The following is a 138,654-nucleotide window of genomic DNA, read 5'->3' on the forward strand; positions in this document are numbered from 1 at the left end:
ATAACCTAGGGTGACCATATGAAAAGGAGGACAGGGCTCCTGTATCTTTAACAGTTGCATAGAAAAGGGAATTTCAGCAGGTGTCATTTGCATGCATGCAGCACCTGGTGAAATTCCCTCTTCATCACAGCAGTGAAAGCTGCAGGAGCTATACTTGAGTGACCAGATTTAAAAGAGGGCAGGGCACCTGCAGCTTTAACTGTTGTGATGAAGAGGAAATTTCCCCAGGTTCCCCATATATACAAATGACACCTGCTGAAATTCCCTTTTCAATACAACTGTTAAAGATACAGGAGCCCTGTCCTCCCTTTCATATGGTCACCCTACATAACCACAGTTTAAACACCCTCACTAACCATTTGCTGCAAAGGGGTTAGAAGCCTAACCATGGCTTAGCGTGTCGTCTGAAGAGGCCCAATGTTAGGAATCAATAGCAAACCACCATTTGCGCCCCATCTGGACCTGCCAGACCAGAATTTCAACCTGTTCTTTAAGCCTAATTGCGCTAACAAAATTGCATTAAGTCGGCAGTATAGATGAAAGTCTTGCTGCCTTCGTTGTTTCGAACCTGGCCCTTGAACAAGTTACTATAGATTCGAGGCGGCTGCAGGCTATCAGGTTAGCTAAAATCTATCAACAAACACAAGCTCACTGGAGTTTGGTTTCCATCGATTGCAACACAGGCACCAAAGCCAAAGAATCCTGTTCCACCCCCCTGCCCCCTTTCCCTGCAGGCTGCCAATATGAACCCTCCACAGGCAAAGCGAGCCAAAATCCTTTTTTCTTGTCCCGCCAGAGAAAAAGGAAATCAATACAACTCAAGCTAATAAGGCTGAGCACAGGACATGTATTTTTTTGTAATGAGCTCACACACACTCGCGCAAAATCATCTTTCGAGACACAATATTACCTCCCCAGGTGCCGCTTTTAGTAGCATCCCACATCCCATCTACAGCCACTAGTTCTGACTTAAGCACTTTCCAACTTTTGATAAGGCGGCCCTTGGGAGTGCAAATATTCATTCTTTGGCATTAAACCAGCCCCTGAAGCTCTCTAATAGGTATATTCTCTCTCACAGAGAGGGAGGGGACCAAGAGGAAGAGAAAGAGAGTGTTCCTGTGTATACAAGGGGAACTGGCAGGGAAACATTACTGCGTATCCTTGATCATACCTGCCTGCAAACTCACCTGTGGAAATGTGTACGAAACTGAGATGGAAATACCAGGGCAGAGGCGTGGCAAGCACCCAGCAAATTATGCAGCATGCTAGGAAATTAGCACAATAACATCGACAAGATTTTAGTTTGTTTATTTTACAACAAATATTTACAGTAAGGAAGAAATGATTAGTGCAACACACACACACCCAAGCATTGGGATGGCCTAGTATTCTTAATAAGACTAATAAAGCAAGAGAAGTCAGAGGGGGAACCTGTGAGTTACGAACACAGACTGGGGAGGGTGCTAGGACAATGAGGCAGTGGTCTTTCATTGGTACAGGGTTGGCCATACAGGGGACAGAATGGATTGATTTTGAGAGAGATCAGGAGAAATTAAGTCAGAGCAGGCATATTTACTAGGGATGTGCTCCGCTTCTAATCGGACCAGCGAATTAGAAGCGGAGCGGGGTGCTTCGCCTCCCCTTAAGGCGGAGGCGAAGAGGATGGGGGGGCCGGCGGACCGTGGCGAAGAGGATTGAGGTGAAGGTGGATCCTTCGCCTCAATCCGGAGCTCCGCCGGAAAGGTAAGTGGGGTTTACCGGGCCCTCCTGGTAAACCACCCCCTCCTCTCCCTTACCTGCCTCCGTCCGCAGTCCGTCGGCTTCTTCAATTGAGCCCGCGGTTCAACCAGGAAGTCTGGGCCCCCCTCCCCCTTGGTCCCTTACCGGGCTCTGCCGCCATTGCCGCGGCGACGGCGGCAGGGCCCGGTAAACCCCCCCGCCCTCCTCTCCCAGCCTTACCTGGCACCACTCCCCTCCACTGCGGAGCTCCAATTCGGAGCCAGAGCTCCGCGGCGAAGAGGAGAGAAGTATGGGCGGAGCGGCGCAGAGCAGGCCGATCCGAAATTTTCGGATCGGCCCACGGGGCGGAGCGGGGGGTCCGTGTACACCCCTAATATTTACCTGTTTCAAAGGAAGGGGGACAAAGACAGCTCTATGTCTCTGTTGTTCACAATCACTTGAAAACTTATGGAGGGCAATGGCTTCTCCAGGTTTGACAGCAGCGTTCTGAAATCCAGGCCGGGAACTAAATCCAGCCCACCTGGGCTCCTACAAATGACCACATCCCCTTTTCTACAACCACCGATGGTGGTTTTCCAGCTTTTGGGCAGTAGTTCCCCTGCCTCCAATTCTAAAAGGTTGAAATGCCTGTCCTAAAGCTTATTTACCAGCAGTAAATGCTCTGAGCTAAAATATGCTGGTATTTTTGCCCCTGCTAGAGAAAGTGCTAGGAGCAGATCACAAGAAACAGGCAGCATGACAAAATGGCCCCAGGAGGTCTCAGGTCAGCACAGCTTGTGTATCTATGTACTCAAGGAATGATCAACGTGCATGGGTCAGGTGATAGGGCCAATGGGTGTAATCCTGACACTTGATGTGTTGATTGTGCCTGGTTTTATAACAGCTGTACAGGGCTTAAGACAGCAAGATATTCACAGTTCAAAGCTGTACAGTCGATATAACACCAAGGTGTCACCAAAACATCTCTATACATCTGCATTCAATTTCTGGCTTCCCTCTCCTTATTTGCTCTCTTAAGGAGACCCCTGAGGAGGGATGTTTGGATTTTGTAAAACCTTCTAACCTCTGCATTCACAGATTTTGGGAATGCAAAAATTTTCAACATCCATTTGGCTCCAAACTATTTGCACAGCTTAGAAAGAAGATACGGCGGCCTGATGAACTTGGAGCACTAATGGTTTGTCATTAGCCTAGCCAGTATTGATGTCAACACAACTTTCTTTACCCAGCTAAAATGGAATTTGCCTTACAGATATACACGTTGAACATTAACTAGCCCTTGTTCCATGGAGTCAAAACTAAAAGGTACATGTACAGCAGCGAGAAAAGCTGTGAACCCTTTAAGTGAACCTCACCTGACTGTAACCAGGTATGTTGTCTTAAGTATGTGCTAATTAAGGACATGCAAACTCCACCATTTTATTATCGATTTGAGTTCTGATTGATCAAGAAGCAAAAAAGACAGAAGCAACAGCCTGTGTGGTTTGAGGACCCTACCCAGCAATGAGTTAGTTCCCTCTCCTTACAGGTTAAGAGGACCAGAAGTGGGTGCATAACTGCTTTGCTGAGGTCCTCAAAGATGTAGCGCCTCCCAAACTCACCTCTGAAAATCTACCTAATTAGTTCAACACCTGATTCTATTTATTCCCTTTAATTGAGCAAATGCAACCAGGGGTTCACTTATTTTTGCACACACCCTGACTCTAAAAAGACTCATTGGCAGGATCTAGACTGCTGGTTTATAATGGTTTATAATGGTATTGACAACTGTTGGGGCCCAGGACACATTCCATATACCATTTTCAAACCACTTTCAAAGTGTTATATCCTGCTTAGAGTAGATCTGGTCATTGTTTGCCTAACATCCTTTGATTTCACGAGACCTGTAATTGGTTAATATAAACTCTGTTGGATATTTAGAAAAGGGCTAGTTCTGATTCATGAAGGCTATTGTGGTAAAACTATGGAATTTCCTTAATTATCGTTACGTTTCACAAACTTTTTCTCACCACTGTATAGTAAAGACAAAGGATGATGGATTTGCGACTGATTTGTGCTAGGCATACTGCTGGAAAAGATGGGAAACATAGTTCTGAACAGCTCTGTTCCATTCTGTTCATCGCCTATAGCAGAGATGGTCAAAATGAGGCCCCCTTCCCAAATTTGCTGTGACCCCCCTCCCCCCAAAAGTGATGATTTTGGAAGGAAATAAGTTTGCAGAATTCCCCCTCCTGGAAGCCTCCCGATGGGATGAATGATGGGAATTGAAGTCCAGCACATCTGTAGGGCACCACATTGGGGCATTACCTGAATGTACAAGACACACAGGTGTGTCCTCCTCCTTCATGAGAGGGTAAGTGGCTCAGCACACAAAAGCAAAGATGTTGTGTATGCAAAGGATGTTGCTTTTTCTCTTCAGCAACCTTGCTGACTTGCAGCTTGGCTCCATTGTTAAGGGAGGCGTTGGTGATACCCTCCAAGATGTTGAACCAGGTTTCTGTGAATGCTCTCCAGCTTCTTAGGAAAGACATCAGCCATGGTAACAACTGGAGTGGTGTGTGTGTGGATTTGGGGCTGGACAAAAGATACCTCCATGCCTAGAAAGTTCTGATTATTCAAAGGATGTACAAGAATTCCATTTGGGAGTTGAAAACTCAATGCATTTTTCCAGTTCGGATTTCATTCAGTTTCCCCCAATGTCCTTGACTCAGTCTGTAATTAGCCAAGCCAATATATCGATTATGGCTTTTTAAAAAAATGGCAGCAATTTGCACATTTAAGGGGTGCAAATTTTAAAATGTTTGCAAATAGTGTCACAATTTATTTATTTATTTTTAAAAACAACCATTGGCGATCTTGCGCAAGTGCACACGGCTGCAAGTCCACCTGTTCTCGACGTGGCCGCCAGAGGAATACTCCCTCTTGTCAATATGATCAGTTTCATTCTCTCCATACCCTACTTTATTTAACCTAGCAGAGCCATATTCTGTACTTGTCAAAGAACTTGTCAGTTCCTCCCTGCTCACCCCCATTTCACTCGCCAGGGTAGAGGATAAAATTATATTTAAGGCCAGTGGTTGTTGACACATTACTATGAGGGACTTTCTTCAAGGGCTTGTCCCTTTGGTCTTCTCCGCTCCACAGCTCCAGCGCATTTTTGAGCCTCATTTGTTGGCGAATATGAGCAAAAGGGTGCTATTTACACTCGCTTCCTGTTCACAGGCTTCCCAAAGGCACCTAATTGGCTACTTTGCAAACCAAAAGCTGATGCAACACTGCTCTTCCTATGCTAATGCGCTCTCTCGCTCTCCAACCAATGTCCCACACCCCACTCCCTTTGCTTGGAAGACCACATGAAAAACCATTCCAAAATGCCTAAGCGGGACCCATTTTCTAAACCTCTGAGTCACCAATGTTTTCCACGCTCTGGTTTGGATTATTACAAGCGCCAAAACGATTGGTACCACAGAGGCTGAAAAAGTGGGTTCTGCTTATATTACTTTTAAAATTATTTCCAAGTTAGCACTGGGTTTGTTAGATATCGCATGGGGTTTCTCTGTTGCTGGATTATTAGTTTGCAGCTCCCGAAAAAGGCATTCATGATAAAAGCAATATGATCATCAAATAAAGATGACACATATGAACAGAACACGAAGGGGACTGAGCTTTGGAGTTCCGTTCTAGCATTGCTGAGTTGCCAAAGGAATTAATAGCCATTAAAAATACTCCTGATAACACTGGCAGCGTTTGGAAGGCTGCATGTCCATTGTGCATAAGTTTACAAGAGGTTAATTAGCTCATCTGTTTAAAACGGAAGGGGGACCTGTAACATATGACATCTTCACATGTAGCGGAGTGTTCCTGATCAGAGTTCCAGCCAGCCATGCCCACTTCCAAGATATTCCATTTTATCCCCCACCCCCTTAGCAACTTGGCGTCTCATGACAACTGAGCATGCTTAATCTCTGGGAAGGGTGGCGGTGGTCCCATATTAGGTTCTCCCATGAAAACATTTCTAGTTCAGCGGACCTTTTGCATCCCTCTGCACCTGATATATCACTCTTGTGAGTGGCTGGTGCTGTTTTTGCCACATAAGGATCCACACTGAAAGAATGAGTTCGCTCCAAGTATAAAATTAAGGCAAACAGCATATTTTCTACTGCAGGCCCTGTGACCATCTGCAAGCCTTTTCCATTAGGTACCTTTCCAGTATCAGAAAGAGCAACAGCCCACAGATGATGTTAATGAAGGCTTTAGCACCCTCTAGTGGTTCCCTAAAGTGATGGATAAGGTGCCATAACAGGTTACCTGACAGATCATCTTCCCCTATACAGGCCCATTAGAGAACTACTATCTTCAGGGGAGGCCTCCTTGTCCATGCCACATCCTGCAGAATCCCATCTGGCAGCAAACGGCAATGATTTTTTTCTTCAATGATTCCTTCTCTGCAATGATGTTCAAATGGTGGTCCAGAGAATCTCTCAGACTTTCCTCAAGAGATTATCAGTAATTTGGGGTGGGGGGGTAGATTCTATGATTCTATGATTCTCTCTCTTATATTTTGCCATTTTTCCTCCAAGGAACTCAAAGGAGCATACATAATCATCATCCCCTCCATTTCTATCTTCATAACAACAACCCTGTGAGGTAGGTTGGACTGAGAGTCTGACTGGCCCAAAGGCACCCAAGTGAGCTTCCCCATCCAAGTGGGGACTAGAACCCAGATCTCACAACTCCCAGTCCAACACCCTAGCCACTACACCACACTAGCTCTCATAATCAGATCATCTGTTTATATACGCATTGTTTCAGCCTACATACAAAGTAATTCCATACAAAAAAGTACTTCCATGAAAACAGCTTGCTATCTTTTACTGATCTCCTGCAATTTGTAGCCATGGGAGTGTCAGGTGTATCCCGGGCCAATGAACTGCATGGACTGAGTGTGCACCCTGGAGTAGGTCCTCAAATTTTCGAAAATGTGCTGGAGCTTCACGGCAGACATGTAGAACACCCCTAGCAAATGAGCTAACATGGAAAGGATGCCTAGATACTCAACATATAGAACCAGTCGCATACCAAGCCATGGCATGCATCCGTCTAGCCCAGCACTCTCTTAAAATAACCACCTCCCCCTTTACCTCACTTCAAGTTTGCAGATCCTGGTCAATTCTATCTTTTGCTACCCACGATCCTCTCAATTGAAATTGCTAGGAATAGGGATTGAACATGCAAAGGTAGAAAGGTTGGAGAACACTGCATTATTACCAAAGGAAAGGGTTCATCTTGCTTTCTGTAAAAGAAGAGATTGAAAACTATGCAGAAGCTAAGATCCCAAGGAGTTGAGCGAATAGTGAAAATCTGGACTAGCTGGACACAGGTTCAAATCCTAGCTCAGTGCAGGTAGGATTTGGCCAGTTCAGCATCTAGCCATCAAACTCAGAACGCAGAGGAAGACTGATTGACCAATGGCCTAACCCCACACAAGAGATCTTATTTTCATGACATGAACGGCAGTTCATGTCCCGCTGTGAAGCAGAATAGTGCCGTATGTACCTGCTCAGACCCTTAAGTCATCTTCAAAGACCCTCCTCTGGTTGCCCCCACCAAAGGAAGTACAGCAGCTAGCTACAAGAGAGGGCCTACTCAGCTGAGATGTCCCATTAACAGAACATCCTCCTGTGTCCTGCTTTATTACAATTCAGAGCCAAGCTGAGGCTTCCTTTTCTTTGCCTCTTTAAGTTTTATTTATTTAACTTAGCCAATGCACAAAAGGTTTCCCAAGTGATCTCCCATCCAAGTATTTAGCGGAGCCAGACCAGCTCAGCTTTAGCAAGATTGCTGCATCATATGCCTTCAGACCATGCCTTGCGATCAATAATAGCTATTGTGCCCCCCAAAGAAGAGAAGCCTGTCATAGCCATCTGTCAATAGATTTATTAAGAACTAGCCAAAAAAAGGGGGAGATTTTTGAGTGGAAGGATGCTACATTAATTTAAGTTTAAAATCCATTATAACTTCGCCAGTCTTTGGGTTAAAGCTTACAGCATATGCAACTGCAGAGGGGTTATTGATTAGAGATTCGGGCTCAGTAACTGTATTGAAGAAGTAGACGGCCTGTTTGCAGTGAGGAGTCCATTGACAAAAGCCCTGCAGAAAAGAACCAGAAAGTTATCAGCTCAGAGTGGAAATATCTGAATTTTTAGATATTTCTAAAAATTGATGGTCTGGATAATTGATGGTCTAGATAAGACCATCAACAATGGTGTTCTTCATTCCCTGTGTGGAAGAAGATGCGAGGGAGACTGGAGCAGGCAGGGACCATCAGAGCCTGCTTCAGTTGGAAACCCCCACCCCCCAGGGCTAACATCTTCACCTTGTGGGGAAGAAGAAGGAGCTGTTGGTTTGCCCCTCCAGTGGGAGATGAGAGGACGGAGCAGGGCCTTCCCACCAGCCTAAACAGTCTCCTTAATTTCTTTTTATTTTCTCCCTCTTCCCTCCCCATCCACTTTTCCTTGTGTGTCATGTCTTTTTTTTTAGAATGTAAGCCTGAGGGTAGGGACTGTCTTCTTTATTGATACACTGTAAGCCGCTCCGAGAGCCTTTTGGCTGAGGTGCAGGATAAAAATACTCTAAATAAATAAATAAATAAACAATCATTTTTCTACAAAAAAACAAAGGTAACTGTGTTGGCATCTTTACTAGGCCAAGTCAAAGATCACAAAATTGTGCAAGCTTTTGAAATCTCCAGATCTCTTCATCAGGTAAGATGTTACAAAGAAAGGAGGTGGGGGAAGGCTGACTAGATTTTATAATCAGGATGTCTGCATGGTCAGAGCCTTAGGGCACAATCCTATCCATGAAAAGTCCTACAACTCCCAGCATCCCCAGCCAGCATACATAGATCTTTCCTTACTTCAGTTTAACATTCTTTCCCTCCCTCCCTCCCTCCCACCGACCCCTGTGGACCACGGATGAAAGAGAATTAAGCAAATACCTTTTCACCTGAAACCTGCACAAGCCCTGTGCTAACAGAAAGGCCAGGTGCAAGATGATATTCCATCCACAGAACCACTCCGTGGCTCTTCCCAGTCCTGGAAAGAAAGAAAAAGCTTCAAGTATTGATTTCCAGCAAACTTTGAAGAGCACCGGTAGACCAACATGCACATTAAGCAGTGTGCAAATTCCTTTTGAAATATGAATAGCATCTTCCCTCATCGACAGCCTGAACTAGACAGATGAAAAGGCAAGAATGCTCTGTTACAGCAGCCTGAAACCTTGGAAGCAAATTTCTAGCATGAAGTAAAGTGATGCCTATAGGACAGTATCTGAAGTCACACATTAAAGATCAGAACCAGGAGACAGACGCAACTATACTGTATGTTACATAAAGTGGAACTAGCAAAGTAAGGGTGAACTAACATCTTGCGCATTCTATCTTTCATTAAAAAGACACATACTCTAGACTTCAGAGTTGTAGAGATGTGCTTCAAAAGTTTTCTATCAAAGTTTTCTACACCAAAGGCTTTGAGATTAAAGAGGTCCTTGAAAAGCCTTCCAAGTGGCCAGGAAAGAGAGACCTCATTATTTATAGGACCTTATTCCCATGATCCCAGTTTGAAGCAGAGTAAAGGGGGGACGGGCGACACCCCACTAATTCTGCAAGCACAAAACTTTGTTATACAACAGAGCAAATAATGCACGTTGGCCAGTGCATCTAATTTTCAGGAAGGCAACTAAGGAAGGAAAAAAATGGATTGTAAAAGAATGAGGTGAGAGAGGGGGTGGGAAATGGAATAAATGTACAAGGCAGAGAGATACTAACAAAAAGCTACGGGGATGCTTAATAAGGTATTAGTGATTTATCCTCCCCTAATCACTGAAATCACATTCTCTATCTTGATCGGAGGTAAACTGTCTTGCCATTGGTAACATGATAAAGAAACACCCACCCCTGCTTATTCTGGCTGGAACTTCAGGGATTAGCTATTAGAGGCCAAGAGCTGGTAGTGGTTAGTTGGCTATTTGAAACTGGACGCAGCCTCAGATGGAGAGAATTCAAAGCAGAAGAAGGGAGAGTGAGCACAATGTTTTCCCCGGGGGACAGGAGGGCAAATTCCCCTCCTCAAATGGCACTTTGGAGCCCACTGTGGGATGGCATTAATGCGAGAGGAGACATTTGGAATGGCAAAGAGGCAGACAGGAAAAGACTTCAGTCTTCTCTCCTTCTACTTTTCTTACGGAAGAAACAAAGAAGCACTGGTGGGTTTTGTTTTTTAACGCATGCCTTTAATATTTACACCCGAGATGTTTAAGCTGGAAGCAAAATAACAGATGTTTTGCAACAACGGTTGCTTCAAGGCTTGCATATGGAATGCTTCGCACCATGAATCTGACTGCAAATCCAACCCAACCCCCAATTTCTCAAAAGCTCTGTTTTTGTTCATTCTCTGCATGCAAAATTAATATGAAAATTGCCCATTCTCCAAATGTACGTTTGAATGTATACTTTAACCCACAAACGCTTCATGATTAGCAACAGTCTTTACAGATTATTCAAAGCAGTGGTCTGCATGGCATTTTAAAGGCAGGCAAGAAGGCTCAGGGGAAGCGAAGACGTGAGCCAGGACAAAAGGGTCAAGATGCCTGCGCGGCAGTTCTCAAATCATCCTTTCATTGAGCGTTATTATTCCATCTAAATGGCTAACACCACACATTGTACACACGCGTTCTTGCTTTCCAGGAATCTGGGCTTTGGATGCATATAGAAATTCTTGGTTGTTTCCCGTAAAAACATTGAAAACCTTGAAGCAAATGTCTATTATTTGGATTATGGCTTTAAAAACATCTGATGCGTAACTGATCTAACTTGTTTGCTAGGGCAAGTTACACGATACTGTCTCAAAATAAAATCTACATTTGATGTTTAACTAAGGATCATTCTACAGACAAATATTGATCTTTACTGCACAGGATGTTCCAATATTTTACAACTGGTACAGCAATAACACCATAATTTGGTAGGAATCATAACATCATACACTGTGTGCAGGTTCAGAAAGAAATGATCAGCTAGAGGACAGATGGTTATATTTGGAAAGGAGAAACAAACGTCATTACAAATCGATTCAATCATATGTCACAATGGAAATAATACATTACTCATTAGGATCAGCATGTTATTTTATACGAGACATTCTTTGAAATTATTATAAATATGCCAAATTACAGAACTGCAAAAGCTTTTTTTTTTATGAAAGACTTTTTTTAAAAGTAAAAGTGCTGCCCATTCTCCACACACGGCATAGTTAAACTATGGAATTTGCTACCGAAAGATGTAGTGATGGCCAGCAATTTAGTTGGATTTAAAATAGGGTTAGATAAAATACTGGAAGAGAAGGCTTCTAGTCCTGATAGCTATGTGCTATAGCAGAGGCATTATTATTATTATTATTATTATTATTATTATTATTATTATTATTATTATTATTATTAGAGCCTCGTGTGGTGCAGAGTGGTAAGCAGCAGTTACTGCAGCCGAAACTCTCCCCACGGCCTGAGTTCGATCCCAGCGGAAGCTGGTTCTCAGGCAGCCGGCTCAGGTCCACTCAGCCTTTCAGCCTTCCATCCTTCCGAGGTCGGTAAAATAAGGACCCAGCTAGCTGGGGAAAAGGTAACTGCGACTGGGGAAGGCAACAGCAAACCACCCCACTACAAAGTCTGCCAAGAAAACATCAGCGAAAGCAGGTGTCCCTCTAGGAGTCAGCAATGACTCAAGTGCTTGCACGAGAGGTTCCTTTCCTTTTCCTTTATTATTATTATTATTAACATTTGTATACTGCCCCATAGCCAAGGCTCTCTGGGAGGTTTACGTAGTATGCCTATGTACACCAGTTGCTGGGGAATATGGGAGGGAGGGTGCTATTGCACTCAAGTCCTGCTTGGAGTTTCCTGGACAAAAACTAGTAGGCCACTGTGGCTAGATGGACCCCTGGTCTGATCCAGCAGGGCTCCTCTTATGTTTTTATATCCATCTAAACACTTTCCAACACTGAAATTGAGCCAATTTTATTAACTATTTATACAATGCCATCAATGCACATGGCACTTGACAGAGTAACGGAAGTAACAAAAAGTACTAAAAGTACTAAAGTACAAAAAGTACAAAAAGGAAGTAACAAAACAAAAAAAAACCTGTAATGAGGAGCTTGCCATCTAAAATGTTGACAGTGAAAGAGGGAACAGAAAGGAAGAGAGAGGCTAACATTGGGTGAATTTTCACCAAGACTCCATGGGAAAGGTGGATTTGGAGGACAGATTTGAACAGGGCCAACATTAACACCTTGAGCCACTGCTAGGATTCAAGTGTCCTGCCAGAGGCCACCAGTGTGTTCAGCAAAGCCTGATCCGCAGTTTTGAACTGATCTGGTGGCAGCGGCTAGGCCTAAGACCCCCACCTGCCACGTTACATTTCCCATAGTGCCCCGGAGTTCCCTGCATTAGGAATCTGTAGTTCATAAAAACCAGGGCCAGCTCCTAAATGCTATTTTGGATTATAAGGCTGTTAACAACCTTACACGTAGATTCATTTATTTATTATTCAGTGCTATCACCACCATCCTCACCCCAGCTTTCTGGATAACTCCTTCCAAGGCAGCTTACAAAATTCAAACACAGTAAGAACATCATATGATCAATGGGGAGAAAAAAAGAATACAGTCACAACATCACAAAACAACATAAAACAGCACTGCTAAAAAGCATTCTTAAAAATTATGCCAGCGCATCCTAACTGGAACTAATCATACAAGGCCCTCCTAAATGAGTGTGTTTTCAAAGCACGTTTAAAGATGTCGAGGGGGTTGGTAGGCTTGCAGATTTCTCCAGGGAGAGAGTTCCATAATCTTCCTTTCCACTGAAGAAAAAGTCCTGTCTCTGATAATCACCAAATTTATTTATTTATTGCATTTTTATACCGCCCAATAGCCGAAGGATTCAACAGAATACCAGAGATCAGGGCCAGAGATGAAGATCTTAAAACCTGGGTAAGTTAATAAGGGCAGACACAGTCATTTATATGACTGGCTCCCAGATCACGCAGGGCTTTAAAATTCAATACAAGCACCTTAAATTGAGATTGGGAACAAACTGGGAACCAGTGTAAATCATGTAGGATAGGCATGATATGATCCAACCTCCTTGCTCCTGGCCTACCAGCATCTTGGTGGCCACATTTTGAACCAACTGAACCTTCCAAGTTGATTTTGTCAGTGCCATGTAAAAAGCATTACAATAATCCAGCAGGGTTGTCACCAGTGCCTGTGTTAACTGATTGGAGAGGGGGGTTTTCCAAACAGGTATTTGCAACCGAACTAATAGAAGGGGCTCCTGGCCACTGACGCCAGCCATGCGTCTAAGGTTTAGTGCTGGGTCCAGGAGAACCTCCAAGCCATGTACCTGATTCCTTTAGCAGGAGTGTAACCCCATCCAGAACAGATTGTGTATTCCCCCATCTACATCAGCAGAATTCCCCTCGAAAAAGCACTTCTGTCTTATCTGGATTCAACTTGTTTTTCCTAATCCCAGTACTGACTCCAGAAACTGGCTCAGGATGTCCACTGCCTTCCTGGAAGTATTTGGTAGAAATGTTACATAGAGTCGAGCATTACTGGCACATTGCTAAAGCTTCAAACCAAACCTCAGATGGCCTCACAGAGGTTTCATGCAGATGTTAAAAAACATAGGGGACAACATAGGGGACAGTGTCCTCCCATGTCCCAATTTGGTGAGCAAGCCCAGGAGGATATCGTGGTTGGTGGTTATCAAACTCCGCGGGGAGGTCCAACATGGATGCACTCCCCTGTCTATCCCCGGTGAAGGCCGTCAATGTAGCTTCCAAACCAGTCCAAAATCAGACTAGAATAGATGTTAATTCTACTGGCATTAAATGATTCCGTAATGAGAGTTATTAGGTGCATAGCATTTTTAGGGCGTTCAAAGTACTTCAGACATCACCTTACTGCAATCTTTATAACTGCACGAAGTTGGTCAGTATCATTACCCTCAAACTGTAGATATGGGGGCTAAAGGACAGGACATGATTATTAGCACAGTCTGTTCACCAACCTGCTACAGTTTTCATTCCACAATGGCCAATACTCCTGTAAACATTTCACAAAAGCCATTTTGCACATTTCCTCTTGACAATACTCACCTTGACAGGTTCAGGCTGCCTTCTTTCCTGAGCGTGTGTTCCGGCACAGCTTGTTGAAAGTCAAACAGCAAGACTTCCAATGGGTCAGATATTGATTTGCAAGGGTATTCCCACAGCGGATGAGGCTCGGCTTCTCTTGACTCCCTGAAGTCTAAGGAATTCTGTGGAAGACAACAAAAGGAAGCCCTGGAAGAGCGTTCATGGCGGGGTTCTTCATTTCAATACCCAGGAAGTGAAGTGCCACTAGGCTTTAACCAAGATTAACCTTGAGTGAGTCAGAACTGTAACATTTATTTTACTAAAAAGGTAAGAAGGGAGATATTTTTAGTGTAGGAAATAGTTTTCAGGAATCAAGACCTAATCAATTTGATCTGAATGTTCTCTACACCTTGGCATTGTCTAGTAATCTATTAGCCCAGTTAAGAACCTACAGAGCCCTACTTGATCAGCCCAAAGTTCCATCTAGATCAGCATCCTGTTTTGTACAGTGGACATCTGAGGCCTCCGGAAAGCTGACTAGCAGGACATGGAGGCAAGAGCCTTCCCTTAATGCTGCTCCACAACAATACTGAGAGGCCTACTGCGTCGGAAACATGAAGAATGCATGTAGTTTTTTCTATTACAACTCGTAAATTTGGATAAGATTTTTTTTTCTTTATTAAATTTGTCTAATTTCTTTCTGAAGTTGGTGGCCATCACCACATCTTGTGGCAGCAAATTTCCTAAATTAACTATGTTATTATTATTATTATTATTTATTTATATAGCACCATCAATGTACATGGTGCTGTACAGAGTAAAACAGTAAATAGTAAACTGCCCAGAGAGCTTCGGCTATTAAGCGGCGATGTAATAAATATAAAATAAATACACAAATAAATAAAATAAAAAATGTGCAAAGAAGTTCTTTTGTCTACCCTGAATCACCTGACAATGTTTAATTTGGCAACCCAAAGTTCTAACACCTTATGAGAAAGAAAGAGAGAGAGAGAGAGAGAGAGAGAGAGAGAGAGAGAGAGAGACCTTCCATTTCCCATTTTCCTTTTTGTTAATATATAAAGCATTATGAAGACCCTGAATCTTCCCTCACCCTCTGTGCTTAACATGGCTATTCAAGACATAGCTGTGAAGCTTCTGTGCTAAAAGCAGCCACCTTACACAGCTTGGGACCGCAATACCTGATGGAACGCCTCTCCCGACATGAACCGACCCGTACTCTACGCTCAACATCTAAGGCCCTCCTCTGGGTACCTACTTCGAGGGAAGCTCAGAGGATGGCAACAAGGGAGAGGGCCTTTTCTGTGGTGGCCCCCCTTTAACTGACTCCAATAGCCTTGGCATGGCTGAGTGCTTAAAATTTGTTTTAAATGTTAACTATTTTTTATGTTTTAAAATTTTATATTGATTTTTTAATGTTCAGTCTTTTTAATCTTTGTAATCCGCTCAGAGAGCTTCAGCTATGGGGCAGTATATAAATGTAATAAATAAATAAAAATAATTTTTGCAGATGCATTCAAATTCTATGCCCTACTCCCTCCCCATATGATAATGGCAACAACCCATCTTACAGGGAACAAGAATGCATGAGAAGTGATTGCCGTACATTCAAAAAGCACCATGTAGATCAGAGGAGCACCACCTCTGGCCCATAGGCCTCATCTGGCTTGCAGGGAATCCCAATACATCCCTTACCAACTCTTGGTGCTGGTCTTAACCTATAAAGCCCTACATGGCTTGGGACCACAATACCTGACGGAACGCCTCTTCCGACATGAACCTACCCGTACACTGTGCTCAACATCTAAGGCCCTCCTCCGGGTGCCTACTCCGAGGGAAGCTCGGAGGATGGCAACAAGGGAGAGGGCCTTTTCAGTGGTGCCCCCCCTCCCCAATTATCGAAGAATCTCCCCGATGAGGCTCGCCTGGCGCCAACGTTATTGTTTCGGCACCAGGTCAAGACTTTTCTCTTCTCCCAGGCATTTAACAGCATATGTTGAGTTTTTAACTGACCCAGAATAGTTGTTTAAAATGGATGTTATCTAAACTGTTTCATGCTTTTCATGGTTTTAAATTTTGTATATCGGTTCAATGTTTTGATCTTTGTAACCGCCAGAGCTCTTCAGCTATGGGGTGGTACATAAATGTAATAAATAAATAGAGGTTCCTCAAGAGTGGGGCTCAGGCTCCAAACCCTGCCCCCTGGAGGAAACCCCTGGGAGGGCAACCCCACTGCTATCTCTGATCTGATCCCATCTGTTATCTCGGATGGGAGATAGCAGTGGGGACAGGGGGTGGGGGTGGGCTGGGCGTTGGGACTTGCCCATGCAAGGGAGAATTTATTTATTTATTTATTTATTTATTTATTTATTACATTTTTATACCGCCCAATAGCCGAAGCTCTCTGGGCGGTTCACAAAAATTAAAACCACAATAAAACAACCAACAGGTTAAAAGCACAATTACAAAATACAGTATAAAAAGCACAACCAGGATAAAACCACGCAGCAAAATTGATATAAGATTAAAATACAGAGTTAAAACAGTAAGATTTAAATTTAAGTTAAAATTAAGTGTTAAAATACTGAGAGAATAAAAAGGTCTTCAGCTGGCGACGAAAGCAGTACAGTGTAGGCGCCAGGCGGACTTCTCTGGGGAGCTCATTCCACAGCCGGGGTGCCACAGCGGAGAAATGAACACTTTACCCCCTGCATGGGCAAATCTCGGCACTGAGCACAGAGACAGGAACGGAGATGAGAAACGGCCGCTCTTCCTCATGTGGGCGAGTCCCGACGGCCAGGCTGCCCCATGTCAACTCTGCTCTTTTCAAACTCAGATTGGAGAAAGCATGGGCGTTCCCCATGCTGGGACGAGGCACCATTCCGTGCCTCCTTCCAGTATGAAGAAAAGAGAAAAGGGGGGGGGAAGGGGGTAGGTGGCAGGCAGGGGGCAGGGCTGTGCCCCTGAGATCATCTGGCCTGCAAGGTGCAGGGTGGGAAGCCATCTGCCCACGCCAACCCCAAAACAGTTCTGCACCCTTGATTAGTATTCGGGGCCCAGTAAGATGATGTGGGCAGAAAGTAGTAGCTGTAGGAAAGGAATAAGAAGCAGGCCAAAACACAAAACCTCAAGCACTAGAAGTCAGACCGATTCCTCTTCTCCTGAGCATCTGCCTTGCACAGGCCACTGAAGCCCCAACCCCAGACATCCAGAAGCCAGGCTGAAGCGCCACACACCCTGGCATTTGTTCCATGTGTGCATGCTTTGCTATTGATAGTTCCTCTTTAAGTCTCCATTCTGATTTGGCCGCATACTTTGCAGTCTTTGTGTTTGTCCTCCACGATAGCCTCTGAGCCAGGTAACTATTATTCATCTTTCAGAAAGATATTCTGCAAGGCCCTGAACGAGTCAACGAGATAGCAGCCCAGCTCTTTCCAGGTTGGGAAAGGGCTAGAGCATGTCCGAGATTCTCGGAATGTGTGTTTGCACGACACACCCACAAATCCTGAAGCCCAGCTTCCTATGCAAGCCAGAAAAGGATTTGTTCTTAATTAAATGGATACATCCAACTATGTGCCCTTTTTACAACAATCTTCGCTACAGCTTCACAGCTGCTAACGTGACTCATTAAACTTGTCATCCCAGACATTTCTAAGTAGTACTTTCAAATAACTACACATTTTTGCAATTAAGTTAATTGGCCCTGCGCTCTCAAACAATGAAGGCTGAGGACTTGCAAAATCTCCTTATTACTATGAAAAGGATGTGGTACAAAAGCCCCTGTGGGAGTATTCCTTATTTTAAGTAACATCAATGGCCCTGGGGGCGTGTGTGTTTTTCTGCTCATTTTTGCCTATTGTGAGTTTTTTTTTAATTGCAGCTGCATTTTAATTGTTTGCTGGTTATTTTATTTAACTGGTCCACTGTCTATTTTATTGAAGTGTTTTACAAAATTAGGTCTAGAGGGGGTTTTAAACTATTTTTGTGTGCCATTACTGTTTTTGATTACATTAGTCAAGTTGTATACGGATTTCGATATTTTAAAGAATTGTAGTCCACTGCCAGGTCTGACTCCTTGCCCACATTTTTCAGCCTCTCTCTCTCTCTCTCTCTCTCTCTCTCTCTCTCACCCCACCTCCTCTAGATGAGTGTCATTGGCCAAGCCAAGCCGGGGCCCTCCCAGCAAGAAATGAGAGGCCATCCAAACGTCTCTGGGTTATTACATGCGAGTTAACACTCTGGGGTGTCTTGTCATTCCATGTGTGATGACTTGTGCAGTGCTTAGCAGCATCCTCTCCCTTAAGTGCTGGGAGGAGCCCTGCCCAGCTGAAAGGGACCCCGCTTTATATGCTTCACGGAAACCGTATGTTGGCTAGAACCACCAAATGACCAATTCCCCCACAGGCATTTCACAGACACATAGGCAGGCCAACCTAACCTTTATCATTTCATCCATAATGTGCACATCGAACCCTTCACAGGTACCACATGGACTCCGGATTCGCCACAAGTCCTGGGGGAACAGAAACATCATAGTTCTCAGAATTTTTAAATTAAAACATGAGCAGTTGGGTTTTTAATATCACCTCAAATGTGAGAAGCTTGGTTCAAGCTATTAGAAGCATGTCATGATTGTAATTTCATCCATAAAGAAAATATTAGAGGGTCATTTTCAAATATTTTCACAAAACCAGTATAGCAAAAACACTTGGCTTTTAAAATAAATCTGGGGGAACAAAACTTCAAAAGGCTAACTTGGCACGGGTTTTTTCCTGCGACACCAACCGTAATAGCAGACTTCTTAGCAGTGCCAAGGCATGTAATAGGGACTGACATCTGGCAGGATGTCTTTGGCCATGGAGTGGCTCATTACAGAAGCAATTGCGAAGAAGCATATGCAAATGATATTCATTGGAAGGTGTATATAATGGCATCCAAACACTACATGAGAATGAAGAGAAAACGACTTTTTAGGAGATGCTCTATAACGGTCAGCTACTTTAACTCTGAAAGTGGTACACAGATCTCAGCTAGGAGCAGGAAACTTGTTCAGTGCAGAGGATGTTCTGGAAGCCTGTGATAACCTAGAGGGCTGGAGCTGTCTAAAGATAATCAAACACAATTTCCATGAAATGCAGTGGCCAAATTCCATCTCGACAGCTGAGCTTACCGGCCAGCTGAAGCAACTACGACAGAGTCAGTGCTGATAGACCCAAAAAGATTCAAGCAGCTTGATTCAGCCCCTTAAAATGATTAGAAGATGTTAGGGAGTCATCATGGGTCATCTTACCTTCCCACCGTGAAGTCAAGAGACATTTTCATAACTGCTAAAATGACCAAGAACTTATCAAGTTAGTGAAGTAGGAAAAATTCTGCCAGCTATTTCTTAAGTTACACATGATAGTAAAATCTCTGAATGGCCAATTACATTGTCCACTAATTATTTAAACTTCTACATTATCCTATCCTGAAATTAAACACATTCCAAACTAAATTTTAATATATAAATCCCAGTAAGCGATAAAGAAAATCCAAATAACAAAAATGTTGAACTACTTAAAATAATGAACAGCAGAATCCTATACATGTTTACTCAGAAGTAAGTACCACTGAACTCAATAGAGCTTACTCCCAAGTTACGAACTGTCATTTTAGTTAATGCATACTCTTACATTGATAGCCAAGTTAGATATCTCAGATGTTTACCTCCACTGTACACTGTATTTACAAAACATTATACATGCTTTTTTATCGTCTTCAAATTTCTCTCAAAACAATGATAGGGTTCTTGTTTTCATTGTGCCGAGTAAATTTTAAAAACAGAAGATTCAACATGTTTTTAAAAGGCTTTTATAGCAAGAATAAAGGTTGCTGGTAGCCATATTGGCCTATCAGAAATAAACCAAATGGAAAAATAGCAGAATACCTTTGCTTAGGCTCAATTAAGAAGTCACAATGGTGTGAGCAGGTTTTCACGTTCATCAAAACTCTCCTGGTTGTTTAAGCAACCCCCCAACATATTGGGGGTGTGGGGGGAACAAAATTATGTTGTTGAGCATGATGGGGGGGAACCACCTATCATTTGTAGTAGTCCATAAAGTATTACACAGACTTTAATAAGATTAAGGGGTTTTTGTACAAAATAAAAGTCTGGTTGTGCTGAATTCTGTACAGGCAGGGACAGAGAGTTATTCTGCTCTGCCTCTACCATAAATCAGAACACACAAGTCCCTTCTAAGGCCGACAGCAAAAGGAAAGGAATGCTTATTTTACAAAAGCTGGAGAATATCACTGTAATAATCTAAAGAGTTTTTATCTGAAGGGTTTCTTGTCTCCTGGGAACACCTCGTGCATGCAACATAAGTTGTGGTAAAAACACTCAGAAACTATTGTAAAAAATACTGTGTTGAAACTGTATGATATATTCAGACACAATAAGCTTGAAGCTAAAAAACAAATAAAAACAAAGCATGTTTACCTTGAACTCCACAACCATCATGTGAAGGGAAGCAGACCGGGGCAAGATGGTCACATCGCTTGTGAGGTGGCTTGACACTGCTGTCCGGGCATACCAGAAATATAAATTGTGCCAGGGCAGTAAGCTCGTGGAGAAAAAGGGTTCGCCAATTAAAAGGGACACCTTAGGGAAATGAAATGAAAAAGGAAATGAACACTTGAAGACAGGGCGATATTCACGTGGGTAAGAGGGTCACAGAACACTTTGGGTCTCACGCCTGAGTGCTTTCTTAAGACATAATTTATCTAAGCTAGGCAAGTTTTAGCTGGTGATCAATGACCACTTACTTGATACATCCACCCCTTTCTTTTTACATCAAGTCAAATCACAGTATTTTTCAATTAATGTGGTTCATACATTCAACACCACGAGGTAGCATCCAACGTCAGCCCTACTTGACCTTCCGGCAGGCCTATCCAGTCAAATTTTAAGAAGTCTGGCTGTAATTTTAATAATGTATTACTTTCATATCTTTTAATCAGTTTTATGTATTTTATAATATTTTTATATCCTCTGCTGTTCCCCGCCTCGATCCAGAGGGAGAGGCAGGTAAGAAAGAAATATATGAGCCAACAGTGCGATATGGCTACAAGAAAGACAAATGCTATTTTGGGCTGCATTAATAGAAGTATAGCTTCCAAATCACGGGAGGTACTGGTTCCTCTCTATTCGGCCCTGGTTAGGCCTCATCTAGAGAATTGCGTCCAGTTCCGGCCTCCACAATTCAAGAAGGATGCAGACAAGCTGGAGCGTGTTCAGAGGAGGGCAACCAGGATGATCAGGGGTCTGGAAACAAAGCCCTATGAAGAGAGACTGAAAGAACTGGGCATGTTTAGCCTGGAGAAGAGAAGATTGAGGGGAGACATGATAGCACTCTTCAAATACTTCAAAGGTTGTCACACAGAGGAGGGCCAGGTTCTCTTCTCGATCCTCCCAGAGTGCAGGACACGGAATAACGGGGTCAAGTTAAAGGAAGCCAGATTCCAGCTGGACATCAGGTAAAACTTCCTGACTGTTAGAGCAGTATGACAATGGAATCAGTTACATAGGGAGGTTGTGGGCTCTCCCACACTAGAGGCCTTCAAGAGGCAGCTGGACAACCATCTGTCAGGGATGCTTTAGGGTGGATTCCTGCATTGAGCAGGGGGTTGGACTCGATGGCCTTGTAGGCCCCTTCCAACTCTGCTATTCTATGATTCTATGATATTATTATTAGACTAATCAAAATGAATGGGACCTACATTAGTCATGATTAACTTAACTCTCATTCATGCCAATGGGTATACTCTAACACTGGATACAATCCAGGCTGTTTAGTGCTTAGTGATCCGTCAAGTGATGGACATATATCTGTGAACCACCCCATTTAGAGTATGGCCTACATTTGGTAACTGTCAAAAAGAGCTGCATATCAGCTGGGAAGAAACAGCTGTACCCCCTTGGTCTAGGATAGCATATTGCGGCAGTTCAGGAGTAACACCAAATCATGGGTGGGCAAACCCAAGGTACCTTACTGGTTGTTCATGGACCACCAAAATGTGTTTGGGCATTATGTCTGAACCGCCTCACCTACTTCACTTCACTTTTTAATCTTAGAAGCAACAATATCAGCTAAATTGATGGGGGAAAGAACTCCTGGTTGACATACTCCATTCTTTGAAAAAGGCTACCATCCTGTTATACGTGGATTATTTGAGGGTGCAATCTTCTACCCACATGCCTGGGACTTCTAAGTAGAAATGTATAGGACTGTGCTGTTAGTCACACAGAAGATATAGCCATCTTACCTTTCTGTCCTCAAGATCAGAAGAGATCAACAATTCAGGATGTTTCTCGATGATTTTAATTTTATCTTCTAAATGGTTGGCCTTAAAAATCTTTGGGAAGGAAAAAAAAAACCTCTTAGTGCGGTTTTGTTTGGCTTAATATTGCTCTAAGAATGACAACTATAAATTATGAATTAAAAACATCATGCAGGGAAAGATATTCATACCTTGAAAAAGGGAAATGAAAATGTTCAGGAATAGAAAAGTATTTATTTTGAATAATTAAAATGCTCAACTTTCATTGAGGACAAACATCTTTTGCTCTTGCCATTACGAAGAAAAAGAAATAATCAGGAGCAGTAATAGTCACTGTCGGATAGTAAACAATGGCTGCATTCAGACATAACTCCAAAGTATCATACTGCATTATGAGAGTGGGACTTGGACTCACATGCCCCTTCTCTTCCCCCGCCTTCTATTCAAGAAGGGAAATTAGAGCTCCTGGTTTGTAGCAAATCAGTTTGCTGTTTTGCCCAAACCCATTTTTAGTTTTACAATCTGTCAAATTGACTAAGGGCACAATCCTATGCATGTTAAAACAGAAAACAAAATGCTAAATTCCCAGCATGCCCCAGCCAGCACAGCTGGGTACAGGGAGGCTGGGAGTTGTAGGACTTTTTTCCTGCCTCAACATGCGCAGGATTGCACCTTAAATCACCTAAATGTTTGTAGGAGATGTAAAAAAAAAAAAAAAATGCCCCAATGGGGTTCTTAAAGTCCAAGCCGCTAAGACAACTTCTAAATCGTCAAATGACAGCACAACGGCACTTCCCTTAGGCCAATATCTATCTGGTGGGATGTAACATTCTAGATTAAAATCTCACCTCTTCTGTGACCAAATCAAAACAAAAACCGAATTTGCATAATTTATTACCATTGTAGGGGTCTCTTTCTTACAGCACAGGTTATACATTTTTCACCACGGAAAAAATGTAAGAAATGATAGGAAAGGAAAGGAACCTCTCATGCAAGCACTTGCGTCATTGCTGACTCCTAGAGGGACACCTGCTTTCGTTGACATTTTCTTGGCAGACTTTGCAGCGGGGTGGTTTGCCATTGCCTTCCCCAGTCGTGGCTACCTTTCCCCCAGCTAGCTGGGTACACATTTTACTGACCTGGGAAGAACGGAAGGCTGAGTCGACCTGAGCCGGCTGCCTGAGAACCAGCTTCCGCTGGGATCGAACTCAGGCCGTGGGGAGGGTTTCGGCTGCAGTAACTGCCGCTTACCACTCTGCGCCACATGGGCTCATTAAGAAATGATAGACCAGTAGCATAATAACATGGTCGAGAGTAGCGGGGAATTGGATCCCAGGGAAAGACTGCATGAAGAATCAAAGTTCTGCCCCTTGGCCACTGGACGCAGCTTCTTGGGGAAGGATCTCATGGTGTGCTATTGCCAGCACCACTGACGTTGCACTAGTGGAAACCATTGATTGCACAACATCAATAGCGCTTGCTAGCAGTAGCGCACCGCTGAATCCTCCCACTGATCTTCCTTGCAGTCTGAAATCCATGGCATGGACTCAAGGTTTGCTGCTGACACATTTCCTTCATTTGGGATGTAAAAAAACCCTCACATTCAGTCCAGCCTATGAATCTTTAATACCTCAACTAAGACAAGCAATGTATGTTTTCACACCCTACTGTCATCTTCTTTTCCTCAGAGCAGAGGTGTGCAACACACAGCCCCCGCCATCCCTATTGCATTTTGGCAGCAAATCACCACCTTTTTTTTTTTTTTTTTTGCCTCTGCCAACATGCGTGGGAGCAATTCTGCTGGACACCAACACGAGTTCAGCAGCGGGGGGCATAAAATTGCCCTCTGACCCCTGCTACAGTTGCCCACCTCTGCCTTGGGGTTTACCTTTGCTTCCTTCATACCATAAACTGGAAGGTGGCTGAAACATCAGTTTCTCATTTGGCTCTTCAGGCCTTACCTTTAAAAAGATGCTGAAGACGTTATTTTTAAGATAATTTTAGACAAGAACCACCGACGAACTGTTTCATCCATTTTTAATGTGAATTTGTCATTCTTATGTAAAACACCAGAAGCACTAATTGGCCAAAAATTACACTGCTACTATTTTTTGGGAGAAACAGTTTCTTCAGAAGTCTTTTAATCAACACTCGAGATTCAATCTCATTTACTTTCCCTACTTAGCTCCAGTAGGGCAATTTACATATTATTCCATTAATTTCCTGTCAAAAGCTCAATCCCTGTATTTAAGTTTTTTACAGATAGCAGCTTGTTCACAGATATAGGATGTAGGACTGCTGTTGTTCTTTAAGATAAAGAAAGGAAAACTCCATAGAATAAAGCCAAATGTTAAACACAAGAGGCAAAAGTAGGAGTGAAAACTACAACAATCAACATAACCTCTATCAGGTTTTATTTTACTTTACTCTTTTAAGTTATGTATCATCTCCACAATTTTCCAACCCGGTCCTTAAAATATCTGTGCAGTATTAGAACATTTGCTACTCTCATCTTAACATAGGATTATTCCCAGTGCAGACTATTTTCAGCCCTGACTAGCAAGAATGTCAAGCAAGCAAGTCCAACATGGTGTTGCAACACAAGTAAAAGCTACTCATGTTTTACACACGACCCATTTTCCACTGTGTGACTCAGCCATGGAATGAAAGTGGCAGAGATTCAACTGGAGCTCACCCGGGCGAAATATTATGTTGAGGGCACAGTGACCATAAGATGAAATTGCACGTACACACACACACACACACACACACACACACACAGTTATACTTACTTTCTGCATGAGTGAATGAGAAATGGCAGAGCTCTCCAAGGTAAACACCTAGAAGAAAACGTATCACATTTTAGACCATTTGAAGCTTTGTAAAAATTTGGGAGAGGGAACCTGTTCTCCTGAGTAATAGAGGGCCAACACTGGGGGTTCACTGGGGAGCTTGACTGTTCCTACACTCCTCCGTTATGTGTGGCCTGTGGCCCTGCTCCACTCTGCAACAAGCCACTAAAAGCTCAAAAGCAGGGCTGTTCTGGAAGTATTTTCCTGCACATTGCCCACCTTGTCTATGGCAGGGGTGGGCAGAAGACAGGTCTGGATCTCTGGGTGATCAGTAAGGATTTCTGACTCCGTCATTTAACAACAGCATCAACAAAAATGAGCTACCCATATAATATGATCATCATCATCATCTGAAATCCTCCTCCAAGGGAGGCTCAGACAATGGCAACAAGGGAGAGGGCCTTCTTGGTGATGGTCCCCCCAATATGGAACATTCTACACTGAAGCCCGTCTAGCCCCAACACTGCTACTTTTTCAGGGTCAGGTTAAGACTTTCCTCTGCTCCCAGGGATTTGACACTATATGATAAGGTTTTAACAGGTCCCGGGAGTTATTGTTGTTTAAAACTGTTGCATTTTTGTATATAACTGGTTTAATATTATGCTGTTGTCTTGTATTTGTGGTTTTTTATTCTTTGTACACCTCCCACTGAGCTTTGGTTATTGGGCGGTATAGAACTGTAATAAATGAATGAATGGACTCCCCACCTGCCTTTAATTACACTGCTGAAATGAATGTGTGGCTTAATCAGGAGTGGATTTTTGTGTGGAAGGACTATAAGCTTCATTCAGTTCTGATACTCGTATCAGATACAGTTCTGATACATTCAGTTCTGATACTTCGGCTATGGAGCGGTATATAAATTTAATAGATAAATAAAATAAATAAACCAATGCCTAGTTCTGCAATTCTTTAATTCTAAGTGTATGTCTTTTGCACTACTTAGTGGAACTCCTGACTTCTGGGAAAAAGCAAAGTAGGCCCCACAAGCCTGAAGTCTGCCCATGTTTGGTATACAGCAGTTCGCCAAGATTACCAAGCCTTTCCCGCCTCTGTGTGAGTTTCTGAAAAGGACGGTTGTTGTTTTTAAAGATGGATTTTGTGTGGGACTATTGGGAGATCAAAATGAGAAGTAGGTGGGTGGAGGAAGACGCTAATTGTGCATAAGCTTCCATTTAACAAGAGCTAATGAATTAAATCACTAAGATTTGTGTGTGCACATCTTCCAAATATAAATGGCAATGTCTGCCCAACACAATTCATCCCATTATATAATTTGGCAGGAACTAACAGATTAATTAATTCTTCTCCAGTCAGTCAAGATTACAGACAGTTATCATGATTTATACAGGCCAATGCAGCTACAGATACCTGCTTTATTTCAGTTGGGCACCAGGATTTAAGGTGGGTGTTTTGAACAAGGATCTGAAGGAAAGAAATTAGTTCTGGGGAAGAGCTCTATGGGTAAGGGACAGCAAGGAAGAATGGGTCAAGGCGTTTCAGAGAGCAAGAGAATTGTGGAAGGTGTAGGATGCTAGCCTAAGTGTCATACAGCATCAATTACTCTGAAAAGGAAAGCACTGAAAAGCGACAGATATAAATCAAAACTTTAAAAATCTAAGCAGAGGGATGGAAGGGTCAGAACATGTTAAAAACAGCAAACTTTGCAAGCACGGGGGGGGGGGGCAGGGGGGAGAACCAGGAAGTCGTCTTGCACCTCTTCTGCGCCAAGATGATGAGCTAACACAGGAAGGAGGCTGCCGTCACTGATGCTCAGGCAAACACTGTTCGGCTTCAGAACCTTCAGAGGGAAGAGAAAACCTGTCAGCAGTTTCATTCTTCCCAGATACAAAAGTTCACCAGTGAAAGACAGCAGCGTTTGCTTGTTTAAAATGACAGAACATTGCCGCTGCCTGACGGCTGTCTAAAATTCCCATGTTTCGAGCGGAATTCATGACGTTAAGGACAAAGGATGCATGTTTTACATTCGATAAGTAAATGTTCTCAAGAGGAATGCACAAAACATTTGTCATTCTAAGTATCTACAGGGCCAATTTAAGAAATCACTCTTTTTTTCTTTTCTTTTTTTGCACCAGGACTAGTTCTGTTAGGGCTCATCTACACCAAGCAGGATATTCCACTATGAAAGTGGTATATAAAAGGCAGGAGACACACAACTGCTTTATAGCAGTATTGAAGTGCACTGACAACTCTTGGGGCCCATTGACACAGACCATATCCCTCTTTCATACCACTTACACAGTGTTATATCCTGCTTGATATAGTTGTGTAAGTCCTGCAGTGCACTTCAATACTGCTATAAAGCAGTAGTGTGGCTCCTGCCTTTTATTTACCACTTTCATACCACTTTCATAGTGGAATATCCTGTTTGGTGTAGATGAGCCCCAAGCCAAGTCTGGACATACAGGAAAAGTGAAAACAAATGAGTTTTTGAAAGAGCAAAAGCAGCTGATAAAACAACCACCACCAGTTCATTCAATGTGCTTGTCCTCCAACAGAAACTAAGAAGACTTCCTGGAACTCTGGTCAGACAGCCCTTCTCTATGCTATTTGTGGATCCCACCGTGATAATACTGTAAGAACTGGGCTCTGACCCAGCACTGACAATATGCTGGTTAATGGTTGGCATACTAGGATCCATCTTCATAGCTGCACAGCCCTTCCTTCCTGCCTCCCACCCCCCATTTTAGTCTGTTGCGCAGAGGCAGGAAGAAAGCCTTTTAAGTTGTCACAGGGCAACAGATTTATTACAGCATTTGCTTGCATGAACTAGAGCCCGTTTCACTGAGAGATGATATATAAGATTGCTATAATTAAGACCGCGCAGAGAGGCCGTGGAATTTTATTAACGTGTCACCATATTTCAGTCATCAGGAGCTGAGGATAGTAGAGAACAAAAGACTTTCGAAGGCGATTTAACGGAAGTCCTGAAGACAGGGAAAACAGATGGAGGGACAACTCTGTTTATAGAAAGTGCTTTACAGCACTACACTTACCCTATCCGCAGAATTTAACCTCCAGCTTGTCAAAACGTAAGACCACAACAGGCTAAGTTTGCATTGTTAAATAAACAACGGTATTCCAAAATGTAACAAAAATTATATATTTTTATAAATCTGTTCCTTGTAACAAGTACAAGTTCCTATCATGCAGTTCCATGTAGATTTTAAATTTTCCTTTGTGTTGCTTAGAGTTTTTAGCATCCTCTGTAAAGCCGAATTGCACGACACAACAGCCTCTTGGCTAAACATGATGTGGGAGAGAGCAGGTGTGCTGCCTCCCACATGCCTGCCAATTCTGCTTTTAATCAACGCAGGAGTTGCTCCTTTATAGGTTGCCATGAGCATCATCTGAACCCAGATTGCTGGGCTATTTAGGGGCTAAACAACCCAGTAGTTAATCATGCTCTCTCTCCCATTTGTCCCTTGACAATCCAATTCTGCAAACTGGTTCACAGACCCTTTTGACTTAGGGTGCTATCTTATGCATGTTTAGACAGAAACGAGGCCCACAAGTCCCTGCTGTCTGGAGTATGCTGGGAGTTGTGGGGCTCTTTTTCTGTCTCAACAGGCCTAGGATGGCACCTTTAGGTAAACAAACCACTGCTGGCTTTGTGAGCCAACAACTCTTCTAGTATGCTCAAGACCAGCAGGAGCATGTACACGTCTATCTTGCTGCCCTGCCCCAGGAAGACACCATCTTGAGATTTAGGAAATCTTACTCACTTTCTCCAGAGCGTGCACATACTGGGTTGTTCGGCTCCGATCATTTAATTCCCCAAACCGTGGCCGGTTCCACAGCAGGTGGGCCTGACACAAACACACAGGAGTCTCTTCGTGGATAGCAGTCGTGGCTTCTTCATTTCTAAATATGTCGGGATGAATAGAACCAACTCAGTTCTGCGTTTGCCCCCAAATCATCTCTGATATGATATACTAGGGGACATTTATGCCTGCTGTGTATTGTCCGGGTCAATGAGTTAATCAAGTATTTACATCAGTACTCTGCCTAAGTTGTCTATGTTCAAAGCTGCAAGTTGGATGAAGGAGGTCAGCCAGGGGCTTTGAAAGCCAGGCCTTGCTGCTCTTTACACACAGGGGAACAGCAAGGCGAGACCAGCAGCTCTAAAAGTCAGGAAAGCTATCTTGATACATTCCCTAAGAGAACAGTGAGAGGCTACCAGCTGCTGGGGAACATGGGTGGGAGGGTGCTGTTAAACCATGTCCTGCCTTGTTGGTCCCTGGCTAATGGCCGTTTGGCCACTGTGAGAACAGAGTGCTGGACTAGATGGACCCTTGGTCTGATCCAGCATGGCACTTATGTTCTTATCCAGGTGTCTCTGAATCTCCCACCTATAAAGGGCTGCTAGTTTAGAAGAGTTCAAGGGTGACTTGTTACTTGTTAGCAGCAATATCCTTTCTAGAGGCCCTGCCTTAATAAAGCAGACACTCCGCTTTTATGGAAGTAAGGTTACTTGTACCCCTTAAAAAAATGGCCAGGTAGGCTTTTGGCACAATGGGTAGAATCCAATGGTGCCCTTAGGTAGGCAATTAGGTCCGCTGGCCCTGGTGCATGCGTGGCCCCATTGCAGCGCTCATTTCTGGAAGACACAGGTCACATCCCTTCCAGAAATGAGCGTCTTTGCCCCCAGAAGTGCTACACTGCATCCACCAGCAGTAGGGGCCACATGAACACCAGGTCCAGTAAGGCCAACCGTGTGCACACTGGGACCACCGGACCTGGCTGCCCACATAAGGGCATCATTGGATCCTATCTCTTGTTTGATAGATTCCTCTCGTAACTCCTGTCTTGCTTCACATCCACAGTAAGACAATCTTTAGAAGTCATTTTTCTGCAGGTCGATCTCACTGGCTGCTGCAGCTTAAAGTCCTTCCAACTGGTGCCTTGCCAGGGTTAGTGACAATGATTTGGTGGGTGGCAGAACTGGCACAACTGACCTTGCCCCACATAGCAGCAGGTCTTTCAATATTACAGCAGCACTGTGGGATGAATCCACAGAAAAACAGCTCCCACATGGCTCCTGTTGTAACATTTACAGTTCTTCCATTCGGTCTTAGAATTTGCTTTAGAATACTAAGGAGAACTGCCGAACCCATGGTTAGCCAAGCAAGAGACAGGCTTTCCTGAAAAGCAAGAGCTAATCACCAACAGGGGCTTGATTGCCAGCACTGTTATATCCACTCAACTCTGTGGCAAATCTTCAATGAGCCAATAGGAAGGAGGCTGTGCAGTGTTCCACTTCCTACGGGGTCTGCTGTTCCCATTTTAGCTTTCTTTTCAAATATATATATATATATATATATATATATATATATATATATATATAGGCATCTCTCTACCCAGCCTTTCCCAACCTGGTGCCCTCCACATGCATTGGACTACAACTGTCACAATCCTCAGCCAATGTCCATGTTGGCAGAGGATTCTGGGAGTTGTAGTCAAACACATCTGGAAGACACCAGGTTGGGAAAAACTGTTCTAACTTCATGTATCCCTGGTTCTCTTCCTGGAAAAGCACGGAACAGACATTCAAGTACTTGTTGCTCTGCCTTTATTAACGCTGGTGAAATGTGAAGAATTCTCTCTTTTGTTTTTTACATGCGAAGAATGAGTGTGAAAGAGCACCAGTTACAAAGCAATAGTTCTGCAGACCATGTTCTGTTTAGGCCACAGAGCTACTTTCCACTTTACCATCCTCACAGGTTTCTCGTATCACTCTGAAGTCCAGTTGCTCTAAAAATATAACATTCATTCATTCATAGTAGAGTACTTAAAAATTCCAGATAATTGTCTTAGATTTAGTTACAATCCACTAGAACAATGACCTTCCGCAGCTTACGTTAACTGGGAAAGCAAACCTTTCCATCCAATACTCTTGGTTCCATCATCAGTTTCTAGTTTTACTTCACATTTGTAGTTACCTGCCTTTTTGAAGCTTATACCACACAGAGTAATCATCACGAAAGGCAGTCAGGACCACACTCTGGCCCTGGGAAACAGGCTCTTCATTTGGAAGGAAATACACACACTGCATCCAATGATCTCTCCACTGGAAAAGTTTAAACAAAGAGGGGGTGTTAAGTAATTCAAAAAGGGCAGACAAAAGGGAAGTGAGCAAACACACAGATTATTTCAGAGATGTGACAGGAGGACAATTTGACAATATATTTGCAAGACCTACATTCACCTTTCACTAGTAAAATTGTGTGTGTGCGTGAGAGCGAGAGAACAAGAACTTCTCCACAGAATCACTGTCAGTGAGGACCAAACCACATATAGCACCAGGGATGTGGTACAAAGGCACGAAAGGCACCCATTCAATGAAATGGGAGAAAATACAGGAGTGCAATCAGGGACACAATTTCAGGAAGGACTAAAGATCCTCTCTGCTCCTGTTGAGTCCAGCAATCCTGGCCCAGTAACCATAGAGGGCCTTTTCTGCTGTGGCACCCCGGCTGTGGAATGAGCTCCTTAGAGAGGTTCGCCTGGCACCTAGGTTGTACTCCTTTCAGCACTAAGTGAAGACCTTTTTATTTTCCCAGCATTTTAACATTTTAGCATCCTAGTCTTTTAGCTCTGCTGCTTTAAATCTGTATTCTAAATCTCTGCATTGCTGCTCAGTTTTATTCTGGTTGTACTTTTATACTGTAGTTTAAGCTTCTATATTTTATATTTTATGCTGTACCTTATACTTTTATTTTTTGTGAACTGCCCAGACAGCTTATTGTGTGGAATAGAAATGAAATAAACAAACAAACAAATAAAGAAATAGCAAATGAAAATCAAGCCTGTTCCATTCTAGATTACCCTTGATTGGGATATAATGTTGGGAACCGGCTGGCTTACTTATGGGGAAATATTCACCTTAACATAAAATCTCTGTTACCTTAAGCAGCGTTCCCCAACCCAGTACTCTCCAGATGTGTTGGACTAATGGGAGTTCTAATCCAACACATCTGGAGGGTGCAGAGCTGGGAAAGGCTGGTCTAATGGATCCATGGAGACTGAACACCATTCTTTTGCCTAAATAGTCAAAAGTCTCTCTTTTAAAAACCAAACACAAGGAACTACAGCCCAATTCAACGGTGACACTGGACATGAAACAAAACTTTCCCAAAATATATTCATGCAGACCGCTGAGAAGCTGGTGTCTTGTTTAAAGTGGGATACTGGCCCCGATGCATGCAGCATTACGAGCATAAGTGAAACTTCCACCTTCGCCTAGTGTACTAACAAGGCATATTTAGAGGCTTGTGACCCAATTCAAATGAGATGGCTGCATGCGGTGTGTTCCTGCCCCCTGGCCGGTTATGTCCAGAGTCACATTTAAATCAGGCCCAACAACAAAAGTGACAGATTTTACAGAGAGCTAGACAAATTAAGAGCTATCTACGTACACATTTTTAGTTTATCCATTAGCATTAAAATGTTAGCAGGGCAAAGAATTTTTTTAAAAGGCTCAGTACATTACCGGGATATCTTCAAAGGCAGCTTGCACCCAGTATGGAGCCATTGTACATTTTATTGACCCAGCAGGGTCCATGTCTATATCCCACCAGGAGAGGACCACTTGGGCTGTGCCAGTCTTTATGGGCTTCAGCTGCACTGCGTAGTGGGCAGAGGCTCTGTTTACTGGCTTACTGAAATCTACACTGTGGGAAATAATAAATTGCAATCAGCTCATTTTAAATAGGGTATTTTCAATGGGCTTGTTCGGCAGCAGTTAAGAAACCAATAACCACAGGCATATACAAAGCAGAACTGATACATGTCATTGGGACTAACAAAGCTTCTTTAAATTTGTAAAAAAAATGAAGCGACACCAAGAGCAACAACAGCCATCATCAAACATCACAGTGCACCAAAGTGACTTCTCACCAACAACTTTATACATCTTGAACCATGTGGTTCTAGGAGCTTAATGCCTTGCTTCCAAATATATTTGTTATATCTACTGATGTGTGTGCATAATATTAAAAGCCACACATACACTTACAAACTTTATAACTAGCTACCAGTTTGTTTCCATCAAACAAGGAATTGGTTTTATCTTTTAAACCCTAAACAGTCTGTAATCAGAGTGTCTGAAGGATCACCTTCCCCTTTATGAACATGAACTCAGAGAGAGAATAGTCTCAGGATACAGCATGCGGAATAATGAAATTGTTCTGTACTTGTATATTGTTTAAATTGATGCACAGGCCTTGCTCACAAAGTGCTTTTCAAATGGTTAAAAATATTTTGTTCATGTGTTGTTCGATTCATGTATATATATACTGTTATAACCCTTTGAAGGACACCTAACAATAAAGAAAGAGGCCGAAATGCATTGGGATTTTCATCAATAAAATTGTTTTCTGCATTATGAGACTACTCTCCTTCTGTGTTCATCTTGGATGCTCCCCCGCCTTGCACCCTTATGGATATGGCCAGTTGTTAAAAACTTCCATGAAGAAGGCCTGGTTCTGGGTGAGGAAGACAATTTGTCACCAGTAGATTAATACAGGAGACAATCTTTTTGCTGGGAGAAACTTTGCAGACACACTTCTCTACCCTCTGAAGTAGGCCTCAAAATAAGGGACAGACCAAAACATGGCTAGTTTCTTGTCAATAAACCTATTTTGCATCCTGAGGACGTGTTTCTCTCATTTGTGACCTACTTTGGATGTTCACCTCTTTCTGCTTTTAAGTGCCAAATAAATGCATTGCTGCTTTTCTGAATTTTTAACAGTCACCAATGTGGTTTTGATTTATTGCTGCTTTTAACCTTCTGTTGAATAGGCTTTATTGTATTTGTGATTATTTTATGATCCATTGCTTTTAAATGATGTTGCAAGCCACCTTGAGAATCGAAGATGGAAAAATAGGGTATAAATGCTTTAAATACATGCATACGTATCAAGTAGCACCACTACAGCTGAGCACTCACCTGAACATTGTAACAACTTCACTGAGAGCTGCAAAGTCATGCAAGGGCACCTGATTCAGTTGAATATCATAGACTGAAGGCGCACCAGGGCAGTTCTCCATTTCTGGTGGGGAGACAATAATTTTCTCACCATCTTCTGCTCGGACGTGAATGGGTAATAGCTTGTTCCAGGACCACATTCTTTTGGACTCCACTAGCTGGGCATACACGGTTGCCCTGTGAGGCACTGCCTCGCATCCCTCCTGGTCATTCAGAACAAAGAGTAAAGAAATTGAGTAAGGCTTATTTAATGCATGCTGTGAAATATAACCCTATCAAAAAAAGAAAAAAGATACGGATTACACATAAGACAGGGATTCAGGGCCAAAAGATAAAGCCCACTGTTGTATGATTTGTCTTGACAGATCTAGTTTGCCACCTCACAGCCAGGTTCCATGATGTTTACTTGGCAGTAATTCCTGCTGAATCCAATGAGGCTTCCTTCAGTGAGTGTACACAGGATCATATCCTTTTAATCAATTTTTTTATGATCACCCCATTGTTGAGTAAACTGTCCAGAAGTTCAGACAAATTTTATGTTAAGCTTCTGTTGGAAGATAAGTCCTCAAAAGTAACTTTGGCTGTTGCTAAATTTCTTACAGTGGTGGCCAGGATTAGCACGCTCTGTGTATTAGACGAAAGTTGACAATAGCTCTAACTGTCTGATGTTTCATGTTTGATTCTTGTTTTTTCATGGATCTATGGATCGCAATAAAGATGTAGGGTATGGTATTTTTTCAATTGTGAAGTTTAACAAAATAAAAAACATAAAATATGAAAAATGGACATTGCAACTACATACTTTAAAAGCCTCAGTTTCAAATATCACAACGTTCTGAATGAAAAAAAGAAAAAAAGGGGTGGGTGGGAGAGGAAAGTAGCATAAATTACACATAAACGTCCATGAAGGCAGACCAAATGTCTGAGTGTGAGTCCATTCGTAAATGGCGCCTGTATACCACTCTTTCAAATGTTGCTAATGTTGTTAAGTCTTCAATCCATTGCAAACCGCAGGCAGTGTGGTTTTATCTTTCCAATGTTGTAGAAACAGTCTTTTGGCCGTCAAAAGGGCGCAAAAGATCCATTTGCGTTGACTGTGTTACTTTCCAAAAAAGCAGGTACACAATTTAAGATGACATGTACATCCGAAAATATTAAAGAGCTTTCTGATAGAAATTTTATGCATATGGTAATTTCTTCCCAAAAGGAGGTAACTATTGGACATTTCCAGAACATATGACCAAAAGAAGCAGGACCATATCCTTAATATTTGTTTGTGCCGCCATGCTGTTCTCAAAAACTATGACAACTTTCTCAAAACTGATTGTTTTTAAGCCACACACAAGCAAAATCAACAAATGCTATGACAGGTCCACTATATATCCTGAAGACACTTTTCATTATTGCCTATAGAAGTCAACGGTAACAAAAATGCTCAAAATTAGGAGAAATGATTATCTATAATAAATGTGAGACCCGCTTGAACAGAATTTCTGTTGCAGGACACCAGCACAGAAAAAAGGTACAAGCTCATTCCTTACCTGTACAAGGCACCTGTGGGCATGTTCATAAGAGGGTAAAGCCCCTTCTCCAATCAATTCGGTATCAAAGAGCTCCGTTATCAGGATGTTTGCGCGTGACTGCATGTCTCCATCTAGAAAGTAGAATGCAACACAAATGGGAGCAATTGATCTTGTCATTTTTTAAATAAATAAATAAATTAGAAGCCTGTGGTGAGCAGTTCAAACTGGTGGATTATTAGAAGAGATATACAGTCCATCTGGATCCTTGCTTGGAACTTTCAAGCAAATTTTCAGTTTGACTTGCAAGCACATTGTCAGCATATGATGTCTAAGAAATACAACAATTAGTTTCTTGTCCTCAAACACCAGCAAGTTAGGGCCTGAGCACTGTTTTCCTTCTGTTACCTGCTGTTCTTCCTGTTCAGTCCCTGCCTCCTCTCCCAAATAACGCAAAACCAAAAGTGGAGGGAGCCAACCTCTACTGAACCCAGTGTCCAAGAAATTTAAAAGTTAGACCAAGTCTGCATGTCCCAATGGCAATTCACTGAACTGAACACAGAAACAGCCCTTACCAAGATCACCAATGATCTTCTTACTGCCAAGTCTAAAGGCCATTATTCCGTCCTTATTCTCCTTGATCTAACTGCAGCCTTTGACATGGTTGATCACGATCTTCTCTTAGATTCCCTCCATGACCTTGGACTCTGTGGCTCTGTCTATAACTAGTTCGCCTCCTATCTAGAGGGTCGCTCTTTCAGCGTGTCGGCTAACGGCAGCTCGTCCTCCTCCTTTCCCCTTTCAGTAGGGGTTCCGCAAGGCTCGGTGCTTGGCCCGTTGCTGTTTTCTCTATACATGCTGCCCTTGGGTAAACTTATTCAATCTCATGGCCTCCAATATCACCTGTATGCCGATGATACACAACTATATCTCTCATCTCCGGAACTTTCTCCTGATGTTCACGATCGTATCTCGGCATGTCTTACAGATACCTCAGCCTGGCTGCTTCATTGCCGTTTGAAACTCAATATGGCAAAAACTGAACTGCTTGTTTTTCCTCCTAAACCTTCTCCTCACCTCTCATTCTCTCTTACTGTCAACGATGTCACGCTTACTCCGGTCAAGGAAGCTCGTAGTCTTGGCTTTATATTTGATTCCTCGCTCTCCTTTATTCCTCATATCGAGGCAGTAGCTAAATCTTGTCGTTTCTTCCTGTATAATATTGCCAGGATTCGACCATTTTTGTCTGTCTCTTCTATTAAGACTCTCGTTCATGCACTGGTTATCTCTCGGTTGGACTACTGCAACCTCCTTCTCTCTGGCCTCCACTCATCTCACATCAGTCCGCTGGTCTCTGTCCACCACTCTGCCGCTAAGATCATCTTCCTGGCCCGCCGCTCTGACCATGTCACTCCACTTCTGAAATCTCTTCATTGGCTTCCAATTCACTCCAGAATCCAATATAAACTTCTCCTGTTGACCTTCAAAGCTTTTCACGGTCTAGCTCCTGCCTATCTCTCCTCTCTCATCTCACACTATTGCCCCGCTCGTGCTCTTCGCTCCTCTGATGCCATGCTTCTCGCCTGCCCAAGGACCTCCACTTCCCTTACTCGGCTTCGTCCTTTTTCTTCTGCTGCCCCTCATGCCTGGAACGCTCTTCCAGAACACTTGAGAACTACCAACTCAATCACAGCTTTTAAAACTCAGCTAAAAACTTTTCTTTTCCCTATAGCTTTTAAACATTGAGTTTGTTCTGACTCTATACTGTTAGCTTCACCCTACCCGGTGCCTGTTTGCATTCTCTTTCCCTCCTTATTGTTTACTACAACTTTATTAGATTGTAAGCCTATGCGGCAGGGTCTTGCTATTTACTGTGTGGTCTGTGCAGCACCATGTACATCGATTGTGCTATATAAATAAATAATAATAATAATAATAATAATAATAATAATAATAATAATAATAATAATAATTCCTGGGTTCTTTAAACCAGGTATTGCTGGGGACAAGTGAAGCGATGAGCATGCTGCCTTCCCCACACGTAATGTTTCTGCTTTCAATTAACCACCCACGAATGCCCCATTCCTGGATCGTTTCATGACATGCGAACCAAGAACTATGAGTTGTTTAGGGGTTAAACAACCCAGAATTGACGCAACAACTGCTCATGGCTTGTTGTTGGGTTAACTCCAGGTTGTTTAACCCATGTTTCTCATGCCATTCATACTCCTAATACAATGCTCTGTGGAGGCTGAAAAGTGGGGTTTGGATATGGGAAACCCAAGTTCAAATCTTTGCACAGCTGGGAAGTGCACTGGGTGGCTTTGGGCAAGCCAATCTCTCTCAGGGCTAGACTAAATGTTGCACTGCAGCCACAACCAATGTTACCACAGCCACTGTTTCTGCCATGCAGAGTTGCCTAACACTTTCCCTGCAAGCCTGTTTCCCCCTCTCCCCACTTGGTCGTGGTAGGAAGATTCATGGGGAAACAGGATGGCAGGAAAAGGATCAGAGGAGGCTAGTGGCTCCGCTCCGGTTTCCAGTCAGAACCAGTCAGCATTCTAAAGGGCGCCTTCTCTGCACCTTGGATAGCTCCTTTAAAGTTCTGACTGAAACCCGGAGCGGATTCACAACCCCACTGACATCAGAGCCACCAGCCTCCACTGGAAAGACTTAAATAACCTCTTCCTTCTTCTGCTGCTAATCACCCCCTCAAGAGGGAGCTTTTCAAGGGGGAAGCTGCCATCAGTCTAACACGACATGCTAACTTTCAGCCCACCTTGCTTCAGAAAGTTGGTGTGAGGCTAAAAAATTACTTGAGCTCCTCAGAGAATGAGCAAGATTGTTACAAATCACCTTCAAATTCTGCTTTTTGGGAAATACAAGGCCTGTATCTGGAAAAGGACTGGGGGGGGGGGTTGGTCTTTGAAAAGAGCAGAGAAGCAGGTTCCATAGGATACTGAGGCCTTACACATCCCAAGCAGAGCTGTGGACGTCATGCATGCAACTTTCTGGCCAGCCATTGTGCTCTGATTGCCTTAATTCGTCAGTTGTTAACACTTGTAAGTTTCAGACCTTGCCTCAGGAGGACAACCACAGAAGTCCACCATGAAAAAGGTTTTGCTCTGTACTGAGGACCTCTTAAGCTAGAACTTATTACAAAGGCTTGGATGGAGGATGTCAAGGAAGGAAGGGAGTGGACTAAAAGAAGGGTAATCAAGACTGGGTGCGCCGAGAGACCCTGGGGACCAGGAAATACCACCCATGGGAGAAAGGCTATAAGAGTTCTGCTAGAGCACTGAAATCCCGTAACTGCAGTCTTGAACCTCCTTCAAACAGATGTCCGAGCTTTTCTCCACAACCAAGAGATTGACAGGAAGCTAAACTCTAGATATAACACTAGCAGCATGGAAACAGAACGGATACAATCCTTTCAATAAGAAACAGTGCCAGCTAAGGCAGCCAATTGGAGAGATGGCCTGCTCGGAGGTGGCACCCCATCTGTGGAATTACTTCTCCAGGGAGGTTAACCTACTGCCAACACAGTTATTCTTTGGGCACCATGTTGAGATGTTTTTCTCTTCCCAGGCTTTTGATTTGTTCTTGTTTTCAGTTTTCAACTGCAACATTTTATTACACTGTGTTTTATGTATACATTGTGTTTTTATGTATTGGAAGCATGTCTGAAGGGCGGCAAACAACATTTTACTATAAATATAGATGAATTCTTTATACCAGGCCACACAAGATAGGCGTTCAGCTTAATCTTACCGGGGCCCACTGTAACTTCAGTAGAGTGTTTGTTGATTATCTTTATTTTGTCACTAAAGCCGTTTTTCTCCACTATCTTCACAGCTGTATCTGCCATAGGCTTGAAGACCTACAATATAATAATCCTAGACATTTCTACAGTGCATTTCAACAGTTCAAATCGTTTCACATATATTTTCTCATTAATCCTTGAAATAGCTCCATGAAGTAGGTTAGTCTTATTACCACCATAAGTTGGGGACCCATGGCAAATTTGCAGAGGGATCCCCTTCCATAGTAAAAAAAAAAAAAAAGCTACTGAGCTCTGAGACAGCAAGAGAAGCTCCTTGCTTACATAGCCTTAAATCTTACAAATCAAGCACTATCGTTATTATTTATTTATTATTTATTACATTTCTATACCACCCAATAGCCGGAGCAATTGCCTTATAGCACTGACTACTGAGTTTCAGGATAAGTGAATAGGAAGCTGTTCATCTAGCCCTGAACCAGTGTGGGGCCGGGGGGGGGGGGGAGGGGGGTTTGGAGAGGGAAATTTATGTATTATATTGTATTTAGTGTTGTCCCCCGCCTCGATCCAGAGGGAGAGGCGGGTAATAAATATATTTAGTAGTAGTAGTAGTATATTGGGGAAACTGCAGAGCCTGACTGGCGTAAGACCAGAAAGTTTGGTATAAAAAGAGATGACAATGACAACAACAACGACAATACTGCAGATGAGGAATTGACGTTGTGATCTTAAACACACTTTTAATGCAGGGGTGGACAACTTGTGGCTCATCAGATGTTGCTGGCTTGGAACTCCCCTCACCATTGGCTATGCTGGCTAGGGTTGATGGGAGTTGCAGTCCAATGCTATCTGGAAGGCCAGAAGTTGCCCACCCTACTTTACGTCCATGGGACTAAATTCTGTGTAAACGTGCACAGGACTGCACTGCAAGGCTGAGAAATGGTGACTTGCCTAAGGACAAGTTCAGCGTGTTCAGAGGAGGGCAACCAGGATGATCAGGGGTCTGGAAACAAAGCCCTGTGAGGAGAGACTGAAAGAACTGGGCATGTTTGGCCTGGAGAAGAGAAGATGGAGGGGAGACATGATAGCACTCTTCAAATACTTGAAAGGTTGTCACACAGGAGGGCCAGGATCTCTTCTCGATCCTCCCAGAGTGCAGGACACGGAATAACGGGCTCAAGTTACAGGAAGCCAGATTCCGGCTGGACATCAGGAAAAACTTCCTGACTGTTAGAGCAGTTCAGCAATGGAACCAGTTACCTAGGGAGGTTGTGGGCTTCCCACACTAGAGACATTCAAGAGGCAGCTGGACAACCACCTGTCAGGATGCTTTAAGGTGGATTACTGCACTGAGCATGGGGTTGGACTCATGGCCTTGTAGGCCGCTTCCAACTCGACTATTCTATGATTCTATGACAACTGGTGAGCTCATGGCTGAAGTTTCCACCAGGACTTCCTAGGGCACAGCTCACACACTTAGCCGTTACATTACACCAGCGCTCAGATAATGGCAGCCACCTGAACAGTGCAAAATACCCTCAGAAAATCACTACATCATGACATAGACAAGGTTTATTAGAGAGCGCACAGTTCAGCACAAAGTCTATACCCACTTAATTTTAGACACTACACCGCACTCAGGTCTGTGGGCAGATTTTTCAGAGATGATAAATTCCACATTTATATTAAACATCCCAACCTATTCTTATCTCTCTGCATGAAAGGTCTGATCACTTAGTGCCCTGCTTCAAATACAAATCTTGTAAAAGTTGAATGGAATTTTGCATTAGCCTGGATAGTTAAAATTAGTTAAGATTAATATCTTAGCCACGAGACTGCTCTCAGGAATATATTTTAAGAAATCGAACTTTGTACTTTTAAAGCCTCAGATAAGGACTCCAGTGATACACAAAGCTTCTGGCCGTATTAAAATGTGTACCTAATTAAAGCATGAAACCTGGCAAAACAAGACAGCCTTCCACTTCCAAAGCTGCCAGACACACATTGTTTCCTGCCAAAATGTAAATGTAAAACTAAAGGTGGGGGGAAAGCCCAGATGGCTACAGACCACTGGCAGCCAAGAAGTCTGCTTTCATTAGTCGATGGCTTAACACAAATTCCAAGCCAAAAAGACAAACAAACCTAAATTAAAAATAAAGTTATTAACCATATTATCCTATTACTCTGACCGAAATTTGAGTATTAATAGATATTCTTAAGGCATCCATACACAAACTTTCTGGCAGATCATACATACTGAAGTGAGGTCTATACATACAACAGAATTAGGTAATAGAAGCCTGAAGTGGTAGAATGGGTGATGCAATTTCAGGCTCTACTTTAGTACTCCACTTCATTTTGTTTTTAAAACTTACTGCAAAAAGCAGTATAGGTAAGGAGCTGGATTTCAACTTCTCCCTACAGCACCATGTACATTGATGTTGCTATATATATAAATAAATAAATAAATAAATAAATAATAATAATAATAATAATAATAATCTATTTATAGGGATTTTTCTATGCGGAGGAGCAAGCAAAACACTGAAAAGGAGGAACCTGGGAATTACAGACCAGTCAGTCTGACATCCATCCCTGGGAAAATTCTGGAGCAGATTATAAAGAAGTCAATCTGTAAACACCTTGAAATCAATGCAGTGATTACTAGAAGCCAACATGGATTTGTCAGGAACAAATCCTGTCAGACTAACTTGATCTCATTTTTTGATCGGGTAACCTCCCTTGTGGACTGTGGGAATGCTGTGGACGTGATATATCTTGACTTCAGCAAAGCTTTTGAGAAAGTGCCCCATGATATTCTGATTAACAAACTAGCTAAAAGTGGGCTAGATGGAGCAACTATTAGGTGGATTCACAGTTGGCTACAGAATCTGACTCAAAGAGTACTTATCAATGGAACCTTCTCAAACTGGGGAGAGGCAACGAGTGGGTACCGCAGGGCTCAGTCCTGGGCCCAGTGCTCTTCAACATTTTTATTAATGATTTGGACGAGGAGGTGCAGGGAACGTTTATCAAATTTACAGATGACACAAAATTGGTAGGATAGCTAATACCGTGGAAGACAGAAACAAACTTCAAAGTGATCTTGATAGGCTGGAGTGCTGGGCTGAAAACAACAGAATGAAATTAAATAGGGATAAATGCCAAGTTCTACATTTAGGAAATAGAAACCAAAGGCACAGTTACAAGATGGGGGATAATTGGCTCAGCAATACTACAAACGAGAAGGATCTTGGAATTGTTGTAGGTCACAAGCTGAATATGAGCCAACAGTGCGATATGGCTACAAGAAAGGCAAATGCTATTTTGGGCTGCATTAACAGAAGTATAGCTTCCAAATCATCTGAGGTACTGGCTCCTCTCTATTCGGCCCTGGTTAAGCCTCATCTAGAGCATTGCGTCCAGTTCTGGGCTCCACAATTCAAGAAGGATGCAGACAAGCTGGAGCGTGTTCAGAGGGCAACCAGGATGATCAGGGGTCTGGAAACAAAGCCCTATGAAGAGAGACTGAAAGAACTGGGCACGTTTAGCCTGGAGAAGAGAAGATTGAGGGGAGACATGATAGCACGCTTCAAATACTTAAAACGTTGTCACAGAGGAGGGCCAGGATCTCTTCTCAATCCTCCCAGAGTGAAGGACACGGAATAATGTGCTCAAGTTAAAGGAAGCCAGATTCCAGCTGGACATCAGGAAAAACTTCCTGACTGTTAGAGCAGGACGACAATGGAACCAGTTACCTAGGGAGGTTGTGGGCTCTCCCACACTAGAGGCCTTCAAGAGGCAGCTGGACAACCATCTGTCAGGGATGCTTTAGGGTGGATTCCTGCATTGAGCAGGGGGTTGGACTCGATGGCCTTGTAGGCCCCTTCCAACTCTGCGATTCTATGATTCTATTTCTGTGAAAGGAAGCACTACAATCCATTCTACCAGATGCTCAAACAGATATCCCGCAAGGGCAGTTCTGCACAGGAAATTAAACTGAACACACACTGATGCCCCCTTGGCTGCAGTGAGTATAGAGATGTTTGCTGAACCTCTATTATACACTGAAGCTCATACACACATACAAGAAGCCTTGGATGGGCCTTCCCTGAACCGCTACTACACAAACTCTTGAGAGTTCAAACCGATACCACTGATTTTGGAGAGAGAAGCTGTTTGTCACTGGCTCAGAGCCATGTTAAAGCAAGAAGCTCCCATTTTTAACTGAGCATGTGTGGAGGGATGCATGTGTGTTGGGGGTGGGTATGTGTGTGCGCGCTTAAGCCTTTCCGCCTTCCCATTTTCTCATTCTAAATTCCCTCTGGCTAAAGCTGCTAACTCTGCAGCAAAAAATAATAATGATGGATCCCTCCAGGATGCCTGTTCTGCACCCACCCGCCAAATAGGGTAACAGCAGTTTGACTGGGTGTGTGGGGGATTTAGATTGATGATAGGGCCTCACACCATTTATCCGCTCTCCCAATCAAAACACAGCCAGGAAGATCAGATCCAGGGTCTTTTGGATGCCACCTTTTCCAGTCCTCAGGATGCAACCCTAAACGTATTTACGAACAACTCCTCAAAACTTGGTTGGGCTTCCTTCTGGAATAGACGTGTTTAGGATTGCACTGACGGAGCCTTTTGAGGGCACCATTCCCGGCAGAGGGCCATTTGTCAGGCATGCATGAAAGGGTTTTCTCCTGCATTGCCTCCAATCTATGGCATGCGCTCTCTGAAGAACAATGATCAACCCCCATTCTCTAGAAAGGCTGGGAAGAAGCATCTTTTCAATTTAGCCTTTTAACACATATAGTTTTAACGTTTGTACAGCTTTAAGTGTTCTTGGTTTTAGGTTTCATTATTTCAGATTATTACTGCCTTAGTGGCCTTTTAGCGGATAAGGCAGTAGACGAATGCTAATAAAATAAATAAATAAAATAAGAGAACACCAACAAAATGTCCAGGTGGAGGCTGTCTAGCTCTGGTAGCTGCCATCCTCCTACACTTTTCATTTACGCACTGGTAGATAAGAGGGTCCACAAATGTTGGGAGTTTAGATGCACACCATTGTTATTTACTAGGGACAGCTTTCCATCATGGTATCCTCCCTACCGCAGCAAGAGTAACAGATTTGGTGAAGCTGGAACACTGAACACAACGCAGTGTGCTGTCTCCCTTGAAGACCAAGACAATCAAAGTCAAAACTAGTATGCAGGACAAAGTTCTGCATTTGAAGTCTGGAGACCAGATTCATGTCTTCACGCATTTTCAAGGGGTAAGGCATACAAAGTAGATTGCAATGCGCCACCTGAAGAGAGCTGTCTCAAACACTGTGCTCTACTTGCAATAAGAAGGTAGTAAATGTAAACACTAAATATGAAAACCTCACTATACATTTCAGGAACAGGGGATAATCATAGGGAAGTATAACTGTTTGGACATTTGCACATTCTACAGACAGGTATGTAACAAGCATACAGTAGAGCCAATACGTTTTGCTGTCGTAATTTTGCTTACGAAGTTATTGCCAGGATGTATCTCCTGCACAACTGATTCATATATGTTATTTGGGGACATGGGAAGGGTGAAGCTCACCTCAACAGCATAGCAGAAATCTGCACCTGCCGTCACCGCCATCATGGACAGGAGTCCAGTGCCAGTCCCAATGTCCAGAACAACTGCTCTCTCCCCTCTTTCTTTCACTCTGCCCACTGCAGCACGTATACCCTGAAAATACTTTGCATTCTGTTAAGAGAGATAAACATCCGTTATTTCAACATGATCCTTGTTTGTTCAGCTGTGGGACAGATGCATTCTAGGCTGGTATTCTTCAATTTAGAGCCATTTACATGATAAACAGTGGATTACAAGGTATTGGCTGGGTTCACACAACATAACAGCCCACATTCAAAGTTGTATGTATGCTGTCATCGAACAGTGGGTGGTTGTTGCTGTTGCTGAAACATGGATTGTTCTTTTGTGAGAACCTACCTGTACTAATTTGTTCACTATGAACCCACAACTGACAGTTCAACAACAAACCACAGGTTCTCTATGTGGGTTGTTCATGGTTAACAAACCATGGTTTGTTGTGGCTGAGTTCACACAACACCCCCACAGTTGAACAACATCCAAAAGTTCAATGAAAACTCATACTCAACCTCGAGTGTGGATTCTCACGTTGTGTGAACCCAGTAATTGGGTGGTTCACATGCTCAAAATAAGACATGGTGACTTATTTAAATCGCAGCACATGCTGGCTGTGATTTCCAAATCACTGCCCAGCTACAGCTTTTTGTGTTGTCCAAACCTGGGCACCATAGCTTGTTGGAGGAGGGAACACTCCTCCAGTAACCCATGTTCCCTCCTTCAACAAGCCATGTCATCTGTGTTCAGATGATATGACAAGCCGTGTCCAGGCAGTGATGATGGAAACCATACTGCGGAAATGCTATGATACAGATAACTGTGGCTTATTTTGATCATGCAAACCATGTTTTCAAGCAATGATCAACATGTAGCTCTAGAGAAAGTTGTCTGCAGTAGCAAGCTCTTATTAAAAGGCTCAGAAATCCAACAACATTTTAAAAAATGAAAGAAATAATATCATGCTTGTACATAAACGTATGAAAATAAGAAATCAAAAAGCTAAAGCTAAATAACTTTTCACACAAACAGATTTAGCATCCAGAATTTTAAGACCAACTGATTATTCCCACTTCACCTTTTTCCTATCCTTGTAAAGTTATCTTTAAATCTTTCATTCTAAATGAAAGATTTAAACCCTCCAAATATTGGCAAATGTAGAAGCAGAGGCTTGAGATTCCTGGTCTTCGATGGAATGGTAAGCTATCTGGATGTATTTAACATAAATTTTTACCACTAAACCTACTGAGGACTTCTCTTCTTGTTCCTGACAACATTTACAGAGCTCTTTTCAAATGAAGAGACATTTGGGACTTTGCACATGTTTAAAGCTAGTTACAGATGGACATAATTCCCTGCACAAACTGGTGGTTGACAGGCCTTTTTGATCTTCCCTGTCGTTAATTCATTTTTAAGAAGGTAATCTTTTTAAAGCAAACAATTAGAAAAAGCGACGAGTGTCTCAAAATGAATGAGATGCTAAAAACAACTTTGGCAAGACTTAATTTTAAAACAGTTCATTTTTTAAAAAAACCTTTTGAATATCACCCAGGGCTATTTTGGAGAATATTTAATCATGCCATCTGAACAGGAATTTTATAGCAGCAGAAGAAAGCAAGCTATGTGAGTGTCACAGAAGCCCTTGACAAACAGATGGAATGCTGTTCACAGAGAGTTTATCATCAAAATGCACCACTACTAGATAGAATCCAAGGGGAAATTGAATCAATTAATTAAAGCATTTAAAACTCATCTATGCTTTGTTCTTTCAAATTCAGCAGCAAGGCTATATTTCTTTTTGCTAACAAGTTAAAATAAAAATGTTTATTAGTCATATCCCAGGACACAGACCTGAACTATATATGTGATGTTTCCTACCAGAGGCTGTTCTGTACGCAATGCAATGATGCTAATGCAGCAACATCCAAAATCTCAAAAAAAATATTAAAAAATTACTCACTCTGTCTTTGTCATTCAGCATATCTGCATAACATGACCTGTAAATAAAATTCAAGTTATAAATCAAAAACAGTTTAGACTAAAAAAGCTATCAAATATGACCAGTGTTCATATTAAAATATCCAACGAGAAAGGAACTATACGATAGACAGTATGTCACCTCTTACTGTGTTTTTGTCAGATGGAAGGTTATCCCTTAAAAACCCAGGCCAGTGACCTTGTTCAGACAACACGCTAAACCACAGTGGTTAAGCATTTTGAGCTAAACATTAAGGCTTAGTGTGTCATGTGAACCATTCCTAACTATGGTGGCTACATGACCAACGTTTAAACACACTCACTAACCATTTGCCGCAAAGGGGTTAGCAGACTAACCATGGCTTAGCGTGTTGTCTGAACAGGCCCTCTGTGTGCTTTCATCCTTCAAGTCCAACACAAGTTTGGCATGTCATAAAAAAATGCCAAATACCAACCAGGTGTCAAAACTTGAAAAGCTTTTTTTTGTACAAGTTCTTGCATACAAGATGACTCCTCCATACCATAAAATAGACAGACTTCTAAAGTTAAAAATGTCCAGTCACTAAGGGTAGGTTTATAGTTTGGTGTATCCATACTTGTCCTTCAGTGTTCTGGTATTACTCCTGGTTTCCTGGGGAAACATACTTCCTCCTTCCAGGATTGTAGGCTGCTCTTTGGGTGAGGTTAGCAACAGCGTAGTAAAAGCAAGAGAAAAAGACCACTTTGCAGCAGCTCATGCTGCTGGTGGACTATAACCTAGAAAGAAGGCAGAATACCAAAATCTGTTGGTGAACTAGGAAAACAGCTGGGATTATGCGAGATTAGAAATATAGCCCCCACTCCCCTAAAGGAAACAAGGTTTCATTCTAGGTTCTTCAATCCAAAACAGGTAAGTGAGCTTCAAACATTTCAATAGAGACCAGCACTTCAATTCCATTGCGTAATCAATGGATCCTCAGCACCCCACCTCCATTACCACACACACACCAAATAACGGTCTATTAAGATTTTTAGTAAATAATCTGAGTTTCTTGCTTTGAGCCTAGCTCCTCTATATAGACCAAGATGACAACTAAATGTTTTCGTGGAATTATAATACTCACTATTTCCGTTACTTGGCCTCATATATGGCCCTTTAAAAATACTATATAACTCAACATGTACAACATATATGTATTAGATCTGCCCTGATATGGTTATAACAGCCAGATGTCCTTGAACAGATTTGCTTTAGCTCCTTCTGAACGCACCATTATTTTGTAACAATTTTCAGTGAAACCACCAGTGAGATTTTCATTTCCTTTTCCCATATAAACAACCAGATTTTATCTTCTATATTTCTAGTGAGACCATCATACTTTTTTAGAACGAAGGTTATTACCATCTGATTCTAACCAAATTCTGGATAACATACCTTTATTCGGACTCATGGTTGCCTGTTCAAACCCTGTGTCTTTGTTCATATACACACCCTTTAGCTGATCCTGCACCCAGTGCCCTAACTGAAAATCAGGGAACCACTCATTAGTTCTGCCAGCTAGTTCAGTATATCTTTAACAAGGTAGTAGATTTCATGTGAAAAAACCCTCAAAAGTAATGTGGCAATAAAGAACACTGCTTAGAATGAAGTGTATTTCCATACCCTCAGGAAACTAGGTATTGTGTTCGGAGGCCAATTCACAAAGCTTTATTGCAAACAATTAACACTTCTGTAACACAAACAAGGCACCTTTATGGGAAAATCCCCTCTAGGCAACGCTATGCAAATGAAGCAAAACAATTGACAGTTCAAAGGAACGAAAAGGCTTTTCAAATGTCTCATGCTTCAAGGTGGAGGGTAAGCCGTGGACCCCTTCTCATGTAATCTCTCCAACTGTCTCTTTGCTGCTAATCTTGCTGAACATTTTAACTTCCCGAGATTCCTAGCATCTAGTAATGTTGTGGAATGTCCCGTCCCCCCTGGAAGTTGACTCCCTGTCTCCTGAGAGCATAGGATCTGGCCTTGAGGAGACAGACTCTGGGAGGGGCGCATTCACAGCTGGAGGCTCTCCCGTGTGAAATCCCCCACACACACTGACATCTTCTGAATCAGAATCTGTTTCTGATTGATTTCCTGGGTCACCTGCTCCCAACACCTGAGCAGTAGGGGAATACATGACACTAGGTAGGGACACAATCTTATGCACTTACTTTGGATAAATCCCATCATGCTCAATAGGACTTACTTTCAAGTAAACATGATTAGATCAAGCTGTACAATTTACACTATGTTTGAAATGGTTGCTATCTACAACTAGGATTTTGCCCAGATCCTTTCTACTTGAACTGCATATAGTTAAATTCCAGGGAGCTTCTGAATGTGATTCTGAAGGCAGCAACTGGGTATAGTGCAAGAGATCTTGCAACAAGCATAGATTTATTGCAGAACTTGGTCACTTGTTTTCTTGAGTTCAAGAATACCAATTCTTTTTAAAAAAGAATGGAGAAACAAAATCCTTATTATAGCCAATCACAAAACAGTGAGGTAGGTTTTGAGTTTCACAGAACTTCCTCTGCCCTCATGTTAAACAAAACAGGTGTGCACGTGTGCGCACACGCCCAAAAGTGCGGGGGAAGGGCAATGTTCCTGGTAGAGGGCATAGCATATGTCACCATCTTAAAAAAAGCAACTTAGGAAGCTTAAGAAACTTAATTAGATTAGCCTGCCACAAATGTAAAAGATCACAGCTTGCACTGTGGGATGCTGAGACAAAGAAGCAATCGTCATCTTCCTTTGAAAATATATGAAAACCAGTCATTATTTGAATCCATATTTAGCACTGCCTGGAACTTATAAGATCCTCACAAGCCAGAGAGTCTATCATGTTTGTAGTAGTCTTTTGAACTTGTCTCCACACTTCATTTTCACTGCATTACTCTCTATCAGATTCTTATTCCACCCTTCCTCAAAGAACTCAGGTTAGCATATATGGTGCCCCTCCCCACACACACATAGTTTAGTCTTGCAACAATTTTACGTGGTAGGTTAGGCTGAGAGATAATGACTGGCTCAAGGTCATGCAGTAAGCTTTGTGACTGCGCAGGAATTTGAACTCAGGTCCCAGTCTAAATCCAACACTCTAACCACTGCAACACACTGGCTTATCAAAATGGCACATGAAACAAAAGCCCCCTCATACTATACCTTGCAATTTCTTGGTGATAGTCATAGTTCTCATCTTCCTCCAACCACTCCACTGCTCCAGTGGTTGGATTGGCTCTTCCACAGAAAACTTTCATGATTGTCTTGCTTTGTTATTGTTAAGGAACGTTTTGATTCAGATGCTCTCCAACTTTTGACACATCATCAGAAACCTATTGCAAATGAGAAGCTGCCATTCAGAAAATTACGCGCACACTATAAATGTCATTATTAACAAAGCTATGACTGATGTCATCTCACAGGGTGCATTTAGCTTGCATGTAAACTGCATGACTGTGGCCCAGTTTGCAAGTCACATTATCTCAGAATATTTTTAACAGGAGTGGCTAAATTCTGTCTGTGTTTTGATTAGCATTGTGTGTGAACCAGTAACTCTAGCTTGTTTCTCCCCCAACAAGCCACATTAATAATTCTGAGTTATTTTCAGTCTTGTGAAATAACATGGTTCCAAGCCATTTAGGGCTTTAAAAACCAAAAACAGCACCTTGAACTAATAGGAGTAATATGATCCAAACACTTAGCTCACACAAGCATTCCAGATGCTGCATTCTGTACAAGTTGCAGTCTCTGAATCGCCTTCAAGGGCAACCCCAAGTAGAGCACATTACAGTAATCTAACCTGGATGTAAGCAACGCATATGCCACTACAGCTAGGTCAGCTTTAGCTGGGGGGGGGGGGGGGTGATGTAGTACAGTACCACTCTCCTATGAAGCTCACTGAGTGATCTTGGACCAGTTGCTCTCTCTCAACCTTATTTTATTCTGGTTGTGCTTTTTATGTTGTATTTTGTATTTGTGTTTTAAATTTGTTGGTTGTTTTTATGCTCTTCATGATTTTAATTTTTGTGAACCGCCCAGAGAGCTTTGGCTATTGGGCGGTATAAAAATGTAATAAATAAATAAATAAATTTATGCTGCCTCCGAACTTCTTGGAAGTAGGGTGGGATAAATATTGCAATTAAATCAATTTAGACAATGCGCACAATCATGGAGAATTGTCACCGAGATCTCCATGGGAAGCCAGTCAACTGTTTATTATCCAATAATACTACTACGTGTTTTTGAACCTGACAACTGCTGACCGATGTCGATAATCTTATGTATCATTATCAGCAGCTGTCTTTCATTCCACCTTCCCAACAACCAAGAGAAGACTAAATCCTTTTTGGACTTCTTTGCACAAGCGAATCAGCCACCTTTAGGTCCCACAGATCGCTATTTGTGAGCAAGGCAAGGAAATATTTGCCACTCAGAAACACTCTTCAAATGCTCAGAAACCCCTTGACTGTAGGTACTTTTCCTTGAAGGGAATTCTGTCACCAGAAAGCGGGGCGAAAAAGAAGGTAAAAAGGACTCCATATATGCTCATGAGCGTTTCAACGCCACCATGAATACCATTTTTCATGATACAAATCAAATAAATAAATAAATACAGAAATAGCTTTAGAATCCTCCCTCTTTCTTTTTTGGGATGACTTCCCCCCCCCTCTGTACGGAACTCTGCACATGCCCACGGGCCCTTTTTCTGAAAGGCAACTTTCCCTGAGGGGAGAAAAGGGGGAAATGAACTCTACACATGCTCAGAGGCACTCAGTGTCCGGCTCTCTATAAGGCGGTAAAAGCCTGTTGGCTCTCCTACACATCGCCTCAGGGACGCCGGCTGAGCAAAGAGCGCCGGCCGGCCGGCAGGCCGACCGGCCGACCCTCTCCAGATCCTCCACACAGAGACCAGCCAGGCCTCCCGGCCCGGCTCCGTACCTCAGCCAGCATCCCGCCTGTCAATCGGCGCTCGCCTCACGCGCTAGGAGCCGCCATCTTCCCAAGATGCAGCGCGCGACAAGAAGGGGGGGGGAGAATCCTTCTGAAACACGCACGTCACCAAAGAGATATAGGAAAACAATGTTGACACTTCCGGTTACGATTAGACTCCTCCACATCTGGGGCAAGCGTGGTGATTGTTCTGAGAAATCAATGTTAAAACTTAAATAAAACAGGGACACGTAAAATAGATTTAGGGAGCAATCCTAAGCATGTTTAGACAGAAAAAAAGCCCTACAACTCCCAGCATTCCCCAGCAAGCTGTGCTGGGAGTTGTAGGGATTTTTTTTCTGTCTAAACATGCATTGGATTGCACATTTAAGCTGCATATCTGGAAATAAGACCCATTAAACTTGGTGAGACTTACTTCGGAGTAGACATGTATTGGATTGCGCTTTAAGGTTGTCATCCTGTGCATGCTTACCAGGGAGAAAGTCTCACTTAATTCAATGAGAGAAATGCTGTTAAAATATGTGCTGTTAAAATATGTATATCTCGTTTTTCCTAAAAAGTCCAAGGCAGCAAAGAGGGAGAAACTATATAAATACTGAAAAAATGCAAAACAGAATTGCAAGTGCGTTAAAAATAGGTTTCTTCCCCGCAACCCCGATGTATGTTTTAAACTTTGTAAGGCCGCCTTGAGGCCCAGCTTTGGGCAAAAGGCGGGATAATAATAATAATAATAATAATAATAATAATAATAATAATAATAATAATAATAATATACCGCCCCATAGCGGAAGAGCGTCGGCTACGGGGCAGTATATAAATGCAATAAATAATGTAAAATGATGTTACATACCACTCTTAGCCCGCGAATGAAACCAGACGTCTCGCTAGAGACCCATTCAGACTGCAGCACCTCAAGGGACGCTGAAATTTGCGTCATCGGGAGAGGCGGAGCGACGAGCGTACGTCAGCAGGCCGCAGCGAATCCCACTCAATGGGCGGAGCTTAGCCGTGACAGAGGCGGGGTGGAGTGTGGATGTCCTGCTCTCCTTCCCATCGTGCCTTGCGCGCAGTGCGGCCCGGTCTGGTTGCCATGGAGCGTGCCGCGGTGCTTCGCGTGAAGAGGAAGCGCGGAGGGCCTGTACCGGCCGATGCCTTGGTCTTGGCCTGCAAGCGGTTCCGGACTGAGCAAGGCGCCGCCACCGCCTCCTCTTCCGGCCAGGATGAAGTGGAGAAGAATCTCTTCAAGCTGGTGGCCACCGTGGCCTCGGAGGTGAGGTCGAAAAGGCGGCCTGGCCGCGGGTGCAATAAGTGTGGGCCGCGTCTTCTCTTCCTCGCCTATTTCAGCCTGCCCCAACCTGTTGCCCTCCAAATGTTTTGCACTTCAATTTCCATGAGCCCCAGCCAGCGTGGCCATTGGTCAGGGTTGCTGGGAGTTGTAGTCCAAAACTTCTGGAGGGCCCCAGGTTGGAGAAGGTTATTTCTCCATATCCACAAATAAAATAAATGGGTCTGAGACGTCAAAAAGAGCCAGTATCGGAGAAATAAAAATAATTAAAGATGGGCCTAGGTTAACAACACAACCTATGCATGTCTACTCAGAAGTAAGCCCCACTGAGTTCAATAGGGTGTACTCCTAGGAGTAAGTAAACGCTGCACTCTTAATAAATAAGAATAATATATTTATTTCTTACCCGCCTCTCCCTTTGAATCGAGGTGGGGAACAACATTAGCATAACAATACAATATAAATTAAATACATACAATTACTTAAAAGGGCATATAAAATCAATACAATATCAAAATAACAAGGTTTTATTATAACAAGGCTTTTAGAGGACCTTTTCTTCTGTCGCCCCCAGATTGTGGAACGGCCTGCCGGAGGAGATTCGTAAAATTAACTCTCTGTGTGATTTTAAGGCAACTTTAAAGACTAGCCTTTTCCGGCAGGCCTATCCAGATCAATGTAAAATCAAGAATTTTTAAGATGTTTTGATTCCTGTTCTGATGTTGTTCCCTGCCTCGATCCAAAGGGAGAGGCAGGTAAGAAATAAATATATTATTATATTATTATTAAGAACACAGCTTAAAATTCTAAACCCATTGTTCTCAGTGGAACATACTTCTGAGTAGATACGTCTAGGATTGCGCTTGTAAGAGTTGTAGTAGACCTCAATGGGTTGTATCCAATGTTGGTCTGACTTAAGTGCCATTTGCACTTCAGTGGGCCTACTTGAAGTGAGACCTCCCACTATAACACCAATTTTTGTAATTTTAGAACCAGATGAGGAATAAGAGATAAATCTCTGTAATTGAACTTTGCTCCCTTTTCTTAAATTGATAGAATTGGGGGAGAGGGAATCGTTTTTTCTCATTCATTTTTCCCCGATATTGGAGATGGGGATGCTGATTCTGATAGAGTGCCTAAAGCCATATTGTCAGTTCATGACAGGCGAGATTCATGTTGCTGGCTGTATATTGTGCTCTCTCTCTTCTTCTTTTTTTTCTTTTTAAGAGAACAAGCTTCTAAGGAATGACTTGAACTTGCTGCTTTTTTGCTTCAGAATGAGCCTGTTCAGAAGTACATACAAGAAGCTCTTACCAAAGACAAAGCAACCCAGCTCCTGCGACCTTCACTAGGAAGTGCCCAGAGGGTAATTGAGGACCTTCGCTCTTCCAAGCAGGCCATAAGGCAGGAAAGCCGCTATCGCCTGATTGCCAGCCACCGTCCAAATCTCAGCGATGGCGAAAGTTCTATACTTGATGCAAATGGGGAGGAGTTGAGTGAAAGCAATCCGTTGGTCTCTGGAGCGAAGAAAGTCACTTCTCAGAAAGGAAGTGATGGTACCTCAGGTTGCTGTGGAGAATTTCAGTTGCTTGATATTGTACAAGAGGAAGATGTGGAAAAAGACACTTTGCAGGTTGGTATTGAGCCTGAGTGGTCAGATGTCTGAATTAAAATGTAGTGAGTCAAAAGCTTATACAAAGATACCAGCTCAGTCCAGCTACCACGCCAAACTATGTATTGGGCTACCCACACTTTAGAATCCAAACCAATTTTATCTTGCAAGTGTACAAGCAAAGAAGAGCAACCTTCCCCAACCTGGTGCCTTCCAGATGTTTTTGACTACAATTGACTACAGAATTCCTGATTATTGGCCATGCTGATTTTTGGCCATGGGGCTGCTGAGATTTATAGTCCAAAATACCTAGGCAGTACCAAATTGGGCTTCTTATCACAAGGGAAGCAACTGTCATAACTTATAGATTGTAAATTTTTATTCTCCCAACATTTTAACAATCTATAAATTTTAAATAACATTGTTTAAAATTTGTAATTTTGCATTGCTGCTGTTTTTATCTGGTTGAGCTTTTATATTGTATTTTATATTATGGTTTTATACTGTTTTATACTTTGAATGGTTTTAATTTTTGTGAACTGCCCAGAGAGCTCCGGCTATTGGGCGGTATAGAAATGTAATAAATAAATAAATAAATAAATAAAATTCAGAATTCATGCCAAACCATTCACAAACTGGTTTGCAACCCTACTTCTAAATTATGGTGTTTAATTCTAGTTTGTCTGAAAGTTTCAACATGAGATGAGAACTTTTTTCTTTGGCTATGGATTTGGCGACTTGAATGAATTTACTGTTTTTGTTTTGCATGTTGTCCTGAGTTGCTGGCAAAGCTAGCAGTTCAAAGAGTATATTTTATCTTCTTGATAGTTGGTTCCTACTGTGAAAAATTGTACTTGTAACCTTTGCTCACCACTAGATGCCAGCATTTGTATGTAGTGCGGAATAACCAAAAAATTCCTGTACCACCATAAAAACAGATTTAGCATATGTTTTCATGGATTAGAGATTACTACATCAGATGTATTAAGTGCTATTCTCAGTTTTGGCATGGAATGTAGGAGGTATATACATGGAATCAGAATAAGAGTGGGAATGAAAATAATGGGGTTGAAAGGATATGGAATGGAAGTGGTATAGTCTGTGATCACACCGTTCTTGCAGATCCTCTGATTACAAGTACTATGTATGCTGACATGAAGTCTGACTTAGAGCTAATAACCAAGCATCATGTTCTCTGGTGCTCTTTTACAAGGCAGCTCTAGCCCAAAACAGATTTTCATAAATGTAGTTCTTTTGTTACCAGATTTCTAAAGTTCACAAATGATTTAACTTTGTTGCTTTTCACTGAGGGGGATTCATATTTTAGCATGCAAGTATCCACTAGACAGTACTCTGTGTTACCCAGTCATGTCAACATAGTTTCTATTTCTTAATGTTTGTAAACAAATTAAAAAGAGGACTAGTGAGAGGCAGATACTGTTTAGTGTTTTTTTTAATGGCTCAATATCTTTTTTATGAAAATGTCACTTTTAATTTGAGTATAATCAGATATTTAAAATATATACAGTTGCCTTTTGCTTTTGCCGTTAAACTTTGGGAAGCTAACTTAGTAGAAAGGGTTAAAATGAGTCATTTGGAAGTCCCGTAACAGTTTCTTTCTTTCTAATGAGCTCTGTATTCAATGAAAAATGTTTGTAACTCTTCAATCTAACAGAAAGCAGGCGATCCAGATGTGATTCTCTGCAATGCTGTAGAGATGATTCGTCAGCGTTTAACAGTCTCTGACAGTAGTAAAGAAGCAGAGCACAGCTCGAAGGAAGTAGAGGAGTATGTTTATGATATCTACTGTATGGAAACAGCATCCTCAGGTTGGATTGAGAACATATTGTCTGTGCAGCCCTACACCCAGGATTGTGAACTGGTAAGCAAATGGAAAATAATAAGTGGCAAGAGACTTAAGATTGCAATCATATACACACTTCAGTTGCAGTCTTATGGGTTGCTCACTGGGTACCTATAAGACCTCAGCTCAGTGGCTTATGGGTATCCTTTGCAGAGACGGAGGTTCTTCACCCTCCCTCTCTGCATTTTACCTTGGCGGGATTTCACCTGTCTTCGGGAAGAGGGAGGGAAAGAGGCTAGCGTGGCAACAGGAAAAGGTATAAGGCAACTGTCCTGGCCTCACCCCCACCCCCACCCCAGGAACACCCCATGCTCAGTTTTGTGAGTCTGGAGAGGTAGCTGGGGCGGTTCTCTCTGCCAGCTTCGAGGGGGAGGGGGCAGGGAGCAGGGAGCATATTTTCCAGCTTACAAGGTCGTATCCCGCAAACTGAAGAAACCTATGTCCCCCAGATGCCAGGCAACACAGCATTGCTCCCTTACTTGGGAGTAATTTCCATTTGAGTGAATTCTATTTCTGAATAGATAAACATAAGATTGCATGGTAAACGAAGAATAAACTACTGTGTACTTCGATTCTAAATGTTGACATAGTTTTCTGTGCTCCCAAAACACAGGCTTTATTACTGAATACTGAAAGACACAAACATTTTTCCACGTACACACACAGTTTTAGTTGATACAAACAGTATAGGCTACATCACTCTTTCCCCTTTTGGTCTTTCATTTGTGATGTCTAATTTATATTTCGTTTCGTATTGGAGAAGTGGGCCACAGTGGTGGCTTTTTTCTCTGAAAATGCCTTTTGGTGTTGACATACAGGTGGACGAAGAGCAAATCTCTGAAGAAATATATGAGGATGAGGATGATGAGAACAATGAGAGTAACTGGCGCAATGACTACCCAGATGAAGATGAATTTCTTCCTGAGGAAGGTGAAGATGGTATTTGTTCTGATAGGCAAAGCCACTTGATTGGTAGCATTATCAAATCATATCACTTCCATTAGCCATAATGCCAGGTAAAACTGGTAACCCACCAATTTTACCAGGAGGATGAGCAGCCCATAGACCACGAAGAAAAAACTTGATGGGCCACATACGAGCTCTTAGTTCCCTGCTGGGAAAAGGACAGGCCCAGCTTGAACAAGAAGCAGTTTTTAGAAGGGTAGATGTATTAAGTCTTCTTTTGCAGACTATCCCCCACTTACATAAGAGTCCTGCTCGATCAGAGCAAGCGTCCGTCTAGTCCAGCACTCTGTTCCAACCAGTTGCCCACGGGGAACCCACAAGCAGGACGCAAGTGCAACAGCACCCTCCTGCCCATATTCCCCAGCATCTGGTGTACAAGGCATACTGTCTCTGATACTAGAGGTAGCACTTGGCCATCAGGACTAGTAGCCATTGATAGCCTTCTCCTCCAGGAATTTATCCAACCCCCCCTTTAAAGCCATCCAAATTGGTGTCCGTGGTCTTGTGGTAGTGAATTCCATAATTTAACTATCCTCTGTGTTTTTCCATGTGTGTGTGTTTGTGTATTATTATTATTATTTATGACATTTATATACCACCCCATAGCCGAAGCTCTCTGGGCGGTATTCCAAAAGTGTATTCCAGATGTCTATACGTCTTTAATATGCTGCAAGACCCTCTGTTGTTCTTGAGCAAATAGTGGAAAGGATGTGGAGTACAATGCTCCATGTGTCAATAAAGTTCTGGATGCAAGCGCCATCAGAATTTGTAAAAATAAATAAATTCCCACATGGTCCTAAACTAATTTTTCTTTTGCTCTAGGATCGGAGCATGGGAGCATCAGTGATGAAGATTGTGGGTATATCAGGAGAACATGGGAGAAATATCACGCTGATGTCCTACAGGAGTTTGAATATGATGGAATGCAGGAGCTGGATTCTGAATAGTTAACACTGTGAACCTTAGTACCTCGGAGGCTCACTTTCTATGTGGCCTTAGAAGACCATGGCATCACAACCTCACAGGTCATGCCACTTACATACAATAAATGTTGTGTCTCTTGCTTACAGAAGGCTTCATGACAATAGTCAACTTATATTCCTTAAGTGGAGTAATCTAATCGCTGTTCTCGCAACTGTTTTATTTTTGTATTTACCATGTTGAAATGGTTGAAGGCTACTTTGAAATTAAGCATGGGGATTTCAAGAAGAAATCCCTTCCTCAAAGAAAAGTTGTGAAAACTGGAAATGTGGACAAAACGAGAGAAAAGCATGTGTATGAATGGCTCTTGCCGTGTCTGTCTCTCCTGTTGTAAAAAAATCGGAAAGAAAACCATGACTTGTGTGTATTTTTGATCTTTGCACTTTAGTATTACTGGACTGCCAAGTAATATGCAATTTTTAAATATGTAAATAAAAGGCGTTTGTTTTTCTTGAATTGTTTTACTGAGTATTTGTATATGTGATGGGGGTAGGGGTTATACAGGGCTCTTATCTGTTGATATTTTGGCTTAGTTCACACAACACTTTTCTCTGCGCAGTGTGAAAACTCCACTCAACGGTGGAGTTTGTAGCAGGTAGTCACCACACAACATGTTCCAACTCCACCATTGTGTGAATGTTGAGCTCCTTTGGAATTGAGTAAAAGTCAATGTGACGTCTAATTGGCAGTTCCCCCACCCTCTCTCCTCCCCCAGTCCTCCCACTGGTATCCCATCAGCCATTGCTGCAAAAAAAAAATCTCTGCTGCTCTCCTAGAGCGGCACTTGCTCCCATGGCCACTCTTGCCAGGGAACTCTGTAGCCAGTGGGAAAATGCCACTCAATGCAGCAGGAACCTCCTCAGAGCCCTTCAGACAACACAGAACACAACAGTTGTAGAAGAACTCTCCTCTGCATAGCATGGATATTCAGGGTGGAGTGTTTTTCAAAACTACCATGGGGTTCTAAAACCACTTTTGAGAAATGCGTTGTCTAAACTGAGCCTTTAAGTAGTTGGATTGCTGTTATTCCCATGAGAATTTAAAAATACTTTATAAACTTCAGGCCAGCCTTCCCCATCCTGGTGCCCACCAGCTGTTTGGAAGTACAACTTCCATGAGACTCACCCAACATTCAAACTGGATCAACTGCCTGTCTTGTATTTCTAGCAATGTAATGAGTCAGACAGAAATAGCTGATGTTGTGTGGTTACTTAAAAACGTGACTTCCAGAATAACCCGGCCTTCCCCACTGTGGTGCCCTCAAGATAGTCTGTACTACAACTCTCATCACTCCTGACCATTGGCTATACAGCCTAGGGCCAATGGAGTTTGTAGTCTAAAACATCTGGTGGCTACCACATTCAGAAAGTCTGGCATAATCTTATACGCTTATTCAGATGTATGTCTCTCAGTGGAAGCTGGTGGCTCCAGTGTCAGTGGGGCAGTAAATCCACTCCAGGTTTCAGTCAAAACCAGTCAGAACTCTAAAGGAGCAAAACACCTTGGATAACTCCTTTAGAGTTCTGACTGAAATGGATTTACCACCCCACTGATATCAGAGCCACCAGCCTCCATTGGTCTCACTATTTTAACTGACCTTGAAGGATTAGTTGAATCCACAGAGCCACTTATAGATGGTTATTAGCGACAATCCCTGAAAGTGGAACTTCATGTTCAAAAGCAATATACCTGATTACCAAATCTCAGGATGTACGGAACAGGTGATACCTTCATCTTCCTTTGCTTCATGATTTCTTTATGCAGGTAGATGCAAATTCTAGACGGTGGCATCATGACATTTATATTTTGGAAGCCATCAACCATGATTCTGTAGACTTACTGACACCTTTCCTGTCAACCCCTGTAGGTAGACATAGCTGCACGAGGCTAGCAATACTCGATTTAAGTCCTAACTTGCTTCTCTTTTCATACATAAGGTAATAGCCCAGTATTGTCAAACACTGACTGGCAGCAGTAGCTCTCCAGGGTTTCAGGCAGGATTCTTTCCTAACCATACCTGGAGATGCTGGGCACTGAATCTGGGCACTTCTGCAAGCAAACCAGCTGCTCTACCCACTGAGCTACATTGCCTCTCCAACCCATATCTCTTTTCTAATTTGTTGTGCATGCATACAGAGTTGGTGTGATTAAGTAAAACAGTTTTATTTCACAAACACGAGTAGGAGCATCAGATTCTCATTGCTTTATTTCCACACAGTGGAAGTTTAATTCCTTCTCTCCTCTCCACCCCACCCCCAAGTTTTTGTACACACTAAAATTGTATAAAAGTAGCCACTGTTACAACCAAATGGTCAGATCAGGAGCCCTTCAAATGTGGTCCTTTTATAAAACAAAATGCATTTTAACCATAGATTGGAGTGTAGTAATAATCCAGATAAAAGTTCACAAACGAGTGCTACTGTATTACACTCTGGAGTTTAGGGGGTTGTTTATAAAGCCTCTCACAGATCAGTTTTTTTGTTCGGAGAACATAAACTGCTCGTGTATGTCAAAGTGAAACCTAATTAAAAAGCATTAAGATAAAGGGAAATTGTGGCAGAATTTAAAGGCTTTGTTTACTCTACTTTCGGGTTGGCAATAAATTATCCTGTTCATCTAAAGAAAAATAAGATATATCAGGGACGCAAAAGCTTCAAATAAGTCCAATTTTCCACAGCTAAACCCCCCACAAATTTCTAGACAAGCAGATCGACTTATAAATCCGCTATAATAAAGTACTAAAACTATACAGTAGGCGAACCCACTTTGTTTCCATAATCACAGCTTATTAATGCAAGTATAAGTCCTTTTAGTTGGGTAAAAATGGGGTATTTGAATTTATAGATTGGAGATTTTTCTCAAGCATCAGTGATATAGTTGTTCTTTTATGGGGCTGTGCACCATAGTATTTCAGCGAATATCTATACAATCATGTCATTTTCTGGGATAGTTGTGTATATACATATGCATGGGTGTATACACACACAGGCTTGGTTTAATGAGTCACACAAAAGTAACCACAATCTATCTACGGCAAGAACATTACTCTAAACTAAACCCTCTCGGCTTTGTTTCAGCAATCACATTTTTATTAGTTAACACTAGGAAATACTTGTCAGTTTGTTAGGCTGGCCCCAGGGAGGTGAGGGAGGAAGCGGCAGCAAGTGTGGAGGAGGAACAGAAAACTGCCAGACAGATATTGTCTCTCCCCCAGCATGGCCCAGATTGTCCCTTTGCAAGCTGCTTGCCAGCAGAAGGCAGACACAACTGGCTGTGCTGTTAAGAGACAGTGGCCTGGTTAAGACAACACGCTAAACCATGCTGCTTAACCACAAAATGGTTAATGGAACGCGTGTTGTCTGAACCAGGCCAGTGCCTGACTGTTCCTTTAAGGCTGGCTGCAAAGTGATAGGCAGGCTATGGGGGAAGAGGGGTGCCTCTCTACACTCTGGTTATAATATCTTCTCTGATGCAGAGTTAATTCCCTGGACTGGGTTGGTGACAGTGAAGCACCAGCTAGGATTCTGGCGTTACTGCTTCAGTGACAGTTGTGCTTCTCAGAAGGTAGAGTTGCCACCACTAAAAAACCGAGAGAGGTGATATGAAGCATGGCTCAGGTGGGAACAGAGTCCCATCAGGCTGGCTGTTTAACTGGTACTGCCACCAGCAAGGAGGCACAGAAATAGATTGCTTTAATACATAGTTGCTCTCAGTTTCTGGTTAAGTACACCCACTGCATGAGATAGGAGGAGGATAAACCACACTGGAAAACTTGTGGGACAAAGGGACAAACTGGTACTTCTAACAGTAAACAATTATGCACAGGATGAAAGTTTCTTTCCCTACAGTTTTTCACAGAGAAGTCAAAAAGTTAATTTTCTCCCCACTTGCACAGTGAACCATTTCTTACTTCCTTGCATCGACCAAGAGTTGTGCAAACTTTCTACATGAACTCAGCACATATAAGGGAAACAGCTATTTTAAATTATCTCTTGTCACCTTTTGCTTACATACCGAACTAGAAAATTCCACTCATGGTACTCCAAAACACTTCAGCTATGTAAAGTCTAAAATATACCAAAGGTGAAAAGGCATTAATTTGACTTTGCTCTGACATTCAAGTTTTAAAACATTTTGCGTCAAAGCTCTAATATTTGATTATCCTCCTGTATGGATTCCAATTTGAACTGTTCAATTTATTTTTAAAAGAACTGACCAGCTTTTTCTTCAGCATAAACATCTTCTTTGATTATGACTGTTTAGTTAAAAAGAAACTGTTTCAATTGAAGGATGTGACAACAATAACTCTCTCCAGTATGTTTTTCCTCTAGGTACAAGAAGCGAGTTACTAAAGGTGAAAAGGCAGCAGAGTTTTCTATTCAAACTCAACTCCCTTTGATGCAATTGTTTATCATGAGTATCAGTTGACATAGGTCTACCTTGTGCACAAATGACTGAATTGTTGATAGGTGGAAAGACTGTTGGTGTCTTTTAAACTCTAGTAGCTGGGGATTGAAATAAAAGTCTGTTTCCATGCTGCCTAGTTCTCGGATGTCAACTTAATTTGATATCTGACCTCAGTTTCATTGCTAAGAAATGTTTTTGGATGAGAATTCTGATTAGCTAAGCCTGAGAAGACTGGCCTTTGGAGAAGACGAACCCCCACAATCCATAGATCATGACACAGTATGATCTGGCAAGAATCCTGGTTTAGTAAGAATTTCAGTCTCCAGTGATGCTTTCTGTCCGACACCATCTCTTGACAGACAGTTTAGCTTTCTAGTCATTTTTGCATGTTTATTTAGACTTGATTTCCGGTTTTTCTTCAAAAGTATCCATTTCTGTCAGAACACAGTAACAAAGTAGTTGTGTGGCTCGAGTGACATCACCTACAGAAGAGATAAAGAACAGAATGAACATAAGAGCCATGCTGGATCAGACCATGGGTATATCTAACCCAGCATTCTGTTCACATAGTGGCCAACCAGCAGTCGACCGAGAACTCACAAGTAGGACACGAGTGCAACAGAACCCTCTCACCCATGTTCCCCAGCCACTGGTGTAGATAAACTTACTGCCTCTGCTACCAGAGGTATCACATAACCATCAGGACCGGTCACCATTGATAGCCTTCTCCAGTTATCTGTCTAATTCCCTTTTAAAACCATCCAAATTGGTGGCCATCACTACGTCTTGTGGTAGCAAATTCCATAGTTTAGAAATCCTCTTACCTAAAACTTTGCTGACAATGGATGGCCTTTTGGAAACAGGCAAGGAAACTCCCATGAAGTAGACTGGAATCCCAGAGAGCGCAATACCAATGCCAATCAGGGAATTAATGGTGTCGCTATAGAGTGGCACAACCACCAGAAAAATTGAGCATATACAGAAGACTATTGGGAAAAACAGGCTCAACTGTAAGAGAGGAAATGTGTACAATGAATAAGTAACTAGGATTAAGAATTGAAAGTCACACTTGAATTGGCTTTATTTATTTTTAGTAGCTATTAAGTTTTTGATTCCTCTCCAGAAACCACCATCTGCCAATCTAGAAAGTACACAGATGACAATAGACTACATCTACTGATTGTGTCATTCATTTTACAGAGAACTGGTGCGACATTACTAAGATGCATTGTGTCTACACATAAATGACCGGATGGGAGTCCTATGATTCTCACCTTAAGCGGCCTATGCCGATCTGGTTGCTTCCAACGGAGGTAGAGTTGCCCAGCAATTGATAGCCCCACAAAGAACCAATAGCTGAAGCTGAAGTAGTTAATAAGCTGGAAGACATCTTCTACGGTCAAGTATATGAGGGACATAGTACACTGTTAGAAAAGATAAGAATACTATGAAAATCTCCAAGGCAAGCATTTTCTCAACTTCTGTGTCACCAGCAGGACTTACTCTTTTCGGGGGTGGAGGAGAGGCAAAATATCACCTCTTTGGGGATAGGAGATAACTTGCTTTCCTAGACTATAACACGATCCACTACACTCTTGAAGAACACTGTCTTAGAAATGCTATTTATGCACAGTTCAAAAACAACAAGGGCATGGAGAAAGCCCTGTTCAGTAGCTACTCCAAAATTACAGAACCTCTATGACCAAGCAGCTCCAAACTTGAGCTCCTGGTAATATTCCCCAGTTGTTAAAGAAATGCTATTATTATTATTATTATTATTATTATTATTATTATTATTATTATTGATGTGTTGCTTCTGGAAAAGCAGGAAATATATAACAGTCTCATCTAATTTGAGCTGCAGGTTAAGGAGGCCAGAGGCTATATCCATATACAATTTCACGTTTAGGGAAAGGACAAGTTACTCATTTAAGAAATTGCATTAGCTCTGCCCATCAGCCACACTGAATGGCTGTGGAGAAAACAACCTTTCTACATTTCATCAGATACATAGAATATGCAACATTTTAACAAAAAGGTCTATCCACCTTCCCCATTAGATTCTGTGATATGAAACACACATAGGGATCTTTATACAATAGCCATAGTACTTAAGGGCACAATGCTATGCATATTTAGACAGAAAAATGTCCTACAACATGGATGGCTGGGGAATGCTAGGAGCTGTAGAACTTTTTTTGTGTCTAAACATGCATAGCATTGCACCTTGACTTACATTGAAGAGGAGTGCTGGAACTGGTGTAAATCTTCCTATATGGATCATTGACAAGAGGTCAGGCAGGTGACCCTCCCGGGATCCTACAAAGAACAGCCTGAAAAAAGGTAACAGGTTACACAGTTACATCACATCCAATCTGAACCCAAGAGCAGCACCCAACACATCATAAGAATATAAGAACATTAGAAGTGCCATGCTGGATCAGAGCAAGGGTCCATCTAGGCCAGCAGTGTTCACACAGTGTCCAAACAGCTGTTAGCCAGGGACCAACAAAGCAGGACATGGTGCAACAGCATCCTCCCACCCATGTTCCCCAGCAACTGGTGCACACAAGCTTCCTGCCTCGAATACTGGAGATAGCACACAACCATCAGGGCTAGTAGCCATTGATAGCCTTCACCTCCAGGAAATTATCCAACCCCCCTTTAAAGCCATCCAAATTGGTGGCCATCACTACATCCTGTGGTATAAGAACATCCCTCCATGATTTATTTTTATGCAAGGCAAGGATGAACTTGACAGATCTGAAGCAATAGCCAGGACAGTCCGGGAGAATTGAAGTCATTCTGCATACCTATGAAGGTTTCATGCATCACATAATCTAGCCATTGTTTGCCTTCCTTTTATACAAATGAGAAGCCAAATGATGGGATGCATTTGCTGCGTCGGATAAGCAGAAATGTTTACACAGGCAAGGCCTACTACGGCAAGTCAAAGGGGCCTTGGGTTTGGCCTTTGCAATTCTCTACTCTCCAACCTGAGCGATGGTTGAATGCACATAGTGTTGCGTTTTCAGTCCTCCCATCTCAAACCTACTCTTTCCTCCCTTGTCCTTCTGTAAAATTCCATGGAAAATAATTCAGACAAATCCAAAGGTTTTGTGCTTTTGAACATGCATTTATAATGGAATCTGTTCTAAGCCAATATAAGCATGCCTGTCTAGAAGGATGGGCATTAAAGGAACAAAATAATTGTCCAACATGTGAGAAAAGAGATTAATCTAATGTCAGCTCACGCTCTTCTCAAAATTCTGGAAGGGACATTTTGTAGCCAACATTTATTATAAAATGCTCTATATGGAATTAGTTGGGTTTTTTTAATAAATCTGTTGAGTTTACAAAAAAACAGAATCCAGACACTGAAACCAGAAATATATAGTTCAAGTGCAACTTCAATAAGCCTGTACATTTTTAACTCCCCCACTCCTTTTGGCAGAGATGGGGGAAATCAAATCCTTTAGTATGATAAACCAAAATGAGAAATGCTTTACCTAGATGATGCTAAAATAGAAGCATTGAGTCCTCCGAAACAAGACAAGGCAACTGCAATTGGAATTGTCCAGCTGAAAATGCCAAACACTTGATCAGCAAATGTCTAATAAATGGAAAAGGGGGAAAAATAAAAACATGTTGAACACTATTTAAACACAGAAAGACTGTTCTGCAAAATGTTACCCTTCAAGTAGTATCCAACTTGTGCTATTGAGTAAATACAGCACCAGTACCTATGAAAAGCATGCATGTCTGCCTTGGAAGTTCAACTCAGGCCAAATTGAATTTTAGAGATCAATTCAATTTGGATTTACTGTTTAGAAAGCCCAAGGCACAGAGAATTATGAGTAGATTGTACACTAACTAGATTGCTATGTGATTCAGCTTCTTTTCTCCGCCTTGGCAATATGCTGAATAATGGATTATAAAAAAATAATAATGGAGCAGACTGGGTCCAGAACAGCATTCAATTAATTGATCGAAGGAAAAATTGGCCTTTAGATATTCAGCATAAGGAGGCAGCTATATGTCTGTCTGAAAGCTTTTTTTATTTTTCTTAGGGCTGCCGCTTATTGTGGTCTATGCTTTCTTGAAGATATTCCTTATTTTTTTATTTCTTCTCTTATCTCTTCTGCACCCCTCCAGATATCCTTCCAAGATTAAATTATCACCAAGTGCTGAGGCCAAAAACCCAACAACAACAACAGCAATAAAATACAAGCAGATCTTTGCTGAATTGTCTGAATATTTTAATATCAACAAGGGTACTGCGGGTTCCTGTGCCACGGAATGAGAGGACAACAAAGCCTTTAATAGGGGCCGAAACATTGCCTATGCTGCACCTAAGAAAAAACTTAGAACAGTGCAGGAAAAGGAAAGGAACCTCTTGTGCAAGCACTTGAGTCATTGCTGACTCCTGGAGGGTCGCCTGCTTTCGCTGACGTTTTCTTGGCAAACTTTGTAGCGGGGTGGTTTGCCATTGCCTTCCCCAGTCGTGGTTACCTTTCCCCCAGCTAGCTGGGTACTCATTTTACCGACCTCGGAAGGATGAAAGGCTGAGTCAACCTGAGCCGGCTACCCGAGAACCAGCTTCCGCTGGGATCGAATTCAGGCCGTAGGGAGAGTTTCGGCTGCAGTAACTGCTGCTTACCACTCTGCGCCACATGAGGCTCTTAAGAACAGTGCAACAGATGCTTTTAAATAAGAAGCTGAAATCTTTAATAATCCATTTGCCAGTTCCCCATCAGCACCACTATATCAGAAGTTGCAAACAGTTAAATGCAAGCTAAACAATATTCTTTCTCAGCAGGTGGAAATTGCTTTAACTTGCTTGTGAAAGATATACTGGGAAAATGGGGAATGTCCCGGTAAAATTTTAGCACATTGTTTTAATCATCAAAAACACCAAAATGTTATTTCCTCCATTAAAGATGAGAATAACATGACACATACTTCTCCTACGGAGTTGTATAGTAAGGGTAGCGGGATATTGGAGCAGGATATGAATACTTTTTTGCTCAGATTAAGCTCCCTCACTTGCAAAGGCAACGTCTTATGGCTCCTATAAGACTTGAAGAGATTACAAAAGCAATTATGGATATGAACAACGGGAAATTCCCAGGTCCAGATGGGTTCCCAATTGAGTGTTATAAAACTTTTACTACTTTTCTAGCTCCAAAACTTTATCAACTTTACAAATATATATTTGAAGTGGGTCCGCTTTCTTCATCATTAAATGATGCTTATATTACAGTCATACCTAAACCTGGCTAATTGTGCTAATTACTGACCTATCTTGTTAATAAATGTTGATATTAAAATGGTAAAGGCAATTTTAGCCGATAGACTGCAACAAGTCATTACAACATTGGTCAGACGAGGTCAAGTGAGATTTATTAAAAACAGGTGGGGGGGGGGGATAACTTGGGATTTGTTGTGAATTTGATAGCTTTTAAATAGAGAAAGAACTGACCAGGCAGCCATTGCCTCTTTGGACCCTAGAAGGCCTTTGACAAAATTCATTGGAAGTTTATGTTTGCTACATTGAGTAATTTTGGTTAGGGTTAGGGTCTATGTTTGGCGCAGAGCGGTAAAGCAGCAGTTTCTGCAGCTGAAACTCTCCCCACGGCCTGAGTTCGATCCCAGCAGAAGCTGGTTCTCAGGCAGCTGGCTCAGGTCGACTCAGCCTTCCATCCTCCCGTGGTCGGTAAAATGAGTACCCAGTTAGCTGGGGGAAAGGTAATAATGGCCGGGGAAGGCAACGGCAAACCACCCCGCTATAAGGCCTGCCAAGAAAACATCAACGAAAGCTGGCGTCCCTCCAAGAGTCAGTAATGACTCAGTGCTTGCATGAGAGGTTCCTTTCCTTTCCTTTCCTTTCCTTGGAACCCCTGGCTTGCACAATTAGACAGAATAGTTGTATTCCCAGGTTTGTGCATACTGACTTAGAATTTAAAATTATTCATTACGTTGATTATCTTTTATTGTTTATTTCTAAACTCCAAGCATATATTCCTGCTTTGATGAAATTGATTAAAACTTTCAGTGATCTGTCCAGTTATTCAATTAATTGGTCAAAGTCTGAATTGATGCCAATTGGAGGCGGCATATCTCTGGTGTGTTGGCTAGTGGTCAATTTCGATGGTGCCCTGATTTTATTACCTATCTGGGAATACAGATTCCCAGAGATATTATCTCATTTGATTAAAATAAATTTGAATAAGCTGATTAGTGAGATTGCGCAAGATATTGAAACATATGGGAAGGACCTGGCAAAAACAAGGGTGGGGAGTGCATGTATTATGTCGTTCCTTAAACTCACGAAGACTGCAGAAATCAAAGCCCGGTTAAGCTACAGGATTTTTGCTAAATGTGGAGACACCCAAAAACAACATTCAAAGCCTGCTCTGCATTGCATTTTAAAAGTACTGTAAGCCATTTTGACGACTCTAGCGAAACAAGAGGATAATAGCCTACTAAAATAAACAGATACGCTTTGGGCTTCTCTAAATGATCAATTGATAGCAAGCTCGTGACTGGCCACTCACAGAAGTTTGCTGGTCTTTTAAACGTTGCCATGAATAACCAGGACATCTCCTGGGGTAACCATTGCAAATTCCACCATGAGAAGAACCACTTTTAAAGTGGTAACAACCTAAAAAAAGTGGGATCTTTCACCACTAGATGGAGCTGTCTCAATTGAAGTGAATGGAGGGGAAGTATTCAATTCAAACCACATGGTCACCCCTCTCCACCCATGTAATTAAGTCTATAAGATTCATTCCAAAAAACCAGGACGCTCAAATGCCCCAGGTAAGCAACGTGATTTCCCTTTAATCTAAAGATGCCCACTTTGCTTCTGAAAAGTTAAATTTAAAGCACTGTACATTATGGTTTTCTTGTTGGGAGAGAGTAGCTAGTAGTAGCAATTCTGAGGGACAAGGCAGGGTGCAAACATCTCTTGCACAAGACAAATTCTCCCCTCCTGAATTGAGTACTCACTGTCAACAACCGGTCTGGTTGCAGGCACAAATGAAATAATCTTGCAATGGATGATCTATGGCAATCAAATGTCTATCAGAGCCACACAAGAGTGACACATGGTTGAAAATTGGTTTACCCCACCCCTGGCCGAATGAGGACACGTTCATTATGTAAATAAACACACGGGCAAGTAGATTCTTGCTCCAAATGCAGTTCAGAGCCAAGCTGACTTGACTGTAAAAACATCCAGAGAGAGGAAAAAATATCACAATCTTCTGACTAGCACATCAGGCTTGTAAGCAGAACGAAGCTGATTTAACATAAAACAGAAGAGAGCCAGAAATTAAAATAAAAACAGGAAGAGGAAGAGGACATTTGGAATGAAAAGTTTATTCTATGGACAATGCTCTGTGGCCTGCCAAAGGAGGACAAAATGGCACATGGCTTCCTGTAAGCAGCCTAACTATTTCTTTATTCTCACAGACTTTTCCCTGTTTGTCCTCACCATCTTTGACTGTAAACCAGTGAACACGGAAAGGATCACTTCTACATCTTCTCCTGTAGCTGTTACTCTGTCGACGTTAAATAAATAACACTGAATAACTTATGAACAGACCAATTGTAGGTTGTGGATTAAAAGCAGAAGTAGCTGGCACGCTACAGGCACATGCCCACTCTGTGCTACTCATACCCGACAACCAATGGGTTGTTTAAACCATGGACTGTTGTTATGTTTGAACTGGCCCTCTGTCTACTGTTTAAAAACTAGTGCAGGGGATATGTACAACTTCACCACTTAGTCACCACATATATACAGCTCCAAATTACAGTTTCACTCTGCCAGTTTACTCAGGTTCAAATGATTATTCAGTATCCAGTGACTTCAAAGGGCAAGCAGTAGATCATACAGAAATTGAGCCATCGCAACCACAAAAAAGGCTGCATAGCTCAGGATAAGAATTCCTCAAAAAGAAGTGCAAACTCAAGACAAGAATCTTTTAAAAAAAATGCCAGTATCAGACTTACCACTGCCACCGCATCACTGGAGAGTACAGCATTAATATCCAGCACTGTATAGTAAGCTATATTAGTCAAGATGTAGATGACTGTCACAATTGGCATAGAAACAGCAATAGCCAGAGGAAGGTTCCTGGTTAAATGAAATAAAAACAATAACAACTTAGAAGTAGTTGATGGTCCCTTTTTAAAAAAATAATACCTGCTTGAAATCTGGGGTATCTGCTATTTACAATCACATTCATACTGCCTTGAGGCCCAGTATTGGGCAAAAGGTGGGATACAAATTATTATTATTATTATTATTATTATTATTATTATTATTATTATTATTATTATTTAGACAGATCTAAGTCTCATATGAAAACTAAGGGTCAAACTACATGCCAGATTAATTGTATACAGTGTATTTCTGAGCCCTCTTTTGGGTTTTATTTTAGAGTAAGTGCATGCAGCCTTGATTCAGATCAGGACCAGCACACAATGGAAGGAGAGGATTAAATCTCTCTCCCACCCATTTGCTTCCTGAAATTAATCCCTGCGTGTGGATTTTGGGAAGCAAACTGGTTGGGGAAGGTTTAAAATGTTTTTAGGATTTTTTTTGGATGTTTTTAACCATGTATATTATGTTTTAATTGAGTATTATGTGTTTTATCGTTTATTATTATTATTATTATTATTATTATTATTATTATTATTATTTATTTATATAGCACCATCAATGTACATGGTGCTGTACAGAGTAAAACAGTAAATAGCAAGGCCCTGCCGCATAGGCTTACAATCTAATAAAATCATAGTAAAACAATAAGGAGGGGAAGAGAATGCCAACAGGCACAGGGTAGGGTAAGCAGGCACAGGTTAGGGTAAAACTAGCAGTATAAAGTCCGCACAACATCAAGTTTTAAAAGCTTTAGGAAAAAGAAAAGTTTTTAGTTGAGCTTTAAAAGCTGCGATTGAACTTGTAGTTCTCAAATGTTCTGGAAGAGCGTTCCAGGCGTAAGGGGCAGCCGAAGAAAATGGACGAAGCCGAGCAAGGGAAGTAGAGGCCCTTGGGCAGGCGAGAAACATGGCATCAGAGGAGCGAAGAGCACGAGCGGGGCAATAGTGTGAGTTGTTGTTGTTCCCTGCCTCGATCGAAATGGAGAGGTGGGCAAGAAATTATTATTATTATTATTATTATTATTATTATTATTATTATTATTATTACCACCACCACCACCGTATTTCTTCACTTCTAAGATGCACTTTTTTCCCCATATAAACATCTCTAAAAATGAGGTGCATCTTAGAATCACGGGTGCGATTATTATTCTTAGAATCAAAGCTTTTTTTCTGTTGGTGGTACTGAAATTAGTGTGCATCTTTCAATCGATGGCGTCTTACAATCGAAGAAATATGGTATTATTATTATTATTATTCCTCCACTCCCAATCCAAAGTGGACCTGCACAGTTTTACTATAAAGTAAAAGAGAAAGAAAGAGAGAGAGAGGAATGCACACTAAACAACTCCTGTTACATGTAGTTTGACCTGAGATTTTAATCAAAACAAGCTAAACAAGAAAAATGCCTTGCTTTCGTTACTCTGTGGCCAACTTCTCACAAAGGTGGTAAACCTATGCATGGGTTGTACCCTATCAGATTGCAGGCAGAGGCTCACATAGCTACTTCTCTATTGCCAAAAAATCACTGCCCACAGAAAACTAGCATGCCTAGGAAAAGGGAAGGCTAGAAGCCTTCTCCCTCACATCATCTTTTCTATGAATTTTCTTTTTGCATGGAACAGCATTCAAGTATTACAACCCAGACATAGTTACCATCTCTATCAGAATTTGGCTTAACACACGGCAGAAAGGTTATATACTGTGCATTTGGGTATTCTACCAACCTCCTTGACAATTTTCACATTTTATTTATTTTTATTTATTACATTTATATCCCACCTTTTGTCCTCCAAGGAACCTAAGGAGGCATATATAATCCTCCTCCTCTCCATTTTATCCTTACAGCAACAACTCTGTGAGGTAGGTTAGGCTGAGAGTCGGTGATTGGCCCAAAGTCACCCAGTGATCTTTCATGGTCAAGTGAGAACCAGAACCCGGACCTCCCAACTCCCACTCCAATGCCCTGTTTTAAAAGCCAGTGTACTTTCATAAAATAGAACTGCACTTAACATTAAGGTACAAGTTTATAGTACTTTCTTACTTTACAGAGATCTAGTCATAAATGACCGCTATGTCCAGCTATGTTAGCTTTTGTTATGTTTACGTTTTTAAATCTTGTATATTGATTTTTAATGTTCAGTCTTTTAAATCTAATCTTTTTAATCTTTGTAAACCGCCCAGAGAGCTTTGGCTATGGGGTGGCATATAAATGAAAATAATAATATTAATAATAATAATAATAATGATGATGATGATGATGATGATGATGATGATGTCAATCCTCCAAATATGGGTTGGATCCAGATTTACACTGGATGAACTGCACTGATGGAAGTGGGATTTCCCCACTGCCTCCACATCCCATGGCAAGCCCTCTGGCTACCTGAAAATGCTACACAAAGAGTCAGGAGACTTTGTTGTGTGGGATGAGCTGTGGTACAGGGGAGGGGGATCCCCTAAAATTGGACAGAGGGACCTTCTGCAAGGTCTTCATCTTGCTGAAGGCAGGAACATAGGAAGCTGCCTTATACTGAATCAGACCAGTGGTCCATCTAGCCCAGTATTTTCGACACTGACTAGCAGCAATGGCTCTCCAGGATTTCAGAACAAAGAGGTGCTAACCAGCTAACAGCTGGTCAAGAACACACCGCTCTAGAGAATCTGCATGCTTTGGCCGAGAATCAAGGTTTGGGGAGTTTACTACTCCATTCATTTATGCTATCAGCAGTTCTAAGACTATCTTTAATAAATAAAATGTATTTTCTTAGAGTGAATACCTACTATGGATGACAACAAACTTTGTTCAATTTGAGGAAAGAATTAATTTTTTCCTCCCTTCTCCCAACACAACAAACACTCTGATGGTGGTGAGTTTCATTGTCTTTGCAATTGATATATGTTTATTTTAAATGTGTAACTTCTGCCTTGGTGGAGTTTCATAAGAGAATATATCATCTCTCATTATGTTTTTCAGTCTGAAGAAGCATTAAGCGAAACGGGTTGATATTAAGCCGGTAGCCTGTCAAATCAAACAAGCTTCTTATCAAGTATCTCGCAACCATAAACTTTACTTCTTTATTGCGATCCATAGATCCATGAAAAAAACAAAGAACAAGAATCAAACATGAAATCATACAGTTAGAGCTATTATCAACTTAAGTCTAATACATAGAGAGCTCTAATCCTGGCTGCCACTGTAAGAAATTTAGCAACAACCAAAGTTATTCTTGAGGACTTATCTTCCAACAGAAACTTAACATAAAACGACTTTTGTTTATTTAAGTTTCTTGTTAGGCATTTTCCAACTATAAATTACTTCTTTCTGTTCTGAGCACGAAATACTACGTCCCTGATACTGTAAACAAAACAACTGTCTTAAGTTAAGTGTTTCACAACTATAAACTACTTTTTTCTGGGCTGAGCACTAAATAGTATGTGCCAGATACTGTCAACTAAACAAGTGTCTTATCAAGTATTTCTCAACTCAAAACAACTTTTGTTTGTTTAAGTCTCTATTGTTAACTACCTGCTCTTACATTGTTAATAAATTATTTAATTACTGTTAATTAAAATGTTTCTTTGAATCCATTACCCCAATTTTTGTTCATATTTGGTATTGCAGTTTGTATGATGGTTAGCACCTCTTTGTTCTCTTTAATCCAACTGCTGCCTTCTATTTTGTATCTCCGGGATTTCTGGCAGGAGTTTTTCCAGTCCTATCCAGAAATGCCGGGGATCGAACTGGAGACCTTCTGCAAGCAATGCGGATGCTCTACCCCTGAGCTACAGCCCTTCCCGTAGATCTAGGATCAAAATTCTGGATCCAACTCTATATGCAATTTGCTATTGCCAGAAAAGCTTTGCTTAATGAATCTTTCTTAGGGCGGCTTCATAATCCTGTCAGGAATCAAGAGTTGTTAAGGTCAGTGAACAATATTTTTTTCAGCTATTGACACCAAGTTTTATTTTTCAGTGACAGACCCCTGTGAAGTACTTCAAACGTAATGAAACAGCTTCAGTAAACTTTTACCTCTCTGGGTTTTTTATTTCTTCAGTTACAAAATTGAGGGTATCCCAACCTGAGTATGAGAACAAGGCAGAGTAAAGTGCAAGAGAAATGCCCCCAAGGTTCCAAGATGATCCCTCGAAAGAGTCCTGGAAGTGTTCTGCGTGTCCTGTATGTAAAGGGAAAGCAGAAAAATAAATGCAGGGTTGGAACATGCAAGACATACCAGTTTATTTAATTGCACGCAATTGGGAAACATGCCAAGAAGAATAAAATGGAGTCTCACGTGCCTCGAAGGCAGCAAAGTGAGGTCTGCTCTGCATATACAGTGGAATGATAGCAGAATAGACTTCAGACTACCGGAGAGGAACACATATTTGAATATTGCCTCGCATTAAACAACAGCAGCAAAACAGGGCTTTCTCTGCTGTGGCACCCCGGCTGTGGAACGAGCTCCCCAGAGAGGTCCGCCTGGCGCCTATACTGTATTCTTTTCATCGCCAGCTGAAGACCTTTTTATTTTCTCAGTATTTTAACATCTAAATTTAAACTTTGCTGTTTTAATTCTGTATTTTAATCCTATATCAATTTCTGCTGTGTGGTTTTATCCTGGTTGTGCTTTTTATAATGTATTTTGTATTTGGGTTTTTAGCTTGTTGGATGTTTTATTATGTTCCTAATGGTTTTAATTTTTGTGAACCGCCCAGAGAGCTTCGGCTATTGGGCGGTATAAAAATGTAATAAATAAATAAATATGCAGAAATCAAGCAGACCAAGGTACAGGCTGGGTTCTGAGTCTGTTTACTGAAGCATTACGTCACTGGGACTGAGGGTGTGAGGGTGGGGGTATGTGCACAAACATAGGGTGACCATATGAAAAGGAGGACAGGGCTCCTGTATCTTTAACAGTTGCATAGAAAAGGGAATTTCAGCAGGTGTCATTGGTATATATGGAGAACCTGGTGAAATTCGTTCTTCATCACCACAGTTAAAGGTGCAGGAGCTATATTAGAGTGACCAGATTTAAAAGAGGGCAGGGCACCTGCAGCTTTAACTGTTGTGATGAAGAGGAAATTTCACCAGGTTCTCAATGTATACAAATAACACTTGCTGAAATTCCCTTTTCAATTCAACTGTTAAAGATGCAGGAGCGCTGTCCTCCTTTTCATATGGTCACCCTACACAAACATGCAACACCATACACATTTTACATGGAGAAGGGCTCATAAAATGACTTTCCCATTCTACCACCTCCTTCTGCATGAATGGCTCAGGCCCTTTTTCCTCTCCCTTCTGTCCACCTTTCAGAATGAAAAGCCATTTAAAATATTAGACACTCTTCTTGATTCCAGTTCAATACACATCCAACTCACATGCAGCTATCAGAGTGAGAGAGACACAGCTCACAGAAAATCAAATTGCAATTCATAGAACTGACTGGCGCCCTTGGCACTACAACTTCAGCACTTGTCAAAATATATAAATGAAAATGGAATAATCCTGAGAATCGTAACATTCCTACTTTTTAAACAGCATTTTTAAAGCTTGTCAGTTTATGTATATATTTGATTGCAATGTTGTTGCACTTCATTGGAAGACTCACTGGCCACAGCTAGACCTAAGGTTTATCCTGGGATCACCCAGGGTTCGCCCCTGTCTGAGCACTGGATCCCCTGTGTGTCACCTAGATGAACAGGTTTGACCCCTGGACGATCCAGGGATAAACCTTAGGTCTAGCTATGGCCACTGAAACCCATACTATCCTCTACTTTACAAGAGAAAGAGAGAGAGATTAAAAGGTGCATTGTAGTTATAACTAACATATTCACTACTACAGGAATATTGATAACACACTGTAAAAAGAATGCTGCTGGGACATTACCATAACAGTCAAGTTGACAAACAACATTCAGACCCAAAATTCTGAAGCAGAACCAGTGATACATATCATAATATTAGTCCTTATTCACTTGTTTTTCTAATATCATTTATGTGAACTGTGAGTATGACTAAATGTCTTTAAGATGCATGTAATCAGTAAGGACTTCCCTTCTGGTATTTTTAAACAACAACAATATTCATATATAAAACCAGATTATCATTTTATGAACATTTAGTCCTACTAGAAATATGAACAGCTTATTGTAGAAGCAAAAAAAAAGAAAAAAGGAACAACCCGGCAATCACAAAACCAACTTCACCACCAAACAAAAACCAGCCACAACCCTTTTCAACCTTCATTTAGAATTGTGATGGCATTAAGAGAGCTTCGGCTATTGGGCGGTATAGAAATGCAATAAAGAAAGTAAGAAAGAACCTGCTCAATTGAGGGGGCCTGAGCATTCCCTTAAAATGCCTCCTCTGGGATTGGAGGCTCACTAAAGAGGGCATAGTCTGGGCCATGGTGTACCACCCCCACACTCCACATATGTAGTATTTCCCAAGCTTCACAAAGCATCAACTTCTTCATACCAGATGTATGTCTGGAACACCTAGGCACAGAGGATTATGTTTCAGCTTGCAAAGATACATTTAGCCTATTTTACAATACACACAGCCTGCTGCAAAAAGTGAAAAAGGGCATCATAACAGAGAGAAAGAGAAAAGCATCAATGATCACAGGCAATTTAGGAAGGAAAACAAATTGAATTCTAACTTCTTCATTTCGGTTCTACACTGACAGTCATTTCCTGAACTGACCCTAAATATGTTAGAAAGTTACCAGGCTAAGAATCTGCTTTCAGATATTCCTGTGTTTCTATTAAAATTAGCCTTTCCCTAGATGGATAATATCTAGTTGCACTCAATCCCAATAGACCATCATGGGAAAACTCTGATTTACAAATAGTATACTATTGGAAGTGAATTTTCTTTTTCAGGCCACATGGCCAATGGTGCATGGAGAGCAAAGCTTAGCATCACTTGCTCATTTGGATCCAGCCAGTGGGGAAGCTAGCATTGAAGCCAGACCTGCAAAGGTGGTAATGACCTTTCCTGCTCTATCAGGAGGTGATTTTTCTTAACTATGACTGGGTAAAAATCCAAGATCCACAGTCAGGCAATACCTTTATTAAAAACAAACAAAATGTCACAAAATAGTGGAGGCCAGTGGAGCTAGCTCAATGCTGAAGCCGCAAAGTGAAGAGCAGGGCAGGATCTACACTATTCATTACACCGTTGTTTAAGTGCATTGTTGCGTCCTCCCTTGCTACGTTACAAAATGCAACTTGAGCCCAGTCAATCGAAATACCTTTTCTTCTATCGTTTTACCCCGGCACACTCTTCTTTAGAACGTTCTTCATTATGCTCATACCGGCTCTGAAGTAAACCTCCTTCTTCCGGTGACTCTGAGCTAGACCTGCCGGGATAAGCCGGCAGGGAGGCAGGGCGACACGTAGGGACGAGGGAAGCCCTGCAGCATCTTAAAAGGGCCACGTGCACCCCGAATGATAAGCGGGTTTTTTAAAAAATTAAGCCTCTGTCCCCTCTTTCACCGCCCTCCCTCCCCCTCCCCCTCGTGGCATTGTGCCAGCTCTCCTTCCCCTAGAAAAGCCCTCACGTCCTAATCAGGAAGCAAAGACCATGGTCACGAGACATGACTTTGAAAGACGGCATTGAATACAACAAAAGGTTGGGGCACATTGTTAGTTTTAAAACGATTTTAACAGAAAGTGGAATGGTTTTAAAAGTCAGAAGAAACGTAACAACAACAGCATCACGTGACTGCTGACGTCATCTCTGCCAACTTGTTACGTTTCATCTAGACAAGTGTAGACGGGCTCAAGGTAGCAGACATCATTGGATTAAACTCAGCTACGTGCTATGCATGTTTCCAGTTGCAGCTAAGCAGCTGAAACAAAGAAATAACCTGTGTCTTGGCTAAGACCAAGGGCCTTTCTCTACCAGCCATTCATTGTACACTCATGATTCCTCACTCATGGTAGTTTGTCGGTGTTTTACACAATGTTGTCATCTTCCAGGCCTCTTCTGTTCTTTGCAACCAGTATCGTGGCTTTTTTCCAACGAGGTAAATTCTGAATGGCGGCATGAGACTCCCATATATTTGCACAATTCTACTATACCACAATGCCATCTAGCGGTTGTGTAATGGAATAAAAAAGGCAGAGAAAGAACACACACACCCAGAAAAAGCACTTGTGAAGGAGACGATCTTAATCCCATAAAGAATACGGAAGCATTCTTGGTAAAGTGGTGGGTTAAAAGCCTCATGTAGCCCCCAGGAGACAGATTTGGGGCTTTTATAATTTCAGAAATGAGGAAAAAAACATAATGTTCCCTTGTTCCAGCAGCCTTAGGTGCAACTTTAAACCTGCATACCATCTTGTTGATTCTGATCATCTAATTAGTTCTTTTGTCTCCTAAAACTCTCCATTTTAAATGATGTTTAGATGCACTTTGTAGCCACATCGAGGGCAGTCCCCACCCTCTTCTTTACTTAACATCCAGCCTGATGCAAAGTTCTGGAGAACCTGAAAGCTTGCTCTCTATTTTGTAACAATTTGACTAGTCCTAATAAAGATATTGCCTGACTGTGGATTTTCCTTATGCATCAGCCCACCTTTGTTTGCTTTCTACTTAACTGGATAATTTGCCTAGAAGAAAGATTATTTCTAATTATGGTGCAAGACAACTTACTCAAACTGGATTCCTCAAATGAAGGATTAAGTCAGCATGCCCTCATGACAACCTGGGGCTAATTTTAATTTCTATGTCACTCATCTATAAAAACTGGTGGCCCCTAGGTCACTATACAACCATAGTTTGTTGGCTACATAATAAGTTTTGACTTTGACTTGTCACTTGAAAATCCTTAGTTCACATCACTGAATTATTCTAAGACTACCTGTATAATGAATTACACACAATGGATTAAACTTCAGATGTTGAAAGAAGAGACATAACTAGACTAGCACAGCTCTCTGTTTTCAAAAACTACCAGTACTCGGTTATTGTCTGATTTGGATTTTTTTCAAGTGTTTTTTCCATGATGGCTTGAAGTTAGTTTTATAAAAGCAGTTTTTTAACAAATTAATGGGCTTTATGTAGCATGAATTGCAGAAGCAATTTTAAAATGTATTGCAGCACCTCATCTAGAAATCTTGCTTATATTTAAGGTAATCATGGCATGTGTGTGTGTGTCTCTTTCCATCACTTTACTTTCTTACAAAACACTGGAATGGCAGCCAAGTTACAAGAGAGATAGTTACGCAGTTATAAGGATAGTAAAAGCAAAAATCATGTTGTTAGAAGACACACGTTGTGTTATATTAATGTATTATTTTGCCCAGGCCTAGTAGTCGAAGAAAGAACGCAGCATGTAGTCCTTTTCAAATGAACGAATGGTACAAAATGCATTTTCAGCATAGTGGAAATGCAGGCTTCCGATATTCTCAAGTCAGCATATTAAGAAAGCTTCCAAAACAGGAATAAAAGCTTTCAAAAAAAACATGCAGAAAAAAACCTGATAAACCTACAATAGCTGGGATACTCTAGCTCATAGGAAAAGCAAGTCAGCAAGACCAGCTGTTCAAAGCTGAACAATAGACAAAGAAACCATGACTGAAGGGGAAAGTAGGAAGTGATCTTGGCTTTCAGATGCAACCTTGTCAACTACCTGCTTATTCACATAGGCTGAATTTTGAATGCTTGTAACTTGGTTGGCTCCGAGGTTAAGCTGGTGTTTAAACTGTAATATACCGTACACAGCAGATCCCAGGGCCAAACTAAACGTGACCTTCATGGTATGAAAGCGATTTATGTGCAGTTCTTTCTTCTAATGTAAACAGCCACTGTGGGGAAGTTGGAGCAAGTCCGAGACCCAGGCCTTCTCCACATTCAGCAAAAATCCCACAGCCTTACCCGGGGGCAATTCAAGCAACCCCCTCCCCTTGTTTTTGCAAGTTTCTTACCATAGGTTTCAATTCCATCGCCAGCGAATGGTGCGGTTTTATAGCCTGACGACGTCATGAAAAGGGGCCGCAAACTTCCTTGAGTGACCAATCACGAGCATGCAATAAATTGCTCGTGTGGAGACGCTCCTAATCCCACTGCACAACGGCTGTTTACATTAGGGAAGACACCATTTTAGTTTGGTCCTAAAGCTTACTTTATTAAAGACAAGTGAGGACTACAAGACATTGGCCAGCATTTGAAAAGCAATCAACTTGTGTATAGGGTGACCATATGAAAAGGAGGACAGGGCTCCTGTATCTTTAACTTTTGCATAGAAAAGGAATTTCAGCAGGTATCATTTGTATATATGGAGAACCTGGTGAAATTCCCTCTTCATCAAAGCAGTTAAAGTTGCAGGAGCTATACTAGAGTGACCAGATTCAAAAGAGGGCAGGGCACCTGCAACTTTAACTGTTGTGACGAAGAGGAAATTTCACCAGGTTCCCCATATATACAAATGACACCTGTTGTAATTTCCTTTTCAATACAACCGTTAAAGATACAGGAGCCCTGTCCTCCTTTTCATATGGTCACTCTACTTGTGTAGCCAAGGCTCTCTCTGAAAATGTCCCCACAGTTAAAAGGGCTAAACTATTGTTCAGTGGGGTGCTTCTAGATGGAGAACTCCTAGCACTACCAACACAAAGCCATTGTTGCAGCTATTCTGTCTTTTCTTTCTTAATATTTTTTTTTCATGATAAGAAAAACAATGGAAGAAGCATGGGAGGATTGCAAGTTGGAGACAGCATCTGGACCCTGCATAACTTTCTGTGAATAATGCAGGGTGATGCTGCAATAAAAGTCTTCACACATAGACATACACATACATTATTTAGATTACACCAATTATTTTGGTGAGGGTAGAAGTGTAGACATGAGAGGGTGCAAGCCCATGCATACCACAGCTATGACGAACATCTGCATTGAGCATATCACTCATGCAAGTGTACACCTGTTGTACTCATTAATCCATATGAATTGTAGCGATTGTCCTCCGTGGACAATATTTTAGCTTTTCCACTGCAAGAAATCACCTGATGTACTTGCTATATTGTCCCATGTTTGAGATGAATGATAATTTCTGCTGACCAGAACCACATGCTACATTTTGGTGTGGCAGTAGCCATGGTGTATTAATTATAGTCCATCCAATCACTAAAGTCATGCCTCCAAGCTACTATGAGGGGGAAAGATCTGGATACCTCTGTAGCTGCATTTTGGGTTTGGAGGGGAGTTCCCTTGTAGAAATACATTGGTACCATTTCTACATTGCAAGATAAACAGCCACCACATAGGACCAGTCCTCTGAAGCCACCCTTTTGTAATGTAGAATGTGAAACGAAAGGCTCATTTCACACATAACTAACCCATAGCTAGTCAGAGCCATGCCGGAGTGAGAGACTGAGTGCACTGCCTCCTGCTTCTGCTTTGTATCAGCTTATATAAATGACTGAGGAGCCATTCCTGGTTTGGTTGATAGGACAATCTCAATCCAGAACTCTGGAGTGTTGCGGGACGAACAACCCAGAGTTTGAACCCATGTTTTGTTGTTGGGATAAAACTCTGGTTGGTTTGTCCCTCAACAACCCACAGTCCTGGATTCAGGTGTCGCATCATCAACAACCCACAAATGGTTCCTCAGTTGTCTTCCTGGGTTGTTTACAAAACCAGATGCAAAGCAGAAACGGCAAATAAGCGGCAAGCATGAATTGCTGTGTCTGTGTGAAACAACCCATAATTTCCCTTATGTGCAAACCAAGTCAAGATGTCCATTCTGTTATTATATTTTATCATTTTTACTGCAGTTTACTGCTAATTGGAAATATTTTCCTTATACATATATTTCAGGTGAAGTATAGGTATGGCTGATATCTGCATATTTTGATTGACAATAATCCTGTATCTTTAAACAGGATTTTTTTTTAAAAAAAAGAAAAACCCCACCGTAACTTAACATTCAAATAAAGCATATATAAGTTTTCTTTTCTTTATTTCATATCATTGTGTTTCCCTTATACTTGGATATCATTATCAATCCCAATCCCTCAGGATAGATTAGACTAAAACTCCAAAACAAATAAATGATTTGGCTACTCAAAAATGTGAGGAGTGTTAAGAAAGTCTTAGCAATAATGACACTATTGTTAGGCTTAGCAATAATGACACTATTGCTGCAATCCTAAAGCAGGTAACAAAGGAGAGAAACACGTTCTCAGGATGCAAAATAGATTTATTGAGAGGATGTCTGACGTGTTTCTGCCTGTCCTTTATTTTAAGGCCTTTTTCAGGGGGTAGAAGGGCGGTTATGCAGAATTTCTTCCAGCAAAAAGATTGTCTCCTGTATTAAAATATCAGTTGCAGGAGACAATCTTTTTGCTGGAAGAAATTCTGCAATCGCTTCCTTCTACCTCCTGAAGAAGGCCTTAAAACAAAGGACAGACCACAACACTTCGGGCTTCCTCTCAATGAATCTATTTTGCATCCTGAGAACGTGTTTCTGTTTTCTGCCGTGAATGTTCATCTCCTTCTAGTTCTTTGCAATCCTAAAGTGCAGACACTAAAGAAAGTAACTTGCAATTAACTCAGGATGTGTCAATCAGGGCATGATTCTGCATCAATGTATGCTTAAAACAAAGTTATTTTAAGATTTATACTGGAATTTTCAGTTTTCTCGGAAACTTGCAGACACTCAAAAAGTCTGCATGTAATGCACTTTCCATAGACCCTTACTAAATACTCTGGTTGCTTAACTGCATCACTGAACTAAAAATCTAGATTATTATTAGCAGTCCAAATATTTCAAATTAACTGCCTGAAGTGACGAAAAAATCCTCAGGGCTTAGTCTGAGAGCACATGATGCAGCCACCTGTTAAAGCCAAGCTGATTTTGTCTGGTCAGTGCCTGTAGTTTAGGAAAGATACTGGGGGGAAAGCACTGAACCTGGGCAAAATTAGAACAGAAGTGTCTGCAAGTGTTTTCCATTCAGAAATGACAGCTGATTAACATCCCCAAAATCTGCCAAAATCAAAGCAAGGAAATATCTTCAAATTTACATTTCAAAATGGTGGCTGCATGTTAATCTGTAGGTAAGTGTAATTTCCCCTTATACATTTATTTTCCAATGTTGTAATATCCCAGTGTCATTAATTGTCGTCAATGTCTAAGAAATATGCAGGCTCCGGAACATTTTTACTTTATTTTTTTATTATTGCATCTATATCCCGCCTTTTTTCCTCCAAGGAACCCAAGGTGGCATACATAATCCTCCTCCTCTCCATTTTATCCTCACAACAACCCTGTGAGGTAGGTTGGGCTGAGAGTCTGTAACTGGCCCAAGGTCACCCAGTGGTTTTCCATGGCCAAGTGGGGACTAGAACCCAGGATCTCCTGACTCCCAGTCCAACACTTTAGCCACTACACCACACTGGCTCTCGATATTACATGATATTACATTTATTATCTATGGTTATTATGTATCTGTCTGTCAGCATCATCGTATCAAGACCATGAAACCAGGTCACCTCAATATTGGTATGCAAAGTAAGGAAGCCCCAAGGTTGTGTACCTCAAGGTTATTTGGTTTTAAAATGCATTAATTTAATTTAAATAAGTCTCTGTGTTTGGAGCCTGCAGTTACCAGGTGGCAAATTTTCCTAACCAGGACATAGTTTTGCACTTGATACAGTTTGAAGCCAGGGAAGATTAGTAGGCTGAGAGAAAAAATTATTCCCTCCCTAATACTGTGGGGCAGACTTGCCTCACGGGAATGCTCTGGACAAATCCCTCCCTCATGACTGCACCAATGCAGGGCCCCAATGTTAGTGGTGCCTGTGGGCATGGTTTCACTCAGATGGGGCAGGCACAATGTGTTCCACTCTGACAGATGCGTAAGTTTGCTTAAGTTCTGTTCCAATGGCTATTCCAACCTGTGTGAAGCCAGCCCTGTTCACAAATTGTTGTTTTTCCAAATAGCCAAATGTATCCATGCCCAGTTTGCCTACTCCTGCTCTAGATGAAGCTATATACAACAATGGCCCCGTTCAGAAGACACCTTAAACCATGGCTTTAACCATGGTGGTTAAGCCAGAAAGCCGGGCTGTGTTTAGAAGACACCTTAAACCATGGCTTTAACCACAGTTAATAAAGCAAAAAAAAAAAAAAACCTTATTCACCATGGTTTAAGGTGTCTTCTGAACACAGCCTGGCTTTCTGGCTTAACCACCATGATTAAAGCCATGGTTTAAGGTGTCTTCTGAACAGGCCCATTGCGTCATGTACAGCTTTTCTTTAACAGTGCAAAGGTACCCAGAACTTTCCTTTCATTGGGGGGAGGAGGCTAGGAGGGTGCTAGTTTTTCAGAAAACAGAGGGGAAAGGTGTTAAGAAGACCCTTCTCCACTACAAGTCTTCCGCTGCAAATTGCCACTCCGTAGCTATATATATTTATATAACTTCAGGGTAAAATCACATGTGACCGCTACAAGTAGTTTGGTTCATGTTAAGCCATTAAGGGCACATGCCTGTGCATGTTTTTAGACAGAAAAAAGGTCCTCCATGGCTGGCTGGGGAATGCTGGGACCTGTCATCCTTTTTCCCGTCTAAAAATGCACAGGATTTTACCCTAACTTACCCAGGGTTCTCTTTCCCAATTCAACTTTCATTCCATGCTTAAGAGCACATGAAGACGCAATTTCGATTTCTCATAAACAGAAGGTGGTCCAATCAAAAAGTTGCTTAACGTACCTACTTGGGTTGGCCTGGTTTCAGAGGGGGCTGATGCAGATTTTCTTCATGAATAACCAAATAGGTGCTCCTCAACATTTATTTATTTTTTTCTGATCAATACAAATCTCTATATATTGAGCTATTAATCTTACCCTGGCATAGTTTAACAATTCCTGCTACGATGATGACAATAAGAGCCATGACTTTGGCATAGGTGAATGCATCCTGCACCCTTGTTCCCCATTTAACATAGGCACAATTTATAAACGTTAGAAGACCTAGGAGACAAAAAGGGAAGCAAGGAGGGCATTAGAAAGTGGTTACGATTGTTTTTAAATCAAGCGCTGGCTTGAAATTCTCTTCTATACTGGTTAACATGTCACATTATTAGTGCTTACAAGCTTAGCCGGCTGGGTTAAGTGAAACTAAAGCATTTAAAAGAGCTTGTGAGCAATTGTCCTGCTTCTATTTAACACTTGCATAGCTTAAAACAAACGGCAAAGCAGAGAAGACATAGATACTTTTTATGGAGAAAGTCTGGAAGGCATGAAAATACTCCTTGGCCCAACTCCCAGTCTACTCATCATCTTTTAATTCCATCTCGCAGCCAGTTCCTTCAAAGTTAAGAAAGACTGGAAAACATTTATTTTTAATTGGCAACATTCTCACTGAAAAAAGGGAGCACCGTTTAAGAACTCCTGTCAGGTTGAGATGTAAGAAAACAAAACAAAAACAGTAACCAGACCTGAAGGTTAGGAAAATTTAAGGGCCGTTCCAAAATATTTTTGTAGTTTCATACTAAAAATATTCAAATGGAGATATATAATCCCCTATTGACACATTTACTCATTCACAGGTTATTTCAAAAGTTCAGAACAGCTTTAAGCAAATATTTGAATGGTAAGCTCCCCCCAAAATAAACTTTATATTACGGGAAAATGTGCTTACACTGTTGTTAGTGGGACTACAAACCGGAGAGCGCTTGTCATAGAAAGGCAATTCTACAGAAACAGGAAGTCATCATGCAGCATCCAAATCCAAAATCCACAGTAGGGCACTGCCTTATTAGAATCAAAATTCCACAAAAATGTGCAAACTTTTGAGTTTTCTAGGTCTCTTGATCAGGGTAGGTGGTACAAAAAGCAGCGGATTGGGTGGGTTGGGGAAATTCCCTATTTGGTTGTTTAGAAGGACTTAATATTGTTAATTGCAACAAAATTAAATGCTGCATTTCCTGTTACCAAACTAAGAGCTCCTCTAAATAAGCCATTTATAGCACACTCGCGATTGGCCACTCACGGACGTTTGTGGGTCTATTACATGACATTGTTAGCATCCAGGGCCCCTCCCACACTATCCCCTGGAAATTTTGGGTTTAAAAAACCCAGAGAAAATGTGCAAATGTCAGGGAAATTGTGCGAACTCCCAGTTTTGTGCTATAATTAAGCCTTAAGTCTTTCTCCCTTTCTACACCATACCAGTGTAGAGGGAGGGATGGGGGAGGATCTCACAAGATCCACATGCAGGTGTGACATCCCGGGAGAATCGGGTTTTCCCAGGGAGTACTTATCCCTGGGAAAACCCGTTCTCGTCCCTCCTTCCTCCCGGGAATCCCTGTGCGCCATTTGAACGCAAAGGGACTCAGCTGTGACAAGCCCAGATTACAGCATTACTCAGCACTGCGCTATAATTATGCCACTAGATGGCACTGTCTCTTTAAAGGGAATGGAGAATACAGAGAGAGGAAGTATAGTTTCAAACCATGTGGCACCAATGTCCACTTGTGTAATGGTGCCATTCATAATCCCAGGAAAAAAGCGGATGCAGAAAGCACTGGTAAAGCCATGCAGTTTGGGTTTTTGTGGGAGGGGGTTTTAATGTAGAAAAGCTCTGAGTCCCTTAATTCTCATACTGGAATTTTTAAAAGAAAGGAGGAGGAGGAGGAGGAGGGGGAGATGATTGTGATGGTGATGATGGATAATGACAAATGTCTCATACTTTTCCATTTAAGTCCCACACATAATCAATGAAATGCATAATCAATTAAATGCATAGGCCTTGAGTGAAGGGAGCAAGACTGCATCACACGAAGCTACAAAAATCTGCAGGCTGCTAGAGAGTGAGCAGTTGAAAGTAACTTTTTCAAAGGCTGCTTAACTTATTATTACCATGCCCTGTGGCATAAGTTGTTTCAGCTAAGCCAGGGCTATTTGACAAGCCAAACTAGACACACAGGGAGTATCTTATGGGAACACAAAGAACTTATGAAATAACTCAGTAAACAAGCGTGTGATGAAATCTCTCCTCAGTGTAGCAGAAGATTATTTGGGTTTTTGGGTTGTTATTACGCAAGTTTGCATTCACAACTGCTTTGTCCTACTTAGCTCCTGAGATCACAGGTTAAGACCAAAGTTGTACCCTGAAATGAAAACTACGTATTCCCCCCAAATTGAAAGAACCATGGTGTATGCAGCAGTGAATCAATACTACATCACTGTAAAGACTCTGGGCTCATCTACACTAAGCAGGATATTACACTATGAAAGCGGTATATAAAAGGCAGGAGCCACATACCAAGCAGGATATAGCTGTATGAAAGTGGTATATGGTATGTGTCAATGGGCCCCAACAGTTGTCAGTGCACTTCAATACTGCTATAAAGCAGTCGTGTGGCTCCTGCCTTTTATATACCACTTTCATAGTGGAATATGCTGCCTGGTGTAGATGAGCCCTCTGTCTTCTCCATTTCTTGTGAGCAAAAAACCATTATACTGTCCACAAGAGTTATATGTCCATTATGTTATCCTGGTTTAATTTATAATAAGGTATATCCAAAATCTGTGCACCCCTCCCCCAACACACACACCCAGTAGAGTAACACTACTATAATCCTGATTGTAAGAAATAGTTGACAGGCTATTTCCCAATGCTCCGCTGCAAAAAACAACAACACCCGGTTCAATGAATTGAAATCACTTAAAAAGTAGGTTTGAAAACTACCCCAATTCTAAGCATTGGAAATGCAGGGCAAGGAAAATACGACATGACTACGATAATCATGAATGTAGCAACAGAAGATTGAGAAGGAAAAAGTGGTTGCGTGCACAGGCAAAAGGATATAATTGTTCAAGCACCGCCAATTAACATAGGAAGCTGGGTTATACTAAGGGCATAGCTAGACGGGGTGATATCCCGGGGATTGTCCCGGGATCGTCCCTGTGCGTCCACGTGACGCACAGAGGATCCCAGGAGCAGGGAGGGATGATCCCTCCCTTTCCCCGGGATATCACCCTACCCTTCAGTCGTGGTTTTTCCACAGTCTCGGGATGATCCCAAGACCACGGAAAGTGTGGCCCACCATCACGGTTTGTCCCGGCTCCTCGCGGTTACTCGCGAGGAGCCCGGAACTGCGCCCATCAGGGGGCGTGGGGTGGGGGGAGCAGAGAAATTATTGTTTTTTTAAAAAAAACACCCTACCTTTCAGTGCACGGGCACTCGTGCGCTCCTTCTGTGTGTTTTTTAAAAAACCAAAATGGCGGGTGCAACGTCCTGTTCCTCCAAGGACGTCGCGCACTGCGTGTAAACGGAGGGGGACAATCTCGCGATCATAACATCGCGAGATCCTCACCCTTCCATCGCGCTAGACCCATAGGTCTAGCTGAGGCCTAAGCCAGATCACTGGCCCATCTAGCCCAGTATTGCCAACACTGACTGGCAGCAATGGCTCTCTAGGATTTCAGGCAGGATTCTTTTCCTTGTCCTACCTCAAGATGCTGCCGTGGATGGAACCTGGGGCCTTCTGCATGCAAAGCAGCTGCTCTTTCACTGAGCTACATCCCCTCCCTGTTCTGCTCAAACAGTTATTATTCCATCCTGCTGTTTTGGGCAAACACGAGTAAGGGGGGAAACACTATACCAGAGCATTCCCAATAAAAAGATTCTTTGCATGCATAATAGAGCAATGACCCTGATATCACTTCAATAAGCCTATCTTTTAAGGCTGTGGTCCCACCATTCCATCCACAGATTTGTGCATGCAAGATGTACTGAAATCGATAGGCATAGAACTCTCTCTTGTAATGTTACGGCTCAAGACAATCTGATAAAAATATTTTATTTTTTAATTCTTTCCTATGTGAATATCCCACTTTTCTTCCAAAGAGCTCAAGGCAAAGTTCTTCCCACCTCCATATATCCTCACAATGGGAACATTCACAGAAGCGTCACCTTTTCAATCAGCGGGATGCTCGTGCATCCCTACCCAAGACTATTTCAACCCTGATCCCTCCAGTAGTCATCTTCCCCTAAGTTATTGTTGTTGAAGAATGCTGAACCTCTACAACCGTAGAATCCTTGCAACCGATGCCCAGTTGGGTTCCTCTCCCCCCACCCCCCAGGCCTACATGAAGGTGGCAGGCCCAGGTCTAACCCTTGCTTTCATAAAATACTTACATATACAAGCAGCTGCAATCAGACGACAAGCGACATAAGGAGGTTGGCAGGTAGGGAAGACAGGTTGCACTATGTAGTTGGCAAAAGTTATTGCAATAATAGCCTGACTGGTCGGCTCAATGATCAACAGTGAAGTCCACAGACGTATAAAGGCAATGAAGCTTCCAAAGGCCTCCAGGATATATGCATAGCTGGCTCCTGACTTAGTGATAGTGGTCCCAAGTTCAGCATAGCAAAGCGCTCCAAACACGGAAAAAATCCCCCCAATTGCCCAAATTACTAGCGACAATCCATAGGATGTGCTGTAGTTAAGTACTCCTTTAGGGGAAACAAAGATACCTGAACCAATCATGTTTCCTACTATTAGGCAGATCCCATTAAGAAGAGAGATTTCTTTTTTCAGCTGCATAGCTCCTTGGTTTGCTCCACTTGTTTGTGCGCTGTCGCTTTGATCATTTTTGCCAGCTTCCTTGATTGGGGGATATTCAGTCAGTAAGTTAACAGATGAAAAGTTCTTCCTCTCTTCCATTGTGATATCAGCATGTATCCACTGCCAATGCCAGTCCCAAACTACAACGAAAGAGGAAGACAGAATTAAAACTATAAGACACACTTGCTTCCTAGTGCGAAAGGCAGGAATCAATTGGCCATGTGACTAAAAAAGTAGCATTGTTCTGTCACAGAAGTATTTATTACAGGGCTACTGACTTTGACCCATCTTAAGATATGAAGCCTTAATATATGAGGAATGAAACAAAACAAAAAAAGGATACATGCATTACTCTGTGGTGGATCACTGGTAATTTACTAAGAAAAAGTCTTAATGCTGAAAGCTTATACAAACTTTTCAAAGTGAGACTTAAAGCAGGCTTGTATATGATTGCCCAGTCACCTGTAGTGGAAAAAGGTTGTCTCCCAGTAAAAAGGCAGGAAAGTTTTTGTACACTGGAAGAGTTCCCTTTTCCCCTCCTTTCAAGCCATTTCAAGAGCCTTATTCAGGCATTATAATTACAGTAAGCTGAACACATCTGCCCTCAGCCTCTCATGTATCAGGTAGGAAGGGGAATTTTGCAGGGAAAGCTTCCTATCAACATAGAACCCCAATCCAACAAAGTTCCAGGTTGCAAAGAACCCTTTGCACATAGAGATGCATTTCCAAAAGCCTCCTCCCTGCAGACACTCATTCAGCTGTCAGAGAGAGGGGCTACTTGAACCATGTGTTGTTAGCGGTGAGCTATTTGGTGCAGCCATGCTCATGCACTACTATAATGCCTGAATAGGGCTAATGTGTCACAAATTGCTAGCAAGCATAGATACGTATTTGTGTCACCAAACAGACTAGTAACCTTTGTGGTCTTATTTGCAAGGCTGTCTTGCAAGTGCCCATTACTGTTCATTTCCTGGTGGTTTGATCACTTTAATGACTGAACTCAAGCATTTGATTTGAAATTAAGGTTTATTGGGTTATTGCGAGGATAAAATGGAGGGGAAGGGCCATAGCTAAGTGTGATATAGCAGATGCTTTGCATGGAGAAGGTCCCGGGTTCAATGCCCAACAGCATCTCGAGATAGGGCTAGGAAAAGAATCCTATCTGAAACCTTGGAGAGCCATTGCTGCCAGTGACTGTTGGAAACAAAGGGTTGACTGTGTATAAGGCAGCTTCCTACGTTCCTAACCATGTGAGCAACCTTGGGTTCCCTGCAAGAGAAAAGAAGGCAGGATATAAATGTAATAATAAATAAATAAATCTCAAGAACTGGAGGCTGAAAAAACTTTGCCCAGAACCTTGGAAAGTCACATGGATTCAGTCAGAGTAGGTAATGATGGCTCAGATAGAACATATGAAGGCAGCTTCATATATTGAGCTTCAGAAAAAGCATCCCACACAAGGGCACTTCACACACAACTTCTTCTGACATTGAGATTACCTCAGTGTAGAAAAATGTCATTTCCAAATAGGCCCCACGTAGGGAGCACACTTACTGAGGACACACTGTGAAAGCACAGACACCAGAAGGGGAAAAAAAATTATAGAGCCATGCCCCTGGAGCTGATGTGTGTTTTAGATTAGCATATGACAACAAGTGAAGATAAATGTGTAAAAACAACCTCTTTAGCTACGTCTCACTTATTTGTGGAATGCCCTTCTGCCTTTTGAGAGCACCCTCCACCAATCACTGCTCTTATGCAATCCCCATTCATTTCAGATCACAACTGAATATTCAGGTCATGAATACCCAGCTTGGCTTTTACTGCATTCCAGATATCCAACCGTGAAAGCATCCAATTAGTCCAACCACAATTAATTCTACGGATTAATGCCCTGTCCAGGAAAACCAGTCATTTCTGCTTACTGCCACAACACGGGTTAATGTGTAGCGATCCATGCGGAACTTCAGTACTTTTTATCCTTTATGTATTTTAAGAAGTTTGGACTAATTTTAATACACACACACACACACACACACACTATCCAATGGAAGAAGGGGCAGGTAAGGGTGGGCAAAGCCACCCTGGGAGAGGTGCCAGGTAAAGGACTACTCCTCATCCTAGTGCCTCCTTGGAGGATATGGTTCCACCGCACGTGTGCTTTCCCTGCCTGGGAAAAGCACATGCGCGGTAAAGCTGCCCTAGCTGAGGTCCCAAGCAGAGAAGAGCTAGTTCACTCAGCACCTCAGCCAGGGCAGTTTTGCCTGTCCCATGCCTCCCCTCATTGGGGATGATAGCACTCTTCAAATACTTGAAAGGCTGTCACACAAAGGAGGGCCAGGATCTCTTCTCGATCCTCCCACAGTGCAGGACACGGAATAACGGGCTCAAGTTAAAGGAAGCCAGATTCCAGCTGGACATCAGGAAAAACTTCCTGACTGATAGACTATTTTGTCTACCCTCCCCTGCTCTTATTTATTTATTCAGAATATTTATATACCGCTCCCCATTGAAAATTTTTGGAGCGGTGTACAAGATAAGATGAAAATAAAAACAGAATAAAACAGTCAAAACAAAATTTAAAAGAAGCAAGAACAGAGATTCAAGGCTGCATATTAAGGAAAGGCTTCTTGGAATAAAGATGTTTTCAGGAGGCGCCGAAAGGAGTACAAGGTCGGAGCCTGCCTGACCTCCAGAGGCAGGGAGTTCCACAGGAGGGGCGCCACCACGCTGAAGGTTCTTCCCCTGGTGGATTCCAATCGGAGGATGGATCTAGGTGGAACCACCAGGAGCAGGCCCTCGGATGACCTCAGTGACCGGGCAGGTTGGTAAAAGAGAAGGCGCTCTCTCAGGTATCCTGGTCCCAAGTTGTTTAGGGCTTTGTACACAAGTACAAGAACCTTCAACCTGGCCCGGTAGTGAATAGGCAGCCAGTGCAGTTCCTTCAGCAGAGGAGTTGCATGCTGGAAAGGGGCAGCTCCAGACAACAGCCGAGCTGCTGTGTTCTGCACTAGCTCCAGCTTCCGGAGCAGCTTCAAGGGCAGCCCCACATAGAGCGCGTTGCAGTAATCCAGTCTTGAGGTTACCAATGCCTGTACCACCGTGGTCAAGCTATCCCTGTCCAGGAGTCAGTCTTCCATCAGTCTTCTTACACAGGGAGGGTTCGTGAACTTCTTTTCTATTACAGAGATTCACAATCCGATGAATTGCTTTAGTCATGGCTTCTTTGGGCAAATAATTAGCAGTTAGAGTAATGGGGATGTTTGATGTACACACAACATCTATACTTCAATGTATTATTATTATTATTATTATTATTATTATTATTATTATTATTTAGATTTACCAAGTGGTTATTATGTTACATAAACTTTCCCGCAATAAAGTTAGGAAACAAATACTAATATACTGCCTAATATACCTAATATAACATATTAGAAAAAGGTGGGATCCTTTCAAGTACTAGTCTTCAACTTTTTAGACCCATCTTTAAGCCCAGATAAAAGACTCAGTACACACATGCACACACTGATTATATACCAAATATTGTCACAGACCAGGAACCACCTGTTCTATGAGTGGAAGAAGATCATGCAAAACAGCACAGCCCCACCCTTCTTTGCCTTGCCTTTCCTTTGGCTTTCTCCATGGCCACCAGTGGGGAAAGGGACCCCCAGAAGACCAAATTTAACCCCTTAAGCATTTAGTTTTGCACTGCTGAACTAACCTAACTAGACTGTGTCCCAATTTTATCCACAACTGTTATTCACGCAATATCTTACCGTTAGAGATTTGGCACTCCCTCAAAAAGGTAGCCATTTCCAGCAGCTCTGACTCTTTCTTTCCCCGAAAACTCTAGGCTTCTCTTCTTCTCTCTGTCTGCTTCAGTCTTAGGCCTTTAAAACCTTAAAAATAGTTTACCACCCCAAATCCAACTATTCAGGGGAATAGTTTTTGTTCATCTTTGCCCTAAATTTATTTTCCTAAGTTCTTCCCCTGACCTTTAGTTGAACCTCCTGCAAACAATTTTTCTTCTTCTTCTGCAGATACCCAGGATCCTATAATCTACTTCAGTGGTCTTCAACTGATGGGTTGCAAATCAAAAGTGGGTTGCAAGTTGAGTCCAGATGGGTCGCGGCAAAGCTGTTTCCACCATGTTGGACAATTGTGAAAGTGGGTCTGAAGTCCAAGGTGGGCCTTTGTTCTGGACCAGCTGAAGACCACTGTTCTAACACAAACATTTGACCACTGAACTGAAACTGATGAGCGCGCACACACACACAGAGTCCTGAAAACAGTTTTGTCCTTCACAGGACACACACATACACTGACCATATACGTCTGCCTTTTCCAATCTCTCTCTCCTTCCCCCCCCACCTGCATCTCTCACCTTCTCTTTTAAGAGGCAGCTTTCAAGAGGCAGCTGGACAACCATCTGTCAGGGATGCTTTAGGGTGGATTCCTGCATTGAGCAGGGGGTTGGACTCAATGGCCTTGTAGGCCCCTTCCAACTCTGCTATTCTATGATTCTATGAAAAAGACATAAACAGCACCGTGTCAACAGACGGCTCTGACCCATCCTGACCTGGGTGTAGCTCAGTTGGGAGATCCAACCTACACCAGCTGAAGCTTAATGCAACACTTTAAGCTTAAAGTTTAAAAGATAAGCTGTTTCTTACACTGGAGAGGGGAAAACACACCTGTCAGCTTAACAAACATTGCATCATATCTGAACAAACCAGTTGTAAAAAAAAATTGGGGCTTTGTTAAGTGCAACAAACAACATTGCTTGACAAATAAGTTCATTGTTATTTTTAGTGGCATCATGCAAGTTGAAATATATATTGGTAACCTGAGCTGCTCTCATGGAAAGAAAACAGCTTTAGGACGTGTTTGCCTTCTAAAGAACAGGGAACAGTTCTCAGTTACACCCTAGCTGTAGATATGCATGAGTGTTACTTTTCCCCCAGTATGCACCAACATTTTCCTAGAAGGTGCTCACATCACAAGTGCCACCATATCCTTGTTTCTCTAAAAGAAAAAAAGAACATGCAAACAACGCACTACTGGAGAAACAGGCATTAAAAACAGAATCTGAAAATTATGTTCAACAATGGTCACAGGTACTAAAAACCCCAAGCCCAAACTAGATGTAATGTTCATAATTGTCAACACAGTTCATATGATTAAACAATCCACAGTTTATTGTGAGCAGTCAGGAACAAGCTGTTTCCTGATGGCTCACCCACTTCCGCTTTAGCTCAACCGCACGGTTCCTGGGTTGTTCACCATTATATCCGAACTCAAAACTCTGGATTGTTCAGCAAGTTTTAATTCAACAACAAATCAGGCTTAAAATTCTGGGTTGCTTCTTCCTGAATAGCCCTGAGTTCTGAGTTTGAATGTCAGTGTTCCTGATTGCTTAACAAGAAAAGCCCTAGGAGGAGGGCTTTCTCCGCTGTGGCACCCCGGTTGTGGAATGAGCTCCCCAGAGAGGTCCGCCTGGCGCCTACACTGTACTCCTTTCGTCACCAGCTGAAGACCTTTTTATTCACTCAGTATTTTAACACTTAATTTAAACTTAAATTTAAATTTTACTGTTTTAACTCTGTATTTTAATCCTTTGCTGTGTGGTTTTATCCTGGTTGCGCTTTTTATACTGTATTTCGTAATTGTGTTTTTAACCTGTTGGGTGTTTTATTGTGGTTTTAATTTTTGTGAAGCGCCCAGAGAGCTTCGGCTATTGGGCGGTATAAAAATGTAATAAATAAATAAATAAATAAATAAATAACAAAGTGGAAGCAGGTAAGCAGTTGGGAAACAGCACACTCCTTCGCTCCCACACACTCCCAAATAAATCATAGTTTCTTAATCATGGATTGTTTGATCATGCAAAACGGTGGTTGTGAGTAAGCAGTGGGATCACACTACCAACTCTTGCACACACTAATCGTTCTCGCTGTTCCCCCGACAGCCTTTACTGTGGTTAAGTGTCACTGTGGGCTGAAGTGTCACCAATATGCAGATGACGTTCAGCACTAACTCTTCTTTAGATTTTTTCCAGATGGGGCACTGGGAGTTCTGAATCAGTGCCAGTGTGTAGTAATGGACTGGATGAGAGTCAATGAAAATATTCAATCCAGACAAGATGGACTTGTTCTGAAGGGGCTGCACTCTCCACTAAAGGATCAAGTTCACAATTCAGGAGTTGTCTTGGATCCAGCATTATCACTGAAGGCTGAAAGCCCCGGTGGCACAGGACACCTTTTATCCAGCTAGGTGATGTTCACCCTGTTCTGGATAGGGTTGCACTCCCCCTAAAGGACTGTGTTCGTAGTTTGGGAGTGTTCTTGGATCCAGAACTGTCACTTGAGGCACAGGTGAACTCAGTGGCAAAGAGCACCTTTTATCAGCTTAGGCTGATATACCAGCTGCGCCCTTATCTGGAAAGAGATAGTCTAGCTAGTTATCCATGCTCTCATAATCTCTTGTTTGGATTACTGCAATGCGTTATATGTAGGGCTGCCTTTGAAAATGGTCCAGAAACTTCAACTGGTACAAAACAGGGCAGCAGGTTTACTAACAGGGACTGGCCGACGAGACCACATCACGCCAGTCCTTTTCCAACTTCACTGGCTTCCAGTCCAAGTCCAGGCCAGATTCAAAGTGCTGGTATTAACATTTAAAGCCCTAAACAGCTTGGGGCCAGGCTATCTGAAGGAACGCCTCCTCCCATATGTACCTGTCATCCTCACGGCTCCTTCTCCATGAGGTCCTGCCAAAGGAAGCAAGGCAGGTGGCTACCAGGAGGAGGGCCTTCTCTGCTGTGGCACCCCGGCTGTGGAAGGAGCTCCCTAAGGAGGTTCGCCTGGCACTTACATTATTTTCTTTCAGATGCCAGGTGAAGACCTTTTTATTCTGTCAGCATTTTAACAGTCTATAAATTTATTTTAACTTTGCTGTTTTAAATTTGTATTTTAAATGTATATTTCTGCACCACTGCTGATTTTATCCTGGTTGTGCTTTTATATTGTATTTTATATCATGTTTTATACTGTTTGTTTTATACTTTGAATGGTTTTAATTTTTGTGAACCGCCCAGGGAGCTCCACCTATTGGGCATTATAAAAATGCAATAAATAAATAAATAAATAAATAAATCAGTTTAGGATGATATGCAACTATAGCCATATTTGGACAGAGGTAGCCTAGCTACAGTTCACCATGCACTGGTAACTCATGTTTGTATTACTGCAATGTGTTACCTATGGAGCTGCATTTGAAAATGGTCTGAAAGCTTCAGCTGGTACAAAATAGGACAGCAAGACTGTTAACAAGGACTCGCTGATTTCATCATATTACACACAGATCTGATCATATGATCTGCAATGGCTCCAGGCCCAATTCAAAATTGCTGATTTTAAAGCATTATATAGCTTAGGGGCAGGCCACTTGAAGGATTGTCTCCTTCTATATATAACTGCCTAAACCCTGAAATCAACCTCTCCTCTACCAAATGGGGTGATGTGGGCAGCTACTAAGGAGGGGGTCTTTTCGGTAGTGTCACCCCTGTTGTGGAATGTCCTTCCCAGAGTGGCTCACCTGGCACCTACAATGTGACCTTTTCAGCCCCGGGCTTTTTAGTCCTTTAGTTTTGTGTTCTAAATGTACTATTGTGTTTTTAGATCTTTACTTTGCTGCAGGTTTTTACTTTGCTTTTAATCTGTTTAAAACTTCTAAAGGTTTTATATTGTGTTTTAAGATATTTTAGGATTTTGATTTTTTGTGAAATCGCCCAGACAGCTTTGGGCCGTATAGAAATCCCCAGCATCGCCAGGTAAGGCTATGAAAAACGCCTGCCTGAAACCCTAGAGAGACGCTGATGCTAGTTTAAGGATTGCAGAATGCTGTCGGAACAAAAGTTTAAACAAAAACAGTGAAGCTCTAGGCTTGGAAAACGTTGATTTCATAGCCCTCTTTACACAGACTAACTTAAGTCCCATTCATTTCAATGGATCTACTCTAAGTAGGACTAACATTGGAATGGGTCTACTCTAAGTAGGACTAACATTGGATTCAACCCAAATGTTGCAAACCTAAGCACACTTAAACGGAAGCAATTCCCACCCGTTTTAGTGGAGTTTACTTCTGACAAAACATGATTACAGCCCTTTCTGAGGCTTTGGATACGGAGAAGGTGACTCAGCAAAATTTCCAACATGGATTTATAAATCTGCAGGCAACACCACAGAGCTGAGGCAATAACAGGAGTGAGGCTCTGTTGTGGTGGGTCTGCCTGGAACAGGAGGGGGCAGATTCTCTTCACGGCAGAATTCCTGGGGCTGCAAGGCAACTGAGAATTCCCTCAAAGAGGGAACAACCCCCGTATGCAAACTCTAGATACCTTGGAATAACAGGGTCTGAAACAAGGGTGGGTTCAATTGTGCATCATCTCCCCACCACCACCAAAGTTTTCTCCTTGCTTCTATACAAGTGAGTGGAGCCACGTCTCCATTCATCTGTATGGAACATGGAGAAAAGGATTGCAACTGGGTAGTGGGGACAGGGTAGAGATCCTTGGAGGAAAAACACACACATTGGGCCTGTTCAGACGACACTCTAAGCCATGGTTAGGCTGTTAATCCTTTTGCAGCAAATGGTTAGTGAGTGTATTTAAACCATGGTTATGTAGCCACCATGGTTAGGAATGGTTCACACGACATGCTAAGCCATAATGTTTAGCTCAAAATGCTTAACCACTGTAGCTTAGCGTGTCGTCTGAACAGGGTCAATGTTCTCCCCACCATACAAGAGACAGGGAAAGGGGACAGCAAAACAAAATGTTCACCCAAAACAGCAAAAACTCTTTCCAGCAACACGCACTGCAAATGTAAATATGTCTAGCACTGCTGCTGCCACCACAGCTCTTGTTTGTGAAGTGCTTACATTCTTTTCAGGTATTTCCCTGGCAGGGTGAAGCTGGGCCAGACCAACCCGATAGGAGCACCGGATCAACTGGGCAATTCCTTAAAAAATGAAAATGGGTTCTATCCAATGTTAGTCTAACTCAAGGCCCATTAATTTCAATGACCTTACACTAAGTAGAACTCACATTGGATACAACCCAGTATCCACTTCCCCAGTTATTGATGATGATGATTAACTTCTATACTGCCCAATAGCCAAAGTTCTTTGGACAGTTCACAACAATTCACAAGATAATAAAACAGGGCATAAAATGTCAATATATAAAATTCAAAAAAAATTAAACAGCTAAAAACCATTTCCATAAAATACTAGACCTGTTAAGATAGCTGACACAGATCCCCCTTTATGTATTAAAGGCCTAGGAGTAGAAGACAGTCTTAACCTGGTGCTGAAAAGACTATTGTGTTGGCGCCTAGTGGGCCTTAATGGGAAGATCATTCCACATAAGGGGGCCACCACTGAAAAGGTCCTGTCCTTTGTTGCCACTTTCTAAGCCTCCCTTGGAGGTGTCACGTGAAGAAAGGCCTCAGATGTTCTATTTTATTTATTACATTTCTAATCCACCTAATAATGTTCTAGATTCTTTGGACATCGAAGTGTAAGGTATGTATGTGTGCTTTTATCCACACACACAAACACACATTTTCTCCCCATTGCACCCCCTTTCTCTCACTTCCATAGGAGCTAATGGAGCTAAGCTCCAGGCCAACTGCAGTCAAAGCGGGCTACAAGATGTACGAAATTATGCATGGTGCGGAGAATGCGGATAGGGAGACATTCCTCTCCCTCTCTCAAAATACTGGAACCCGGGGTCATCCCATGAAACTGCTTTGTGGGAGAGTCAGGACAAATAAAAGGAAGTACTTCTTCACACAGTGCATAGTTAAATTATGGAATTCACCAGCACAAGATGTAGTGATGGCCACCATTTTTGATTGCTTTAAAAAGGGGTTGGATAAATTTCTGGAGGAGAAGGCTATCAGTGGCTATTAGCCCTGATGGTTATGTGCTACCTCCAGTATTAGAGGCAGTAGGCCTGTGTGCACCAGTTGCTGGGGAACATGGGTGGGAGGGTGCTATTGAACTGTGTCCTGCTTTGTTGGTCACTGGTCAACAGCTGGTTGGCCACTGTGTGAACAGGGTGCTGGACTAGATGGACCCTTGGTCTGTTCCAGCATGGCACTTTTTATGTTCTTAAGGGAGGACCTCCATATTCTCTCCCTGCCCTTCCATGCAAACAGAGGTGAAGAGGAGCATCAAATTGTTTTTCACTCCAGGGGTAGTAATATATCTTGCAACAACCACCAGCACCTAGTAGTGTTCATTGCCAATGTAATTAAGGCAATATTTTCAACACAGTCACACCCAATTTCCTTTCTCCATTCCAAGCAAAGAGAACCAAGCATCCATTCACTTTGATGGCAACCTCTTTTCCCCTGTTCTAGACTAGCAAATGGAGAAAGGTGCCCATTCAATTCTACAGTAACAGGGAAAGAGCCGTGCCGTCAATCCAGCCAACCTAAGTAACTTGGCCCTGACTTAACATGTGATGGGACAGCAGCACATACCACCATACAAATACAAAACACTATATAAAAACAGAAAAAGAGAATGGTGACCCATTTTTAAAAGACAGGTCAACAGCAGTTCTGAAAAGGTTGAGGACTACTTCAAAAGGGCTGTGGGGAGAGAAACAGCCAACCCCAAAAACGGATGGACAGCAGAGCCAGGATTTGCCTTCTGCAAGAGAAAGGGCTCTGTCCACAGAAGTTCCCTCCGCCTGAGTTTTGGGCATTCCCCCCTCCCCCTCAACACATAACAGCTCACCCATTCAGTGGGGTCTCCTGATGCTCTGTGTGGTAGCATTCTCTGAGGGATGGAGGGGCTGTCGTGGGAAGGGGGGCAGGGAAGACCACTTTCAGCTTCACTGGTGGAGGTGGTCCTCCCTGCCGCCCTCTCCTTCCCATGACATTTCTGGCCAGCATAGAGCATAATTCTGGACCCAACGCTACGTTTTTCACATGGGATGAGCTGGGACATCTCTGGCAGGGTTTTATCTTGTATGTGCAGTTGTATTTTATCTTTTATTTGCGAGTTTTAATTTTTCATGAACGGCCCAGAGTGCTTCGGCTATTGGGCAGTACAGAAATGAAATCAATCAATGAATGACTCTGTATGTTTCAGGACGAATGCAAAACAGGGCAATATCGACACCAGTTCCACCCCAAGACATACTGCTGCTTGAGCCAAAAAGCAAAACCACACTCTTTCCCCAGCTGCCTCCCCACAGCCTAAGATATCTTCCCTAAAGCCAATCAAGTTATTTTGGTAGCAAATCCCACAAGTGCCTCTTCTTCACCTTCTCAGCAATACAAACAGAACAATCCCAAATTAAACAATGACAAAAAGACTGTTGGTGCACCGCAAAGACTAAATAACCTTAAACACATCTTTATCACGGCATAATAAGCTTTCAGGGGATCTCGGGGCTGCTATTGTTTGCTGCCACGCATCTGTCCTTCCAGAAATTAAAGCGCTCTGTGACAATTCGTAACTACAAGAGCTGCAGTTTCAGGACCCCAAATTGGCTGCCTGAGGCCACACGCCTCACTCTGCCTCCTGACAGGGCTGGCCCCGGCCTTTCTCCCAACTGGGTGTGTGGGACTCTTCCGGGTGCGTCGGACTTCAAATCCCACCATCCCCATCCAGCCTGCCTAGCTGGGGGTGGTGGGAGTTGTAGTCTGACACACATGGAAGAAGGGCACCGGTTTGAGGGGAAGGCCAAGGCTGGCCCTATATCCAGGCAGGGCGAGGCAGGTAGCCTCAAGCGGCTGGTTTCCAGTTGTGGAAAGAAAGGCAGGCAGGCAAGCGATGGTGGGAGTTGTAGTCCAGCACATCTGGAGCGCACCAGGCTAGGGGCAGGCTGATTGACAGTCTCTTCTTCCTCCCCTTCCTTCTCCTCCTCCTCCTCCTCCTCCTCCTCAGGCCCGCTGCCTCTCCTTTTGTGTGGCCAGGGAGGCGCCCCCTCACCCGGTGCGCAGCGCCCCTCTCCGCCCAGGCTTTGTGGCGCCTGGACGAAAGCAGCGCAGCGAAAAGAAGCAGGAGGAGGAAAAGGAAGAAGGAAAAATAAAGGAGGAGGAGGAGGAGGAGGAGGAGGGGGGGGGAAATAAGCCGGCGTTATTCTCCCCCTTCTCCGCCGCCTGGACTGGGGTATCACCAGCCTGCCCACCCTCCGCCGCCGCCCCTCACGGCGTCTTCCCTCCCCGCCTGTGCGCACCCTGCCAGCGCCGGCTGCCCTCTCGCCCGCCCCAGCCCACCTTGCCTCCGCTCGGGGCTCTTTGCCTCCCGCTGCCCTTCGGCTCCTGCTTCTCGTCCTCGTCCTCGTCCTCCTCCGTCTCCCCCTCACGTCTTGCCCGGCCGCGGAGGGATGCGCCAGCGAGCCAGCCGAGCAGCCAACCTGCAGTGCCGCCGCCGCCGCCGCCGCTACCGCCGCGCGCCCGGCCGACCTCTAGCCAAGCTGTTCCCCTGGGGAGTCGCCTGGTTTGTTTTTCCCTCAGCAAGGGCGGCGCAGGAGCCGGTCGCCGCCTCCGCTCCGCCTGCGGGGTAGAGAGAGGCGCCTGGGCCCGCCTTGCTCCTCCCTCCTCCTCCTCCTCCTCCTGCCGACCTCTCTGGTCCTTCCTCCTCCTCTTCCTCACACGCTTTCGGCGAGGGAGCCCACCGCGGGGCCCAAACGGACATTCCTTTAAATCCATACCTAACAGCTACCTCCCTGCCCGCCGCAACCTCATTTTTACTCAAGAGTAGGAGCAAGAGGGCTCCGCCTCCCTCATGCTCGGATCCCGACCCAGACGGGCTCCCCTGCGCCTATCAGTATGGATTTTGAAAAGAGGAATTAGAGGCGGAATTAAATTGGGCCCGTTTTTTTATTATTATTTCTGGAAGAGCCCCAGGAGAACGACGTGGGTCAGCCTTTCCCAACCTGAGGCCCTCCAGATGTGTTGACTACGGCACCCATCACTCCCAGCCAGCATGGTCATTGGTAGCTAGGGTGATCATATGGAAAGGAGGGCAGGGCTCCTGTATCTTTAGCAGTTGTATGGGAAAAGGGGGTTTCAGCAGGTGTCATTTGTATGCCTGCAGCCCCTGGTGAAATTCCCTCTTCATCACTACAGTTAAAGCTGCCCTCTTGACCAGATCCTGTGCTATCCCTTGGAAATCCTGCTATTAAAAGAATCACAGAGAAGGTGGTAATATCTGGGAAGAGCAGGATCTTCCACCACTAGATGGTACTGTCTCAATGGAACTGAACGGAACACTTTTACAGGGCTATAGATGACTATGGTCCAAGTTGGAACATATTGTTACCAGAATTCATGCTGACTCATTAAAGGATTACCCTTTTAGTCTGCCTTATACAATTGTTTTCACGCAAGAAGTGTGCACATTTCATATTGGGCAATTTTTGATACTGTCTTGTTAGCACAGATTTGATAGCACAGGCCCAGTGTTTATCGGCGGATCCAAAAGAAGCAGGAAGCACAAAGCCCCGGTAAAGCAACGCAATTTCCCCTTAAGGTAGAGACGCTCATTATTACCCCAGTGCCATTACTTGTCCTCATCCTCTGGACACATTCCCCACAACTGTCCAAAGGGAGAGCACAAGGCAAGTAGAGAATGGTGCGCCCTACCCTCATTCTTGTTCCTATTTCCATGCTTGGGAAGAGAAGGTGAACAGGTCGTGACAGGAAGGAAGCGGAACAGCAGGGCAAGAATCTTTGGGAGTCATCAGCGGTCCCCATGCGGGCTTTAACGGGTTCCTGTTGATGCCAAGCCCTGATGCAAGACTTGGCCACAGGCTAAAATGGATTCCCCTCTGAAAATCGCACCTGGCAAATGTTTGGGTGTGATCATGTAAGGAATCACAGCAAACCTGATCCTAACAATGTTTACTCCCAAACAAATCTTGCTAAGTTCAATGCCTGCACCTTTACATCTTTACTCATGTAAGCAAATCCCATGGAGGTCAACCATACTGGCTAAATGCATTAAGGATTTGTAGGCTTTCTCCTGAATATGTGTGCCCAGAGGATTACAACAGTCCTGCCGCTGGCTGTTGTAACTTCCGTTGAGTTCAGTGGGCTTTATAGCCCAATCTGATTGATGTCTACTACTCAGATGTACGTCCCAAGGGACTTACTCTCAACTAAGTGTGCATAGGATAGAAGCCATTGTTTACGTGTTTATTATTGCCATCTTTTTAGCACCAGGTTAAAACTGCCCTCTTCTCTAAGGCATTTGGCAGCATATAAAGAGCCTTTGTGATCAGGTCCTGCTTTTTCTCTGGCTGATGGTTTTAAATTGTTTTAGATATATGTTGTTGTGTGCTATCTGTTTTTATGTACTTACATGGATGGTTTTTATACTTTATATAAAGTATTTTAATGGTTTTTAATTTTTGTGAACTGCCCAGAAAGCTTTGGCTATGGGGTGGTATAGAAATATAATAAATGAAATGAAGTATTGATGTTTGTATTAACACCCAAGAAAATTAGATCAAACTTTTTGGTATGTTGGGAGGAGCCCAGGGGTCCACACAGTAGTGAATCATAGAATCATAGAATAGCAGAGTTGGAAGGGGCCTACAAGGACATCGAGTCCAACCCCCTGCTCAATGCAGGAATCCACCCTAAAGCATCCCTGACAGATGGTTGTCCAGCTGCTTCTTGAATGCCTCTAGTGTGGGAGAGCCCACAACCTCCCTAGGTATAGAAGTATGTGTGTTTCTTTTTTGATTTTCCAGTTATTTGTATTTTTTGACATGATACTCTTTTTGACACGGCCTTTGGCTTGTACAAAAAAAGTGTGTATAAATGGTATTTAGTTCCAAGTTACACACAGTTCCTTCAGGTACCTGGGTCCTAAACCATGCAGAGCTTTAAAACTAAGCACCAATGCTATGAATCGTGCTCAGAAACAGACCAGAAGCAACTGAAGTTCTTTCAGTACTGGTGAGATGCATTCTCTCTAACCAGTCCCAGCCCCGTCTATGCGACAACAGGATTGCTCCTCATTAAATATAAACCCGGATTTTCATTGATTCAAATGTAGGTAAAGAGCGTCACACTGCAGCAGCAACAGCGATTTATTTCTTGATTTTTTTTTATAGTGCAGTTATAAATGTGCATATGCGCATATACACAGATTAGATGGTATGGAGTAGAGATGATGGAAACTATAAATTTTATATGTAGAGCTCTGCAGATTCATATAACAGACAAACCGGGGAAGGAACGAGGCAGCAGAGGAGGATGCCCGTTCCCCCCTCTGCTTTTTAATAAGCTCTCTCTGCAGAGTTCTGCAGAATCAGAGAATTCAAACTAAAAATGGTGCGAAGGAATGAGGCAGCTAGTAGGTGGGAAATCAGCCAATCATGTTGTCCTACCCTCAAAGCTCCGCCCACATGTCAAAATGTGATTTAACTCCCCCAAAGACACATAACCATAATGCAGTGCAAACTCAGATGTGATCCAAAAGTCGTGGTAAATAGCCACTACAAATATGCGCAAGATCACGTTAAAAACCTGGCGCTACGGCGAATGGACGGCTGCGCCATGTGTCCTGAAAAGCGAATGTGCGCATTTAGGTCAGAGTAAACAAGCCATTTAGACAAGTCCCCAGTCAACAGCTATTAGAACTAACTAAAGTTTCTGAAGTCTCCAAAGGCCGCCATATGTACAACATATTACAGTAGTCAATCCTAGATGTGATCAGAGCATGGATAACTGTGTCCAGGCTATCTTGGTCTAGGAGAGGCCACAAATGGCTCACTAGTCTAAGCTGAGGAAATGCAGCCTTTGCAATATAACATTAAGCACAGCAATTTGGAGTGTGCAGTTTGCGGGGAGCAGGGGAACCCACCAATACAACCAGTGTGGGTGTAACTTTCCACTTTGGACATTTAATACTGGTATAGCTGCATCCATTTCTGTACCCTTATAGTTACCCATTTACAACAAAGCAAATGTAGAGGGATTACTAAATTGATTTGCAGCCTGTGCCACCATAGTTCCAGGAGAGCCAGCGAGAACCGGAAAGAAACCAGACAGAACTCTAACAGGGCAATGATAACTAAAGGAAATGGAGGTGAACAAGAAACTTAATATGGCAAAGACTGAATTGCTTGTTTTTCCTCCTAAACCTTCTCCTCATCTCTCATTCTCTCTTACTGTCAATGGTGTAACGCTTACTCCGGTCAATGAAGCTCGTAGTCTTGGCTTTATATTTGAATCCTCGCTCTCCGTTACTCCTCATATTGAGGCAGTAGCTAAATCCTGTCATTTTTTCCTGTATAATATTGCCAGGATTCAATCATTTTTGTCTGTCTCTTCTGCCAAGACGCTTGTTCATGCACTGGTTATTTCTCGGTTGGACTACTGCAACCTTCTTCTCTCTGGCCTTCCTTCTTCTCACATCAGTCCATTGGTCTCTGTCCACCACACTGCCGCTAAGATCATCTTCTTGGCTCGCCGCTCTGACCATGTCACTCCACTTCTGAAATCTCTTCATTGGCTTCCAATCCACTTCAGAATCCAATATAAACTTCTCCTGTCGACCTTCAAAGCTTTTCACAGTCTAGCTCCTTCCTATCTCTCCTCTCTCATCTCACACTATTGCCCCGCTCATGCTCTTCGCTCCTCTGATGCCATGTTTCTCGCCTGCCCAAGGGTCTCTACTTCCCTTGCTCGGCTTCGTCCCTTCTCTTCTGCTGCCCCTTACGCCTGGAACGCTCTTCCAGAACATTTGAGATCTACAAGCTCAATCACAACTTTTAAAGCTCAGCTAAAAACTTTTCTTTTTCCTAAAGCTTTTAAAACTTGATGTTGCTCGGACTTTATACTGTTAGTTTTACCCTACCCTGTGCCTGTTTTCCCTACCCAGTGCCTGTTTGCATTCCCTTCCCCTCCTTATTGCTTTACTATGATTTTAGTAGAATGTAAGCCTATGCGGCAGGGTCTTGCTATTTACTGTTTTACGCTGTACAGCTCCATGTACATTGATGGTGCTATATAAATAAATAAATAAATAAATAAATAATAATAATAATAATAAGAAGAAGAAGAAGAAGAAGAAGAAGAAGAAGGTAGATAGGGATTAAAAAATCTCTTGATGCAGCAGTGATTATACTGCATTGCAACACAATAAAACAGCAGTAAAAAAAAAAAAAACCAACAATGACAAAACTCATATCAGGACAAGGCCAGACTAAAATAATATGTTTTCAAGGCCTTCAGTGATGGAGCATGGTGGACCCCTGATGGAAAATTATTCCACAGGTGTGGGGACATCGCAGAGTAGGGCCCTATCATGTGTGGTCATGCACTTTGCTACTCTCACAGGTAGGCAAATGTGAAAAATGAGAAATATTGATGTGAGCAGTCATTAGGCTGAGAGCTGCATGTAACAGTATAGTCCTGGCTGAGGTTCTCGTGTGAAAGAACAAGGAGGATAATAAGGCTGTTGATCTTCTACTGATATAACACAGCAATATTCTGCCAGTTGCTTCACCCACTCTACAGTGGGGCACAGTCATGAACTGCAAAGCCTCGCCCACTTTGGTATGAAGCCCAGCCCTGTTTTCTGAGACAGTGGATGTGGAAGGCTGGGCTTACTGACTACCAAATGAGCCAAATGCATCATGCTACAGCATTCACTAAAGATGTATGCAATTTCTACAAAATCATCATCATCATCTGGGATTCCAAAATGAACCCATGGGAAGCAAAACAGTGCTAAAGGATAACCCATCCCATGGGCCTGGGGGTCGAAAGTCATAATTCAGGGGTACTGGCAAGCATAGACTGATTTTAGAATGACTCTGGCAGCACTGAGTTCTAAACTCACTAAGTTCTGTTGGGCGGTATAAAAATGTAATAAATAAATATTGTGAACCGCCCAGAGAGCTTCGGTTATTGGGTGGTATAAAAATGCAATAAACAAACAAACAAACACTGAGAAATTGCCATGCCAGAGCACTGCCGGATGAGAAATATTCAGAAATCCATCTGAGCATAAATGCCTTTATTGAGCCAACCAAGTGATCACAAAAAATGTGCAAGCTTTCAAGATCTCCATCTCTGGTTGTGGGGGAGGGGGAAGAATTGCAAATATCGAGGAAAGAAGGAAATTCAGTGCAAAAAGCACTGATGGTAACAATCACATTATTATTTATTTATTGCATTTATATCCCGCCTTATTTCCTCCAAGGAACTCAAGGCGGCTTACATAATCCCCCTGCTCTCCATTTTATTCTCACAACAACAACCCTGTGAGGTGGTTTAGGGCTGAGAGTCTGTGATTGGCCCAAAGTCACCCAGTGAGCTTCCATGGCCAAGTGGGAACTAGGACTCAGATCTCCTGACTCCCAGGGGTAATCTATAAGTGCTGCTGTTACTGATAATAAACTTCCTCATGTTTGCTCATGTAGTGTGATAAACTCTAATCTCCCTTTGATGTTCCTTCCCTCCACAAAGGCCATTTTAAGACCTTCAAGTTTAATTTAATTCCAGGTTGAATTCTATTGTCAGAGTCTTGAATCAGGATAACAGATTTTTATCACGCTACATGTGTTAATTGGCTAACCTAGTGCCAGGAAGTTTATTATCAGCAACAGATGCACCGTCAATTACCACTACTTTCTGCATTGAACTTCCTTCTGACCTCACACAGTTTACAAGCCCTGCCTCCCTGTCCTCCATCATATGTACTGTATAACAAAAACCTGAAAGACGTTAGCAATGGGGACTCTTGGAAAATCAGTGTTTCTACTCACATACAGTAGGCTTCCTGTGAGATTATAGAATTCTGGTTTTCCAGGGCCCTTTCTACACCTAAGGATTATCCCAGGAAAATGGAGGGATTGTCCCTGCCTGCTCCCGGGACCCCCTGTGTGTCATTTGCACGCACAGGGATGATCCCTGGAAAAAAGGCAGGTGTAGAAACGGCCCAGGTTTCTAAATTGCAAGAGCACCTAAGTTGATGGGGGGGGGGAAAGAATCCCCTTCTGTAGAAGTTAACTCTCAATCTGTGGATGGCAACCAGAACGGCAGCAGGTTGGGCGGGGGTGCAGGTAGCATCCTCATACTTGGCCCCCTCAAGTGTATTATGAAGAACATCTGAAAAGGGCTCCTGTGTTATATGGCACAATTGATGGTGCTATATAAATAAATAAATAAATAATAATAATAATAATAATAATAATAATAATAATAATAATAATAATGCTATGTATGTTTAGACAGAAAAAAAGCCCTACAGATCCCAGCATTCTCCAGAGGGCTCTTGCCAGTTACCCACCATATCTATCCTTGATGCTGACCCTGCCAACCTCACAGGGATATTCTGAAGATAAATTCAGTGTGGTACAGGGAGAGCCATTTATGACACACTGAACACACTTGGAGAAAGGACAAGATAAAAATGCAATTAAGTAAGTAAATACGTGATCAATACATCTTCTAGGACTGCTCCCTGGCCAGTTCCTAGAGTGGCGATGTTTCCTTGTTTACAGAGGACAGTCCTCTGTTTGAATGGCAGCAATAAGAATGGCATCAAGTTGTGCTCTATTTGAAGAGCTGACTTGTCCAATGCTAGTTTAAAGATAAAGAGCAGTAAGAATTTTTGTCCAACAACATTTAGCACCTGTGCAGCAGACTGAAGAGACTGGCAGACACACAGGTCACCTGGTCATATGTGATGAGATTTACTGTATTTATATGCAAGTTATAATAATTATTTCTAAATGTGCATCTGTACATATAAATGAGCACATGCAGATTTTATACAAATTTGTATCCATTTTTGTTCTCTCGCTCTCTTTGGCAATTCATGAGTGGCCGCCCTATATATAAATCGCTTAGTAGAAGGGAAAAAAAGAGGAAATAAAATCCGTTTTTTTGCTTCACTAGCTTGATCCTCTACAGCAGTTTAAAAATTAACTCCTCCGTAAGACTCCTCCTTTGTAGTAGTGGAAAGCTTTAGTACACTAACAAAGGAAGGGGAAGAGAAAATTCAGTTTCAAGTAGTGGTTCATAGCTACCAATAGGTCTTCCTAATTAACATTGTTATCTTGTGCACAATATAAACAGAAACTGACAGACCACTGCATTGTACTGACAAATGCCTTTGACAAAGAAGAAACAACAAAGAGTCTTGTGGCACCTTAAAGACTAACCAGTTCATTTTAGCATACATTTTTGTGTTACAAAGATGCACGTTCATTCGCCTTAGGCTGACCATTTGCGAATCATCAAAGAAGAGGAAAAGGCAACAAAGCAGGACACTGATGTGCTTACTCTAATTAATAGGCATAAATATTAATGTATAGGTATAGATTTAGAAACTTTTATAGTAATTTCCATATATTATTAATATAATAAAACAATTACGAGGGAAGGTTACATCAAGTGGGATTGTTTAGCTTGGAAAAAAGGAGGCTAAGGAGAGACATGATAGAGGTGTTCAAAATTATGCAAGGTATGGTGAATGTGGACGGGGAGACATTTTTCTCCCTCTCTCAAATACTAGAACCCGGGGTCATCCCATGAAACTGATTGGTGAGAGATCCAGGACAAATAAAAGGAAGGACTTCTTCACACAGTGCATAGTTAAATTATGGAACTCACTACCACAAGATGTAGTGATGGCCACTAATCTGGATGGCGTCAAAAGGGGGTTGGATACATTCCTGGAAGCAAAGGCTATCAATGGCTACTAGCCCTGATAGTTGTGTGCTATCTCCAGTATTCAAGGCAATAAGCCTGTGTGTACCAGTTGCTGAGGAACATGGGTGGGAGGGTACTGTTGCACCATGTCCTGCTTGTTCATCCCTGGCCGATGGCTGGTTGGCCACTTTGTGAACAGAATGCTGGACTAGACGGACCCTTGGTCTGATCCAGTGGGGCTCTTCTTATGTTCTTATGTTCTATGTTCTTATAATTTGAGAGGTTTGGCTGTTGGGTGGTATAGAAATATAATAATTAAATTAAATAAATAAACTGACCATTTAAGTAGAGATATGGTACATATTACCCTAATGTGGAAGACTGTAGCCAGGTGAACTGTGTGCCCTGCTCAGTCTGCTCTCATAAGAACTTAAGAAGAGCCCTGCTAGATCAGACCAGGGGTCTGTCTCGTCTAGCACTCTGTTCACATAGTGGCCAACCAGCTGTCAGCCAGGGACCAAACAAAGCAGGACACGGGTGCAACAAGACCCAGAAACTAATGTATACAGGCTTACTGCCTCTGATACTGGAGGTAGCACATTGCCATTGGGACTAATAGCCATTCATGGCCTTCTCTCCCATGAATTTATCCAATCCCTTTTTAAAGCCATTCCAACTGGTGGCCGTCGGTATATTTTGTGGTAGTGGATTCCATAATTTAAGTACCATAAGTGCTGCCCAGGTGCTGTTGATGGGTAGCTTCAAGGCACAACTCTCCCTACTGATGATTCATTATCTCAAAGGTGGACGAGGACTGAACAGCCCTTCAATAGTCCAGAACTTGCCATAGACCCTTGTGAAAGAAAGGAAAGAAAGGAAGAAAAGAAAGAAAGAAAGAAAGAAAGGAAGGAAGAAAGAGTAGATGGGCAGAGAACTTTGAAGTTTGTGTTTCAGACCCATGTAGGAACACATGTAATTTGGGTAGACATTCCCATTCGGCTGCATGTATTCTAAAGCTGCCATTTTCCAAGGTAGCTGACATGCAAATGTCGGTATGCTATAACTCATGAACAAATGCATGTAGGAAGCTTATTTTGGTGGCAAAATGTTGGGTGTGTTTTTAGTCAAGATTGTTAGAAGAACAATTAGTCCTGTATGGTTTAGTAGATAGAATGCTGGTTTGGGAGCAGGAAGACACGGGTTCCAATCCCTGCTTGCCAAATGCACTTCAGCTAGTTGCCATCTTTTAGATTAACCTACCTCAACAGGATTGTTGCGAGGATAACAGGAGGGGAGAACAACACGTGCACCATCCTGATTTCTTTGAAGGAAGGATGGAATGAAAATAAGTATGTATTTAGTAATATTGATTCAGAGATTGCATTCAAACAAGAGTATACATTTTGCCTGAGAAATGCAAGGAAATTTTTTGAACATGGGTTTGCTATTTAAGATGCATTGTGACACAGCTTTTCATATCATAAAATACAGCAGATCACCGAGAGCCTCTTCCATTTGCACATTTGTGTGGCATGTTTGTTTTCCATATTTCATGCACCAGAATAAGCATTTCTACCAAGTTAATTGTGTTTCTATATAGGTTCAAAACTCATATGAACTTCAAGATTCTCTGCACATCTGTTTGTATTGTTGTTGTTGTTGTTGTTGTTGTTGTTGTTGTTGTTGTTTTAATGGAGGTCTATAGGAGGTCTAGGACTACACACAGAGGATACCTTCAAAATAGAGGACATTTCTCTGGCAGCCCTTCAGAGGACTGTCCTCTGTAAAAGAGGACACTTGGCCATCCAATGAAGCCATAATCGATACCTAAATAAAGAACAATGTACAGCTGGGTGGGTTTATATCTCTACAATGAAGGTCATTCCTTCCAACTTAGAGCTGCAGGAAATAAATTTCAAACAACAGCAACTTTATCCTTGCATGAACTATGTATTAGGTTCCATCCAGTTCAGAGGAGGTGAAAGGAAGTATGTTTGCTTTGAACAGGATTGACTTCCTTTATATCTTCTTACGCAGGGCACTGCCAGCCATCTCATCTCGGCTCTTTTCCTACATGTCTCAATAAGGGAAAAGTTACAGAAAAGGTACAGTCTCTCTCTCTCTCTCTCTCTCTCTCTCTCTCTCTCTCTCTTGTAATTTTGTCGTAATTTTTTCTATCCATTAACAACAATAATACACACTCTCAACTTCTCCAGCCTTGGGAAGTCCTGGGAACAGTGCCATGTGGTTTAGTTTATTTTGAATGGGAGAACACTTATGACATAAAGTGTGTCCACCTTTTGGTCCTAAGAAGGGCCCCTGAAGTTACTATGACAAAATCTCAATATGTTCAAAAGAAAAGCATTCCAACTCAAAATGCAATGAGTAAAACAGGACTATAGCTAGCAAGAGGGAGGGAAGACCTTTTTTCCCTTTTATAATTTCATTTGTTTTAGTTATTAAAGACTTCATTTATTTCATTCCTCATTCGCTGAAATCTCATTCCATTTGTTGTGTGTTTGCTAGTCACATTCCTTTCACCTGCAGTCTTCCCCACGCCCTTTTCTTTCTTTCAGAGTTTTCTGCTGTCAGTCAGGGCCCATCTGGCAAAGTGAGATTAGATTAGGCAAAGCGCGGCAGTTGCCTCCGGAACCATGGGGCGTGCCTTTGCGGCCGCACATGTGTATGAATGCTAAAGATGAGGAAAACCTGCTCCCCACTCCGAGATTTAAGTTCTAGAGACTGGGAGGTGAAGTACGACAGTTCTCACAACCCACCCTAACAATGATAGGAAGAGTGATTTGCTAGAGACAGGCATGCGAAAGTAGGGGCCCGGAGCATAGATTATATCCTAAGTCTGGCGAAGGATTCCCACCTCCCAAGTTCAGGGCTGGCCCTACCGTTTGGGCAGACTGAGGTGGTTGTCTCAGACGGCTGATTTGGGAGGTGTCATGAAAAGACATCAAATGGTTAGTTATGTAACATATTAAGGTTGTATTCGTATTGCTAGGAAGGAGGAGATGTGCTAATAATAATAATAATAATAATAATAATAATAATAATAATAATAATAAATTTATTTCTTACCCGCCTCTCCATTCTGATCAAGGTGGGGAACAGCAGCAAATTTAAAATACATAAAACTTAATTAAAACATAATATACATTGTTAAAACATCCTAAAATTCCACTGGATAGGCCTCCCGGAAGAGATCAGTCTTAATTGCTTTCTTAAATGCTAATAGACTGTTAAGTTGACGTGTCTCCTCCAGCCGGCTCTTCCACAGGCCATTCCACAGTCTGGGAGCAGCAGAAGAGAACGTTGTGGCATTACACCCCACAAGTCAGTTCCCAAATGTATGTCTGGAGTGTGTAAGTCTGTGGTTTTTAGAATGTTGGCCTGAGTGGGCGGAGTTAGAATGTCTGGGTAGGGGGAGGAGTGATATATAAGGGAATGACTGGGGGGATTGAGGGGGGCCTTTTTAGGTACTCTTAGAGTCTTTAGTACTCTCTCTGTGTTAGCTCTTGGGGTTTAGAGTACTTGGGTCTAGAGAATTTGAGGTTCAGTGTAGAGAGTGGTGTCTTTGGAGTGTGGTGTGCACATAGTTGATGTATTATTATTATTATTAATATTTATTATTTATTTATTTATTTATTTATTTATTTAAAATATTTACATCCCACCCTATATCACTAAGATGTCAGTTCGCTTAAGGGTTCTCTTCATTTTGGGGTTCAAGGGAGAAGTATGCTAGAAGGGCAGAAATTCTTAAGTGTGCATCGAGGTGATGACAATTTGCTTCTTACGATCAAGTATGTAACATTTCCGGTGAATGTTATTCATTCACTGCAACCTGGAGAGGAAAAAGGTCAGAAATGTGTGGCGCTCCCTTAAGCGAACACCCTGAAATCTTTGCTGCAGCGAACTTTGTAAGATAGCACCCTAGGAGGTGGGGAAAACAACCTTGCCTTAAGATGGCACAACTCTTACAGCTGATCTCTAGGAAATGAATTTCTCTACTGGAGATTCCCAGAACTGCCTCCCCTCCATGAAACCACTCATGGAACACTTTTTTTCTCTCTCTCCTTCTAAGCGCCCAGTGGAGGCTGGTGACCCCAATGTCAATGGGGCAGTAAATCTGCTCCAGGTCAGAACCAGTCAGAACGCTATTCAAAGATACCAATGAACTTTTACTAAAAAAAAAAGAGTTTAATAGGATTTTTGCTGATGGCAGCCAAATTAGTAATAGCCAGATGCTGGAAAAACGCAGCAGGATTGACGATACAAAAATGGTACAATATGGGAAGTTGCATTATCAGAAAAACTAACACAAAGAATGAGAGTGTCAAGGGGACAGGAAATAAGGGGAACTTCCATTGCTGATTGGTGGGACTTCATTACATACACAAATCAAGATGATGCGACAATACAAGTCCCAGCTGCCTTTCCAAATTTGTGGTTTCAATGAAGACAAAAAAGTATATTGATAGCAAATTGAACTTACCTGTGTGAGCTCAAAATTATTATTATTTTGTATCTTTCTGTATCTTTCTTGCTGAAGTTGAAGAACATCATAATGAAATGTATTATATCACGTGTGGTTTGGTATATTTACCCACAACATTGTGTTAAAATTGTTTGTAAAATTGTTTTAATATTAAAAAAAAATCAATAAAAAAGAAATTAAAAAAGCACCAGTCAGAACTCTAAAGGAGCTATCCAACCTTTCTTTTAGAGCTCTGACTGAAACCCAGAACGGATTCACGGCCCCCTGACATCAGAGTCACCAGACTTTACTGATGCAACCTAATGATACAGTTCTACACGGCAACTGGAGGCATCTCACAGCTTGGTTTGTTTTGAGGTAGCTGCAAGGGCTTCCTATTGCTCAATGGCAAGTCAGGCAATAGAAAGGATTCTGAAAAAAGACTCATAACAAGTTCAAAGTAAGCAGATTTGCTTTGATGTGGTTGGTTCCTCAGGGCCCAAACATGCAGGTGAAAGCAGCTTTTGCAGGTGAAAGCATTATGACATCCTGGTTTGGCTTGGGACACCAAACCTGCCATTATAGGGTGCGGACAGCTGCTGTCGTAGGAGTTGCATCCCTTTGAGCTGCTTTAATTTAATGTTTATGTGATTATATATATCACATCTCCAACCTTTCCAAGATGGTTTACATGAACATGATGCTCATAAAAAACATCAAGCGGAACAATAAACCACAGACAAGCAGGATAAAACAGGAGAGCATAAAAATCAACACCCCTAAAAGAACAGTCAATAAAATACTCCAGCATCAGACGCATTCAACTCCCAAAGCAGTAGCCAATAAATTGAGATAGCTTTTTAGGGGGTGGGTGTATGAGGCAAACTATATAGGATCGATGAAATCTTCACAACAATGCTATCAGGCACATCAGTAACTTATTTGTTCATTTACTTTGTTAAAATTATTGTTGTACCACATTTTATCTTACAAAATTAGAGAGATTTACAAATTGGTTGGGTTTTTTTAAATCCTAATATGACAAACAGTGAAAACAACAAAACTACAGCAATTAAATGCGGGAAATACATAAAATAATCAGCTCACATCAACCGTCTTAAAATAAACCAGTTTAAAAAAGCGTGGGCAAACCAATGAGTTTTGACCCTCCCCGTATGTCTGTTTCACAGGGAGGTTGTGTCACTTGCCTATGGCCACCTAGGTGAAAGTGGATCTGGGAACATCTTGACTCACCAATCTCTTCCATCACAATCGTATGTAGGCCAAGCACCTGTTCCCTTGACCTTTGCATGTCATAACTGGTAAGATCTAGCAGGGAGGGGATAGGCTGGGTGTTTCCAATGTGTGGGCTAATGCCTCATTACAGGAGGCAATTATGCCCACCACATCCAAAGAGGCAGTGGTGTCATCACTCCTTAAGAGGCCCTCCTTAGAACATGAGGACCCAGACAATTACCACCCATTGCAAATGCCCTTTCTGGCCAAGGCACCATCTACACCAGCTTTCCCTAACCAGTGCCCTCCAGATGTTTTGGACAATTAACATCACACACACACACACACACACACACACACACACACACCGCCCAACATGGCCAATGATCAGGGGTGATTAAAGTTGTAGACCAAAACATCTTGCAGTCACCAGGTTGAGGAAGGCTGGTCTACATTGACAGAACATAAGAGGAAACATGTATGGCCCCTCCCTAGACGTGTGTTGTGTTCACAGTGTCCAACCAGATGCGAATGGGAAGCTCACAAGCAGGACAGGAGCACAACAGCACTTTCAGCAACTGGCCTACCGTCCTCCTGCATTTCAGACAGAGCTCTTTCCCAATCCTGCTTGATTGAATCTGGTGTCTTTGGATGCAATGGTCTGACTTGATCTAAGGAAGCTTCCTGTGTCCCTTGCTGCTCGTCATGCCTGGCCCACCTTCTCTGAGCTTTCTTCAGACTCCTCCTCTACACCCACCTTTCCCATGATGCCATTGGCGGAACACCATGGTGAGAGAGGTGGTGTAGCATAGCGGCTAAATCATCAAGAGCGTCTAAACATTAGGAAAAAACCTCTACCTTACCAGGCTTATTTTTTCTCGGGTCTTTCCATGTTCACTATGGACTTCTCTAGATGGCAACCTTATGATTTGTAATTGAAAACTTCCCCTCTGGATAGCGTGACCATATTTTGGAAACCCGAAAGGAGGACAACAGGGCTCAAGGAGGTGTGCCCAACCCAACCTGCTCAGCCCCCAAGGCGGGCCCATCCTGACATGACCGGCCCCCAAGGGGGCGTGGCCTTCGTCACATGTCTGATTCTACAGCTCACAATTAAGACAAACGTGTTCTGCGAAATATGTTGATGTTAAAATCACTGAAATAAATGAGCCATTCAATGTATCTGAAATTAACACATATTTTTAGTTGCTGTACAAATTTCTTTGCAGTAGTTCTTTTTGCTGTCCTCATACCAGATCAATGCAAAAGAAAATCTATTATTTTCCATTTTTCTAAAGAAAACAGGTCCTGGATTAGAAAAAAAAGGGGGCCAAAGAACACTGGGGTTAGGACCTGGTACACAACGGCTAGACTAAACAGAAAATGGGAAACTGACAGTAAAGAAAGAAATGTCCTACAACTCCCAGCACTGCACAGATAGCATGCAAAGGATTGTGCCCTAAGCAAAAAGCAAGCCTCACTGAGATTAATAGGACTTATTCCCAGTCAAGGGTGGAGAAAGAAGAGCGGAAGAATTATTGGGTCACTGTAGCAATCTTTTCTCAGGCCCATTCAATGTGATTTAATATTGAGCAAGAAAGAGCGTCTCTCTTTAAAATACTGTAACACTTGAGATGTAATATAAACTAGATTTTCACAATTTCTATTAAAGGTCTTGCTCCAGGCATAGCCTTTTGCAGATTTTTATCTGTACAATAGTGGGAGAACTGGTGATAAGCACCCACAAGGCCTCAGTGTTGAGTTTCTACCAAACTACTACTGTCAAAACATCTGACTACAAGTTACAAGAGTTAGGTTTTATTTATGTGTTTATTTATTCCATTTCTATCCCACCATTTTCCCTCTAAGGAACCCAAAGCAGTGTACATAATCTTCTTCATTTTATCCTCACAACAACAAGCCTGCAAGGTAGGATGGGCTGAGAGTCTGTGACTGGCCCAAAAACACCCAGTGAGCTTCCATGGCTGAGTGCAGACTAGAACCCAGATCTCCCGTCTCTCAGTCCGACTCTCTAGCCACTACACCACAATCCACAAGTCAGACATTTAATATACTAGCAATATTAAATGGATAGTCAGTGTGAAGTTCAGGTTAATTCTGGTTAACTTTGTATGAATGACTAGACAGTGTAGCATAATCCTACTCAGAAGTAAGTTCAATGGAGTTTAGTGAACATCAAAGAAGACAAAGCGCTCCCTATGCTCACTTTTCTCTAGCAAGTGCAACCCCCTCCTGTCAAGGGAGGTTTGCCATAGGATTACATTGGCCTAAAGAAATGCCTATAACGTTTTTAGTTTTAATGATATAAAAAATTAAATTCGGTGAGCTTACAGAGATACCTTGGAAATGCTTATGCATGTCCAATTTCAGACAGATATGTCCATCGGTTTTCTTGCAATGAATTTAAAAAAATGTGAGTTCCAGTCATTTCAAAGTGCTAGAACTTCCTCATTTTTCAAGAAACACACATGTAACTTTGCATTGTGATAGAACCTAAGCGGGGCTTGATGCATGGCAATTTTGAAGCACATACGTTCATCCGCTGATTTTTAGAACTATTTTTAAGATTTTACCCTCAAACCATCCCGTTTACAAGAATGCATTTTTCACCGACATTTTTAAAGGTAAACACACGTAACTTGGCAACCTAATAGCTTCTAAATATATCCTTAGGCATGGCAATTTTGAAGCACATGGCTTCATCTGCTGATTTTTAGGGTTGTTTTTTAAGTTTTGAGTTTTTAAAATTATTCTTTAAAAATATGCTGTCATTTTTCAAGATACACAACTGCAATTTTGCAGTATGATAGAACCTAAGTAGGGCTAGATGCATGGCAATTTTGAAGCACATAGGTTAACCCGCTGATTTTTAGTAATGTTTAAAAGGTTTTATCATTCTCCCTTTATAAAAATGTGTTTATCTCTGTCATTTTTAAAGGTAAAGCCATGTAACTAGGAACCATGATAGCCTCTAAATATGTAGGTCTTTAGAAGGGCTTGATGCATGGCAATTTTGAAACATATAGGTCCATCCGCTGATTTTTAGTGATTTTTAAAAAGTTTTAGCCAAGTTCAGAAAGCTCCATGTGTGTTGGCAGCCATGATTGACAAGTTCTTAAATAAATTAGGAATTTCCTCTCAGCAGGAGTGTTAACCACTTCAAAGGAACACAGGCAATACTAAGACAGAGAGGCCCAGTGGTTTGGCCCAGTATTAGGGGATTTCCAACACATTCACCTGCAGTAGCAAGTGGGCTATCACCTTTCTTGCAGGGGGAAGGGTACTACCGAACAGAAGATGCAGCAGAGACAACCATCTCAATAATATGTATTGATTTATTAGTATTTATGAATGTTTTACATCAACAGATTTCAAAGTAGCGAACAAAAACCATAAAAACATAAACATATAAACACTATGTTGAGAATACATTGTATCTAGTGTAGGATGTACACACAGAATGCTGACATAAACTGTTATGTCTTCTTCCCAGCAGAACCCAGAGAGGATTGGAGAATGTCCCGGACATCTCTCCCGACATCGACGGCGACCTGCGTGGAAAAGGCCGTGGAGATGTTTCTGGCAAAGCCAGGGCTGACCAATGGACCCAAGCTGGATGGAATAAATCCTATGGTGCTCTGGAAAAATTAAGGCATAACATGTTAGTCTTCCGTTCAAACAAAAGGGTTTTCAAGTGATTCTGTGGAAGAAACTTAAATTATCTTGACTAGGGAGGAATGCGGCCCTGAAAATGACTTTGTTGCCTAAACTGTCTTCTCTGTTTCATACCTTGCCAGTAGAGATTCCTGGAAATGAGTTCAAACGTTGGCAAAAAGCTCTAGCCACCTTCAGTGGAGGGGGCAAACGCATCTGTGTCAATCAAGCGACTTTCTTCCGGCCAACTAAACTAGGGGGGTTGGGCGTCCCAAATCTTAGGCTGTACCATGATGCCTTTCAATTGAGGCAACTACTCAAAATAATGAGGAACAAGACAGCAATCCCGTGGGTGTCAATTGAAAGTGCCCCCTGCATCCCTACGATCAGGGCGATCCCATTTCTTCCAACACTGAAAAAACATGTACAACAATTAAAAAACCCTTTTTGAAAGCAAATTTAAAGGTATGAGCAAAATGGGCAAAATGGTCTAAAACAACCCCTTCCCCCGTAACCCTGATTTATCAATAGGAATCCTGGCGTCGTAGTCTCGTCACTGACCTGCGCGGTGGCTTTTGATGATTGAGCCGCTTCGGCTTGGACCAGTTGGACAGCCCAGGCTTGGGTCCATCGGTCGCCAATGAACTTCGCCAAGGCATCTCTCCTAGTTTTGGTGCAGTGGCCTTTTCTACGCAGGTTGCCATCAACTTCGGTAGAGATGCCAGGAGTGGCTTCGGTGGCAAAGTTGTTCCTAGGCTCTGCACCGGGGGAGTCACCAGCTCCGGAGTAGACATGTAGAGTGGGTTTGCCCACAAGGTGATGATATCCGGGGTCCGCACACGAGGCAGCACTGGCTTCCGTACAATTGCTGGTGCTGGCATTCGCCAAGAGGCCTGTATTGGCTTGGGCCAAGTGGTCTTGCTCTGATCCTGGGGCCTTGGCACCACCTTTGGCAGTCTGGTTGGCACTTTCTTCGGCTGAGCAGTTGGCAGTGGCTTCATAGCAGCCGGATGAATTTTGGAGAGTGCGCATGGTTCAGGACGTGGCCTTGGCAGAGGTCTTCCCATTTTTTCCACTGTGCTGCACAGTCCTCTCTCCTGAGGTATCCGGGGCAGTCACGAATGCTCTCTGGATTCTGCTGGTAAGAAGACACATCAGTTTATGCAAGCGTTCTGTGTGTAATTCATCCTACAATCTATTCTACATATTGTTTTTACATGTTTATGTTTTTATGGTTTGTGTTTGCTACTTTGAAATCTGCGGATGTAAAACATCCATAAATCCTCATAAATCAATAAATATTATTGAGATGGTTGTCTCTGCTCCATCTTCTCTTCATTAGTACCCCTCCCCCTGCAAGAAAGGTGATAGCCCACTTGTTGCCACAGGTGGGTGTGTTGGAAATCCCCTAATACTGGGCCAAACCACTGGGCCTCCCTGTCTTTGCTGATTGGCAGCCATTCTCTCAGGTCCCCCCAGGCAAAGTCCTTTCCCCATGCTGCTGCTTCAACAGGAGCTGCCAGAGCACGGGTGCCCAACCTTTTTGGGTTGGTGGGCACATTTGGCATTTTGAAAGGGCGTTTTGGGCACACTTACAAAATAAGACTCAATGAAAGGTCACTTGTGCAAGAAACAAATACGAGGCGGACATGGAGTCTGAGCACCCAAACAGAAAAACACTCCTTTGAACCCACATCAATATGGAGCTGGAGGGCAGCCCTTCGCTTTGCAGCCTGCCAGTTTCAATAACATCTAAATTGGCACAAAGAGGTGTCGCCCTCAAGTAAAGAGGAACCCATGGAACGGGCATCCTCTGCACTTGCTTACTGCCGTTCCCACTGGGATCCCAAGGTTCTACCGGGCCAGAGACTCTCACGATGCAAATGGGAGTCCAAAGAAGGGATGGCCGCTTGGCCTGAATGGAAGGTGCTGGGAGGGAGGGAGGCTGTTAGGGGAGCCAAAGAGGAAGTCAACCCACACAGTAAGGCCGGATCTACACTACTGCTTTAAAGCGCTTTATAACAGTTTTAAAGCGCTTTAACTGCTTTAAAGCACTATAAAACTGTTATAAAGCGCTTTAAAGCAATAGTGTAGATCTGGCCTAAGTTTGAGAAATAAGTGTTTGCTTTGACCAATATCTTCACCCAAATGTGAATGGATAATCTCGGTGCAGTCCTGGGCACCAGTCAAATTTCCTTCGCCTTTTATATTTTGCTATGATTCTTGTTAGAGAGAGCTATCTATTTAAACATCACACTCTTCTCCCAACCTTCCTTGACTTTCTGGAACTTTTTGCTCTGGATTAATTAATACATAAGAGCTCCCGGCTCCCTTGGACCCATCACTCAAAAACCCCAATGAGATTTGAGTTGCGGTCATGGGAAACAAGAGCCAGACTCTTTGTCTTCTAATGCTATACAAGGGAGACTGGAGCAGGCAGGGACCATCAGAGGCTGCTTCAGTTGGACACCCCACCCCACACAGGGCTAACATCTTCACCTTGTGGGGAAGAAGGAGCTGTTGGTTTGCCCCTCCATTGGGAGATGAGAGGACGGAACAGGGCCTTCCCACCAGCCTAAACAATCTCCTTAATATCTTTTTATTTTCTCCCTCTTCCCTCCCCATCCACTTTTCCTTGTGTGTCATGTCTTTTTTTAGAATGTAAGCCTGAGGGTAGGGACTGTCTTCTTTATTGATACATTGTAAGCCGCTCCGAGAGCCTTTTGGCTGAGGTGCGGGATAAAAATACTCTAAATGAATAAATAAATATTTTAGGATTGCAGCAGGAAAGTAGGAAGTCTTCATAGGCATTTCATTCCCACACACATTTCTTACTCTATCGCTCTGAGGGCCCCCAAAGCAAGGATCCTTCTGAACAACAGATGTCTGATGAACACCCTAAAAGGAAGCCTACGAAGAAAGTGTCTTGGCAGGATGCATCGTATGTTCCTACAGACCTGGATAGAATGGATACAACGGAAGAATCCACTGGGACCTCCGGTGAGGAAGGTTCAAATAGAACCTCCTGGGACAGTTCTTTACGCCCCAGAAGGGAGCATTTTTCCACCCATCGTCCACGTTGCAGAGGTCGCAACAAGATTTGATTGTGAACCTATTTTCCCAAACACTATCCAATGAAGAGAGAAGGATATTGTTCCTACACCGCGATACAAGGCTTTTCATATAAGGCTTGATTTATTTCGTTTGGTGCGTCAAATAACATTGAGAGAATTTTTCGGTGATAGTGCACCTGACACTTCTATCTTCCGCCTGCGCTCTACATTCAATCCCAATTCCTACAATCGGCATATACAAGTATTTGAACATCTTGTGTTAAAAGATTTACATCAACTGGAAATACATATCCCATCAACATGGCACAATTTATCAAATAAAGATTGGGAAACTGTAAAGAACCTGGCTAATGATCCGTCTATAATCATCAAGGAAGCAGATAAAGGGGGTGTGATTGTCCTACTGAACAAACAGGATTATCTGAAAGAGGTGTTTAGACAACAGGTCTCATCTTGCTAAAAACCCTGCAGATCAGACCCTACCAACCATATCTCTTTTTTTATAAGAACTGCGAGCAATGAAGCCATGCTTTGGGGATATATAGATGAACAAACGGCAAAGTTTCTACAAAAATCACACCCTCGCATACCTGTTTTCTATATCTTACCTAAAATCCATAAATCATGTTTCCCACCACAAGGACGCCCAATAATCTCAGGGTGTAATTCCATTTTAGAGCCCTTATCCTAATACAGTGACCATTTCTTGCGCCCCTTCGTGGCTCAAATGCCTTCATATTTAAAGGATACCTCTGATTTCACCAATAAAATAGAGGGTAAATATATTCTGCCCGATGCCATTATGGCAACGTTGGACGTCAATTCCCTCTATACTAGTATCCCCCATGATGAGGCACCCAATACTTTTGAATGGTATCTCAATAAATGGGATAATCTTTCTCCACCTACCTATGTCCTATTAGAATTTACTGAGATCATATTAGAAAAAAAACTATTTTAGGTTTGACGGAAAAAAATTCCTGCAGATTCGAGGTGTTGCCATAGGAAGCCCTTTTGCCCGTAGTGTGGCCAATTTATTCATGGTACAGCTGGAAGAGAATTTTATCTATCATCCGGCTCAGAACCCATTCTATAAGGAAATACTTTTCTATAAATGATACATAGACGATATTTTTTTAATTTTTGAAAATCCACATAGTTTCATTGAATTTGTTACCTGGATCAATACAACATCAAATTTTCCTGTCATCAAGATAGAAATGAGATTGCCTTTTTGGATATGTGGGTTTACCGCCATTCTGATCACTTAGGTCTAAAAATGTTTATAAAACAAATAGACAGAAATTATTACATTATTCCTTGTTCCATCCTCCACATATAAGAAAAAATTACCTGTTGGTCAACTTCTTCGGTTCAAGAGAAACTGTACAACGTATGCCCACTTCTCACAACAACAAAAAATAGATTTCGCCAATCATTACTGGATAGGGGATATCCGTTGCCCGTAATCAAGAGGGCTGAGAGAAGGGCGGACGCTACTCCCAGAGCGACACTGCTATCAAGAACTAACCATCCCACAAGAAACAACATCACTTGTGCCTTCCATTACTCTTCATTATCACATGCCATTATAAAATCCATAAAAAAAACATTGGCATATAGTAAGCCATCTGCCTGGCTGCACCAACCCACCACAAATAGGTCTTAAAAAAAGTAGAAACTTATGTGATCAACTAATACATTTGGATATCAGAACACCAAAATAACTTTTAAACAACATCCAAGGTCATTTTAAATGCAGGGGATGCACTGTTTGTCCTCTCAACCTACAAACTAAATAATTTCATCATCCTGTGACCAACCAGGTCTTACATTTACGGCACTTTTCAAACTGTTCCACAAAGCATGTTATTTACATCATTATTTGTTCATGCAATTTATTATATGTAGGCAAAACTGCATGGAGCATTCGGACCAGAATTATTGAGCACCGTTCCAAAATCAAGAACAACATTGTTGAAGTACCTATGGTGCAACATTTTATGAAACTATCTCATACGTATGACGACTTTAAATTTTTAGTCATAGATAGAATTTACACTTACCAACACAGCTGGAGTAATTACAATGAATTATTACTTAAAAAGGAGGCTGAATGGATATTCCATTCAAATTCAACTCACCCATATGGCCTCAATGCCAATATAGACTATTCAGTCTTTTTGGCAGGCTAAAGCTAATTGCCAATTAAGCCGTTGTTTTTCACTGATAAGGACTGTTACAGACAAAATCGTTCACAGCTGCCATTTGTATTTTTTCAGGATACAAGCAGACCAGCTGGTAAGATAATGTGTGAGTTTGACTTCTCTCAAACATAATATTATGACTTTTTCTCTAAATGGTTAAATGTATGGTTTTTCACAGTTTTCATTTTGGAGGTGTCTACCCCATAATAATAACCTTTGGAGATGTCGACCACACAATAATTTAGGGGTTTCAGGTGATTTGTTGTGGGTGAGTGATTACAAACTTGATCAGAACTATGTGCTCTTAACTTAAGTTGACAGATTTTTATGTGGTGACAAGAGTATGTTTTTCAACAAAGTATGTTATCTTATCCTTTCAGCGTTTGTTCTGACGAAGCTCTTGTGAAAACAGGAAAATAAACCGCGGAGACCTGTCAATAAATAAAATCTACAATGCTGATAAGAACTAGAAAATAATAAATATGAGAACTAGAAATAATAACTATAACTTCCTATTATAAATATATGTCTAAAAAGGTACCATACTGATGCCATTACCTAGGCATCCATAACTATTAGGTGGATTCACAGTTGGCTACAGAATCGGACTCAAAGAGTACTTATCAATGGAACCTTCTCAAACTGGGGAGAGGCAACGAGTGGGGTACCGCAGGGCTCAGTCCTGGGCCCAGTGCTCTTCAACATTTTTATTAATGATTTGGACGAGGAGGTGCAGGGAACGCTTATGAAATTTGTAGATGACACAAAATTGGGTGGGATAGCTAATACCCTGGAAGACAGAAACAAACTTCAAAGTGATCTTGATAGGCTGGAGTGCTGGGCTGAAAACAACAGGATGAAATTTAATAGGGATAAATGCCAAGTTCTACATTTAGGAAATAGAAACCAAAGGCACAGTTACAAGATGGGGGATACTTGGCTCAGCAATAATACAAACGAGAAGGATCTTGGAATTGTTGTAGATTGCAAGCTGAATATGAGCCAACAGTGTGATATGGCTGCAAGAAAGGTAAATGCTATTTTGGGCTGCATTAATAGAAGTATAGCTTCCAAATCGCGTGAGGTACTGGTTCCTCTCTATTTGGCCCTGGTTAGGCCTCATCTAGAGTATTGCGTCCAGTTCTGGGCTCCACAATTCAAGAAGGACGCAGACAAGCTGGAGCGTGTTCAGAGGAGGGCAGCCAGGATGATCAGGGGTCTGGAAACAAAGCCCTATGAAGAGAGACTGAAAGAACTGGGCATGTTTAGCCTGGAGAAGAGAAGATTGAGGGGAGACATGAGAGCACTCTTCAAAGACTTAAAAGGTTGTTGCCACGACACAGGCTCTGAACACCAGACCTCACGGCTGCCACCACTTATTATGGGGCGACACAGGCTCTGAACACCAGACCCGGCCGAGGCTGCTCCCTGCTCAGGCCAAGCCCCACCGCTTGATACGCCTGAGGCAAGGGATAAGAACCACCTTCCTCCAAACTATGTGGAGAAAGGGGTTTAAAATGGAGAAGGATTTCAATATATATAATAATGTGCTGTGAGTTATATCTGCTGAGGTGAATGATTGTCAGAGCGGGTGCTGAATGTGTAAACTTAAGATGATAAACGCCAAACAGACACGTGGGATTTTTGTGGTAGTTAAAAACAAAATGATTAAAATTTATTTTTAAAAGTTCATAAGCTTTGTTTCAAATAACAACATTTAAAACCCTTTTTGAAACCTTTCATACAATCCTGTCACTCATTCACATTCGCGCTTTCCTTTTTCTCACACAATCACTCTTGAACTTTCTTTATTATCAGTATTGATTAATATACTTCCACTATGTGCACACCACACCCTAAAGACACCACGCACTACACTGACCCTCAAATTTCCCAGAACTTAAGTACCATAAATACAGAGAGCACCACAGACTCTAAGAGTACCTAACAAGTCTCCCTGGAAAGCCTTTCCTGAAAAGAAGAACTCTCAATCTCCTCAGTCCTTCCCTTATATATGACTCCTCCCTCCTCCCAAGACATTCTAACTCCGCCCACTCAGGCCAACATTCTAAAAACCACAGACTTACAAACCACAGACATACATTTGGAATTGACTTGTGGGGTGTAACACCACAGTTGTCACACAGGGGAGGGCCAGGATCCCTTCTCGATCCTCCCAGAGTGCAGGACACGGAATAACGGGATCAAGTTAAAAGAAGCCAGATTCCAGCTGGACATCAGGAAAAACTTCCTGACTGTTAGAGCAGTACAACAATGGAACCAGTTACCTAGGGAGGTTGTGGGCTCACCCACACTAGAGGCCTTCAAGAGGCAGCTGGACAACCATGTGTCAAGTATGCTATAGGGTGGATTCCTGCATTGAGCAGGGGGTTGGACTCAATGGCCTTTTAGGCCCCTTTCAACTCTACTATTCTATGATTCTAGGAAGGCAACACTTTTGGAGCTCAGATTCTCAGTGGGCTAAATTCTGGATGTAGCAGTATCTCATGCTGCACCTCTGGCTATTACAGAAACAGGTCGGATCACCAGTCCGATTGTTAGTACCCTGCAGAGCAGGCACAATGAAGCAATGTAACTTAGAGAAATGGGGACCTACCAAGTTCCCACTGATTCACTGTGTCTACTCCAGTTAAGAGTAGCAATTGAATTTAGGCCATTATCTCTCTTTCAAACCAGAAACAACAGAATAAGGATGTTTCTCTAATGTACAAATATCATGACTAACTAGGCTGACCATATTTTGGAAACCACAAAGTGGACAATATGGCAGCTCTCAAGGAGGCATGACCACCCCAACATGCCCAGCTCCCAAAGGGGTGGGCCCATCTGGGCCCCAAGGGGTGTATGGTCTTGGTCACATGTCTGCTTCTACAGCTCACAATTAAGACCAACCTCTTTGACAAAATATGTTAATGTTAAAATCACTGAAATAAAGAACAAGTGAGACATTCAATGTATCTAACATTAATATGTATTTTTAGTTGCTGTACAAATTTCTTTATGGTAGTTCTTTTTGCTGCCCTCATACAAGATCAATACAAAAAACAATTATTATTTTCCATTTTTCGAAAGAAAACAGGTCCTGGATTAGAAAAATAATAGCTAAAGAACACTGTGGATAAGAGGGGAGATATCAGTGCTAGACTAAACAGAAAATGGGAAATATGCAGTAAAGAAAGATTAGACAGGGAGGCAAAAGGTGCAATTCTCTAGCCAGAAGAAAAGTCCTACAACTCCCAGCATAGAATTGTGCCCTAACCAGAAGCAAACCTCACAGAGTTTAATAGGAATTATTCCCAGGTAAGAAGAAAGAAGAGAGAAAGAATTATTGGGTTACTGTAGCAAAGCAACCTTTTCTAAGGCCTGTTCAGTGTGATTTAATATTAAGCAAGAAAGTGCCGCTCTCTTTAAAACATTTTAACACTTGAGATGTAATATAAACTAGATTTTCACAAGTCAATTTTTACCCCCACGCAAAGAACAGGTAAAGAAGAGGCCCAGGGGGAATAACTTACCCTCTGTAGCTGGCTGAGCTGTTGCTGCTGCCGGTGTGGCTCCACACAGGCCAGGGCTCCACACAGCCAAGGAGCTGCAGTTGTAAGACCAAGCAGGCCGGGAGCCAGGCCAGGCCAGGCCGCCCACTGCAGCCAGGCCTGCCTGCTGGCCAATTTATCCACTTGACGTGCCGGGCAATAGCTCCAGCTTGCCACGGAGTTGTAGCTGCCGCCGAAAGTCTCGTCTTCATGCTGTCTGGCTGCAGATCAGCCAGCCGAAATCTCTGCTGCTCCTGGCTAGGTCCCGGCAGGCAGTCCTGCGAGCGCGGGCATCTTTACCAGGAAGTAGGAAGTCTCGTGAGACTCCCTACTTCCTGGTAAACATGGCCGCGCCAACAGGAGAAACAAGGCCCAATGCAACCACGGGCTGGGGGTGCCCCGTTACCCCGGGAAGTGGGCCCCCAGCCCCGGTTGCGCCGGTCAGGCTTGCTTAGGGTGACCATATTTGGGAAATCAAAAAAGAGGACACCTAGTGTGTGTGTGGGGAAGCAGCTTTCTGAGTCCTGCAGAAAGTACTTTATTCCCCCGCCACCTTAAAGAACCCGATTGGAGTGGAGGAGGGGAAAGGATTTCATTCTGCACCCCCACCATCCACTCCAATTGGGGCCTTTTCTATAATGTCCACGAATGACCCACTTTCCCCTTTAAGACCTCAATTGGAGCTCGGGGTGGAGGAATGATGTGCCTCAAGAAAGCATGTCACTCCCTCCTGCCATGCTAATGGCAGCCTTAAAGAGGAAGGTGTGTCATTCCAGGACATTATTGAAAATTATAGAAAATCGCCCCTGACACCATGGGAAGAACAAAAACCAGGACAAATCCGGGGAAATCCTGACAGTTGGTCACCCTAGGCTTGCTTCTCTGGAGGGCTCCCGGATTCCCTGGTGGCAATGGTCAGCCGCTCCATTAAAGTTCAATAAAACAGCACCATCTAATGATGGAATGAATGCTGTGTTTATTTAAAATACTGCATTTTATCTATTTTTTTAAAAAAAGTGAGCAAAGGAGATGTCATGAAGGTTGACAGTGTCATTTAAATAGAGTTTCCATATTCTGAATCCACAAAACCAGGACAATAATTTTTTTTGGGGGGGGGGGCTACGGTTTTGGTAAAAACTGAGCGCAGTAAGGTGAGTCTTGGTGAGTGACTCAGATGAGGTTGTGGAGGTGCGGTGATGCTCTGGAAAAAGCGCTGGGTTGATGCGTCTTTTTCTCTGCTGCTGCCACTTCGCTGAACAGGCTCAAGGCACCATTTTGGAGGTGGAAGAAAGAGAGGCAAGCTCTGGTGCTGTGTATAGATAAACAATGAACTTTTTATTTTTGTAATGATGTGAAAATGCTCAACGTTTCGGATTCAGAGGAATCCTTCCTCAGGAGCTAAAACAAATAGATTACAAAACCATTTTTTAATATCAAAGATAAAGAACAAGAACAACACCCATAAAAATATAATTGAAATTTGGATATCTGTGATATTATAATTTTTTGTTCTAGTAGCTACAATATTATGCATATCTATCAATCTTGGCTCCTACTGAGCAGATTCTTAACTTAAAAAACTTGATAAAAACTAGTTATCTACTGTCATTTATCTAAAAACTACATGTAGTATATTTAAGAAACAAGTAATACACAACAAATTGAAAATCAAACTACTCTTTTTCAAACATGTAATACATTCTAGTCCTTCTTTTAAACTGCTTCATTAGCTGTTAAGACCATAACATGAAGTAAACTGTGGAAATTTAATTAATTATACAAGAAAATCTGGCAACAAGATTAGAAATACCAGTTACCAGCTCGTCTCTCTTTCTTCCGCCTTCCTACTGGTGCCAATTCCCTTCATCTACCAGTACCATTTTGGAGGTCAGAATTTCTCCGGCCAGCTGGACCAGGAATCCGGGATTCTTGCCCAGCCGGTTGGGACATTTCAGAATCTCCTGGAAATCGGGACATTCCCAGTTTTCCAGGACATATGGCAACTCTACATTTAAAGGACTCACAAACTTCTGAGAGCGGCAACAAACTGCTCATGTATAAAAGCTCCAAGGACCAAAGTTACATCTTCCATCAAGCACGCCATTTTAAAATACTCTTAGCTCTTCGTTGTGAAGAAAAAGCAGCCATGTGGTGGGGGTCCAGTCTAGATTGGGAGTGTGGGGAGGGAGATTTCTTTTCCTGCATCTAGAAAACCATCCCTTCCTACAATTCTGGGTGCTTTTTGTGTGGATTCAAGCAGGGAAACTCATGCGCCTCTGATCATACATTCACAACATCCCATGTTCCAGTGCAATAGGGTGACCATATGAAAAGGAAGACAGGGCTCCTGGATCTTTAACAGTTGTATTGAAAAGGAAATTTCAGCAGGTGTCATTTGTATATATGGAGAACCTGGTGAAATTCCCTCTTCATCACAACAGTTAAAGCTGCAGGTGCCCTGCCCTCTTTTAAATCTGGTCACTCTAGTATAGCTCCTCCAGGTCGAAACATCTCTGTCAATAGAAAATAAATAAATCCAGTGCATCTAAAAGACAGATGGCACAAGAGGAAAAGGCGATGGGGAGGGAGGAGGAAAAAAGAAGGGACCAGTTCTTAAAGCTATAAGGTTCTAAGGATTAGGTTTAACGTAACAGTTCAGGGCAATAAGGAGCCAAAAGAAACTGGTCTCTTTGGAGAGCCAGTGGGGTGGCCCTGCTTCTTCCCACTTCTCCATCTGCTGCAACCTAGTGGAAATGTGCCTTAAACCAGTTTAAAGTTTAAAACGTTCCTGGGCTGATGGGTCAGCAACCACAGATGGAGGCTCAAGGAAGATATGCAGACTGGCTCTAAGAACAAATACAACCATTGCAGTGTTATCAGACATTCACTTTTACAGTTACATTTCCCCTTTTTTGGAAATGTAGAAAGGATGTGCAACATGACTATATGGACCAAAGCAGGCATTGCTTGCATGCTTCAAATCGTGTGAAGTAATTCTGTAAACTTAAGCCTTAGCTAGACCTAAGGTTTATCCCAGGATCGTCCTGGGGTCGTCCCTGCCTGCTCCCGGGATCCCTGTGTATCATTTACATGAACAGGGATGACCCCAGGACGATCCCGGGATAAATCTTAGGTCTAGCTAAGGCCTTAGTTCTATAGGGCGACCATACAAAAAGGAGGACAGGGCTTCTGTATCTAACAGTTGTGTAGAAAAGGGAATTTCAGCAGGTGTCATTTGTATATATGGAGAACCTGGTGAAATTTCCTCTTCATCACACCAGTTAAAGCTGCAGGTGCCCTGCCCTCTTTTAAATCTGATCATTCTAGTATAGCTCTTGCAGCTTTAACTGTTGTGATGAAGAGGGGATTTCACCAGGTGCTGCAAGCATACAAACGACACCTGCTGAAATTCCCTTTTCTATGCAACTGTTAAAGATCCAGGAGCCCAGTCCTCCTTTTCATATGGTCACCCTAAGTACAAGGAAGCTCCAAGCCAACTTGAAGGCAGTTTCGCAATTAGTGTTAGAAACCTCCCATGAGGGGCGGCTCGTCCATACAGGCAAATAAAGCAAGTTAAGTGAACCGCCAAATTTGAAGGGGGGAAAACAATGTTAAAATACAAATAAAATAACAAAGTTGTCACTTTTTCAATTCCTGGGTGCATACTGAGGGAATATGGCTGAGGTTGTGGAGGTGAGTGAAGGACTGTTGGGAGATGGTTCTGCTAAGAGCTTTATCACACCAGTGTTATACTGTGCAATCACTGCGAATTGCATGCGAAGGACGCAGAAGTTTTCCACCTTATAATCTGCTTTGATTGTGAAGTACTCCCATGCATCCTGCCTTAATTTTGCAAAAAAGCTTTAAAAGTAGGGGCTAAATATGGTGAATCCCTTTGCACAATAAAACAATTGTGCAAAAAAGATTCGCCGTATTTAGCCCCGACTTTTTGAGCGTATGTGGGGTGCAGGAGCAGGATTTTAAAGAAATGCTTACATCTGCGTAAGCTTTAAAGATAAAGACACCAAAATTGGCACAGTAATAGATATTAGGGAGAGCTTTAAGCATACCAAATTTCAATTGAAGTGGGTCATCCGTTGATTTTTAATGATTTTTTAGATTTGCCCCCTTAAACTCACTTCCTGGTATGCAAAGGTTCGCTGTCGCCCGGTAGCAAAAACAACAACAACCGCGAAAGTTTAGCGCCACGGGGATAATCTGAGGGAAGCAGGTACGTGGGATGAAGCTTTAAGTCAAGCTGCCTGCCCAGCAGCCTTTGGGACCCAATCCTCCCTCAGGCAATGTGGGATTATTCTCCTGCTCCGTTGCTGCTCCCTGTTGGAGGCAGGGAGCAAGAGCCCCACCTAAGCCCTTGGAAGGCTGGCCAGACCGGCCTGAGGATGCAACCATGACCCTTCTCCCAGGGACCCTTCTCCCAGAGCTGTGCTCATCCCCTTCGTTGATCTTATCAGACCCTCTGAGCTGATACAAGGTATAGTTTTATAAAACCAACCATTTTGGGACCATTTTATCATAAATGATAATATTTCTGCTTCCCAAGATGATGATCATGATTTATTCAATTTTTTATCCTGCCTATATACAAAATACCCTAGGCAGCGTACAAAGTTAAAGACAGTTTAAACACGATAAAACAATCAATGAAACAATATCCCTAAAAAGGTTAAAAACAGCTTTAAAAAGACAGAACAGTCAATAAAACACTACAGCATGTGAGTGGGGTGAGTGGGTGGGTGTCCTCCTCATTTAATGGAAGATAGGGGTGTCAGAGCTGGAAAATTTATCCACAGAGGGTTAAGCTCTGGAAGAAAAACTAGACTTTAGCACAGTCTCTGAAACGTTGTTTTTCTATTATTATTATTATTATTATTATTATTATTATTATTATTATTATTATTTATTTATTTATATAGCACCATCAATGTACATGGTGCTGTACAGAGTAAAATAATAAATAGCAAGACCCTGCCACATAAGCTTACATTATAATAAAATCATAATAAAACAATGAGGGGAAGAGAATGCACCAAACAGGCAGTATAAAAGTCAGAACAAAATCAAGTTTTAAAAGCTTTAGGAAAAAGAAACGTTTTTAGCTGAGCTTTAAAAGCTGCGATTGAACTTGTAGTTCGCAAATGTTCTGGAAGAGCGTTCCAGGCGTAAGGGGCAGCCGAAGAAAATGGACGAAGCCGAGCAAGGGAAGTGGAGACCCTTGGGCAGGCGAGAAGCATGGCATCAGAGGAGCGAAGAGCACGAGCGGGGCAATAGTGTGAGATGAGAGAGGAAAGATAGGAAGGAGCTAGACAGCGAAAAGCTTTGTAGGTCAACAGGAGAAGTTTATATTAGATTCTGAAGTGAATTGGAAGCCAATGAAGAGATTTCAGAAGTGGAGTGACATGGTCAGAGCGGCGAGCCAAGAAGATGATCTTTGCGGCAGAGTGGTGAACAGAAACCAACGGACTGATGTGAGAAGGCCAGAGAGAAGAAGGTTGCAGTAGTCCAACCGAGAAATAACCAATGCATGAACAAGAGTCTTGGCAGAAGAGACAGACAAAAATCAGTACTAGACTGTAAAATGTCAAGGACAAGAGAGGTAGCTTCTTGATTAATATGTTAATTGATGAATGTATATTTGATGAGTATATTTCTTCCTGAGGGAAGGCACTTAGAAACCAAGCAAGAGAGTCAAACGCTGAAGCTGCTGTGCTGCTGCTTAATCTCTGCTAAGTCAATTTCCTAACAAGGGGTAACATGATTTACTCCAATCCTCAGCCTAGGTCTGCCCTTGGGGTTTGGGGGTGGGGGCTCTGGTTGCTGACAGGTAAGCTAGGGCTGTTCCTGCCTCTCCTTCCCTTGCTTAATGGGAAGCAAAATTCCTTAACGCTTATACCATCCCTGTCTTTTACTCTTGCTCAACACATGAAAAAGGTGGGCCAGGTGTTGTTTTCCTGCATCCGTTGGAACCGAAGCATGTAGGTTCAAGTTCTGGCACTAGCAGGAGGACGCTTAGCTGCCCTGTGGGAATTGACAAGCATAAAAAATTAAACTGAGGCAAGCTGTTGAGCAAGAGGAAAGCTTTATGCACCCACTCTGCCACACGGCATTGAACCAGTGGTATCATCTAGGCATGGGTGCCCTGATGTGTATATGGGGCTCCCCTGCCTGCAAGTTGGATTGCTAAGTTTCCCACCCCCCACCCCCACCCCACCGAGCAGAGATCCTCTGCTGTATTGACCTTTTCCCCCTGATGTGGACTCCAAAAAATGTGAAAAGCTTCACTTACAAAATTTCAGTGTCACAAGTGGTGGTTAAACACAGAAGAGCCCCAGCCGGAAAAAATAAAAAGGTGCAAAAGGGCAGGACTGACCTGTACATTTCAACAGAACTGGTGAATCCAACACACAGGTCTGCTTTTTCTTTCTGCTGGTCTGGTTCGGGCAAGCGCTTCAGTGCAAACGCGCACATCGCTCTCTGGAACTGCCTCTTGGAATGCTTCAGAAAACCTAAAAACCTCTGCACTGATGGCACCCCATCCCGATAAAACTTCACCCTATACAAGTGGGTCAGAGCCTTGAGGGCTGTGCGTGGTTCCTGGGGGTGGGGGCTGCACCCATCCCCATCTCAGCATGCAGGTTTAAATTCTCTGCTAACTGAATAGCAGGGAAACAGCAATCTCACCAGGAGCAAGATTGCTGGGCGTAGGGAGGAAGTTAAAGCCTTTCTCACCCTACAGCAACCCTGAGCAGGATCACGGTTTCCAAAACAGAAATCCCAGCTGCATCAGGATTGCTGGAGTAGGGAGGCTGGACTCTCTTTTCCCACCCCGTGAACTCGATTGGGACTGTTGTGTTGCTAACAGCATCACCCAAACAGCAGTGGGGAAAGGAGGCTGGAGATCCCTGAGGCTTGGTAGATTGCACAAAATGCTGCAAACATCACAAATTGCCAACCCCTGATGATAACAACAACAACAACAACAATATTTCTTACCCGCCTCCCCCTCTGGATCAAGGCAGGGCACAACACAAATGCAAACATCATACAACTAATTAAAACATTTAAAACCAGTATATCACTAAAAGCAGCACATCATTAAAAGGCAAATTTAAAATTCAAGCGGCTAGGCCTGCCGGAAGAGATCAGTCTTTATGGCTTTCTTAAATTCCGGAAGACTATTAAGTTGACGAATCTCTCCTGGCAAGCCATTCCACAAACTGGGAGTGGCAAGGTATAAATAATAGCTGTCATCCAGGTGTCGGGAGGAGGAGATGTAGAGCTTTTCTACATGATCGATTTCTTGCACGCTCATGTTCGGTCACTCATGGAAATTTATGGGTACTTCACACAATGTCATCAACCTCCATAAAGTCTTTCTCCGCCCTGCCCTTTATCCTGCTTTCAAAAAGATCGGAGATAAGCCGAAATAAAAATTAACACAGCTTATCAGCAATGTGTAATTCTGGCGTAGCTCTATAATAAAGCCACTAGATGCCGCTGTTTCATTGAACATATAGAGTATTGCCAAGAAAGGAAGTTTTCAATTCCAAATCACATATTCATCATTTAAAGGAACCCATCATAAACTCTGAAAGACTCCGGAAGAAGGAAGCCCAGTAAAGTTGTGGGATTTTTGCTTCATGTAGAGAAACTCGTAAAGAGTGAGGGTCTTTGTTTCATATATGTGGTGCAATTGTCCCTTTGTAGAAGACTTCATTGTAATTCTGATGTGATGCAGGAAAAAACACAACCAGACCCAGGGTTAGCACTTCTTTCCACTTTTAATGACTCCTAAACACATATCTTACATAATGAGGCTATGCTGCAACTAACATGAACAGCGTACCCTGTGATCAATTTACAGAAATTTGGTTCCCGTGCCTGTACATATATGTAAAGGAACAAATGGTTTTTGACCTCTCAAACAACTTTTTAAAGAGATACAAATGCTTGTTTTGTTTGGGTAAATGTAACTTTCATTCTAAAAAAAAAATCTTTACAAATGTTGCTGTACTAAGTCAACATTAACCCCCTTATGACAATGTTATTCACTTAATTGTACTCTAAGTGCTATTTTCTTTATCATTTACAAAATGGATTACAATTTTTAAAAAGTGAAAGGGAGGTTCCTTTCCTCATTGCTTCTACCATGTTATTGCTGGCGCTGTATTTACTGTAGCTATCATTAAAAAGCGTATGGGGTAGGATATTATGCCACATCCCTGAGGTGGGCTGCATACACCAGTATAATGCACAAGTTGTTAAGAAGTACCCTGCGGCTGGATCAGACTGATGGTCCATCTAGTCCAGCACTCTGTTCACACAGTGGCCAACCAGCTGTCGGCCAGGGACCAACAAAGCAGGACATGGTGCAACAGCACCCATGTTCCCCAGCAACTGGTGCATATACTGCTTTGCACTTAAGATGGGGAGCTCACTGTCTGTCACCACCTGCTCAAAAAAGTTCTGGCAGGGCTGCTTACCAGGTTTTGACACTCAATCGGAATTTCTTTGAATTTCCCTTAAATGTACAAGTTTAATGCTGCATTATCTTAGCACAATATAGGTCTACAGAGAGCATTTCCAGAAACTATTTCTAGATTCTTTAGGTCCTCCTGCAAATGGTTGCAGAGGGCATTTTTTGCTTTTGCCAACAGATGACCACACCTTAACAGTGAACTGATAGCTGTCAGTGATATGGCTGAAATGGGGCCACTAGAAAGAGGTGCCAGCATGTGTGAGGGGTTCCAAGGTTTGCAGAACTACTAAAAAAAAATAATAATAAAAAA

General features: G+C 42.4%; 3 protein-coding genes across 4 annotated transcripts; 1 reads left to right on the top strand and 2 right to left on the bottom strand.

Annotated features, from left to right (window-relative positions):
* Positions 1 to 7,535: 7,535 nt before the first annotated feature.
* PRMT7 (protein arginine methyltransferase 7) lies at positions 7,536 to 52,096 on the bottom strand. Its single transcript, XM_063141099.1, has 18 exons — positions 52,020 to 52,096; positions 50,244 to 50,413; positions 47,043 to 47,079; positions 45,032 to 45,181; positions 39,424 to 39,532; positions 35,674 to 35,786; positions 34,094 to 34,335; positions 32,636 to 32,816; positions 31,086 to 31,213; positions 28,869 to 29,007; positions 26,840 to 26,923; positions 25,063 to 25,110; positions 22,256 to 22,345; positions 20,430 to 20,591; positions 18,390 to 18,464; positions 13,955 to 14,115; positions 8,738 to 8,834; positions 7,536 to 7,890 (listed from the first exon to the last, which is right to left on the bottom strand). Exons 2-18 carry the CDS (start codon positions 50,336 to 50,338, stop codon positions 7,726 to 7,728), a joined length of 2,076 nt encoding a protein of 691 aa, XP_062997169.1. The 5' UTR covers positions 50,339 to 50,413; positions 52,020 to 52,096; the 3' UTR covers positions 7,536 to 7,725.
* Positions 52,097 to 53,078: 982 nt separating this feature from the next.
* Positions 53,079 to 59,195, top strand: SLC7A6OS (solute carrier family 7 member 6 opposite strand). 2 transcript variants are annotated; one of them, XM_063141513.1, is made up of 5 exons: positions 53,079 to 53,301; positions 54,593 to 54,949; positions 56,604 to 56,810; positions 57,611 to 57,731; positions 58,581 to 59,195. In XM_063141513.1, exons 1-5 carry the CDS (start codon positions 53,122 to 53,124, stop codon positions 58,703 to 58,705), a joined length of 990 nt encoding a protein of 329 aa, XP_062997583.1. In that variant the 5' UTR covers positions 53,079 to 53,121; the 3' UTR covers positions 58,706 to 59,195. The 2 variants fall into 2 exon arrangements, with proteins under 2 accessions (XP_062997583.1, XP_062997584.1); XM_063141514.1 differs by having other exon boundaries at positions 57,611 to 57,722.
* A 3,947-nt stretch (positions 59,196 to 63,142) lies between these two features.
* Positions 63,143 to 103,282, bottom strand: SLC7A6 (solute carrier family 7 member 6). The gene is made up of 10 exons (XM_063141512.1): positions 103,213 to 103,282; positions 90,478 to 91,047; positions 86,178 to 86,303; positions 75,352 to 75,496; positions 71,166 to 71,289; positions 66,656 to 66,759; positions 65,383 to 65,479; positions 64,421 to 64,570; positions 63,971 to 64,154; positions 63,143 to 63,628 (listed from the first exon to the last, which is right to left on the bottom strand). Exons 2-10 carry the CDS (start codon positions 91,004 to 91,006, stop codon positions 63,537 to 63,539), a joined length of 1,551 nt encoding a protein of 516 aa, XP_062997582.1. The 5' UTR covers positions 91,007 to 91,047; positions 103,213 to 103,282; the 3' UTR covers positions 63,143 to 63,536.
* Positions 103,283 to 138,654: the final 35,372 nt, after the last annotated feature.

Source organism: Elgaria multicarinata, chromosome 14, assembly GCF_023053635.1.
Source record: "Elgaria multicarinata webbii isolate HBS135686 ecotype San Diego chromosome 14, rElgMul1.1.pri, whole genome shotgun sequence".
Taxonomy (NCBI): Eukaryota; Metazoa; Chordata; class Lepidosauria; order Squamata; family Anguidae; genus Elgaria; species Elgaria multicarinata.

Excerpts from the sequence above, each read along its gene's own strand:
- SLC7A6OS (XM_063141513.1), top strand. The coding sequence starts at position 53,122 with ATGGAGCGTGCCGCGGTGCTTCGCGTGAAGAGGAAGCGCGGAGGGCCT. Across the intron at positions 54,950-56,603 it reads TGGAAAAAGACACTTTGCAG|AAAGCAGGCGATCCAGATGT; the intron begins GTTGGTATTGAG and ends TCAATCTAACAG. Across the intron at positions 56,811-57,610 it reads ACACCCAGGATTGTGAACTG|GTGGACGAAGAGCAAATCTC; the intron begins GTAAGCAAATGG and ends GTTGACATACAG.
- PRMT7 (XM_063141099.1), bottom strand. The coding sequence starts at position 50,338 with ATGAAAGTTTTCTGTGGAAGAGCCAATCCAACCACTGGAGCAGTGGAG. Across the intron at positions 22,346-25,062 it reads CTCATTCACTCATGCAGAAA|ATTTTTAAGGCCAACCATTT; the intron begins GTAAGTATAACT and ends TCCTTCCCAAAG. Across the intron at positions 18,465-20,429 it reads TGATGGTTGTGGAGTTCAAG|GACTTGTGGCGAATCCGGAG; the intron begins GTAAACATGCTT and ends CTGTTCCCCCAG.
- SLC7A6 (XM_063141512.1), bottom strand. The coding sequence starts at position 91,006 with ATGGAAGAGAGGAAGAACTTTTCATCTGTTAACTTACTGACTGAATAT. Across the intron at positions 71,290-75,351 it reads GAAATAAAAAACCCAGAGAG|GAACCTTCCTCTGGCTATTG; the intron begins GTAAAAGTTTAC and ends TCATTTAACCAG. Across the intron at positions 66,760-71,165 it reads CCAGTGATGCGGTGGCAGTG|ACATTTGCTGATCAAGTGTT; the intron begins GTAAGTCTGATA and ends TCCATTTATTAG.